The following is a 136329-nucleotide window of genomic DNA, read 5'->3' on the forward strand; positions in this document are numbered from 1 at the left end:
TCAGGCTGTGGTAGGCGCTGACATATTGGGCAGCCAGGGTGGCTGTGTGTCCCTCCCCCAGGAGGACTGGCGTTTTTCTTTTTTCTCAGTTTTGTCACAGGTTGGGTGGGCATCCATTATGTTGTTACAGAATTTGTCCCTTATTTTGGGCTAAAGCTTTCCGTGGAGGGGAACGTGGATCAGTTTGTACCATTTTTGGGAGAATCTGCCTTGTTGGGGCGGAGCTGTGACCAGGTGAACAGCAGATCGGGCATAGGTGGGCATGTGGGCAGAGGAGTTGGAAGGCCGGTCAAGCAAATAAGCTTGCTAAGGTACGCAGCAGCAGCAAGCATCCCCCACATCCAGCCAGCCAGCCAGTCTGGCTGGCGGTGACTGAGTGGTTGTCAGACGGCAAGCAACGGAATGTACGTGCTCTGTGATGTCATAGCAGTCAGCTGAGAGAGGCTCGTGATGTCATCGCTGAGCTGGCTGGCTGGCTGGCTCTGTGTGTGTGTGTGTATGTCTGTGTGTGTGTGTGTGTGTCTGTTTGTCTGTTTTTCAGTCTGTCTGTCTCTCTCTCTCTCTCTCTCTCTCTCTCTCTCTCTCTCTCTCCCTCTCAATTCAATTCATTTGTATTGTCAAGGCAATTGGACATACATACATGCATACATGCTAGAAAGTCATTACTATGTTATCTTAAAGGCTAACTAAGCAGAACATATATCATTATAGAACAGAGTCCATAGGTCTACACATGGTTTTAGGGAACAGGCACGTAGGTCATACCGTTTGACATTGTTTCCAAGGTTCTCATCGTAAATAACAAACAGAAATCAAACTAGCTTCTGGCCTGACCTTCTAGCTTGACTCTATCTTTCCGCCTTATATACTTGGTGAATAATTGAGGAAGTAGCACCAAGTGACCACATTAGGCTGCCTGAGGGTTTCTGGGGAGTGTAGTTGTCTAGGGTCGGTTTTCTTCCCTAGAGTGCAGACCTTGCAGCAGACCTGGCCTGACATATCTGCCATGTATGACCCTGCCCCTTGGTTTGTCCCACATCCTCCCCCCCAGCTGCGACCCCATAGGTCGAGCGACAGCCGCAAAAAAGCATGCACCCGGGACAGCCCATCAACATTCCCCATGGCCTTCCCTGGCCTGTGCTGCAGGGTGAAATGAAAATGTTGGAGACTCAAAAACCACCTCATCACACGGGCATTCCTGTCTTTCGAACGATGCATCCAAGTGAGGGGGGCATGGTCAGTGATCAGGGTGAAGTGCCTGCCCAACAAATAGTATCGAAGACTGTCCAAAGCCCACTTCACTGCCAAACATTCTTCTTCAACTACCAAATAATTTATTTCATTGGATTCCAACTTTCTGCTAAGGAACAACACCGGGTGTTCGTGATCACCCATTCTTTGGGACAAAACCACTCCGATCCCCACCTCAGAGGCGTCCGTCTGGACTATAAATTCTTTCTGAAAGTCAGGTACCATTAAAACGGGGTTGCGGCAGAGCGCCTCCTGTAGGCTCCGGAAAGCCCGGTTTGCTGTATCACCCCATCTAACCATATTGGGTTCTGTAGCCTTAGTCATATCAGTCAGAGGGGCCGCTAAGGTAGCATAGTTGGGAATAAACCTCCGGTAATACCCAGTTAACCCTAAAAATGCCCTAACCTGCTTTTTATTGACAGGCCTAGGCCAAGAGTTTATGGCTTCAACCTTGGATATTTGGGGTTTCACCATACCCCTCCCTACTGTATAGCCCAAGTATTTGGCCTCTTCCAACCCCAAATTGCATTTGGTTGGATTAGCCATCAGGCCTGCTGCATGTATTGAATCCAATACCGCTTGGAGCTGAGACAAATGTGATTCCCAATCTGGACTGTGAATGACCACATCATCTAAATATGCTGCCGCATACGTCCTGTGTGGTCTAAGTATGTGGTCCATCAACCTTTGAAAGGTGGCAGGAGCACCATGCAGGCCAAAGGGCATCACTGTGTAGTGAAACAGACCATCTGGGGTTGCAAAGGCTGTTTTTTCTTTGGCACCCGGGGTCAAGGGAATCTGCCAGTAGCCCTTGGCTAAGTCAATAGTTGAAATATAGCGAGCATTCCCAATATTCTCTAACAATTCATCTACTCGGGGCATTGGGTATGCATCAAACTTTGAAATTTCATTAACCTTTCTAAAATCATTACAGAATCTCCAGGAGCCATCAGGTTTGGAAACCATGACTATAGGGCTGGACCACTCACTGTGGGATTCTTCAATAACCCCTGCCTCCAGCATTTCCTTAACCTCATTTCTAATAGTGTTCCTGCGAGCTTCTGGTACCCTGTAAGGCCTCATATTTACCTTCTTTCCTGGGAGAGACACAATGTTGTGAGAGACTAAATGGGTACGCCCCGGTATGCCTGAGAAAACTTCCCTATTACGTATTATCAAGTCGTTCACCTCCTTCAACTGGTCAGGTGACAAGGCAGCTGCAATATTCACCTTCGGTGTCCCTAGTGGCTGAGGGGGGTAAGTCAACATCAACACTTCCCTGTCCTTCCAGGCTTTTATTAAGTTGACATGATATATTTGTTCTGGGGGTCGGCGGCCGGGTTGCTGAACCTTATAGTTCACTTCCCGTATTCGCTCTATAATCTCATAAGGTCCCATCCACGTAGCCAGAAATTTACATTCTACAGTGGGAACCAACACCAACACCCTATCACCAGGCTGGAACACCCTCAGTGTAGCCTGACGATTATAGGCGAATTGTTGGTGTTCCTGTGCCTGCCTTAGGTGCTCTCTCACAATGGGAGTGACTGTGGCTATTCTCTCTTGCATAGCATTGATGTGCTCGACTACACTCCGGAAAGGAGTGGACTCGTGTTCCCACGTTTCACGGGCTATGTCTAATATCCCCCTGGGGTGCCTCCCATATAACAGTTCAAAAGGCGAAAAGCCCAGGGAAGCCTGTGGGACTTCCCTAATGGCAGACATCAAGTAGGGCAGCATGAATTCCCAATTTTTCCCATCCTTATCGATTACCTTTCTTAGCATGGACTTCAGGGTCCTATTAAATCTCTCAACCAACCCATCTGTTTGTGGGTGGTAGACTGATGTTCTCAACTGCTTAACCTGCAACAATTTACACAGATCGGTCATAACCTTAGACATAAAGGGTGTGCCCTGATCTGTTAATATCTCCCTCGGTATCCCCACCCTACTACACATCAACATTAGCTCTTTTGCAATACCTTTTGAAGCCATGGTCCGCAGTGGAATGGCTTCTGGGTACCTGGTGGCATAATCCAAAATAACCAGTATATACTGATGCCCTCTGGCTGATTTCGGGAGAGGTCCCACCACATCCATAGCTATCCTAGCAAAGGGGGTCTCTATGATGGGCAAAGGGACCAGTGGGCTTCTGAAGGCTGGTTTAGGAGCATGTAGTTGACATTCAGGACATGAGCTACAATGTTCTGTCACGTCTGCATGTACGCCTGGCCAGTAAAACCTCCTCAGGAGTCTATCCTTGGTTTTGTCCATCCCCAGATGTCCCCCCAGGATATGCCCATGTGCCAGATTGAGAACTGTTCGTCTGAATGGGGTGGGAACTAGCAATTGCTCCACAATGTCCACCCCTATCTTATTTACACGGTACAATAGGTCATTTTTTACCATAAAATAAGGATAAGCTGTTGGCGGGTCTGCAGTAGTCATAGGGGTCCCATTTACTACCTTCACATTTTCTTTAGCATAGTGTAGAGTGAGATCTCGCACCTGTGCGCTGCCAAAATCAGTGGGGAGTCCCTCTAACACTGACACTTCTACATTGTCAGCTTCAGGGGTCTCTATGAATGGATTCTCACCCACCCTGCTAGTGCTGGGTTCCTCACCCTCCATAGGGTCATCTACGTCACTACATTCCACCCCTATGTTTTCAGTTTAATTTTCCCCAACCAAAACCTTCACTGTCGACTCAACTGGAACCAGGTCTACTTTTAGCTCTAGTTGTGGGATCGAGGCAACTTCTGGCTTACAGTTTTCAGTGTGCATTTCCAATTTACTATGTTTTCTATCTAGTTTTCCAAAATTAGGAAAATATCGTCCCAGTATCACATCATATGGCATGTTGGGTACCACACCGACTTCGTAATCTAGTTTCCCGGCCTCTGTCTGTATGTTTACAAGGGCTGTGGGATAGGGGCGTGTGTCACCATGTGTGCATGTGATACTGAGCTCCTGATGTCTATCCAGCTTGTTGGTCGCTACTAATTTTTCTGTGACCAGTGTAACCATACTGCCAGAGTCGAGTAGAGCAGCCACTTCTTTCTCATCGACTATCACTGTACACATGTGTTTTGGATTAGGTACTCCGCCTATGAAAACATCCGTCCCAACAGGGCAGGCATAAAATACCGGTTTCTCTTTCCCCATATCACACACATTACATTGCATTGGTTCCTCTCTACCTGGGCAGTGGGCCGCAATATGTCCTACTTTGTCACAATTGTAGCAGACAATTGGTTGTGATGGTGACCCCCTATAACCCTTAGTCTCGGCTTTAGGCCCCACCTTTGCCCCCCCCAGTCTTGCTCTTTTCTTCCAACCCAGCGCGTCATGTTTCCCAGAGTACTTTGGAACCATCTTACCCGGTCCGCTGGTTCGTCATGGCCTGGGGAACGAGTTTTTAACCTCCGGTACATGCTCTGCTGCTCCGGCTGTATAGAACCGCTCTACAATGGCCACCAAGGTGTCAGCGGACAGCACCTCATTCTGGCCAACCCAGCGTCGAACGTCCTTGGGCAAACAGCGTTGGTAGTTGTCAAGGACTATGGCCTCCACCACCTCGGCTGATGAATGGACCTCTGGCTGTAGCCATTTCCTGGCCAGATGGATCAGATCAAACATCTGCGTTCGGATTGGTTGTCCTGGTTGGTAGGCCCACTGCTGAAACCGATGTGCCCTCACTGCGGTGGTCACGCCCAATCGGGTCATTATCTCCGCTTTCAATTTATCATAGTCCTGGGCGTCCTTCAGCTCCAGATCAAAGTACGCTTTCTGTGCATCCCCTGCCAGATAAGGTGCCACAAGCCCTGCCCAGGAATCTTTTGGCCATCCCTCTCTCCGCTGTCCTCTCAAAGGTCATATGGAAGGCCTCAACATCGTCCTGTTTTGTCATTTTCTGCAGAAAGTGATTGGTGCGGGGAGTGGAATGGGTTGCAGCCCCCTGTGGCCCAATCCTGGTTGCAAGTGCTTCAACACTCTCTTTCAGCTCTTTAGTCACCTTTTCCTGCTCTTCTCTAAACATTTTATTTTTATCATGCTGGACCTGCAGTGCTTCCTGATGCATCCGCATAGCATCCTGGTGAGCCACCTGCTGCACCCTGGTCGCTTCCTGTTGGGCTATTACAGCCTGTAGTTTTTTTTTTTTTGGATAAAAAAATTCACTCAGCCAGTCTGGGTTTCATGAGGTGCTGCCCGCATTCTACACCAAATGTGACAAAACGCCTTGGCTGTACACATGTGCGGGTCTTCTCTGTGATCTTCTTAGGAGTAAAAACCAGTCATGACCCAGGGAGGAGGTTGCAAATACAGGGCTGTGCCTGTATGTTTACTTCAAACAAAACAAATCTGAAAACAAAACCTAACTCACACTGGAGTTGTAACTAATCTTACATAATCATTCTATTTTAAACAAAGTCTGGAATAAATAAGTCTTGGCTTTCTCCTTATGAGCTACCTCTGTTTTCCAGATAACTCACCCTATTGTCTCTCACTTCTCTCTCTCTCAGGCCCGCCTTATATACCTGGTGAATAATTGAGGAAGTAACACCAAGTGACCACATTAGGTGCTAGAATGGCTGCCTGAGGGTTTCTGGGGAGTGTAGTTGCCTAGGGTCGGTATTCTACCCTAGAGTACACACCTTGCAGCAGACCTGGCCTGACATATCTGCCATGTATGACCCTGCCCCTTGGTTTGTCACAATACATACATACATACATATACACGGAAAATAAATAATAGAATTATGAATCACAATAAGATGTAATGAAGTACAGAAAAAGAAAATGTAATAAAATGTGATCTTTAATACATACAAATAAAGAAAATAGGTATACCATTTCCAGATTCCTTTTTTGAAATACAATGACATGCATTACAAACGAGTATTTACATTATATTTACAGCCGGTGCTCGTGTGTCACTGTGTCCCTCAGGCTGTGGTTGGCGCTGACATATTGGGCAGAATGTGTCCCTTATTTTGGGCTAAAGCTTTCTGTGGAGGGGAACGTGGATCAGTTTGTACCATTTTTGGGAGGATCTGCCTTGTTGGGGCGGAGCTGTGATCCAGGTGAACAGCAGATCGGGCATAGGTGGGCATGTGGGCAGAGGAGTAGGAAGGCCGGTCAAGCAAATAAGCTTGCTAAGGTACACAGCAGCAGCAAGCAGCCCCCCCATCCAGCCAGCCAGCCAGTCTGGCTGGCAGTGACTGAGTGGTTGACAGACGGCAAGCAACGGAATGTTCATGCTCTGTGATGTCATAGCAGTCAGCTGAGAGAGGCTTGTGATGTCATCGCTGAGCTGGCTGGCTGGCTGGCTGGCTGGCTGTGTGTGTGTCTGTGTGTGTGTGTGTGTGTGTGTCTGTTTGTGTTTGTCAGTCTGTCTGTCTGTCTGTCTCTCTCTCTCTCTCTCTCTCTCTCTCTCTCTCTCCCTCTCAATTCAATTCATTTGTATTGTCAAAGCAATTGGACATACATACATACATACATACATGCTAGAAAATCATTACTATGTTATCTTAAAGGCTAACTAAGCAGAACATATTTCATTATAGAACAGAGTTCATAGATCTACACATGGTTTTAAGGAACAGGCACGTAGGTCATACCGTTTGACATTGTCTCCAAGGTTCTCATCGTAAATAACAAACAGAAATCAAACTACCTTATGGCCTCCTGACCTTCTAGCTTGACCTTATCTTTCTTAAGTATACAAGAGAGAAAAACAGGTTTGAGAAAATAATTTCTAACTTTCCATCCATACAATAATACATACATACATACATACGGAAAATAAATAATAGAATTATGAATCTCAATATAATGTAATGAAGTACAGAAAAAGAAAATGTAATAAAATGTGATCTTTAATACATTCAAATAAAGAAAATAGGTTTACTATTTCCAGATTCCTTTCTGAAATACAATGACATGCATTACAAACGAGTATTTACATTATATTTACAGCCGGTGCTCGTGTGTCACTGTGTCCCTCAGGCTGTTGTAGGCGCTGACATATTGGGCAGCCAGGGTGGCTGTGTGTCCCTCCACCAGGAGGACTGAGCGTTTTTCTTTTTTCTCAGTTTTGTCACAGGTTGGGTGGGCATTCGTTATGTTGTTACAGAATGTGTCCCTTATTTTGGGCTAAAGCTTTCCGTGGAGGGGAACGTGGATCAGTTTGTACCATTTTTGGGAGGATCTGCCTTGTTGGGGCGGAGCTGTGATCCAGGTGAACAGCAGATCGGGCTTAGGTGGGCATGTGGGCAGAGGAGTAGGAAGGCCGGTCAGGCAAATTAGCTTGCTAAGATACGCAGCAGCAGCAAGCAGCCCCCCCATCCAGCCAGCCAGCCAGTCTGGCTGGCAGTGACTGAGTGGTTGACAGACGGCAAGCAACGGAATGTACGTGCTCTGTGATGTCATAGCAGTCAGCTGAGAGAGGCTCGTGATGTCATGGCTGAGCTGGCTGGCTGTCTGGCTGGCTGGCTCTGTGTGTGTGTGTGTGTGTGTGTGTGTGTGCGTGTGTCTGTCTGTCTGTCAATTCATTTCAATTCAATTCAAAGGTGCTTTATTGGCATGATCTATCACAATATTGCCAAAGCAGATACAAATGTTCTATCAATCAAGACAAAACATTGCAATACAAGATTCAGTGGAACAAATATAGTACACATTGAAATAAAATTAAGTAGGATATAAACCATATTTGTTGTTTGTATCAAAATTTGTGTCATGACATCAGAAAAATCACTGTTTTTATTTCGTTTTGCAAATGGAGTGCCACAGGCTGGTGTCTACACACTGTCTCGCAGGCTGTGGCAGGTGGATACATATTGCGCTGCTAAGAAGGCAGTGCGCTCCTCCTCTCCCAGCAGGACGGGGAGTTTGCAGCAATCGGGGATCATGCTGAACTCAGGGATATGCATTTTTAATATTTTAAAGTATGTCTCCCTGATTTTTGTGTATTTAGGGCAGGACAGCAGGAAATGCGCCTGTGTTTCGACCTCCCCTAGGTCACACTGGCTGCACAGCCGCTCTTCTCTGGCAACCCAGAATTTTCTGTAGCGGCCTTTTTCAATGGCGAGGCTGTGGTCACTGAGCCTGTATTTAGTTAGATTTTGTCTCTCTTTTATATTTTGGATTTTTAAGTATTCAGCCAATGTAATGTTTCTATTCAGGGCCCGGTAGCATTCCAATTTGTTTTGTAATTCTAATTCGTGTCTCTAATCTTTTGTGTATTTGCTTTTCAGGTACATGTCAATTTTCCCAATTGTTGTTGTTTTGGTCATTGTGTGTTCGGGCTCTGTGAGCCTCAGAGCCGTGGGGGCGTTTCTGTGTACGTGTAAGATGTTTTTATTAAATTCTAGGTGGAATATTTCCATGGGGCTTTTGTCCCAATTGTTGTTATTGAGGTTCATGAGGGGACCCCACACTTCGCTCCCATATAGCAGGATTGGTTGGATGATGGAGTTTAATATTTTAATCCAAATAGTTATTGGTATTGTTGTTTTCCCAAATTGTGTCTTTATGGCATAAAATGCCCGGCGTGCCTTGTCTTTTAATGCGTTTATAGCCAGGCTGAAGCTCCCTGACGCACTGATGGTCAGGCCAAGGTAGTTGTATCTGGTGCAGTGCTCTAATCCAGTGCTGCCCAGAGTGAAGCGGTACCTGTTTCCCTGAGATGGGGCTTTTTTCTGGAAAACCATAACTCTGGTCTTGTCCAGATTGACTGCCAGGGCCCATTTCTGACAGTACTGCTCTAGCAGCGCCAGGTTCTGCTGAAGCCCCTGCTCTGTGGGCGACAGCAGCACCAGGTCGTCTGCGTAGAGCAGGAACTTGATCTCTGTGTCATGGAGAGTTAGGCTGCGGGCGTCAGACTGCTCCAACACTGTGGCCAACTCGATGATGTAGATGTTGAACAGTGTTGGACTCAGACTGCAGCCCTGTCTCACTCCCCGCCCCTGAGTGAAGAACTCTGTTCTTGAGTTGCCAATTTGAACTCCGCATTTGTTTTCAGAATACATTGATTTAATGATGTCATAAACTTTACCCCCTACACCACTCTGTAGAAGTTTATAAAATAATCCCTTGTGCCAGATTGAGTCAAATGCCTTTCTAAAGTCTACAAAACAGGCAAATATTTTTCCTTTATTGTTTTGGGTATATTTATTTATGAGGGTGTGTAGAGTGTAAATATGATCGGTTGTGCGGTGTTTTGGTAGGAAGCCAATCTGACTCTTATTCAGGACACTGTGCTTGGTAAGGAAGGCCAGTATCTGGGCGTTGATGATACTGCAGAACACCTTCCCCAGGTTACTGCTCACACAGCTGCCCCAGTAGTTATTGGGGTCTAATTTGTCTCCACTTTTAAAAATCGGGGTGATCAATCCTTGATTCCCGACCTCAGGGAAACACCCGGCTCTCAGCACCAGGTTAAAGAGTTTGAGCAGAGCCTCCTGCAGCTGCGGGCTGCTGTGCTTCAGCATCTCAGGGCTGATGCTGTCGGGGCCGCTGGCTTTCCTGGGTTTGAGGATTTTGAGTTGATGTTTTAGTTCCTGTATTGTAAATGGGTTATCTAAGGGATTTTGGTTATTCTTAATGATTTCTTCCAATTTATTTAGGTTTTTTAATATTTTAACCTGTTCTGGCTTTGGATTGTTTTCAACATTTTGGTAAAGTTTTTCAAAGTGTGTTTTCCAGATTTCTCCATTTTGAATTGGTATTACATTTTTTGTTTTTGGGGTATTTATTCTGCCCATATAGTGGTCTTTTTTCTTACTGAGGAGTTGCTTGTAATGCCGCAGGGCCTGGCAGTAGCTGAGGCGAGCCTCCTGGTTGTCGGGCTCTCTGTGTTTAGTGTTGGAGAGATGTCTCAGGTGTTTCCTAGAAGTTTCACACTCCTGGTCACACCACTGTTCTTTTTTTCTTTTAGACGATTTCATATTTTGGTTTTTAATTGTTTTAATGTTTGATTTTAAAGCCAGTCTCTCAAATATTTCATTCAGTGTTTTGGTGGCTGAGTTTATTCCGTTTTGGTTTATTTGATAGTGTGAGGATTGATATCTGTCTAACATGTTTTCAATCTCATCACTATTCAGGGCTCTTGTGTAGTTCTCTGTGCTGGGCTCTGACCATCTCTAACTGGGTGGCAGGGAGACCAGTTTTGTGGGAAGTTTGGCTCTGACTTGTGGCTGCGCTGATCTTTTTAGGTAAAGTGTTATTTGGCTGTGGTCTGATAGTGGAGATTGTTGTCTGACTATAAACGCATTGTTGGCTTGTGGGTCCAGGTCAGTTATGGCGTAGTCCACCACACTGCTGCCCAGAGCCGAGCAGTATGTGAATCTCCCCAGAGAGTACCCCCTGGTCCTGCCATTGATGATATATAGACCCAGGCTTTTACATAGGCGCACTACCTGCTTCCTGCTCTTGTTTACCACGCTGTCGTGGCTGTGTCAGTGTGGAGGTGTGTGTGTGGCACAGCGGGGAGTCTCCGAACAGGTGTGTGTTCCCCTCTGTATTGATGTAGTCCATCTCTCTGCCAGTCCTGGCATTGAGATCGCCACACAGCAGTACAGAGCCCAGGGTCTGGAAGTGGCAGATTTCGTTTTGAAGCTCATGAAAGCCTTCCTCATTATAGTAGGGGGAGTCTGCGGGTGGCATATAAATTGCACATAGGTATATATCTGTGTTATTTTGTAGGGTGTCTTTTCTGATTTTCATCCACAGGTGTGTGTCTCCTCTCTGTACTGGGCATAGGGCTGCTCGGAGCTCCTCCCTGTACCACATGATAATCCCCCACGAGGCCCTGCCACACCTGACTTTGGGTTTTTTATAGGAGGGCACAATCAGCTCCCTGTATCCATTGTATCCATCCAGTGTATAGACATATCTGCACAGCACCAAGTCTCTACAAGAATGAAAACATCTGAACTATTTACAGTGTTGATCAGTTCAGGGCCTGTGCTCTTCATTCCAAAAGTTGAGGAGCGTAAACCCTGCATATTCCAACTGCTTATTTTAAAGGACATGTTAATATATTTTATTATACTTGTCTCTTCTACATAAGAAAGTTTAATTTGTGGTCTACAACTGATATTATATTACTATTAATAATTATATATGGATATACATAATAATCACTCAAAGATTTTATCTTTGCATCAAAATATTAGAATAATTAAATCACATTTTTTCTTACTCTCCATCTCCACAACCATATATATGTGTGTTGAGGCTCAGTTAACTCAGCAGTGTGGAACAGATGACACTGAGGAGTTGCCTTATCTGGGCCAGCTGGGCAGCATCGGGCTTCCAGGCTCTGGAAGCCGCTGCTGCGTGGCTGTGTGGCTGTGCTGGTCCCCGGCTGTCCGCTCTGCTGTGCTGGACGGGCCCTCTGGGGATGGGGGGGTGGGGAATGGGGCCGCGGGGTCTCAGGGGCTGGGGCTGGGGTGGAGCCGGTGGCTGGGGATGTGGCCGGGGGCTGGGGGGTTTGCTCCTGGTCTCGAGGTGGGGGTGTGTGGGGTTTCGGCCCAGGGTTGTGTCCTTGAGGACCTTTGAGATGATCCTCACACCCGTCTTGTTGAGGTGGACGTGGTCATACAGGTGATGTGGCTGGATGTCTCAGTGGTGTGCCAGGTGGACGTTGGGGAGGAGGGCACATCTTCGGGACACTTCTGCGTTGATGGCCTGGATGATGTGCAGGGGCACGTCTGTGCGGGGCAGCAGTGTGGAGATGGAAATTTTGGCAGTTGGGAATTCCTCTGTGGCTTTCATTGCTACCTGTCTCAGGGCTGAGGCCACATCGCCCCTACGGGCACTCAGGTCGTTAGTGCCGGTGTGGATGAGGATGTGTTTGACTTGGCAAAGCCTCCTCTTGGAGAGCAGCTCCAGGGCTCTCTGTGCTGTGGAGCACCAAAGCTTTTTCACTTTTCGCCCAGGGAAGAGGCGCCTCTCAACCAGGAACTTCCCATTGGATTCGCTCAGAATGATCACCTCTGCGTTGACCTGCCACTCCGGGTTTGCGTCGGGAGTGGTGGGGGCAGCGGGTGTGTTTTGGGGGAGTGGCGTTTCAGGGGGTTGTGTATTAGTGGCAGGTCTGGTGATAGTGGGTGTGTCAGGAGTGGTGGGGAGTGTGGGTGGATCAGTGGGTGCGTCAGGGGTTGGAGGTGTTGTGGGGTCAGTGCAGTGCAGTCTCTGTGCTCCAGTGATGTGTAGCTCCTCTCTTAGCTCCTCCAGCTGGCTCTGCAGGCTCCTCAGCTAGCTGTGCTGGGGTGTCCAGGTCAGCTCCTCCCTCGCTCTGCGCAGCTCCGTCCTCAGGGTTTGGCTCTGCTCCTCCAGGTCTCTCACTGCTGCTCTCAGCTCATGGATCTCAGCCTTGTGCTGCATCTTTAGTCTGTGCATCTCATCCCGGAGCTGATCACACAAGGAGGTCTGGGCCAGGGTGCTCAAGGTCTGCTCCCTGAACTCCGCAAACTCCAGCTCCAGCACTGATAGGCATTCCTTTAGTGTTTTAATGTTGCTGGAGAGTTTTGGGGAGACAGGGGGGCAGTCTGTGGGAGATGGGGCACTGTCTGGCTCCGTGTGGCTGGGGGCAGACTGCAGGGTGGCCGGCTCTGGCTCTTGTTTCTCTACCTCAGTCTGCTGCTTTGAGGTGTGGAAGCCGAGAGCTAATTGGTCCAGGCTGCTCTCGCTGCCCTGCACCATGATGGTCCCGTTGTGGTATACATTAAAAGTGAGCATCACACTGTCTGTGTCTTTCTCTACCAGCACTGAGATCTGCCTGCCTCTGCTAATGCCCCTCTTGTTGTTATTGGGGTATGTCTGGCACAGAGTTTTGTGAAAGGCGGTGTAGAACAGTAGATTGTTCTTGACCCTGTTTTCTCCTTTACCGGTGTAGTCTAGGATGAGGGTCTCAGGAGATGCTCTCATCACAGCTTGTTTGTAGTCCTTCTTAGCCTGTGCAGAGCGAATGTCTTCAGGGTATCGGATTTCAAAAGGCAGCTCTGCAGTCAGACTGCTGTTCGATAGATTTCTATCAGTCTCAGTGGCAGTTGGGCTCTCTCCTACTGTCACTCTATTCAAATCGGAGCTCTGCATTTTCATTGGCTGAGTCAACTACTGAGAATGCTTATTTATTTTATTAATACATATTTTTTTGTTTAATTATTTGTCTCTTACCTCCAATTCTTGTCTTCAGCTTTTCTTTTCTGACTTTTCTTCCTGAACTGTCTCTCTGCTTTCTTCTTTTTGTGTTTCTCTTAAAATTATTATTTTTTGAATACTTTTTCTTCTGAATTTCTATTCCATGTCTTCTGTGTATGTTTATAGTGCTATATATTCATTTGTAAATCACAAATTAAATCCGCTTATGTATAAAAACAAATGTTTTTTAGGAGCTCATATTCCTCTCTCTCTCTCTCTCTCTCTCTCTCTCTCTCTCTCTCTCTCAATTCAGTGCATTTTTATTGTCAAAGCAATTGGACATACATACACATACATACATATACACTCACCTAAAGGATTATTAGGAACACCTGTTCAATTTCTCATTAATGCAATTATCTAATCAACCAATCACATGGCAGTTGCTTCAATGCATTTAGGGGTGTGGTCCTGGTCAAGACAATCTCCTGAACTCCAAACTGAATGTCGAATGGGAATGAAAGGTGATTTAAGCAATTTTGAGCGTGGCATGGTTGTTGGTGCCAGACGGGCCGGTCTGAGTATTTCACAATCTGCTCAGTTACTGGGATTTTCACGCACAACCATTTCTAGGGTTTACAAAGAATGGTGTGAAAAGGGAAAAACATCCAGTATGCGGCAGTCCTGTGGGCGAAAATGCCTTGTTGATGCTAGAGGTCAGAGGATAATGGGCCGACTGATTCAAGCTGATAGAAGAGCAACTTTGACTGAAATAACCACTCGTTACAAACGAGGTATGCAGCAAAGCATTTGTGAAGCCACAACACGTACAACCTTGAGGCGGATGGGCTACAACAGCAGAAGACCCCACCGGGTACCACTCATCTCCACTACAAATAGGAAAAAGAGGTGAGACATTCAGATGGTAGAGTCAGAATTTGGCTAAAACAGAATGAGAACATGGATCCATCATGTCTTGTTACCACTGTGCAGGCTGGTGGTGGTGGTGTAATGGTGTGGGGGATGTCTTCTTGGCACACTTTAGGCCCCTTAGTACCAATTGGGCATCGTTTAAATGCTACGGCCTACCTGAGCATTGTTTCTGACCATGTCCATCCCTTTTTGACCACCATGTACCCATCCTCTGATGGCTACTTCCAGCAGGATAATGTACCATGTCACAAAGGTCGAATCATTTCAAATTGGTTTCTTGAACATGACAATGAGTTCACTGTACTAAACTGGCCCCCACAGTCACCAGATCTCAACCCAATGGAGCATCTTTGGGATGTGGTGGAACGGGAGCTTCGTGCCCTGGATGTGCATCCCACAAATCTCCATCAACTGCAAGATGCTATCCTATCAATATGGGCCAACATTTCTAAAGAATGCTTTCAGCACCTTGTTGAAGCAATGCCACGTAGAATTAAAGCAGTTCTGAAGGCGAAAGGGGGTCAAACACAGTATTAGTATGGTGTTCCTAATAATCCTTTAGGTGAGTTCATCGTAGCTCTTAATACTCTCTTTCTGTCTGGAGGAGATATAATTGAAGTATTGTAAACGTACCCGGCTACTTTCAACACCCATTGCTGCACTGATATTTTTCCCTCCATTTTTCTTTATCCATTTTTTTTTTGCTGGAAGTTCCGTCAATACCCGTCAGCCTTTAAGAGACATCATGCAGCCAGGCCTCTTGGCTTGCGGCCACACCGTCCTGAACGCGCCCAATCTCATCAGATCTCGGAAGCTAAACGGGGCAAGGGCTCGTCAGTACTTGGATGGGAGACCTCCTAGAAATACCAGGTGCTGCAAGCTTTTTACGTCTCCTGGGGAACTTCATCGTAGCTCTTAATACTCTCTTTCTGTCTCCAGGAGATATAATTGAAGAATTGTACACGTACCCGGCTACTTTCAACACCCTTTGCTGCACTGGTATATTTCCCTCTATTTTTCTTTTTTTTTTTTGCTGGCAGTTCCGTCAATACCCGCCAGCCTTTAAGAGACATCATGCAGCCAGGCATCTCGGCTTGCGGCCACACCATCCTGAACGCGCCCGATCTCGTCAGATCTCGGAAGCTAAACGGGGCAGGACCTGGTCAGTACATGAATGTGAGACCTCCTGGAAATACCTAGTGCTGCAAGCTTTTACGTCTCCTGGGTAACTTTATCGTAGCTCTTAATACTCTCTATCTGTCTGGAGGAGATATAATTGAAGTATTGTACACGTACCCAGCTACTGTCAACACCCTTTGCTGCACTGATATTTTTCCATCCATTTTTCTTTTTTTTTTTTTTTTTTGCTGGAAGTTCCGTCAATACCCGCCAACCTTTAAGAGACATAATGCAGCCAGGCCTCTCGGCTTGCGGTCACACCGTCCTGAATGCGCCCGATCTCGTCAGATCTCGGAAGCTAAACGGGGCAGGGCCTGGTCAGTACTTGGATGGGAGACCTCCTAGAAATACCAGGTGCTGCAAGCCTTTTACGTCTCCTGGGTAACTTCATCGTAGCTCTTAATACTCTCTTTCTGTCTCCAGGAGATATAATTGAAGAATTGTACACGTACTAGGCTACTTTCAACACCCTTTGCTGCACTGGTATATTTCCCTCTATTTTTCTTTTTTTTTTTTGCTGGCAGTTCCGTCAATACCCGCCAGCCTTTAAGAGACATCATGCAGCCAGGCATCTCGGCTTGCGGCCACACCATCCTGAACGCGCCCGATCTCGTCAGATCTCGGAAGCTAAACGGGGCAGGACCTGGTCAGTACATGAATGTGAGACCTCCTGGAAATACCTGGTGCTGCAAGCTTTTACGTCTCCTGGGTAACTTTATCGTAGCTCTTAATACTCTCTATCTGTCTGGAGGAGATATAATTAAAGTATTGTACACGTACCCAGCTACTGTCAACATCCTTTGCTGCACTGATATTTTTCCATCCATTTTTCTTTTTTTTTTTTTTTTTTTTTTTTTTTTGCTGGACGTTCCGTCAATACCCTCCAGCCTTTAAGACACATCATGCAGCCAGGCCTCTTGGCTTGAGGCCACACCGTCCTGAAGACGCAAGATCTCGTCAGATCTCGGAAGAAAAACTAGGCAGGGCCTGGTCAGTAATTGGATGGGTGACCTCCTGGAAATACCAGGTGCTGAAAGCTTTTTACATCTCCTGGGTAACTTCAGCGTAGCTCTTAATACTCTCATTCAGTCTGGAGGAGATATAATTGAAGAATTGTACATGTACCCGGCTACTTTCAACACCCTGTCCTGCACTGATATTTTTCCCTCCATTTTTCTATTTATTTATTTTTTATTTTTTGCTGGAAGTTCCGTCAATACCCGCCAGCCTTTAAGAGACATCATGCAGCCCGGCCTCTTGGCTTGCGGCCACACCGTCCTGAACACGCCCGATCTCGTCAGATCTCGGAAGCTAAACGGGGCAGGGCCTCGTCAGTACTTGGATGGGAGACCTCCTGGAAATACCTGGTGCTGCAAGCTTTTTACGTCTCCTGGGAAACTTCATCGTAGCTCTTAATACTCTCTATCTGTCTGGAGGAGATATAATTGAAGTATTGTACACGTACCCGGCTACTTTCAACAGCCTTTGCTGCACTGATATTTTTCCCTCCATTTTCCATTTTTTTTTTTTGCTGGAAGTTCCGTCAATACCCGCCAGCCTTTAAGAGACATCATGCAGCCAGGACTCTTGGCTTGCGGCCACACCGTCCTGAACGCGCCTGATCTCATCAGATCTCGGAAGCTGACGGGGCAGGGCCTGGTCAGTACTTGGATGGGTGACCTCCTGGAAATACCAGGTGCTGCAAGCTTTTTACTTCTCCTGGGTAACTTCATCATAGCTCTTAATACTCTCTTTCAGTCTGTAGGAGATATTATTGAAGAATTGTACACGTACCCGGCTACTTTCAAAACCCTTTGCTGCACTGATATTTTTCCCTCCATTTTTCTTTTTTCTTTTTTTTTTTGCTGGAAGTTCCGTCAATACCCGCCAGCCTTAAAGAGACATCATGCAGCCGGGCCTCTCGGCTTTCGGCCACACCGTCCTGAATGCGCATGATATCGTCAGATCTCGGAAGCTAAACGGGGCAGGACCTGGTCAGTACTTGAATGTGAGACCTCCTGGAAATATCAGGTGCTGCAAGCTTTTACGTCTCCTGGGTAACTTTATCGTAGCTCTTAATACTCTCTTTCAGTCTGCAGGAGATATAATTGAAGAATTGTACACGTACCCGGCTACTTTCAACACCCTTTCCTGCACTGATATTTTTCCCTCCATTTTTCTATTTTTTTTTTTATTTTTTTTTGCTGGAAGTTCCGTCAATACCCGCCAACCTTTAAGAGACATCATGCAGCCAGGCCTTTCGGCTTGTGGCCACACCGTCCTGAATGCGCCCGATCTCGTCAGATCTCGGAAGCTAAACGGGGCAGGGACTGTTCAGTACTTGGATGGGAGACCTCCTAGAAATACCAGGTGCTGCAAGCTTTTTACGTCTCCTGGGTAACTTCATCGTAGCTCTTAATACTCTCTTTCTGTCTCCAGGAGATATAATTGAAGAATTGTACACGTACCCGGCTACTTTCAACACCCTTTGCTGCACTGGTATATTTCCCTCTATTTTTCTTTTTTTTTTTTGCTGGCAGTTCCGTCAATACCCGCCAGCCTTTAAGAGACATCATGCAGCCAGGCCTTTTGGCTTGTGGCCACACCGTCCTAAATGCGCCCGATTTCGTCAGATCTCGGAAGCTAAACGGGGAAGGGCCTGTTCAGTACTTGGATGGGAGACCTCCTAGAAATACCAGGTGCTGCAAGCTTTTTACGTCTCCTGGGTAACTTCATCGTAGCTCTTAATACTCTCTTTCTGTCTCCAGGAGATATAATTGAAGAATTGTACACGTACCCGGCTACTTTCAACACCCTTTGCTGCACTGGTATATTTCCCTCTATTTTTCTTTTTTTTTTTGCTGGCAGTTCCGTCAATACCCGCCAGCCTTTAAGAGACATCATGCAGCCAGGCATCTCGGCTTGCGGCCACACCATCCTGAACGCGCCCGATCTCGTCAGATCTCGGAAGCTAAACGGGGCAGGACCTGGTCAGTACATGAATGAGAGACCTCCTGGAAATACCTAGTGCTGCAAGCTTTTACGTCTCCTGGGTAACTTTATAGTAGCTCTTAATACTCTCTCTCTGTCTGGAGGAGATATAATTGAAGTATTGTACACGTATCCAGCTACTGTCAACACCCTTTGCTGCACTGATATTTTTCCATCCATTTTTCTTTTTTTTTTTTTTTTTTTGCTGGAAGTTCCGTCAATACCCGCCAACCTTTAAGAGACATCATGCAGCCAGGCCTCTCGGCTTGCGGCCACACCGTCCTGAATGCGCCAGATCTCGTCAGATCTCGGAAGCTAAACGGGGCAGGGCCTGGTCAGTACTTGGATGGGAGATCTCCGAGAAATACCAGGTGCTGCAAGCCTTTTACGTCTCCTGGGTAACTTCATCGTAGCTCTTAATAATCTCTTTCTGTCTGGAGGAGATATAATTGAAGAATTGTACACGTACTAGGCTACTTTCAACACCCTTTGCTGCACTGATATTTTTCCCTCCATTTTTCTTTTTATTTTATTTTTTTGCTGGAAGTTCCGTCAATACCCGCCAGCCATTAAGAGACATCATGCAGCCAGGCCTCTCGGCTTGCGGCCACACCGTCCTGAACGCGCCCGATCTCGTCAGATCTCGGAATTTAAAGGGGGCAGGGCCTGGTCAGTACTTTTATGGGTGACCTTCTGGAAATACGAGGTGCTGCAAACTTTTTACGTCTCCTGGGTAACTTCATCGTAGCTCTTAATTCTCTCTTTCTGTCTGGAGGAGATATAATTGAAGAATTGTACACATACCCGGCTACTTTCAACAGCCTTTGCTGCACTGATATTTTTCCCTCCATTTTTTTTTTTTTTTTTTTTTTTTTTGCTGGAAGTTCCGTCAATACCCGCCAGCCTTTAAGAGACATCATGCAGCCAGGCCTCTTGGCTTGCGGCCACTTTGTCCTGAACGCGCCTGATCTCGTTAGATCTCGGAAGCTAAACGGGGCAGGGCCTGATCAGTACTTGGATGGGAGACCTCCAGGAAATACCTGGTGCTGCAAGCTTTTTACGTCTCCTGGGAAACTTCATCGTAGCTCTTTATACTCTCTATCTGTCTGGAGGTGTTATAATTGAGGAATTGTACACGTACCCGGCTACTTTCATCAGCCTTTGCTGCACTGGTATTTTTCCCTCTATTTTTCTTTTTTTTTTTTGCTGGCAGTTCCGTCAATACCCGCCAGCCTTTAAGAGACATCATGCAGCCAGGCGTCTCGGCTTGCGGCCACACCATCCTGAACGCGCCCGATCTCGTCAGATCTCGGAAGCTAAACGGGGCAGGACCTGGTCAGTACTTGAATGTGAGACCTCCTGGAAATACCTGGTGCTGCAAGCTTTTACGTCTCCTGGGTAACTTCATCGTAGCTCTTAATACTCTCTTTCTGTCTGGAGGAGATATAATTCAAGTATTGTACACGTACCCGGCTACTTTCAACACCCTTTGCTGCACTGGTATTTCTCCCTCCATTTCTCTTTTTTTTATTGCTGGCAGTTCCGTCAATACCCGCCAGCCTTTAAGAGACATCATGCAGCCAGGCATCTCGGCTTGCGGCCACACCGTCCTGAACGCGTCCGATCTCGTAAGATCTCGGAAACTGAGTGGGGCAGGGCCTGGTCAGTACTTGGATGGGTGTCCTCCTGGAAATACCAGGTGCTGCAAGCCTTTTACGTCTCCTGGGTAACTTCATCGTAGCTCTTAATAATCTCTTTCTGTCTGGAGGAGATATAATTGAAGAATTGTACACGTACCCGGCTACTTTCAAAACCCATTACTGCACTGATATTTTCCCCTCCATTTTTCTTTTTCTTTTTTTTTTTTGTTTTTTTTTTTGCTGGAAGTTCTGTCAATACCCGCCAGCCATTAAGAGACATCATGCAGCCAGGCCTCTCGGCTTGCGGCCACACCGTCCTGAACGCGCCCGATCTCGTCAGATCTCAGAATTTAAACGGGGCAGGGCCTGGTCAGTACTTTTATGGGTGACCTTCTGGAAATACGAGGTGCTGCAAACTTTTTACGTCTCCTGGGTAACTTCATCGTAGCTCTTAATTCTCTCTTTCTGTCTGGAGGAGATATAATTGAAGAGTTGTACACGTACCCGGCTACTTTCAACAGCCTTAGCTGCACTGATATTTTTCCCTCCATTTTTCTTTTTTTTTTTTTTTTTTTTGCTGGAAGTTCCGTCAATACCCGCCAGCCTTTAAGAGACATCATGCAGCCAGGCCTCTTGGCTTGCGGCCACATTGTCCTGAACGCGCCTGATCTTGTCAGATCTCGGAAGCTAAACGGGGCAGGACCTGATCAGTACTTGGATGGGAGACCTCCAGGAAATACCTGGTGCTGCAAGCTTTTTACGTCTCCTGGGTAACTTCATCGTAGCTCTTAATACTCTCTATCTGTCTGGAGGTGTTATAATTGAGGAATTGTACACGTACCCGGCTACTTTCAACAGCCTTTGCTGCACTGGTATTTTTCCCTCTATTTTTCTTTTATTTATTTGCTGGCAGTTCCGTCAATACCCGCCAGCCTTTAAGAGACATCATGCAGCCAGGCCTCTCGGCTTGCGGCCACACCGTCCTGAATGCGCCAGATCTCGTCAGATCTCGGAAGCTAAACGGGGCAGGGCCTGGTCAGTACTTGGATGGGAGATCTCCGAGAAATACCAGGTGCTGCAAGCCTTTTATGTCTCCTGGGTAACTTCATCGTAGCTCTTAATACTCTCTTTCTGTCTGGAGGAGATATAATTGAAGTATTGTACACGTACCCGGCTACTTTCAACACCCATTGCTGCACTGATATTTTTCCCTCCATTTTTCTTTTTCTTTATTAATTTTTCTGGAAGTTCCGTCAATATCCGCCAGCCTTTAAGAGACATCATGCAGCCAGTCCTCTTGGCTTGCGGCCACATTGTCCTGAACGCGCCTGATCTCGTCAGATCTCGGAAGCTAAACGGGGCAGGGCCTGATCAGTACTTGGATGGGAGACCTCCAGGAAATACCTGGTGCTGCAAGCTTTTTACGTCTCCTGGGTAACTTCATCGTAGCTCTTAATACTCTCTATCTGTCTGGAGGTGTTATAATTGAGGAATTGTACACGTACCCGGCTACTTTCAACAGCCTTTGCTGCACTGGTATTTTTCCCTCTATTTTTCTTTTTTTTATTTGCTGGCAGTTCCGTCAATACCCGCCAGCCTTTAAGAGACATCATGCAGCCAGGCGTCTCGGCTTGCGGCCACACCATCCTGAACGCGCCCGATCTCGTCAGATCTCGGAAGCTAAACGGGGCAGGACCTGGTCAGTACTTGAATGTGAGACCTCCTGGAAATACCTGGTGCTGCAAGCTTTTACGTCTCCTGGGTAACTTTATCGTAGCTCTTAATACTCTCTATCTGTCTGGAAGAGATATAATTGAAGTATTGTACACGTACCCAGCTACTGTCAACACCCTTTGCTGCACTGATATTTTTCCGTCCATTTTTTTTTTTTTTTTTTGCTGGCAGTTTCGTCAATACCCGCCAGCCTTTAAGAGACATCATGCAGCCAGGCGTCTCGGCTTGCGGCCACACCGTCCTGAACGCGTCCGATCTCGTAAGATCTCGGAAACTGAATGGGGCAGGGCCTGATCAGTACTTGGATGGGAGACCTCCTGGAAATACCAGGTGCTGCAAGCTTTTTACGTCTGCTGGGTAAGTTTATCGTAGCTCTTAATACTCTCTTTCTGTCTGGAGGAGATATAATTGAAGTATTGTACACGTACCCGGCTACTTTCAACACCCATTGCTGCACTGATATTTTTCCCTCCATTTTTCTTTTTCTTTATTATTTTTTCTGGAAGTTCCGTCAATATCCGCCAGCCTTTAAGAGACATCATGCAGCCAGGCCTCTTGGCTTGAGGCCACACCGTCCTGAAGACACAAGATCTCGTCAGATCTCGGAAGAAAAACTGGGCAGGGCCTGGTCAGTAATTGGATGGGTGACCTCCTGGAAATACCAGGTGCTGCAAGCTTTTAACATCTCCTGGGTAACTTCAGCGTAGCTCTTAATACTCTCATTCAGTCTGGAGGAGATATAATTGAAGAATTGTACATGTACCCGGCTACTTTCAACACCGTGTCCTGCACTGATATTTTTCCCTCCATTTTTCTATTTATTTATTTTTTATTTTTTGCTGGAAGTTCCGTCAATACCCGCCAGCCTTTAAGAGACATCATGCAGCCAGGCCTCTTGGCTTGCGGCCACACCGTCCTGAACACGCCCGATCTCGTCAGATCTCGGAAGCTAAACGGGGCAGGGCCTGGTCAGTACTTAGATGGGAGACCGCCTGGAAATACCTGGTGCTGCAAGCTTTTTACGTCTCCTGGGAAACTTCATCGTAGCTCTTAATACTCTCTATCTGTCTGGAGGAGATATAATTGAAGTATTGTACACGTACCCTGCTACTTTCAACAGCCTTTGCTGCACTGATACTTTTCCCTCCATTTTCCATTTTTTTTTTTTTTTTTTTTTGCTGGAAGTTCCGTCAATACCCGCCAGCCTTTAAGAGACATCATGCAGCCAGGTCTCTTGGCTTGCGGCCACACCATCCCGAACGCGCCCGATCTCGTCAAATGTCGGAAGCTAACGGGGCAGGGCCTGGTCAGTACTTGGATGGGTGACCTCCTGGAAATACCAGGTGCTGCAAGCTTTTTACGTCTCCTGGGTAACTTCATCATAGCTCTTAATACTCTCTTTCAGTCTGTAGGAGATATTATTGAAGAATTGTTCACGTACCCGGCTACTTTCAAAACGCTTTGCTGCACTGATATTTTTCCCTCCATTTTTCTTTTTTCTCTTTTTTTTCCTGGAAGTTCCGTCAATACCCGCCAGCCTTAAAGAGACATCATGCAGCCAGGCCTCTTGGCTTGCGGCCACACCGTCCTGAATGCGCCCGATCTCGTCAAATCTCGGAAGCTAAACGGGGCAGGGCCTGGTCAGCACTTGGATGGGAGACCTCCTGGAAATGCCAGGTGCTGCAAGCTTTTTACGTCTCCTGGGTAACTTCATCGTAGCTCTTAATACTCTCTTTCTGTCTGGAGGAGATATAATTGAAGAATTGTACACGTACCCGGCTACTTTCAACACCCTTTGCTGCACTGGTATATTTCCCTCTATTTTTCTTTTTTTTTTTTTGCTGGCAGTTCCGTCAATACCCGCCAGCCTTTAAGAGACATCATGCAGCCAGGCATCTCGGCTTGCGGCCACACCATCCTGAACGCGCCCGATCTCGTCAGATCTCGGAAGCTAAACGGGGCAGGACCTGGTCAGTACATGAAAGTGAGACCTCCTAGAAATACCAGGTGCTGCAAGCTTTTACGTCTCCTGGGTAACTTCATCGTAGCTCTTAATACTCTCTTTCTGTCTGGAGGAGATATAATTGAAGTATTGTACACGTACCCGGCTACTTTCAACACCCATTGCTGCACTGATATTTTTCCCTCCATTTTTCTTTTTCTTTATTAATTTTTCTGGAAGTTCCGTCAATATCCGCCAGCCTTTAAGAGACATCATGCAGCCAGGCCTCTTGGCTTGCGGCCACACCATCCTGAACGCGCCCGATCTCGTCAGATCTCGGAAGCTAAACGGGGCAGGACCTGGTCAGTACATGAAAGTGAGACCTCCTAGAAATACCAGGTGCTGCAAGCTTTTACGTCTCCTGGGTAACTTCATCGTAGCTCTTAATACTCTCTTTCTGTCTGGAGGAGATATAATTGAAGTATTGTACACGTACCCGGCTACTTTCAACACCCATTGCTGCACTGATATTTTTCCCTCCATTTTTCTTTTTCTTTATTAATTTTTCTGGAAGTTCCGTCAATATCCGCCAGCCTTTAAGAGACATCATGCAGCCAGGCCTCTTGGCTTGCGGCCACATTGTCCTGAACGCGCCTGATCTCGTCAGATCTCGGAAGCTAAACGGGACAGGGCCTGATCAGTACTTGGATGGGAGACCTCCAGGAAATACCTGGTGCTGCAAGCTTTTTACGTCTCCTGGGTAACTTCATCGTAGCTCTTAATACTCTCTATCTGTCTGGAAGAGATATAATTGAAGTATTGTACACGTACCCAGCTACTGTCAACACCCTTTGCTGCACTGATATTTTTCCGTCCATTTTTCTTTTTTTTTTTTTTTTTTTTTTTTTTTTGCTGGCAGTTCCGTCAATACCCGCCAGCCTTTAAGAGACATCATGCAGCCAGGCGTCTCGGCTTGCGGCCACACCGTCCTGAACGCGTCTGATCTCGTAAGATCTCGGAAACTGAATGGGGCAGGGCCTGATCAGTACTTGGATGGGAGACCTCCTGGAAATACCAGGTGCTGCAAGCTTTTTACGTCTGCTGGGTAAGTTTATCGTAGCTCTTAATACTCTCTTTCTGTCTGGAGGAGATATAATTGAAGTATTGTACACGTACCTGGCTACTTTCAACACCCATTGCTGCACTGATATTTTTCCCTCCATTTTTCTTTTTCTTTATTATTTTTTCTGGAAGTTCCGTCAATACCCGCCAGCCTTTAAGAGACATCATGCAGCCAGGCCTCTCGGCTTGCGGCCACACCGTCCTGAACGCGGCCGATCTCGGAAGATCTCGGAAGCTAAACGGGGCAGGGCCTGGTCAGTACTTGGATGGGAGACCTCCTAGAAATACCAGGTGCTGCAAGCTTTTTACGTCTCCTGGGTAACTTCATCGTAGCTCTTAATACTCTCTTTCTGTCTCCAGGAGATATAATTGAAGAATTGTACACGTACCCGGCTACTTTCAACACCCTTTGCTGCACTGGTATATTTCCCTCTATTTTTCTTTTTTTTTTTGCTGGCAGTTCCGTCAATACCCGCCAGCCTTTAAGAGACATCATGCAGCCAGGCATCTCGGCTTGCGGCCACACCGTCCTGAACGCGCCCGATCTCGTCAGATCTCGGAAGCTAAACGGGGCAGGGCCTGGTCAGTACTTGGATGGGAGACCTCCTAGAAATACCAGGTGCTGCAAGCTTTTTACGTCTCCTGGGTAACTTCATCGTAGCTCTTAATACTCTCTTTCTGTCTCCAGGAGATATAATTGAAGAATTGTACACGTACCCGGCTACTTTCAACACCCTTTGCTGCACTGGTATATTTCCCTCTATTTTTCTTTTTTTGCTGCCAGTTCCGTCAATACCCGCCAGCCTTTAAGAGACATCATGCAGCCAGGCATCTCGGCTTGCGGCCACACCATCCTGAACGCGCCCGATCTCGTCAGATCTCGGAAGCTAAACGGGGCAGGACCTGGTCAGTACATGAAAGTGAGACCTCCTGGAAATACCTAGTGCTGCAAGCTTTTACGTCTCCTGGGTAACTTTATCGTAGCTCTTAATACTCTCTCTCTGTCTGGAGGAGATATAATTGAAGTATTGTACACGTACCCAGCTACTGTCAACACCATTTGCTGCACTGATATTTTTCCATCCATTTTTCTTTTTTTTTTTTTTTTTGCTGGAAGTTCCGTCAATACCCGCCAACCTTTAAGAGACATCATGCAGCCAGGCCTTTCGGCTTGTGGCCACACCGTCCTGAATGCGCCCGATCTCGTCAGATCTCGGAAGCTAAACGGGGCAGGGCCTGGTCAGTACTTGGATGGGAGACCTCCTAGAAATACCAGGTGCTGCAAGCTTTTTACGTCTCCTGGGTAACTTCATCGTAGCTCTTAATACTCTCTTTCTGTCTCCAGGAGATATAATTGAAGAATTGTACACGTACCCGGCTACTTTCAACACCCTTTGCTGCACTGGTATATTTCCCTCTAATTTTCTTTTTTTTTTTGCTGGCAGTTCCGTCAATACCCGCCAGCCTTTAAGAGACATCATGCAGCCAGGCATCTCGGCTTGCGGCCACACCATCCTGAACGCGCCCGATCTCGTCAGATCTCGGAAGCTAAACGGGGCAGGACCTGGTCAGTACATGAAAGTGAGACCTCCTGGAAATACCTAGTGCTGCAAGCTTTTACGTCTCCTGGGTAACTTTATCGTAGCTCTTAATACTCTCTCTCTGTCTGGAGGAGATATAATTGAAGTATTGTACACGTATCCAGCTACTGTCAACACCCTTTGCTGCACTGATATTTTTCCATCCATTTTTCTTTTTTCTTTTTTTCTTTTTTTTTTTGCTGGAAGTTCCGTCAATACCCGCCAACCTTTAAGAGACATCATGCAGCCAGGCCTTTCGGCTTGTGGCCACACCGTCCTGAATGCGCCCGATCTCGTCAGATCTCGGAAGCTAAACGGGGCAGGGCCTGGTCAGTACTTGGATGGGAGACCTCCTAGAAATACCAGGTGCTGCAAGCTTTTTACGTCTCCTGGGTAACTTCATCGTAGCTCTTAATACTCTCTTTCTGTCTCCAGGAGATATAATTGAAGAATTGTACACGTACCCGGCTACTTTCAACACCCTTTGCTGCACTGGTATATTTCCCTCTATTTTTCTTTTTTTTTTTGCTGGCAGTTCCGTCAATACCCGCCAGCCTTTAAGAGACATCATGCAGCCAGGCCTCTTGGCTTGCAGCCACACTGTCCTGAACGCCCCCGATCTCATCAGATCTTGGAATTTAAACGGGGCAGGGCCTGGTCAGTACTTGGATGGGTGACCTCCTGGAAATGCCAGGTGCTGCAAGCTTTTTACGTCTCCTGGGTAACTTCATCGTAGCTCTTAATACTATCTTTCTGTCTGGAGGAGATATAATTGAAGAATTGTACACGTACCCGGCTACTTTCAAAACCCATTACTGCACTGATATTTTTCCCTCCATTTTTCTTTTTCTTTTTTTTTTTTTTTTTTTTTTTTGCTGGAAGTTCCGTCAATACCCGCCAGCCATTAAGAGACATCATGCAGCCAGGCCTCTCGGCTTGCGGCCACACCGTCCTGAACGCGCCCGATCTCGTCAGATCTCGGAATTTAAACGGGGCAGGGCCTGGTCAGTACTTTTATGGGTGACCTTCTGGAAATACGAGGTGCTGCAAACTTTTTACGTCTCCTGGGTAACTTCATCGTAGCTCTTAATTCTCTCTTTCTGTCTGGAGGAGATATAATTGAAGAATTGTACACGTACCCGGCTACTTTCAACAGCCTTTGCTGCACTGATATTTTTCCCTCCATTTTTCTTTTTTTTTTTTTTTTTTTTTGCTGGAAGTTCCGTCAATACCCGCCAGCCTTTAAGAGACATCATGCAGCCAGGCGTCTCGGCTTGCGGCCACACCATCCTGAACGCGCCCGATCTCGTCAGATCTCGGAAGCTAAACGGGGCAGGACCTGGTCAGTACTTGAATGTGAGACCTCCTGGAAATACCTGGTGCTGCAAGCTTTTTACGTCTCCTGGGTAACTTCATCGTAGCTCTTAATACTCTCTTTCTGTCTGGAGGAGATATAATTGAAGTATTGTACACGTACCCAGTTACTTTCAACACCCTTTCCTGCACTGATATTTTTCCCTCCATTTTTCTTTTTTTTTTTTTTTTTTTTTTGGATGTTCCGTCAATACCCGCCAGCCTTTAAGAGACATCATGCAGCCAGACATCTCGGATTGCGGCCACACCGTCCTGAACGTGCCCGATCTCGTCAGATCTCGGAAGCTAAACGGGGCAGGACCTGGTCAGTACTTGAATGTGAGACCTCCTGGAAATACCTGGTGCTGCAAGCTTTTACGTCTCCTGGGTAACTTTATCGTAGCTCTTAATACTCTCTATCTGTCTGGAGGAGATATAATTGAAGTATTGTACACGTACCCAGCTACTGTCAACACCCTTTGCTGCACTGATATTTTTCCATCCATTTTTCTTTTCTCTTTTTTTTTTTTTTTTTTTTTGCTGGAAGTTCCGTCAATACCCGCCAACCTTTAAGAGACATCATGCAGCCAGGCCTCTTGGCTTGTGGCCACACAGTCCCGATCTCGTCAGATCACGGAAACTAAACGGGGCAGGGCCTGGTCAGTACTTGGATGGGAGACCTCCTAGAAATACCAGGTGCTGCAAGCTTTTTACGTCTCCTGGGTAACTTCATCGTAGCTCTTAATACTCTCTATCTGTCTGCAGGAGATATAATTGAAGAATTGTACACGTACCCTGCTACTTTCAACACCCTTTGCTTCACTGATATTTTTCCCTCCATTTTTCTATTTTTTTTTTTTTTTTTTCTTGCTGGAAGTTCCATCAATTCCCTCCAGCGTTTAAGAGACATCATGCAGCCAGGCCTCTTGGCTTGCAACCACACCGTCCTGAACGCGCCCCATCTCGTCAGATCTCGGAAGCTAAACGGGGCAGGGCCTGGTCATTACTTGAATGTGGGACCTCCTGGAAATACCTGGTGCTGCAAGCTTTTTACGTCTCCTGGGTAACTTTATCGTAGCTCTTAACACTCTCTTTCTGTCTGGAGGAGATATAATTGAAGAATTGTTCACGTAACCGGCTACATTCAACACCCTTTGCTGCACTGATATTTTTCCCTCCATTTTTCTATTTATTTTTTTCTTTTTTTTTTGCTGGAAGTTCCGTCAATACCCGCCAGTCTTTAAGAGACATCATGCAGCCAGGACTCTCGGCTTGTGGCCACACCGTACTGAATGCGCCCGATCTCGTCAGATCTCGGAAACTAAACGGGGCAGGGCCTGGTCAGTACTTGGATGTGAGACCCCCTGGAAATACCTGGTGCTGCAAGCTTTTTACGTCTCCTGGGTAACTTCATCGTAGCTCTTAATACTCTCTATCTGTCTGGAGGTGTTATAATTGAGGAATTGTACACGTACCCTGCTACTTTCAACAGCCTTTGCTGCACTGATATTTTTCCCTCCATTTTTCTTTTTTTTTTTTTTTTTTGCTGGAAGTTCCGTCAATACCCTCCAGCCTTTAAGAGACATCATGCAGCCAGGCCTCTTGGCATGCGGACACATTGTCCTGAACGCGCCCGAACTCATCAGATCTCGGAAGCTAAACGGGGCAGGGCCTGGTCAGTACTTGAATGTGAGAACTCCTAGAAATACCAGGTGCTGCAAGCTTTTTACGTCTCCTGGGTAACTTCATCGTAGCTCTTAATACTCTCTATCTGTCTGGAGGAGATATAATTGAAGAATTGTACACGTACCCGGCTACTTTCAACACCCTTTCCTGCACTGATATTTTTCCATCCATTTTTTTATTTTTATTTTTATTTTATTTTTCTGCTGGAAGTTCCGTCAATACCCGCCAACCTTTAAGAGACATCATGCAGCCAGGCGTCTTGGCTTGTGGCCACACCGTCCTGAATGCGCCCGATCTCGTTAGATCTCGGAAGCTAAACGGGGCAGTGCCTGATCAGTACTTGGATGGGAGACCTCCTGGAAATACCAGGTGCTGCAAGCTTATTACGTCACTTGGGTAACTTCATCGTAGCTCTTAATACTCTCTTTCTGTCTGGAGGAGATATAATTGAAGTATTGTACACGTACCCGGCTACTTTTAACACCCTTTGCTGCACTGATATTTTTCACTCCATTTTTCTTTTTTCTTTTTTTTTTTGCTGGAAGTTCCGTCAATACCCGCCAGCCTTTAAGAGACATCATGCAGCCAGGCCTCTCGGCTTGCGGCCACACCGTCCTGAACGCGCCCGATCTTGTCAGATCTCGCAGGCTGAACGGGGCAGGGCCTGGTCAGTACTTGGATGGGTGACCTCCTGGAAATACCAGGTGCTGCAAGCTTTTATCGTCACTTGGGTAACTTCATCGTAGCTCTTAATACTCTCTTTCTGTCTGGAGGAGATATAATTGAAGTATTGTACACGTACCCGGCTACTTTCAACACCCTTTCCTGCACTGATATTTTTCCCTCCATTTTTCAATTTTTTTTTAATTTTTTTTTCTTGGATGTTCCGTCAATACCCGCCAGCCTTTTAGAGACATCATGCAGCCAGGCCTCTTGGCTTTCGGCCACACCGTCATGAACGCGCCCGATCTCGTCAGATCTCGGAAGCTAAATGGGGCAGGGCCTGGTCAGTACTTCGATGGGTGACCTCCTGGAAATACCAGGTGCTGCAAGATTTTTACGTCTCCTGGGAAACTTCATCGTAGCTCTTTTTACTCTCTTTCTGTCTGGAGGAGATATAATTGAAGAATTGTACACGTATCCGGCTACTTTCAAAACCCTTTGCTGCACTGATTTGTTTCTCTCCATTTTTCTTTTTTCTTATTTTTTTTGCTGGAAGTTCCATCAATACCCGCCAGCCTTTAAGAGACATCATGCAGCCAGGCCTCTTTGTTTGCAGCCACACCGTCCTGAACGTGCCCGATTTCGTCAGATCTCGGAACCTAAACGGGGCAGGGCCTGGTCTGTACTTGGATGGGAGACCTCCTGGAAATACCAGGTGCTGCAAGCTTTTTACGTCTCCTGGGGAACTTCATCGTAGCTCATAATACTCTCTTTCTGTCTGGAGGAGATATAATTGAAGTATTGTACACGTACCCAGCTACTGTCAACACCCTTTGCTGCACTGATATTTTTCCATCCATCTTTTTATTTTTATTTTTATTTTATTTTTCTGCTGGAAGTTCCGTCAATACCCGCCAACCTTTAAGAGACATCATGCAGCCAGGCGTCTTGGCTTGTGGCCACACCGTCCTGAATGCACCCGATCTCGTCAGATCTCGGAAGCTAAACGGGGCAGGGCCTGATCAGTACTTGGATGGGAGACCTCCTGGAAATACCAGGTGCTGCAAGCTTCTTACATCTCCTGGGTAACTTCATCATAGCTCTTAATACTCTCTTTCTGTCTGGAGGAGATATAATTGAAGAATTGTACACGTACCCGGCTACTTTCAACTCCCTTTGCAGCACTGAAATTTTTCACTCCATTTTTCTTATTTCTTTTTTTTTTGCTGGCAGTTCTGTCAATACCCGCCAGCCTTTAAGAGACATCATGCAGCCAGGCCTCTTGGCTTGCAGCCACACTGTCCTGAACGCCCCCGATCTCATCAGATCTTGGAATTTAAACGGGGCAGGGCCTGGTCAGTACTTGGATGGGTGACCTCCTGGAAATGCCAGGTGCTGCAAGCTTTTTACGTCTCCTGGGTAACTTCATCGTAGCTCTTAATACTATCTTTCTGTCTGGAGGAGATATAATTGAAGAATTGTACACGTACCCGGCTACTTTCAAAACCCATTACTGCACTGATATTTTTCCCTCCATTTTTCTTTTTCTTTTTTTTTTTTTTTTTTTTTTTTTTGCTGGAAGTTCCGTCAATACCCGCCAGCCATTAAGAGACATCATGCAGCCAGGCCTCTCGGCTTGCGGCCACACCGTCCTGAACGCGCCCGATCTCGTCAGATCTCGGAATTTAAACGGGGCAGGGCCTGGTCAGTACTTTTATGGGTGACCTTCTGGAAATACGAGGTGCTGCAAACTTTTTACGTCTCCTGGGTAACTTCATCGTAGCTCTTAATTCTCTCTTTCTGTCTGGAGGAGATATAATTGAAGAATTGTACACGTACCCGGCTACTTTCAACAGCCTTTCCTGCACTGATATTTTTCCCTCCATTTTTCTTTTTTTTTTTTTTTTTTTTTTGGATGTTCCGTCAATACCCGCCAGCCTTTAAGAGACATCATGCAGCCAGACATCTCGGATTGCGGCCACACCGTCCTGAACGTGCCCGATCTCGTCAGATCTCGGAAGCTAAACGGGGCAGGACCTGGTCAGTACTTGAATGTGAGACCTCCTGGAAATACCTGGTGCTGCAAGCTTTTACGTCTCCTGGGTAACTTTATCGTAGCTCTTAATACTCTCTATCTGTCTGGAGGAGATATAATTGAAGTATTGTACACGTACCCAGCTACTGTCAACACCCTTTGCTGCACTGATATTTTTCCATCCATTTTTCTTTTCTCTTTTTTTTTTTTTTTTTTTTTGCTGGAAGTTCCGTCAATACCCGCCAACCTTTAAGAGACATCATGCAGCCAGGCCTCTTGGCTTTTGGCCACACCGTCCTGAACGCGCCCGATCTCGTCAGATCTCGGAAGCTAAACGGGGCAGGACCTGGTCAGTACTTGAATGTGAGACCTCCTGGAAATACCTGTTGCTGCAAGCTTTTACGTCTCCTGGGTAACTTTATCGTAGCTCTTAATACTCTCTATCTGTCTGGAGGAGATATAATTGAAGTATTGTACACGTACCCAGCTACTGTCAACACCCATTGCTGCACTGATATTTTTCCATCCATTTTTCTTTTTTTTTTTTTTTTGCTGGAAGTTCCGTCAATACCCGCCAACCTTTAAGAGACATCATGCAGCCAGGCCTCTTGGCTTGTGGCCACACAGTCCCGATCTCGTCAGATCACGGAAACTAAACGGGGCAGGGCCTGGTCAGTACTTGGATGGGAGAACTCCTAGAAATACCAGGTGCTGCAAGCTTTTTACGTCTCCTGGGTAACTTCATCGTAGCTCTTAATACTCTCTTTCTGTCTGCAGGAGATATAATTGAAGAATTGTACACGTACCCTGCTACTTTCAACACCCTTTGCTGCACTGATATTTTTCTCTCCATTTTTCTATTTTTTTTTTTTTTTTTCTTGCTGGAAGTTCCATCAATTCCCTCCAGCGTTTAAGAGACATCATGCAGCCAGGCCTCTTGGCTTGCAACCACACCGTCCTGAACGCGCCCCATCTCGTCAGATCTCGGAAGCTAAACGGGGCAGGGCCTGGTCATTACTTGAATGTGGGACCTCCTGGAAATACCTGGTGCTGCAAGCTTTTTACGTCTCCTGGGTAACTTTATCGTAGCTCTTAACACTCTCTTTCTGTCTGGAGGAGATATAATTGAAGAATTGTTCACGTAACCGGCTACATTCAACACCCTTTGCTGCACTGATATTTTTCCCTCCATTTTTCTATTTATTTTTTTCTTTTTTTTTGCTGGAAGTTCCGTCAATACCCGCCAGTCTTTAAGAGACATCATGCAGCCAGGACTCTCGGCTTGTGGCCACACCGTACTGAATGCGCCCGATCTCGTCAGATCTCGGAAACTAAACGGGGCAGGGCCTGGTCAGTACTTGGATGTGGGACCTCCTGGAAATACCTGGTGCTGCAAGCTTTTTATGTCTCCTGGGTAACTTCATCGTAGCTCTTAATACTCTCTGTCTGTCTGGAGGTTTTATAATTGAGGAATTGTACACGTACCCTGCTACTTTCAACAGCCTTTGCTGCACTGATATTTTTCCCTCCATTTTTCTTTTTTTTTTTTTTTTTTGCTGGAAGTTCCGTCAATACCCTCCAGCCTTTAAGAGACATCATGCAGCCAGGCCTCTTGGCATGCGGACACATTGTCCTGAACGCGCCCGAACTCATCAGATCTCGGAAGCTAAACGGGGCAGGGCCTGGTCAGTACTTGAATGTGAGAACTCCTAGAAATACCAGGTGCTGCAAGCTTTTTACGTCTCCTGGGTAACTTCATCGTAGCTCTTAATACTCTCTATCTGTCTGGAGGAGATATAATTGAAGAATTGTACACGTACCCGGCTACTTTCAACACCCTTTCCTGCACTGATAGTTTTCCATCCATTTTTTTATTTTTATTTTTATTTTATTTTTCTGCTGGAAGTTCCGTCAATACACGCCAACCTTTAAGAGACATCATGCAGCCAGGCGTCTTGGCTTGTGGCCACACCGTCCTGAATGCGCCCGATCTCGTTAGATCTCGGAAGCTAAACGGGGCAGTGCCTGATCAGTACTTGGATGGGAGACCTCCTGGAAATACCAGGTGCTGCAAGCTTATTACGTCACTTGGGTAACTTCATCGTAGCTCTTAATACTCTCTTTCTGTCTGAATGAGATATAATTGAAGTATTGTACACGTACCCGGCTACTTTTAACACCCTTTGCTGCACTGATATTTTTCACTCCATTTTTCTTTTTTCTTTTTTTTTTTGCTGGAAGTTCCGTCAATACCCGCCAGCCTTTAAGAGACATCATGCAGCCAGGCCTCTCGGCTTGCGGCCACACCGTCCTGAACGCGCCCGATCTTGTCAGATCTCGGAGGCTGAACGGGGCAGGGCCTGGTCAGTACTTGGATGGGTGACCTCCTGGAAATACCAGGTGCTGCAAGCTTTTATCGTCACTTGGGTAACTTCATCGTAGCTCTTAATACTCTCTTTCTGTCTGGAGGAGATATAATTGAAGTATTGTACACGTACCCGGCTACTTTCAACACCCTTTCCTGCACTGATATTTTTCCCTCCATTTTTCAATTTTTTTTTTATTTTTTTTTCTTGGATGTTCCGTCAATACCCGCCAGCCTTTTAGAGACATCATGCAGCCAGGCCTCTTGGCTTTCGGCCACACCGTCATGAACGCGCCCGATCTCGTCAGATCTCGGAAGCTAAATGGGGCAGGGCCTGGTCAGTACTTCGATGGGTGACCTCCTGGAAATACCAGGTGCTGCAAGATTTTTACGTCTCCTGGGAAACTTCATCGTAGCTCTTTTTACTCTCTTTCTGTCTGGAGGAGATATAATTGAAGAATTGTACACGTATCCGGCTACTTTCAAAACCCTTTGCTGCACTGATTTGTTTCTCTCCATTTTTCTTTTTTCTTATTTTTTTTGCTGGAAGTTCCATCAATACCCGCCAGCCTTTAAGAGACATCATGCAGCCAGGCCTCTTTGTTTGCACCCACACTGTCCTGAACGTGCCCGATTTCGTCAGATCTCGGAACCTAAACGGGGCAGGGCCTGGTCTGTACTTGGATGGGAGACCTCCTGGAAATACCAGGTGCTGCAAGCTTTTTACGTCTCCTGGGGAACTTCATCGTAGCTCATAATACTCTCTTTCTGTCTGGAGGAGATATAATTGAAGTATTGTACACGTACCCAGCTACTGTCAACACCCTTTGCTGCACTGATATTTTTCCATCCATCTTTTTATTTTTATTTTTATTTTATTTTTTTGCTGGCAGTTCCGTCAATACCCGCCAGCCTTTAAGAGACATCATGCAGCCAGGCCTCTTGGTTTGCGGCCACACCGTCCTGAACGCGCCCAATCTCATCAGATCTCGGAAGCTAAACGGGGCAGTGTCTATTCTGTACTTGGATGGGAGACCTCCTGGAAATACCAGGTGCTGCAAGCTTCTTACGTCTCCTGGGTAACTTCATCATAGCTCTTAATACTCTCTTTCTGTCTGGAGGAGATATAATTGAAGAATTGTACACGTACCCGGCTACTTTCAACTCCCTTTGCTGCACTGATATTTTTCCCTCCATTTTTCTTTTTTCTTCTTTATTTTGCTGGAAGTTCTGTCAATATCCTCCAGCCTTTAAGAGACATCATGCAGCCAGGCATCTCGGCTTGTGGCCACACTGTCCTGAATGCGCACGATCTCGTCAGATCTCGGAAGCTAAACTGGGCAGGGCCTGGTCAGTACTTAGATGGGAGACCTCCTGGAGATACCAGGTGCTGCAAGCTTTTTACATCACTTGGGTAACTTCATCGTAGCTCTTAATACTCGCTTTCTGTCTGGAGGAGATATAATTGAAGTATTGTACACGTACCCAGCTACATTTAACACCCTTTGCTGCACTGATATTTTTCCCTCCATTTTTCTTATTTCTTTTTTTTTTGCTGGAACTTCCGTCATTACCCGCCAGCCTTTAAGAGACTTCATACATCCAGGCCTCTTGGCTTGCGGCCACACCGTCCTGAACGCACCCGATCTCGTCAGATCTCGGAAGCTGAATGGGGCAGGGCCTGGTCAGTACTTGGATGGGTGACCTCCTGGAAATACCAGGTGCTGCAAGCTTTTTTCGTCACTTGGGTAACTTCATCGTAGCTCTTAATACTCTCTTTCTGTCTGGAGGAGATATAATTGAAGTATTGTACACGTACCCGGCTACATTCAACACCCTTTCCTGCACTGATATTTTTCCCTCCATTTTTCTATTTTTTTTTTATTTTTTTTTCTTGGATGTTCCGTCAATACCCGCCAGCCTTTTAGAGACATCATGCAGCCAGGCCTCTAGGTTTGCGGCCACACCGTCCTGAACGCGCCCGATCTCATCAGATCTCGGAAGCTAAACGGGGCAGGACCTGGTCAGTACTTGAATGTGAGACCTCCTGGAAATACCTGGTGCTGCAAGCTTTTTAGTCTCCTGAGTAACTTCATTGTAGCTCTTAATACTCTCTTTCTGTCTGGAGGTGTTATAATTGAGGATTTGTACACGTACCCGGCTACTTTCAACACCATTTGCTGCACTGGTATTTTTCCCTCCATTTTTCTTTTTTTTGCTGGAAGTTCCGTCAATACCCGCCAGCCTTTAAGAGACATCATGCAGCCAGGCTTTTTGGCTTGCGGCCACACCGTCCTGAACGCGCCCGATCTTGTCAGATCTAGGAAGCAAAACGTGGCAGGACCTGGTCAGTATTTGGATTGGTGACCTCCTGGAAAAACTAGGTACTGCAAACTTTTTACGTCTCCTGGGTAACTTCATCGTAGCGCTTAATACTCTCTTTCTGTCAGGAGAAGATACAATTGAAGAAATGTACACGTACCCGGCAACTTTCAACACCCTTTGCTGCACTGATATTTTTCCCTCCATTTTTCTTTTTTCTTTTTTTTTTTGCTGGAAGGTCCGTCAAAACCCGCCCGCCTTTAAGAGACATCATGCTGCCAGGCGTCTCGGCTTGCGGCCACGCCGTCCTGAACGCGACCGATCTCATCAGATCTCGGAAGCTAAACAGGGCAGGGCCTGGTCAGTACTTGGATGGGTGACCTCCTGGAAATACCAGGTGCTGCAAGCTTTATACGTCTCCTGGGTAACATCATCGTAGATCTTAATACTCTCTTTCTGTCTGGAGGAGATATAATTGAAGAAATGTACACTTACCCGGCTACTTTCAACACCCTTTGCTGAACTGATATTTTTCCCTCCATTTTTCTTTTTTTATTTGCTGGAAGTTCCGTCAACACCCGTCAGCCTTTAAGAGACATCATGCAGCCAGGCCTCTCGGCTTGCGGCTACACCGTCCTGGACGCACCCCGTCTCGTCAGATCTCGGAAGCTAAACGGGGCATGGCCTGGTCAGTACTTGGATGGGAGATCTCCTAGAAATACCAGGTGCTGCAAGCTTTTTACGTCTCCTGGGTAACTTCATCGTAGCTCTTAATACTCTCTTTCTGTCTGGAGGAGATATAATTGAAGAATTGTACACGTTCCCGGCTACTTTCAACACCCTTTCCTGCACTGTTATTTTTCCCTCCATTTTTTTATTTTTTTATTTTTTATTTTTTGCTGGAAATTCCGTCAATACCCGCCAGCCTTTAAGAGACATCATGCAGCCAGGCATCTCGGCTTGCGGCCACACCGTCCTGAACGTGCCCGATCTCGTCAGACCTTGGAAACTAAACGGGCCAGGGCCTGGTTAGTACTTGGATGGGTGACCTCCAGGAAATACCAGGTGATGCAAGCTTTTTACGTCTCCTGGGTAACTTCATCGTAGCTCTTAATACTCTTTATCTGTCTGGAGGAGATATAATTGAAGTATTGTACACTTTGTCTTAGGGACAGTCTGGCTAGCAGTGACTGAGTGGTTGACAGACGAGAAGCAACGGAATGTACGTGCTCTGTGATGTCATAGCAGTCAGCTGAGAGAGGCTCGTGATGTCATCGCTGAGCTGTCTGTCTGTCTGTCTGTCTCTCTCTCTCTCTTTCTCTCTCTCTCTCTCTCTCTCTCTCTCTCTATCTCTTCCTCTCAATTCAATTCATTTGTATTGTCAAAGCAATTGGACATACATACATATACATATATATATATATATACATACATACATACATCCATACATGTTAGAAAGTCATTACTATGTTATCTTAAAGGCTAACTAAGCAGAACATATATCATTATAGAACAGAGTTCATAGGTCAACACATGGTTTTAGGGAACAGGCACGTAGGTCATACCGTTTGACAATGTCTCCATGGTTCTCATCGTAAATAACAAACAGAAATCAAACTATCTTCTGGGCTGACCTTCTAGCTTGACCGTATCTTTCTTAAGTATACAAGAGAGAAAAACAGGTGTAAGAAAATAATTTCTAATTTTCCTTCTACACATATATACATACATACATACATATGTAGCGTTATGTTGGGTGTATTTGGATAAGAGCATTTGGGCTCTGAGCTGAAGCACTGATCTAAAGAAGACCTCTCCCCCCCCAAAGTTATCAGATTTCCTTAGCTCATCAGCTTGGAACTGGTTTGCATCAAAGTGACAGTTTTGGGGAGGATGGCACCGAGAAGAGGCCAAATAGTTTGGAATTCTGCTATGAGATGTCTGGAGAAAGGGGCCCGTAGGTGATAAAAACTCTTTGAAGTGGATGAGAGCCGAAATCCCGACATAGAGCTACGAACCCAGGCCAACCGGCATTTCCAAAAGATGGCATGGATTGACATCAGTCATAAATAAAGCCTCCCTCCAATAGGACACTGGGGGCTGAAACCGAAATCCAATCTCAAGAACTCAGGGACCAATCACCTACTGATCTGACAGACTATAAGGAACAGTGGACAGTCTTTCTCTCTCTCTTTCTCTCACCTGAACCAGAAACTCGCTGCCACAGCTCAACCTGTAGCTCTGTTGCCAGAACCGGAATCAGAAACCAACCAAGTCTTTGCCGGCAACAGAAGAGTTAAACTATGAGAAGGAGATTGAGCGAAGAATTATTTTAAAGGACTTTATTAAATAAATAACTTCACAGACCCACCTGATCAGTGGAGTTTTACAGCTGGACAATTGACTAAGTCGACTGAATACGAAAGTGTCAGTCACTTAAATAGCTATTTGAGTCTTAAGAAACTTGACCCTTGGAACAAACAGGGCCCTGCTTTCCTCAAAGACTTTGTCTTCAAGTAACTACGGTGGAACCCTGCTTACAAAGAAGATTTTGTGCACAACCTTGGAGCCTTCAAACCAGTGGAAAATCTGTTTGGAAAAGACTCTACATTCGCGAAACCCCAACTTCCAGGTGCATCGACTGAGTGGAAGTTCTTGGACAAAGCCGAACCGGACTGCCTTTGTTCCAAACCACACGGACCTCGTGCCGTGTGCTGTTATCTGAGCCCGAAGCCAGAGAGGCCTCTCTGCGACGAAGTTCACATAAGTTTAACAGTTTGGAGTTTGTGATTCATGACATTTGAGAAATCAATTAGAAATGTTAATCTGTGATTCATAACTCTAGAATGTGTAATATCATTTAGTTTTCTTAAATATAAATGTGTGTTGCATTCAACTGTTTTGTTGATAATTTTAGAAATAAAATCTGTCAACGCCGAGAAATATCTTCTCATTCCTGTTTAACTGTTTAGTCTGAAATTGACACAAGTTAATAGACACCAGATTATAGGTGGCCCTGCCTATCCTTAATCATTGAATAATAATCAGTTAAGGGAAATTGTGGTAACAAGTAATGATAGGATCTTTCTCTCCACCTAAACGTTAATGAGACTGATATATATATAACGAGAAGTTACCTGACATAAATACTAACCTGCATAGTTATTGAATGTCTGACTAACAATACTAATGAGAGACTCACCTTCGTCTTACTAACCGGTATTGTAGTCAATGTGTTTATAACCTTTTTTGTTTAATGATTTGTGTGTTATCATATGCGATCCCATGGTCTTTGATTTGGTCACGGAAGTGATTTGTCTTTGATTTGTTGATCTAGAGTTGAATTTTAATTAGTTTTTCCCTTTTGTATAATTAGTGTAGTGCTACATTTAGTCTTTGTTTTTGAATAAATTTGACAATTTATATCTTTGGAATTGGTGTCTGCGTCCAATTATTACAGAAATTGAGTTCTACAAGATTCCAGGATTCGTGATAAGGTGATACTATAAATTCACTTCTTTAATTGAATTTTATAAGTGTACCTTACGCTACACCTTTGACCACCACGTCTTCCTCCTCCCACTGCTTGACCTCTATTGTGACCTGGATCACCTGCCGGCTCCATGTTATCGCTGTGTTGTTGAGGTGGATAGCACTCATTTCACTCGATACTCGTACCACAATGTGAAATCAATCATCAATAACCAGTTGGCAGTATTGGAAAAGCAATTACAAGGGCCTGCATACATACAGTAATGTCAAATCTGATGTGGAAGAACAATTCCTTTATCCCTCTGTTCTCCACCAGGGTTGTGCTGTTCGCCTTGATTGGCAAGTTTGCAGTGTGAGGAGTGGATCCATGTCGTCGTTCCTAGGCACTTCACAGCTGTGTGGGTGGTCAGGAGCACCTGGTAGGGCCCTGTCCACCTGGGCTGTTGGGAGGACTTTCTCTTGTGTGCTTTGATATACACAGTCACCTTGCTGGAAGGGGTGGTAAACCTGCTGGGATGGTTCAGTCTGGGCGGCTTTCATCTGTGAATGGACAGCTTCGAAAGCACGTGTTAGTCCCATACAAAAAGACAACAGAGCATCATCCATCAAGTGGATGTCCATTTCCCTTACAGACAATGGAGGAGTGATGGAGAGTCTCATAAGTCATCCCATAATAATCTCACACAGAGAAAGACCTGTTTTTCTCAATTTGCTGACGATTTCATTGTCATTAGGACTATAGGAAGGGGATCTGGACGTTTGAGTCCTGTTTGTTTGCATATATTAGACAGCTTATTCTTTAATATCCCATTTTGTTTCTCCACTGCTCCAGCTGACTGAGCCTGATGGGGCAGTGAAAATGTTGTTTACCTCGCAGGGCTTTGCATAGTTCCTGCACTATTGTCCCAGTGAAGTGAGTGTTCCTATCACTGGAAATTTCCCTGGAATGCGAAATCTACATATAACATCCCTTAACTGTATTTTTGCTACTTTTACTACTTCAGCCTTCCTACGGGATAGGCTTCAACCCATTTAGAACACCTATATATTATTACAAGTATATATTCATATCCACAACATTTAAGCTTTTGAACACAATCTATTTGCATATTGCAGGATTATGAGCTTGACAAATGTGGCAAGTTCTACAATATTGCTAAGCTGTTACTATAAAACCTGGGGCAAACCAATTTAAAAGACTGATGCACACATCCCCCCTTTGCCCGTGTGGCCAACACCATGCGCCACATGGGCAAACCAGGGAAAGAGTGCCTGTGAGGCAACCAATGCATTAGCAAATGTTTGAGCTCTCTTATGGAAGGTGCAGTGGCCAGTTGCAATTTCCTGGAGCTTTTACAGTGCATCTCAAATTAAATTTCATCCAGCCCCAGGTCATAAAAGTCAAACCCTAGTTACGACATACATAACACATACATTTTGTTGCTTCAAAGAGAATACAAAAGTCAGCAAAACATTCTTTTTTACAAATTCAGTTTGTAAACTGTATTGTACATATATTTGTTGCGTTTTGATTTATAAACATTATACATTGTACAAATCTTAAGTGAAGGGCAATGGACTGATTCTGACTTCATGGCTGTCATTCTATTCATTTGAATAATGTGACATCTCCACTAATAGTACATTATAAATTAAACTATCAATAGAAGAATATGTGCTACTGCGGACGTCATCTGAGCAGTTTCACAATATATTGTAGATTCCTATAATCTGGAAAACCTTTAATTATAGTATTTTAACTTATTTCTCCACTGAGTCAAGCATCACTTCAGCGTAGTGGACCTCAGCATTGGTCTGTTCAAGTTGCTGTGAGGCTGTCTTTAAAGCCGCGCCCTCGGCCTACTGTGTCTCAACAAGAACACCAGCATCTTCTCCATATGGGTCAGACATCGGTTCCTTCAGGACACGATTCATAATATGCATATCTGCCATGTGGAATAAATCAGTCTGAAGACACAATGTGTGGTTCACACAACATCAGAGATCGTCCTTATAAAAGGCATCTCTATCACATTAGTTGACATTCGCACAATCTATAAGGTTTCTAGTAAAGGGACAATTCAAAATAATAATAATCTTGATTCCAATTTATCTCATTTATCAAATTATTTCAGTACAGCACTCAGCTGTCGTCAGCAGCATCATATCTCCTGTGTTTATTGAATCAGCTTTACTTCCTAGTGTAGATACTCTTTTTGTGTGGAGTTGTCAAAGTTTCAAAACAATGTGCTTATCTTTGTCCTTTTATCTAACTTAAATACCTGAGAACATTACAATAACTATTACAGCAGCTCCTTCAACACCATAGTTAATAGTAGTTGGGTAAATGATGGCAGTTATTAATCTTTGTTTCTCAATTCATTTTTTACCAATAAACCATAATTTGAAATTATTTCCATACTCCTATTATTCCTATTTTCATTATTATTAGTTTTATGCGGTTGTCATCTAGTATGTGATGTATTCGTCTGTATCAACATCAATATTATTATCATTATTAATACAAGCAGTGTAAATTACCATTCATTACACTCTTGCTCTGTTTGTAATAAGTTATGAACCCTTACACGTACTTACAGTCTCTGCCTTGTCTCTGACTTCTCTCTCTCTCTCTCTCTCTCTCTCTCTCTCTCTCTCTCTCTCTCTCTCTCTCTCTCTCTCTCTCTCTCTCTCTCTCTCTCTCTCTCTCTCTCTCTCTCTCTCTCTCTCTCTCTCTCATCTCAGGCTGCTTGTCTGCTCAGGCGAACAGGGGGAGCAGAGGAGCACATACGGCCCTTGCCCCCTGCCCCCCTCTTCCTAATTGATAGGGTATTTCTGTTTGTGAAAGGACTATTTCCAAACAGTTTTATAACTTGCCATGACTATGTTTCATTAAATTAGTTATGTTACACCTTTAGTTATACCTGTAGTAACTTCATTATTTTCCCTCATATTCCAGTCAATCACCATCAGAGTCTCTCGTGGCAGTACATTTGTCTCACACAGAACAAACTCTCCTTTCTCAACCGCTTTCAATTTTGGATAACATCGCACTGCATCCCAACAGCTGTTCTTTCTCCTATTCCTAATTTCTTACAAGAAAATGCAAGTTATATTTGATCGATTTGTATTATTACTATTTATATACATTTCACTACATTATTGTAGTTAATGAATGTATTTAATCTTTGGAAAATAAGCCTTTTCATTGATCTCAATAATGATGTCCAGGTACTTCAGGAAAGCACATTTTCAAAAAATGTGTCCAGTCAATGATTTCCCCAACTAAGAACCTGCGTGGGCACTAAGACTGTCCTCCTGCGCGGCTCATGTCTTTATTGTGTCACTTCCTCCTATTGAAGTCCAATCTACACCAGTACAGGTTCAGAAGAACTGTTCCCGAATCCAGATTGAACTGATCAATAGTTAATTTCTTACCTACACATTGTATTTAGGGATCTATTTCTAGGGATTTAAAAACTCTTCATTGTGGAACTCATAGCTTCCAAATGAGCACATCGTTAATTTCCTGGAGTATCTGGTTATCTATTTATCAATATGTAAGAAACCTTCACCGAATGTTTGTGGTTGCCTCGGATTCCTATTTCTAAATTTGGCTCTAATTCCATTTCTAACATGTTACTTTTAACTTCTGTATTCGTAAGACCTATTTAAATAACTTAATTTTGTATTATTATTTCTGTTTGCAATAGCATTCTGTGTACAGTTAAATGCTGACTTTCTTGTAGGTCTGTTATTACAACATATTTAACTGGCGTTTTTTAGCTATCATTCTGTAACTATTTGTGACTTATGACTCTCTTAGTCATATTCTGGACTATACAGTACATGAAAAAGTCAAAATATGGACATTTACCTTGCGCAAACTGAAAACGTACAAACATACAAAGAGACACATATTAATTTATATCCATAGTAAATTCAGATACCATGGTTTTGGTTGGCATGTTATATTGACCTGCAGTGTCTCAAACTACCCTTATTTATTACTTATCTAGTAATTTTCCTTCAGTATCTTGAGGACTGTCATTTATACTGAAAAACATATATATATATTTTTAATTTGTCTTCGGGGCATTCAGATTGAATTATGCCTGTTGTCTTTTCTTTCTTTTCTCTAACAAATGTTTTAAGATAGCTAGCTTTGGTTTCTCATTTCTTAATGCTTTGTATTCCTATTTTGCAAAACCGTTTTTAGGTGCTCAAGTCTATCTGAATCAAAAGTCCCATCTTCTGGAAACCTTAATTTTCTGTCACCTATTGTCCAGTCAAACGCACCGCTTCACTCCATAGTTATCATACATGTACCTTACATGTGTACCTTTAAGTGGCGGGTCGCCCGTCTTACTAGAGCTGTTCCCACACAGTAACACGTTTTCCCATTTTCTATGTATCGTTTTGTACACAACAACCAAGGCGTGCAAGCCCGCAAAATAACAATAAACGACAGGGGAGAAAACATAGCAAAAAACAAGAAAACACAAATAATACTAAATCCTATATAGGAATAACAACAAACATGCTTTTCAATGTTTGCATTTATAGAACTTGTATATAACTTAATGACTTTTCTTCATTTACCATAAACACTATAAACTTCTATAAACTATAAACACGTTATTTTATATTATCACCGGCGTATCAGATATTGAACAATTAATTAGCGCTCCTTTTTTTTTTTTTTTCTAATAGTAGGTCAAACCTACGCTGCAGTTTACAAACACACTTAAGCCTGCGGGAACCCAGACAGGAAAACACAGTCCTGTTCCTTCACAAACAAGAAGACACAGTCAAGTCTATGGTAACCCTAAGAAACCATGCTCCTCGGTTATTGGTGTCAATGGATCTCATTATCCTGAAACTTTCATGATCGAAACATGGAATACTGTTTGTCAGTTTCCATAAAACTATGCATTAAGAGTAATGCAACAGTCACTTATCATTTTGAGCAGCTGTATCAATTGATAGTTAGATCTTTGTAATGAAATGAATAGACAGTGATCTCAGATGTAATGTGTGAATTGCATTTTGAAATGGTAATACTTTGATGTTAAGTTGTGTTTAGTTCAATGAACAAATGATCTGAGGTTGATGTGTATTGTATCCAAGCAATTGTAAAAAAGTGTTAGAGTTTTGAAAAATGTGCATTTTGATCATCGGGTGTGAGTTTAGTGTCTAGAGTTTTGAAAAATGACATCAAGGTTCTGAAATGAGTGCCAAAGTGATTGTAAAAAAGTGTAATATCAGGGGACAGTGGCTATTACTGATCTGGCCTTCCGTGGCCTCTGTATTAATGTAACAGGTCACATTGTATGTGTACACTGATACTTGATAGTATAATATAGTACAAGTAAAAAACATACATAGGTATCATAGAAGTATTTTGCAGAAATGATTATGGATAGTTATCAAAATGGAGAGGAAATGCTAAATCCAGTCTCCCCAGGCTGAGCTTCTATTGCTGCACCTGCTAAGTGGCTGCTGGCCCCACTATATGGATAGAGCCACACCAAGTACAAGAGTCTCCCCATTGCTATTTATATCTCCCTATCCAGTCTTCTGTAGGTGTCAGGGTGGGGTGCCTATTCCCCTGCATGCTTTGAAAAATATAGCACCTGGGACGCACACTTGGGATCCGGTTCCTCTGCCCCTCACATACACATGAGGAATCCCAGGTGCTCAATACGTCATACTGTCTCTTTCATCTCATGTGTAAACTATGGACAAATACATGACTAAACGTGTTAAGTTGCTTTTCCCAGAATGCTTTGCGCCACGATATGCAAATAACGGGGACTATGATTGGCTCCCTGACATTACCCACACTGCGACTGATGCTACCCATTTCACTACCCAACAAAGACCCATAATATGCATGTGTCTGTCTGTCTGTCTGTCAAAGTATGTGTGTCTGTGTCTGTTTGTGTGTGTTTGTGTGCCTGTCTCTGTGTGAAAGTGAGTGTGTCTGTGTCTGTGTCTGTCTGTCTGTGAAAGTGAGTGTGTGAAAGTGTGTGTGAGTGTCTGTCTGTCTGTCTGTCTTTGAAAGTGTGTGTGAGTGTCTGTCTGTCATGTAACTTGCACATCTGTTAGGGCACCATATGCAGAGATGTACACATATTGTTCCTTTTCCATATACACTCACCTAAAGGATTATTAGGAACACCATACTAATACTGTGTTTGACCCCCTTTCGCCTTCAGAACTGCCTTAATTCTACGTGGCATTGATTCAACAAGGTGCTGAAAGCATTCTTTAGAAATGTTGGCCCATATTGATAGGATAGCATCTTGCAGTTGATGGAGATTTGTGGGATGCACATCCAGGGCACGAAGCTCCCGTTCCACCTGTAGCGTAAGGTACACTTATAAATTTCAATTAAAGAAGTGAATTAATAGTATCACCTTATCACGAATCCTGGAATCTTGTAGAACTCAATTTCTGTAATAATTGGACGCAGACACCAATTCCAAAGATATAAATTGTCAAATTTATTCAAAACAAAGACAAAATGTAGCACTACACTAATTATACAAAAGGGAAAAACTAATTAAAATTCAACTCTAGATCAACAAATCAAAGACAAATCACTTCCGTGACCAAATCAAAGACCATGGGATCGCATATGATAACACAAATCGTTAAACAAAAGAGGTTATAAACACATTGACAACAATACCAGTTAGTAAGATGAAGGTGAGTCTCTTGTTAGTATTATTAGTCAGACATTAAATAACTACGCAGGTTAGTATTTATGTCAGGTAACTTCTCGTTATATATATATCAGTCTCATTAACGTTTAGGTACAGAGAAAGATCCTATCATTACTTGTTACCACAATTTCCCTTAACTGATTATTATTCAATGATTAAGGATAGGCAGGGCCACCAATAATCTAATGTCTATTAACTTGTGTCAATTTCAGACTAAACAGTTAAACAGGAATGAGAAGATATTTCTCGGCGTTGACAGATTTTATTTCTAAAATTATCAACAAAACAGTTGAATGCAACACACATTTATATTTAAGAAAACTAAATGATATTACACATTCTAGAGTTATGAATCACAGATTAACATTTCTAATTGATTTCTCAAATGTCATGAATCATGAACTCCAAACTGTTAAACTTATGTGAACTTCGTCGCAGAGAGGCCTCTCTGCCTTCGGGCTCAGATAACAGCACACGGCACGAGGTCCGTGTGGTTTGGAACAAAGGCAGTCCGGTTCGGCTTTGTCCAAGAACTTCCACTCAGTCGATGCACCTGGAAGTTGGGGTTTCGCGAAAGTAGAGTCGTTTCCAAACAGATTTTCCACTGGTTTGAAGGCTCCAAGGTTGTGCACAAAATCTTCTTTGTAAGCAGGTTTCCACCGTAGTTACTTGAAGACAAAGTCTTTGAGGAAAGCAGGGCCCTGTTTGTTCCAAGGGTCAAGTTTCTTAAAACTCAAATAGCTATTTAAATGACTGACACTTTCGTATTCAGTCGACTTAGTCATTTGTCCAGCTGTAAAACTCCACTGATCAGGTGGGCACAGGCGGGCAGCGCAGTCTGTAAAGTTCTTTATTTAATAAAGTCCTTTAAAAGAATTCTTTGTACGGCTCAATCTCCTTCTCCCAGTTTAACTCTTCTGTTGCCGGCAAAGACTTGGTTGGTTTCTGGTTCCGGTTCGGGCAACAGAGCTACAGGTTGAGCTGTGGCAGCGAGTTACTGGTTCAGGTGAGAGAGAGAGAGAAAGAAAGGCCGTGTTTGTCCTTTATAGTCTGTCAGATCAGTAGGTGATTGGTTCCTGAGTTCTTGAGATTGGATTTCGGTTTCAGCCCCCAGTGTCCTATTGGAGGGGGGCTTGATTTATGACTGATGTCAATCCATGCCATCTTTTGGAAATGCCGGTTGGCCTGGGTTCGTAGCTCTATGTCGGGATTTCGGCTCTCATCCACTTCAAAGAGTTTTTATCACCTACAGGCCCCTTTCTCCAGACATCTCATAGCAGAATAACAAACTATTTGGCCTCTTCTCGGTGCCATCCTCCCCAAAACTGTCACTTTGATGCAAACCAGTTCCAAGCTGATGAGCTAAGGAAATCTGATAACTTTGGGGGGAGAGGTCTTCTTTAGATCCGTGCTTCAGCTCAGAGCCCAAATACTCTTATCCAAATACACCCAACATAACGCTACATACCCCCTTTCTTGAATGGGACTGAGGTCGACTAGGACGTTATCCCCTTCAAGACAAAATAAGACGTTAAGCATTTATCTCAAAGTTATGTAACAGAATTCAACAGTGGACTTCACCATTCATGACCCCGAGAAATCAAAGAAAACAAACTAATAGTTCATTATTTAAGCAGAATGTATTCCAATCAAATTGACAATCCTATACTAGCACATATACAGGTTACATATTATAACACTAGTACATTAAAACAAGAAAACAATTGGTATTACTCAGTATTGAGTATGGTTACTGACGGTAACCAATAGGTGGAAGTTGATTAACAGAGGGAGGTGACTGGGAATTCAGGTGTTATTCAGGCACCTGACCTTCACTATGTCTATAATAGTTGGTAGGGACCTGGGTTCGAATGGTTGGCTTACATGGTAAGCCGGTGCCCCCTTTAGGGACATGCACAAAAAATGGTCTCATTGGGAAGTTGTACCTTGGTGGCTGTATCATATCTGTCATTCAATTCCACCGGCTTTGGTGATTCAACTTGAGCCCACAACCTGTTCAATAGATCCTGACCAATGATCAACTTCTCTGTTTCAAATTTGGAAATATAAACTGGATGAACCAACTTAATCTTCCCAAAGGTGAACTCTAACAATGCCTTTTGAGTGAGCTGTGCCTTAGTCTCTGTGTAACTTGTAATGTTCACACTACAAGCTTCCACTTTCAGTTGTTGGTCTGAGGTTTCCATAATTTGTTTCAGGTTGCCCATTGTGGTGGCAGACATTAAACAAATTTCAGCCCCAGTGTCCAACAAGGCTCCTCACTCCCACACATTCTCAATGGTCACTTCTATGTAAACTTGCTTGGCTCTGCCTCTCTGTGTCAGATCACCCAGTAACATCACCAAAGGTTCAGCTTGCCTGCAGGCAACTTCCCCCACTGGGAGGTCCCAGTGGGCTGATGTGTCAGAGAAACCCCCCTGCTGTTCCTCACATCCAATCAAAAACACAGAGGCGGGGACAGGGGGTGGTTCCAGAGCTAGTCATTCCTTAGGTGGCGAGTCCGGCCCTTTACCCTGGCTACTAACTTCCAGTTTGGGAAGAGGGGGCAAAGGGAGCAGAGCTAAGCGTAGCAGTAGCTCAGAAACTGCAACATTGCTCAGAGACTGAGTTAACCCACCTAGGCTAGGAGCAGATTTCTTTTTTTTATTGTAAGCCTGGGTGTCTTGGATTCCATCCTTGGGAGGTTCTTTCCTTCTTTGAATCTCTGTCCCCTCTAACTCCAGTGGAGAAATAGGGCTCTCAGAGCGCCTTGCCAGTACTTGGGTGCTTGAATCTTTACGATCAGAAGTGCTATTGTACTTGCTTTCACAAGCTTTCTGTGCCATTTTTTCGAATTTCAGCTATGTTCATATACATTGCGTCTGCATGTAATATGATCATTTCCTTAATCGTTGGGAACAAATTAGCAACAAACAACCCTTTAAAGCTCACCTCTTCCTCGGCCCCGGGTCGATCTTGACCCGCAAAATAGGTTTTCCTAAGCTTTTCATAGTAATCACGGGGGGACTCATGCTTACCCTGTTTGATCTGGTGTGCGGCAGTCACTGCTGCCACTGGATCAATGAACCTGGAATAGTCCCTAACTAATGCTCTGCACAAGCGTTGAAACCTATCGCAGACCATGGACCCTTGCCTCTCCATCCAAGAATGGACTTGGCGAGAGGTAGTTTTGCGGATTAGGAGAACCTTTTCCTTCTCCGTAGCCTCAGGATAGAAACTCAAAGCATACTTAATGTCCTTAATATACGCTTCCACATTTCCTTCCTTGTCTGCTGGGTTAAAGGTTTCACAATCTTTAGCCAGTTCTCTCAACTGGCGCATGTTAACCTTTCGGTCTGGACTCTCGGGAGAGGAAGTTCGTCTGTGCGACGAGCTTCTTACCCTGGGTGGAGAAAGACTACAGGGAGGGGTACGATCAGGACGAGGCAACCCGGGGCCTAAATGTGGAGACGGTGTGCGACTCCGTGCATTGGCCGGTTCCGGCTGTTCCTTTATGCTGTCAGGTGTCAGCTTTGCAGCCCACCAAGAGGCAGCTTTCAGGGCCCCTATTTGTTGCTTGAGACGCTCATTTTCAACTTCAGTTGATTTGAGTTCTCCCCTAAGCACCTGATTTACTCTCCTCATTTCTTCACTGTCCCTTTTTAAATGTATGACCTCGCCTTCGAGTATCTCCATTTTTACAGTGCCCAAATCTTTCTCCCTGACTGTTTTGCAAAGACGCATTTCCAAAACATCCCGGTCCTTCAAAACTATCCTTTCATTTTCAACCGCTTTACATCTGTCATTTTGCAGACCTTTTACTTGGATCAGAGTTGTTTCCAATTCAACTTGACATTGTCTTAAATCATTTCCTAATTGCTCTCTCTGTTCAATTAAGTCCTCTTTTTCAGCATTCAACACAATGACTTGTTTTCCACAAGTATCTAGCTTTCCTTCAAATTCTAAAACCATTCCATGCCGTTTGGCTCTTTCTTCTTTCGCTTTAGCATACTTTTCTCCTAGCTTTTTCAGTTTTTCAAACTTGCTTATGATCCAGTTCACTACCCTTGAGCTCGCAAGCGCTAAGCTAGCCATAACTTTCATCACCTCTATCGACTCTTTTTCGAGTTGCGTCGTAGTGTCGTTTACCAACTGAGTTCGACGCGACTCTACTTCAAAGTCCAAACTGCCTAGGCGTCCAAGGAATTCAGGAATCTCTGTTCCTGGTACCTTAACAATCAATGCTTCACATGGGGACATTTGGGTAATCATTGTTTTGGCTATTCAGTAACAACCCAACAGAACAGTACTCGATTAATCACCTAATGACTCTAATGCCAACGCTTAGGATATCAACAATTTATCACAAGTAACTAAAACAGACTTAATCTTTTGTGACTTTGGATTTATGACTGATGTCAATCCATGCCATCTTTTGGAAATGCCGGTTGGCCTGGGTTCGTAGCTCTATGTCGGGATTTCGGCTCTCATCCACTTCAAAGAGTTTTTATCACCCACAGGCCCCTTTCTCCAGACATCTCATAGCAGAATAACAAACTATTTGGCCTCTTCTCGGTGCCATCCTCCCCAAAACTGTCACTTTGATGCAAACCAGTTCCAAGCTGATGAGCTAAGGAAATCTGATAACTTTGGGGGGGAGAGGTCTTCTTTAGATCCGTGCTTCAGCTCAGAGCCCAAATACTCTTATCCAAATACACCCAACATAACGTTACACACCACATCCCAAAGATGCTCTATTGGGTTGAGATCTGGTGACTGTGGGGGCCAGTTTAGTACAGTGAACTCATTGTCATGTTCAAGAAACCAATTTGAAATGATTCGACCTTTGTGACATGGTGCATTATCCTGCTGGAAGTAGCCATCAGAGGATGGGTACATGGTGGTCATAAAGGGATGGACATGGTCAGAAACAACGGGCCGTGGCATTTAAACGATGCCCAATTGGCACTAAGGGGCCTAAAGTGTGCCAAGAAAACATCCCCCACACCATTACACCACCACCACCAGCCTGCACAGTGGTAACAAGGCATGATGGATCCATGTTCTCATTCTGTATACACCAAATTCTGACTCTGAAATCGAGACTCATCAGACCAGGCAACATTTTTCCAGTCTTCAACTGTCCAATTTTGGTGAGCTTGTGCAAATTGTAGCCTCTTTTTCCTATTTGTAGTGGAGATGAGTGGTACCCAGTGGGGTCTTCTGCTGTTGTAGCCCATCCGCCTCAAGGTTGTACGTGTTGTGGCATCACAAATGCCTTGCTGCATACCTCGGTTGTAGCGAGTGGTTATTTCAGTCAAAGTTGCTCTTCTATCAGCTTGAATCGAGTCGGCCCATTCTCCTCTGAGCTCTAGCATCAACAAGGCATTTTCGCCCACAGGACTGCCGCATACTGGATGTTTTTCCCTTTTCACACCATTCTTTGTAAACCCTAGAAATGGTTGTGCGTGAAAATCCCAGTAATTGAGCAGATTGTGAAATACTCAGACCGGCCCATCTGGCACCAACAACCATGCCACGCTCAAAATTGCTTAAATCACCTTTCATTCCCATTCAGACATTCAGTTTGGAGTTCAGGAGATTGTCTTGACCAGGACCACACCCCTAAATGCATTGAAGCAACTGCCATGTGATTGGTTGGTTAGATAATTGCATTAATGAGAAATTGAACAGGTGTTCCTAATAATCCTTTAGGTGAGTGTATATGTATGTATGTATGTATGCATGTCCAATTGCTTTGACAATTCAAATGCACTGAATTGAGAGAGAGAGAGAGAGAGAGAGTTGTAGTCCAGACCACTGCAAAATTCCTGCTGAAGTGATCTGGATCACCACACAATGGCCCAAGGACCACTGCAAACTTGGATTTCAATGTATTTGTGTAATCTGTGTTGCAATAGCACCTACCATGTTCCTTTGTGGTGATCTGGTTAATTCTGATCTGGGAAAACCACAATCCTGCAGGTTTAATAAGTCTCTCTACACATCAGTCCCTGAGTACCTTCAACCAATGGTCATTTTGACCAATTAAGCCCAAGATTTGAGTCAATTAAGTTGTCAAGGACTACCCAGTGAAGACGTGAACTCACGACTAGGTCACACTGTGAGCTCACCAGAGCAGACATTACACTGAGCTCACTGTGAGCTCACTTAGCGCTTTTCCAGCGACATGGTGACGGTGCTGGAGCCGGAGCCGCTGCCCTTAGCCGGTGGCTAACCCACCTCTATGTTACAAATGTTCCCTAAACACTTATTTTGCAAGATCAATAAAAATCCTTTAGGAAATTTAAACTTTTACTGACACACATAGTTAATAGCAATGTATTATAACTTCACCAAAAATAATAATCTGTATATCTTTAATTGTTTAGACGTTATTAAGATATAATGCATCTTTCACATAGGGAACATTTGTAACATGTTAGGAAAAACAAACAAATGATTTGAAAATATTCATAATTACAGCATACAATTTGTCAGGCTTCATAAGAATGGTATTTATAACATACTCTGTAAAAATCAAGCAAATAGCATTTGTGGTTCACGAGAAAATATATATATATAATCAAAGCTATCAGACTATAGCAGCCGGTGTATGAAGACACATACGATTATACAGCATTATTTGGCAGCTTCGCAAGACCTAATTTTAAACGTTGTTGGTAAGTTAGATAATTAGTGGGGACCCTCTATTTGCAGTTCTTCCCCTCCATAATTGCTAAAATAAAGTTTTACTGACATTTTATTGACCCTACCACTGCATAGGGCACATCTGTAACATGAACGCTACTGAATGGCACATACATTGAAAACTACGGAGAACTGAGACAAATCCACTTTACACTTCATAAATAATCTTAAAACGTTTCCAACCAAGGCAACACCCACTTGAAATACGTTCATTCTCATTTTTGGTAAACAAAAAGAGAGATTGTTACATATGTTCCCTATGATGCATCTACAGAGAGAGAGAGACAGACAGACACTAACTCTCTCTCTCTCTCTCTCAGCTGGGAGTGTGTGGGAGGGGTCTGCAGTGAGCGGGAGTGCTGCTGAGAGCTCTGTCCTTTGGCTGCGTTTTTTTGTTGCTTTACTTTTTTCAGTTTGTTTATTTTGTCTTCTGTTTTCAGTGCTTTTCTTATTGTGGGGGAACAGGGGAGGGGAGGGGGGAGTACCGGTAGTTCTTCCCGGGTCGGGGGGTCGGACCCCCTGAATGCGTCTTTTGAAAAACTGACCCGACGCCATGGAGTCAAGATCGCTCCGGTGCAGTTCTGCCCCCTAGAGCAGTGTGTGTTAGCGGTTGGGGAGGTAGCAGGGTGTGAAAATATCAAGTCTGCTGCCATTGTTATCTTCTTAAAAACCACTGATCTGCTCAATCAGCTAGTGGCTAATGGCACAGTGTTAGACGACACTTTCACCCCGGTGTTGCCGCTCGCTGCTCCTGCCCGGAAGGTAACGCTGTCTAACGTCCCTCCGTTCATCCGCACCGGCTCGGGCAGCTGATGTCCGGCATTAAGAGGGTCCCGCTGGGCTGCAAAGCCCCGCAACTGAAACACGTCGTGTCCTTCCGAAGGCAGCTGTATATGATCCTCAATAACATCAATGAGGATCTTAATGTCTCCGAAGTTGGATCTCTCTTGCTGCCACCACCACGAAGATTGCTCTTTAATAATGTTGGAAAGTCAAAGACAGCAACCGTCAGGGTTCTTGCATATGACGTATTCGTGCTGCACCTCTCTGCAAGGATCCAGGACAGTTTGTCAATGTAAACTCCAGTGCCTGGGAATATTTCCACCTAAAAGACAATGGTAAATAAAAAACAAGTTTATCCCCAAACTATTCTTATATTATGTTAAGTGGAATACATTATCAGTAAGGCTGTGATTTTGTTACAGAAATGTGTTATTAAAGACCACAGTATGTCTCAATTCTAAGTTTATTAATTTACAGACATAATAAAGTCAGTGAATCTGTGACACCCATAATTCAATTACATTCTTATTATCAACTATAACTATGAATATAACTGATAATGTAGCATCATTAGATTGTTTACAACCAATATTTGTTTTCAATATATATATTTTTACCTTGTCTTTGTAATATTGTAGACCAAGAGTGTTATACCTGTTTTGGTGATTCTTTGTCAGATTCAGAACAATTTGCTGTGGGGCTGTCAGAACCACTTGATGGTGACACACTTTTGTCTTCATTGCTGATAAATGTGGCTTTTGTTACAATTTTTTTCAGATTGTCCAAAAGGTCTGGAATCTCTGGAGAAAAAAACCTTAGTATTAAATGATAATCATTTCTAGTAATATATTTAATACAAAGTGAAAACAAAACCATCAATGCCTGCAATTATACTTGAGAGACTTGCTCTATGTTATTGGCAAACTGACCTTTTTGTGGGTCATTAACATTAGCTACGAAAAAAATAAAAGAGATAAAATACAAGAATTACCAGGTCTAATGTAATGCATATAGTCATTAATGTAGGATTATGAAGTTATGTTGAAAAACTTTATTTAATAATCAGTATTATTAAACTATTAGACAGTGCACATTAAGAGTCTGTATTGTGGTTCTAGATTACTTCAGTATGATCAACTATAATACATTACTCTGGAATCTAAATTACTGAAGAATAACATTTATCAAGGTAAGGAATTATTTGCTATAAATAAAAAAACTTACCATCAACCATACGGTTTCGAAGACATTGGTTTTCATTTTTAAGTCTTGTGTTTTCCTTTTCGAGCTGCTTAACTTTTTGCTGTAGCTCAACTTCACTGGACTCTTTAAATGTCTGTAGAATATGACGGGATCTAATTCTTGAAGCTCCATCGGTTTTCTTTCTTATTTTGTGCTGTATTCAGAGAGGAAAAGAGTTTAAAATGAAAAAATATATATATATGAATATGATTAAAAAAAAACAATCCTGCAATACATTTATTTAATATTTGCAGTAATTATCTCACCGGTAACTGTGGTTCAAGTTTTTTGTTTGGTTTAGGTACTCTCTTCATTTTAGGACAGGGCATTTTTGTTAGGTCATTAAGTTTTCTTCTTAGTTCGCCTTCTTTTCCTAAAATAAAAATAAAATAAATAAAACCCTGCATTATGTCCACAGATATTTGGGGATTATATTTATTTGTCATAAAAATACTGTGCTTTGACCATACAAATTAAGATGAACAGCCAACACTGAATCAAAACTGAAGTTAAATTATATCTGGTTTAATTTATTTTGTGATTTGGGGGATTTTATTGTAAAGCACAACACACAATAAATCGTTCTTACAAATGCCAGTCAAGTATGACGAGTTTTAGCGCCCTCACCACCACCTACCATGTTATAAGAGTATGTTAGAAGTACAACACATTAATAACTTAAACATTCATTTCAAATATACTGTGATTGTATATATCAAATAGCATGTAAAGACTTTAATGTTTTTTTTTTTTTAAATAAACATTGTTACCAGTCATAATGATCTGCGCTTCATGGACAGGCCATCCACCTTTTGGAGGTTTGTTCGTGTCTCTCCACTCTGCTCTGAAGTTTCGAGTCGTCTCTTCGTCATCATCAGCAATGCTGAATAAATCAAAATTGCGAAAGCAAGCAGTGGGAATCACGCTGTAAGAGTCTTTGTCGACCCCGCTTTCCCACTTCACCAACGCGTGCATCACCGCCATACTACCTTCACCTTCTCGTCCGTTTTTTCTGCGCCTTTTTCCCCCAACAAGTCACGGCACAAAAAACAGTCCCGCTCTGCATTCTGGTACTTGGCGTTCTTAATAACACCAACAGGGTGTAATCGCATAGACCATTCGAGTATAAAGTACTACATATCCCATCAGTTACAGTTTTTTTTCATCTTCTGAAACTGCAATTTAGCACTTTCAACTGTTTCTTAGTGATTCCTAGAATTACTAACCGGTATTGTAGTCAATGTGTTTATAACCTTTTTTGTTTAACGATTTGTGTGTTATCCTATGTGATCCCATGGTCTTTGATTTGGTCACGGAAGTGATTTGTCTTTGATTTGTTGATCTAGAGTTGAATTTTAATTAGTTTTTCCCTTTTGTATAATTAGTGTAGTGCTAAATTTAGTCTTTGTTTTTAAATAAATTTGACAATTTATTTCTTTGGAATTGGTGTCTGCGTCCAATGATTACAGAAATTGAGTTCTACAAGACTCCAGGATTCGTGATAAGGTGATACTATGAATTCACTTCTTTAATTGAAATTTAAAAGTGTACCTTACGCTACATATATATATATATATGTATGTATGTATGTCCAATTGCTTTGACATTACAAATGAATAGAATTGAGAGGGAGAGAGAGAGAGAGAGACAGACAGACAGACTGACAAACAGAAAAACAGACAGACATAGACACACACACACACACACACACAGAGCCAGCCAGCCAGCCAGCTCAGCGATGACATCACGAGCCTCTCTCAGCTGACTGCTATGACATCACAGAGCACGTACATTCCGTTGCTTGCCGTCTGTCAACCACTCAGTCACTGCCAGCCAGACTGGCTGGCTGGCTGGATGGGGGGGCTGCTTGCTGCTGCTGCGTACCTTAGCAAGCTTATTTGCTTGACCGGCCTTCCTACTCCTCTGCCCACATGCCCACCTATGCCCGATCTGCTGTTCACCTGGATCACAGCTCCGCCCCAACAAGGCAGATCCTCCCAAAAATGGTACAAACTCACCCACGATCCCCTCCACGGAAAGCTTTAGCAAAAGGCAAAAGCGTTATACGTAATGAAGAGGAACCCGAGTCCAAGACGCATCCGACCAGCCATACATATTTGTGTGTATTAAAGATCACATTTTCTTACATTTAGTTTTTCTGTACTTTATTACATCTTATTGTGATTTATAAATGTATTGTTTCTTTTCCATATGTATGTATGTATGTATGTGTGTGTGTGTGTGTGCCTGTCTCTGTGTGAAAGTGAGTGTGTGTGTGTGTGTGTATGTCTGTCTGTGAAAGTGTGTGTGTGTGGGTGTGAGTGTCTGTCTGTCTGTCTGTCATGTAACTCGCACATCTGTGTGGGCACCATTTTTGCAGAAGAGATGTACACATTTTGGAGCAACACATGCTGCCATCCAGACATCATCTTTTCCAGTGACGTCCCTGCATTTTCAAAAAGATCACATTTTATTACATTTTGTTTATCTGTACTTTATTACATCTTATTGCGATTTATACTTGTAATGTTTCTTTTCCATATATATGTATGTACAGTGGGGGAAAAAAGTATTTGATCCCCTGCTGATTTTGTACGTTTGCCCACTGACAAAGAAATGATCAGTCTATAATTTTAATGGTAGGTGTATTTTAACAGTGAGAGACAGAATAACAGCCACAAAATCCAGAAAAATGCATATCAAAAAAGTTATAAATTGATTTGCATGTTAATGAGGGAAATAAGTATTTGACCCATTTTCAATGCCCTGGCTTAGGGAAGGAGGTTCTCACCCATGATTTGACGGTACATGGCCCCGTCCATCGTCCCTTTGATGCGGTGTAGTTGTCCTGTCCCCTTAGCAGAAAAACAGCCCCAAAGCATAATGTTTCCACCTCCTTGTTTGATGGTGGGAATGGTGTTCTTGGGGTCATTCCTCCTCCTCCAAACACGGCGAGTTGAGTTGATGGCAAGGAGCTTGATTTTGGTCTCATCTGAGACCACTTTCACCCAGTTCTCCTCTGAATCATTCAGATGTTCATTGGCAAACTTCAGACGGGCCTGTACATGTGCTTTCTTGAGCAGGGGGACCTTGCGGGCGCTGCAGGATTTCAGTCCTTCATGGCGTAGTGTGTTACCAATTGTTTTCTTGGTGACTATGGTCCCAGCTACCTTGAGATCATTAACAAGATCCTCCCATGTAGTTCTGGGCTGATTCCTCACCGTTCTCATGATCATTGAAACTCCACGAGGTGAGATCTTGCATGGAGCCCCAGACTGAGGGAGACTGACAGTTATTTTGTGTTTCTTCCATTTGCGAATAATCGCACCAACTGTTGTCACCTTCTCACCAAGCTGCTTAGTGATGGTCTTGTAGCCCATTCCAGCCTTGTGTAGGTCTACAATCTTGTCCCTGACATCCTTGGACAGCTCTTTGGTCTTGGCCATGGTGGAGAGTTTGGAATCTGATTGATTGATTGCTTCTGTGGACAGGTGTCTTTTATACAGGTAACGAGCTGAGATTAGGAGCACTCCCTTTAAGAGAGTGCACCTAATCTCAGCTCGTTACCTGTATGAAAGACACCTGGGAGCCAGAAATCTTGCTGATTGATAGGGGATCAAATACTTATTTCCCTCATTATCATGCAAATCAATTTATAACTTTTTTGAAATGCGTTTTTCTGGATTTTTTGGCTGTTATTCTGTCTCTCACTGTTAAAATACACCTACCATTAAAATTATAGACTGATCATTTCTTTGTGAGTGGGCAAACGCACAAAATCAGCAGGGGATCAAATACTTTTTTCCCTCACTGTATGTATGTATGTATGTATGTATGTAAGTGTGTGTGTGTCTGTCTCTGTGTGAAAGTGTGTGTGTGTGTGTGTGTGTCTGTGAAAGTGTGTGTGTGTGTGCGTGTGTCTGTCTGTGAAAGTGTGTGTGTGTGTGTGGGTGTGACAGTGTGTATGAGTGTCTGTCTGTCATGTAACTCGCACATCTGTGAGGGCACCATTTTTGCAGAAAGAGATGTACACATTTTGGAGCAACATATGCTGCCATCCAGACATCATCTTTTCCAGGGACGTCCCTGCATTTTTCAGCAGGATAACGCCAAACCACATTCTGCCCAGATTACAAGCGCATGGTTGCGTAGGCAGAGAGTGCGGGTGCTAGCATGGCCTGCCTGCAGTCCTGACCTGTCTCCGAATTGAGAATGTGTGGCGCACTATGAAGTGCAAATTAAGACAACGAAGGCCCTGTGCAGTTGCGCAGCTGAGGAAATGCATAATGGATGAATGGGGGGAAATCCCACTTGCTAAACTTAACCAAGTGGTGTCTTCAGTGCCCAAGTGCTTAATAAGTGTTATTAAAAGAAAAGGTGATGTTACATAGTGGTAAACAGTCGACTGTCCCAACTTTCTTGGTTTCTTTTCACTGCTAATGAGATGCTGTAGAGTGAGTTAGTTATATTGCTTTCAGGAGCTCTAATCGTATTGATGAATTCATGCAGCATTTGTAATTGAATTTCAAAAAGAAATCCTTGCTGTCTGGCCTGTGTGTATGAGATGTACTCTGTCAATCTTTGGCTAACAACTGAAACATTGGTAGAACAGAAATGGCAACATAAAAAAGAAAAGTACATTTTAAAAGAGCACATTAAATAGGATGAATATACAGTTTTTTACAATCACTTTGTCACTAATTTCAGAACCTTGATGTCATTTTTCAAAACTAGACACAAAACTCAAAACGGTCATCACTTGTAACACTGCACAATACAATGTTTTGAACATTGGACAGCCTTTCATATCTTTAAAGAAACCTTGCACTTGCAGACTTGTTGGTTCAAATAACTCATTTATCATGAAATACCATAGTAACATAGTAACACAGAAGATACCGATAGTTTCACTGTGTAGTTGTTCGTACAATCATTAAATATTGTAGTACAAAATATGTGATACATGTTTCATTATGGTACTACACATAAATACATCACTGTAAAAGGACTAGTAGAGAGAATACTACAGACACAGTGGAATCATTGAACAAAATCTGAAATGTATTGATGCAATACAATCAAATCACACCATAGGTTTCTTTGAATCCATGCAACAATAATTAGCTACAAAAAAGAACAAAACTACAGTAAAATGTCAACAGCAGTGTTCCTCACCTGGCTTAGTGTAAAAAGCAAAACAAAGGATTGATTACTGTACTTCTAAATTTCCATCAGCCCTGTGTTCAGGTTCAGGTTCTCACAACCATTTTTCACAAGAGGCATCTTGAAACTGAACATACCTGAACATACTCAGTCATCAGCTGCTTCACTCTGTCTGCATTTCTTTCAAAAGGCACACTATACTCTGTGCTACACATTGGTATGCAGTATACAGTCATTTGACAATTGAGAGTAGCCTAATGTTTAGTGCATGCTGAAGACTTGCCGCTTCTCAGTACGGAAATTTCTGATGATTGAGGCCACAGTTGATCCTGAGTTGATTCTGAGGTTTGATTGAATCATTGTAGCTGCCTCAGTCATGGTCATGCCATGATTTACAACATGCTCTACAACTATTTCTCGGATTTCACTGGACACTATTTGCTGTTGCTGCCGCTGTCTGGTCCGTGGCCTTGTCCTCTACCACGTTCCCCAAACACCTCTCAAATGAGGCCCATGGCTGCCTCTCTGGTGAGGCCTAAGCCCTCCTCTATGACGAGGCCCACGACCACCTCTCAGAAGGGGTGCATGTCCCCTTCCATTCCTTTGACCACCACGTCTTCCTCCTCCCACTGCTTGACCTCTATTGTGACCTGGATGACTTGCCGGCTCCATGTTATCACTGTGTTGCTGGGGTGGATAGCACTCATTTCACTCGATACTCGTACCACAATGTGAAATCAATCATCAATAACCAGTTGGCAGTATTGGAAAAGCAATTACAAGGGCCTGCATACATACAGTAATGTCAAATCTGATGTGGAAGAACAATCATCTTCAACCAGGTTGGAGCGTTAGTTGCAATGCCTTTAATACACGCAGCGTGGAGAGGAACAGTGACTCAAGTAGATCCCAAAGTCGCTCTGCCTTCATTTTAACAGTCAGAGCTTTTATACACAAAAATCAAAGAGCTGGTTATAATCAGAAAGTCATTACTATGTTATCTTAAAAGTTAGCTAAGCAGAATTTATATCATTATAGGACAGAGTTCATAGATCAACACATGGATTAGGGAGCAGGCACTTCAATCATACTGTTTGACATTGTCTCCAAGATTCTCATCGTAAATAACAAACAGAAATCAAACTACCTTCTGGCCTGACCTTCTAGCTTGACCTTATCTTTCTTAAGTATACAAGAGAGAAAAACAGGTATTAGAGAAAGAATTTCTAACTTTCCTTCCACACTGAAAACATGGTGTGGAAAAGTGCTACATGATGATGAATGATGATGAAATATTACATCCATAGATAATGTAGTCCAACTGGTTCATGCTCCTCGGTTATTGGTGTCAATGGATCTCATTATCCTGAAACTTTCATGATCGAAACATGGAATATTGTTTGTCAGTTTCCATAAAATTATGCATTAAGAGTAATGCAACAGTCACTTATCATTTTGAGCAGCTGTATCAATTGATAGTTAGATCTTTGTAATGAAATGAATAGACAGTGATCTCAGATGTAATGTGTGAATTGCATTTTGAAATGGTAATACTTTGATGTAAGTTGTGTCATTTTAGTTCAATGAACAAATGATCTGAGGTTGATGTGTATTGTATCCAAGCAATTGTAAAAAAGTGTTAGAATTTTGAAAAATGTGCATTTTGATCATCGGGTGTGAGTTTAGTGTCTAGAGTTTTGAAAAATGACATCAAGGTTCTGAAATGAGTGCCAAAGTGATTGTAAAAAAGTGTAATATCAGGGGACAGTGGCTATTAGAGATCTGGCCTCTGTATTAATGTAACAGGTCACATTGTATGTGTACACTGATACTTGATAGTATAATATAGTACAAGTAAAAAACATACATAGGTATCATAGAAGTATTTTGCAGAAATGATTATGGATAGTTATCAAAATGGAGAGGAAATGCTAAATCCAGTCTCCCCAGGCTGAGCTTCTATTGCTACACCTGCTAAGTGGCTGCTGGCCCCACTATATGGATAGAGCCACACCAAGTACAAGAGTCTCCCCATTGCTATTTATATCTCCCTATCCAGTCTTCTATAAGTGTCAGGGTGGGGTGCCTATTCCCCTGCATGCTTTGAAACCTATAGCACCTGGGACGCACACTTGGGATCCGGTTCCTCTGCCCCTCACATACACATGAGGAATCCCAGGTGCTCAACACGTCATACTGTCTCTTTCATCTCATGTGTAAACTATGGACAAATACATGACTAAACGTGTTTAGTTGCTTTTCCCAGAATGCTTTGCGCCACGATATGCAAATAACGGGGACTATGATTGGCTCCCTGACATTACCCACACTGCGACTGATGCTACCCATTTCACTACCCAACAAAGACCCATAATATGCGTGTGTCTGTCTGTCTGTCTGTCTGTCTGTCTGTCAAAGTATGTGTGTGTGTGTCTGTGTGTGTCTGTGTCTGTCTGTCTGTCTGTGTGTGAAAGTGTGTGTGTGTGTGTCTGTCTGTCTGTCATGTAACTTGCACATCTGTGAGGGCACCACTAATGCCGAAAGAGATGTATACATATTGTTTATTTTCCATATATATGTATGTATGTATGTATGCATGTCCAATTGCTTTGACAATACAAATGAATTGAATTGAGAGGGAGAGAGAGAGAGAGAGAGACAGACAGACAGACAGAGACACACATACACACACACACACACACACACACACACAGAGAGCCAGCCAGCCAGCCAGCCAGCTCAGCGATGACATGACGAGCCTCTCTCAGCTTACTGCTATGACAGCACAGAGCACGTACATTCCGTTTAACAAATCGTTAAACAAAAAAGGTTATAAACACATTGACTACAATACCGGTTAGTAAGACGAAGGTGAGTCTCTCGTTAGTATTATTAGTCAGACATTAAATAACTACGCAGGTTAGTATTTATGTCAGGTAACTTCTCGTTATATATATATCAGTCTCATTTACGTTTAGGTGCCGAGAAAGATCCTATTTGTTACCACAATTTCCCTTAACTGATTATTATTCAATGATTAAGGATAGGCAGGGCCACCAATAATCTAATGTCTATTAACTTGTGTCAATTTCAGACTAAACAGTTAAACAGGAATGAGAAGATATTTCTCGGCGTTGACAGATTTTATTTCTAAAATTATCAACAAAACAGTTTAATGCAACACACATTTATATTTAAGAAAACTAAATGATATTACACATTCTAGAGTTATGAATCACAGATTAACATTTCTAATTGATTTCTCAAATGTCATGAATCACAAACTCCAAACTGTTAAACTTATGTGAACTTCGTCGCAGAGAGGCCTCTCTGGCTTCGGGCTCAGATAACAGCACACGGCACGAGGTCTGTGTGGTTTGGAACAAAGGCAGTCTGGTTCGGCTTTGTCCAAGAACTTCCACTCAGTCGATGCACCTGGAAGTTGGGGTTTCGGGAATGTAGAGTCTTTTCCAAACAGATTTTCCACTGGTTTGAATGCTCCAAGGTTGTGCACAAAATCTTCTTTGTAAGCAGGGTTCCACCGTAGTTACTTGAAGACGAAGTCTTTGAGGAAAGCAGGGCCCTGTTTGTTCCAAGGGTCAAGTTTCTTAAGACTCAAATAGCTATTTAAGTGACTGACACTTTCGTATTCAGTCGACTTAGTCAATTGTCCAGCTGTAAAACTCCACTGATCAGGTGGGTCTGTAAAGTTATTTATTTAATAAAGTCCTTTAAAAGAATTCTTCGTACGGCTCAATCTCCTTCTCCCAGTTTAACTCTTCTGTTGCCGGCAAAGACTTGGTTGGTTTCTGATTCCGGTTCTGGCAACAGAGCTACAGGTTGAGCTGTGGCAGCGAGTTTCTGGTTCAGGTGAGAGAAAGAGAGAGAGAAAGACTGTCCGCTGTTCCTTAAAGTCTGTCAGATCAGTAGGTGATTGGTCCCTGAGTTCTTGAGATTGGATTTCGGTTTCAGCCCCCAGTGTCCTATTGGAGGGGGGCTTGATTTATGACTGATGTCAATCCATGCCATCTTTTGGAAATGCCGGTTGGCCCGGGTTCGTAGCTCTATGTCGGGATTTTGGCTCTCATCCACTTCAAAGAGTTTTTATCACCTACAGGCCCCTTTCTCCAGACATCTCATAGCAGAATTCCAAACTATTTGGCCTCTTCTCGGTGCCATCCTCCCCAAAACTGTCACTTTGATGCAAACCAGTTCCAAGCTGATGAGCTAAGGAAATCTGATAACTTTGGGGGGGAGAGGTCTTCTTTAGATCCGTGCTTCAGCTCAGAGCCCAAATGCTCTTATCCAAATACACCCAACATAACGCTACATATGTATGTATGTATGTATATATGTGTAGAAGGAAAATTAGAAATTATTTTCTTACACCTGTTTTTCTCTCTTGTATACTTAAGAAAGATACGGTCAAACTAGAAGGTCAGCCCAGAAGATAGTTTGATTTCTGTTTGTTATTTACGATGAGAACCTTGGAGACAATGTCAAACGGTTTGACCTACGAGCCTGTTCCCTAAAACCATGTGTTGACCTATGATCTCTGTTCTATAATGATATATGTTCTGCTTAGTTAGCCTTTAAGATAACATAGTAATGACTTTCTAGCATATATGGATGTATGTATGTATGTATATATATATATATATATATATGTATGTATGTATGTCCAATTGCTTTGACAATACAAATGAATTGAATTGAGAGGAAGAGAGAGAGAGAGAGCGAAAGAGAGAGAGAGAGACAGACAGACAGACAGACAGCTCAGCGATGACATCACGAGCCTCTCTCAGCTGACTGCTATGACATCACAGAGCACGTACATTCCGTTGCTTGTCGTCTGTCAACCACTTAGTCACTGCTAGCCAGACTGTCCCTAAGACAAAGTGTACAATACTTCAATTATATCTCCTCCAGACAGATAAAGAGTATTAAGAGCTACGATGAAGTTACCCAGGAGACGTAAAAAGCTTGCATCACCTGGTATTTCCTGGAGGTCACCCATCCAAGTACTAACCAGGCCCTGGCCCGTTTAGTTTCCAAGGTCTGACGAGATCGGGCACGTTCAGGACGGTGTGGCCGCAAGCCGAGATGCCTGGCTGCATGATGTCTCTTAAAGGCTGGCGGGTATTGACGGAATTTCCAGCAAAAAATAAAAAATAAAAAAATAAAAAAATGGAGGGAAAAATAACAGTGCAGGAAAGGGTGTTGAAAGTAGCCGGGAACGTGTACAATTCTTCAATTATATCTCCTCCAGACAGAAAGAGAGTATTAAGAGCTACGATGAAGTTACCCAGGAGACGTAAAAAGCTTGCAGCACCTGGTATTTCTAGGAGATCTCCCATCCAAGTACTGACCAGGCCATGCCCCGTTTAGCTTCCGAGATCTGACGAGACGGGGTGCGTCCAGGACGGTGTAGCCGCAAGCCGAGAGGCCTGGCTGCATGATGTCTCTTAAAGGCTGACGGGTGTTGACGGAACTTCCAGCAAATAAAAAAAGAAAAATGGAGGGAAAAATATCAGTTCAGCAAAGGGTGTTGAAAGTAGCCGGGTACGTGTACATTTCTTCAATTATATCTCCTCCAGACAGAAAGAGAGTATTAAGATCTACGATGATGTTACCCAGGAGACGTATAAAGCTTGCAGCACCTGGTATTTCCAGGAGGTCACCCATCCAAGTACTGACCAGGCCCTGCCCTGTTTAGCTTCCGAGATCTGATGAGATCGGTCGCGTTCAGGACGGCGTGGCCACAAGCCGAGAGGCCTGGCAGCATGATGTCTCTTAAAGGCGGGCGGGTTTTGACGGACCTTCCAGCAAAAAAAAAAAGAAAAAAGAAAAATGGAGGGAAAAATATCAGTGCAGCAAAGGGTGTTGAAAGTTGCCGGGTACGTGTACATTTCTTCAATTGTATCTTCTCCTGACAGAAAGAGAGTATTAAGAGCTACGATGAAGTTACCCAGGAGACGTAAAAAGCTTGCAGTACCTAGTTTTTCCAGGAGGTCACCAATCCAAATACTGACCAGGTCCTGCCACGTGTTTCTTCCTAGATCTGACAAGATCAGGCGCGTTCAGGACGTTGTGGCCGCAAGCCAAAAAGCCTGGCTGCATGATGTCTCTTAAAGGCTGGCGGGTATTGACGGAACTTCCAGCAAAAAAAAGAAAAATGGAGGGAAAAATACCAGTGCAGCAAATGGTGTTGAAAGTAGCCGGGTACGTGTACAAATCCTCAATTATAACACCTCCAGACAGAAAGAGAGTATTAAGAGCTACAATGAAGTTACTCAGGAGACTAAAAAGCTTGCAGCACCAGGTATTTCCAGGAGGTCTCCCATCCAAGTACTGACCAGGCCCTGCCCCATTTAGCTTCCGAGATCTGACAAGATCGGGCACGTTCAGGTAAGTGTGGCCGCAAGCCTAGGGAGCTGGCTGCATGATGTCTCTTAAAGGTTGGCGGGTATTGACGGAACTTCCAGCAAAAAAAAAAAAAAAATGGATGGAAAAATATCAGTGCAGCAAAGGGTGTTGACAGTAGCTGGGTACGTGTACAATTCTTCAATTATATCTCCTCCAGACAGAAAGAGAGAATTAAGAGCTACGATAAAGTTACCCAGGAGACGTAAAAGCTTGCAGCACCAGGTATTTCCAGGAGGTCTCCCATCCAAGTACTGACCAGGTCCTGCCCCGTTTAGCTTCCGAGATCTTACGAGATCGGGCACGTTCAGGACGTTGTGGCCGCAAGCCGAGAGGCCTGGCTGCATGATGTCTCTTAAAGGCTGGCGGGTATTGACGGAACTTCCAGCAAAATAAAAAAAAAAGAAAAATGGAGGGAAAAATATCAGTGCAGCAAAGGGTGTTGAAAGTAGCCGGGTACGTGTACAATTCTTCAATTATATCTCCTCCAGACTGAAAGAGAGTATTACGAGCTACGATGAAGTTACCCAGGAGACGTATAAAGCTTGCAGCACCTGGTATTTCCAGGACGTCATCCATCCAAGTACTGACCAGGACCTGCCCCGTTCAGCTTACGCGATCTGACGAGATCGAGCGCGTTCAGGACGGTGTGGACACAAGCCGAGAGGCCTGGCTGCATGATGTTTCTTAATGGTTGGCGGGTATTGACGGAACTTCCAGCAAAAAAAAAATAAAGAAAAACGGAGGGAAAAATATCAGTGCAGCAAAGGATGTTGAAAGTAGCCAGGTACGTGTACAATACTTCAATTATATCTCCTCCAGACAGAAAGAGAGTATTAAGAGCTACGATAAAGTTACCCAGGAGACGTAAAAAGCTTGCAGAACCAGGTATTTCCAGGAGGTCCCACATTCAAGTAATGACCAGGCCCTGCCCCGTTTAGCTTCCGAGATCTGACGAGATGGGGCGCGTTCAGGACGGTGTGGTTGCAAGCCAAGAGGCCTGGCTGTATGATGTCTCTTAAAGGCTGGAAGGTATTGATGGAACTTCCAGCAAAAAAAAAAAAAAAGAAAAACGGAGGGAAAAATTTCAGTGCAGCAAAGGGTGTTGAAAGTAGCCGGGTACGTGTACAATTCTTCAATTATATCTCCTCCAGACTGAAAGAGAGTATTAAGAGCTACGATGAAGTTACACAGGATACGTAAAAAGCTTGCATCACCTGGTATTTCCAGGAGGTCACCCATCCAAGTACTGAAGAGGCCCTGCACCGTTTAGCTTCCGAGATCTGATGAGATCGACCGCGTTCAGGACGGTGTGGCCGCAAGCCAAGCAGCCTGGCTGCATGATGTCTCTTAAAGGCTGGAGGGTATTGACGGAACTTCCAGCAAAATAAAAAAGATAAAAGAAAAATGGAGGGAAAAATATCTGTGCAGTAAAGGGTGTTGAAAGTAGCCGGGTACGTGTACAATTCTTCAATTAAATCTCCTCCAGACAGAAAGAGAGTATTAAAAGCTACGACGAAGTTCCCCAGGTGACGTAAAAAGATTGCAGCACCTGGTACTTCCAGGAGGTCTCCCATTCATGTACTGACCAGGCCCTGCCCCGTTTAGCTTCCAAGATCTGACGAGATTGGGGGCGTTTAGGACGGTGTGGCCGCAAGCCAAGAGGCCTGGCTGCATGATGTCTCTTAAAGGCTGGCGGGTATTGACGGAACTTCTAGCAAAAAAAAAAAAAAAAGAAAAACGTAGGCAAAAATATCAGTGCAGCAAAGGGTGTTGAAAGTAGCCGGGTACGTGTACAATTCTTCAATTATATCTCCTCCAGACTGAAAGAGAGTATTAAGAGCTACGATAAAGTTACCCAGGAGACGTAAAAAGCTTGCAGCACCTGGTATTTCCAGGAGGTCAACAATCCAAGTACTGACCAGGCCCTGCCCCGTTTAGCTTCCGAGATCTGACGAGATTGGGGGCGTTTAGGACGGTGTGGCCGCAAGCCAAGAGGCCTGGCTGCATGATGTCTCTTAAAGGCTGGCGGGTATTGACGGAACTTTTAGCAAAAAAAAAAAAAAAAAAAAAAAAAAGAACAACGGAGGCAAGAATATCAGTGCAGCAAAGGGTGTTGAAAGTTGCCGGGTACGTGTACAATACTTCAATTATATCTCCTCCAGACAGAAAGAGAGTATTAAGAGCTACGATAAAGTTACCCAGGAGAAGTAAAAAGCTTGCAGCACCTGGTATTTCCAGGAGGTCAACCATCCAAGTACTGACCAGGCCCTGGCCCGTTTAGTTTCCCATTTCTGACGAGATCGGGCGCGTTCAGGACTTTGTGTCCGCAAGCCGAGACGCCTGGCTGCATGATGTCTCTTAAAGGTTGGTGGGTATTGACGGAACTTCCAGAAAAAAAAAAAAAAAAAAAAAAATGGAGGGAAAAATATCAGTGCAGCAAAGGGTGTTGAAAGTAGCCGGGTACGTGTACAATTCTTTAATTATATCTCCTCCAGACAGAAAGAGAGTATTAAGAGCTACAATGAAGTTACCCAGGAGACGTAAAAAGCTTGCAGCACCTGGTATTTTCAGGAGGTCACCCATCCAAGTACTGAACAGGCCCTGCCCCGTTTAGCTTCCGGGATCTGATGAGATCGGTCGCGCTCAGGACGGTGTGGTCGCAAGCAAGAGGCCTGGCTGCATGATGTCTCTTAAAGGCTGGAGGGTATTGACGGAACTTCCAGCAAAATAAAAAAGAAAAAAGAAAAATGGAGGGAAAAATATCAGTGCAGCAAAGGATGTTGAAAGTAGCCGGGTACGTGTACAATTCTTCAATTATATCTCCTCCAGACTGAAAGAGTATTAAGAGCTACAATGAAGTTACCCAGGAGACGTAAAAAGCTTGCAGCACCTGGTATTTCCAGGAGGTCACCCATCCAAGTACTGAACAGGCCCTGTCCCGTTTAGCTTCCGGGATCTGATGAGATCGGTCGCGCTCAGGACGGTGTGGTCGCAAGCAAGACGCCTGGCTGCATGATGTCTCTTAAAGGCTGGAGGGTATTGACGGAACTTCCAGCAAAATAAAAAAGAAAAGAGAAAAATGGAGGGAAAAATATCAGTGCAGCAAAGGATGTTGAAAGTAGCCGGGTACGTGTACAATTCTTCAATTATATCTCCTCCAGACTGAATGAGAGTATTAAGAGCTACAATGAAGTTACCCAGGAGACGTAAAAAGCTTGCAGCACCTGGTATTTCCAGGAGGTCACCCATCCAAGTACTGACCAGGCCTTGCCCCGTTTAGTTTCCAAGATCTGTTGAGATCGGGCGCGTTCAGGACGGTGTGGCCACAAGCCGAGAGGCCTGGCTGCATGATGTCTCTTAAAGGCTGGAGGGTATTGACGGAACTTACAGCAAAATAAAAAAGAAAAAAGAAAAATGGAGGGAAAAATATCAGTGCAGCAAAGGATGTTGAAAGTAGCCGGGTACGTGTACAATTCTTCAATTATATCTCCTCCAGACTGAATGAGAGTATTAAGAGCTACAATGAAGTTACCCAGGAGACGTAAAAAGCTTGCAGCACCTGGTATTTCCAGGAGGTCACCCATCCAAGTACTGAACAGGCACTGCCCCGTTTAGCTTCCGGGATCTGATGAGATCGGGCGCGTTCAGGACGGTGTGGCCGCAAGCCAAGAGGCCTGGCTGCATGATGTCTCTTAAAGGCTGGCGGGTATTGACTTAACTTCCAGCAAAAAAAAAAAAAAAAAAAATTAGAAAAATGGAGGGAAAAATATCAGTGCAGGAAAGGGTGTTGAAAGTAGCCGGGTACATGTACAATTCTTCAATTATATCTCCTCCAGACTGAAAGAGAGTATTAAGAGCTACAATGAAGTTACCCAGGAGACGTAAAAAGCTTGCAGCACCTGGTATTTCCAGGAGGTCACCCATCCAAGTACTGAACAGGCCCTGCCCCGTTTAGCTTCCGGGATCTGATGAGATCGGTCGCGCTCAGGACGGTGTGGTCGCAAGCAAGACGCCTGGCTGCATGATGTCTCTTAAAGGCTGGAGGGTATTGACGGAACTTCCAGCAAAATAAAAAAGAAAAAAGAAAAATGGAGGGAAAAATATCAGTGCAGCAAAGGATGTTGAAAGTAGCCGGGTACGTGTACAATTCTTCAATTATATCTCCTCCAGACTGAATGAGAGTATTAAGAGCTACAATGAAGTTACCCAGGAGACGTAAAAAGCTTGCAGCACCTGGTATTTCCAGGAGGTCACCCATCCAAGTACTGACCAGGCCTTGCCCCGTTTAGCTTCCAAAATCTGTTGAGATCGGGCGCGTTCAGGACGGTGTGGCCACAAGCCGAGAGGCCTGGCTGCATGATGTCTCTTAAAGGCTGGCAGATATTGACGGAACTTCCAGAAAAAAAAAAAAAAAAAAAAAAAATGGAGGGAAAAATATCAGTGCAGCAAAGGGTGTTGAAAGTAGCCGGGTACGTGTACAATTCTTTAATTATATCTCCTCCAGACAGAAAGAGAGTATTAAGAGCTACAATGAAGTTACCCAGGAGACGTAAAAAGCTTGCAGCACCTGGTATTTCCAGGAGGTCACCCATCCAAGTACTGAACAGGCCCTGCCCCGTTTAGCTTCCGGGATCTGATGAGATCGGTCGCGCTCAGGACGGTGTGGTCGCAAGCAAGAGGCCTGGCTGCATGATGTCTCTTAAAGGCTGGAGGGTATTGACGGAACTTACAGCAAAATAAAAAAGAAAAAAGAAAAATGGAGGGAAAAATATCAGTGCAGCAAAGGATGTTGAAAGTAGCCGGGTACGTGTACAATTCTTCAATTATATCTCCTCCAGACTGAATGAGAGTATTAAGAGCTACAATGAAGTTACCCAGGAGACGTAAAAAGCTTGCAGCACCTGGTATTTCCAGGAGGTCACCCATCCAAGTACTGAACAGGCACTGCCCCGTTTAGCTTCCGGGATCTGATGAGATCGGGCGCGTTCAGGACGGTGTGGCCGCAAGCCAAGAGGCCTGGCTGCATGATGTCTCTTAAAGGCTGGCGGGTATTGACTTAACTTCCAGCAAAAAAAAAAAAAAAAAAAAAATAGAAAAATGGAGGGAAAAATATCAGTGCAGGAAAGGGTGTTGAAAGTAGCCGGGTACATGTACAATTCTTCAATTATATCTCCTCCAGACTGAAAGAGAGTATTAAGAGCTACAATGAAGTTACCCAGGAGACGTAAAAACCTTGCAGCACCTGGTATTTCCAGGAGGTCACCCATCCAAGTACTGAACAGGCCCTGCCCCGTTTAGCTTCCGGGATCTGATGAGATCGGTCGCGCTCAGGACGGTGTGGTCGCAAGCAAGACGCCTGGCTGCATGATGTCTCTTAAAGGCTGGAGGGTATTGACGGAACTTCCAGCAAAATAAAAAAGAAAAAAGAAAAATGGAGGGAAAAATATCAGTGCAGCAAAGGATGTTGAAAGTAGCCGGGTACGTGTACAATTCTTCAATTATATCTCCTCCAGACTGAATGAGAGTATTAAGAGCTACAATGAAGTTACCCAGGAGACGTAAAAAGCTTGCAGCACCTGGTATTTCCAGGAGGTCACCCATCCAAGTACTGACCAGGCCTTGCCCCGTTTAGCTTCCAAAATCTGTTGAGATCGGGCGCGTTCAAGACGGTGTGGCCGCAAACCAAGAGGCCTGGCTGCATGAAGTCTCTTAAAGGCTGGAGGGTATTGACGGAACTTCCAGCAAAAAATAAAAGAAAAAAGAAAAATGGAGGGAAATATATCAGTGCAGCAAAGGGTGTTAAAAGTAGCTGGGTACGTGTACAATTCTTCAATAATATCTCCTCCAGACTGAAAGAGAGTATTAAGAGCTACGATGAAGTTACCCAGGAGACGTAAAAAGCTTGCAGCACCTGGTATTTCCAGGAGGTCAACAATCCAAGTACTGACCAGGCCCTGCCCCGTTTAGCTTCCGAGATCTGACGAGATTGGGGGCGTTTAGGACGGTGTGGCCGCAAGCCAAGAGGCCTGGCTGCATGATGTCTCTTAAAGGCTGGAGGGTATTGACGGAACTTTTAGCAAAAAAAAAAAAAAAAAAAAAAAAAAGAAAAACGGAGGCAAGAATATCAGTGCAGCAAAGGGTGTTGAAAGTTGCCGGGTACGTGTACAATACTTCAATTATATCTCCTCCAGACAGAAAGAGAGTATTAAGAGCTACGATGAAGTTACCCAGGGGACGTAAAAAGCTTGCAGCACCTGCTATTTCCAGGAGGTCACCCATCCAAGTACTGTCTAGGCCCTGCCCCATTTAGCTTCCGAGATCTGATGAGATCGGGCGCGTTCAGGACGGTGTGGCCGCAAGCCAAGAGGCCTGGCTGCATGATGTCTCTTAAAGGCTGGCGGGTATTGACTTAACTTCCAGCAAAAAAAAAAAAAAAAAAAATAGAAAAATGGAGGGAACAATATCAGTGCAGGAAAGGGTGTTGAAAGTAGCCGGGTACATGTACAATTCTTCAATTATATCTCCTCCAGACTGAAAGAGAGTATTAAGAGCAACAATGAAGTTACCCAGGAGACGTAAAAAGCTTGCAGCACCTGGTATTTCCAGGAGGTAACCCATCCAAGTACTGAACAGGCCCTGCCCCGTTTAGCTTCCGGGATCTGATGAGATCGGTCGTGCTCAGGACGGTGTGGTCGCAAGCAAGAGGCCTGGCTGCATGATGTCTCTTAAAGGCTGGAGGGTATTGACGGAACTTCCAGCAAAATAAAAAAGAAAAAAGAAAAATGGAGGGAAAAATATCAGTGCAGCAAAGGATGTTGAAAGTAGCCGGGTACGTGTACAATTCTTCAATTATATCTCCTCCAGACTGAATGAGAGTATTAAGAGCTACAATGAAGTTACCCAGGAGACGTAAAAAGCTTGCAGCACCTGGTATTTCCAGGAGGTCACCCATCCAAGTACTGACCAGGCCTTGCCCCGTTTAGCTTCCAAGATCTGTTGAGATCGGGCGCGTTCAAGACGGTGTGGCCGCAATCCAAGAGGCCTGGCTGCATGATGTATCTTAAAGGCTGGCGGGTATTGACGGAACTTCCAGCAAAAAAAAAAAAAAAAAAAAATAGAAAAATGGAGGGAAAAATATCAGTGCAGCAACGGGTGTTGACAGTAGCTGGGTACGTGTACAATTCTTCAATTATATCTCCTCCAGACAGATAGAGAGTATTAAGAGCTAAGATAAAGTTACCCAGGAGACGTAAAAGCTTGCAGCACCAGGTATTTCCAGGAGGTCTCACATTCAAGTACTGACCAGGTCCTGCCCCGTTTAGCTTCCGAGATCTGACGAGATCGGGCGCGTTCAGGATGGTGTGGCCGCAAACCGAGATGTCTGGCTGCATGATGTCTCTTAAAGGCTTGCGGGTATTGACGGAATTTCCAGCAAAAAAAAAAAAAAAAAAAAAAGAAAAATAGAGGGAAAAATATCAGTGTAGGAAAGGGTGTTGAAAGTAGCCGGGTACGTGTACAATTCTTCAACTATATCTCCTGCAGACTGAAAGAGAGTATTAAGAGCTACGGTGAAGTTACCCAGGAGACGTAAAAAGCTTGCAGCACCTGGTATTTCTAGGAGGTCTCCCATCCAAGTACTGACCAGGCCCTGCCCCATTTAGTTTCCAAGATCTGAAGAGATCGGGCGCGTTAAGGACGGTGTGGCCGCAAGCCAAGAGGCCTGGCTGCATGATGTCTCTTAAAGGTTGGCGGGTATTGACTTAACTTCCAGCAAAAAAAAAAAAAAAAAAAAAATAGAAAAATGGAGGGAAAAATATCAGTGCAGGAAAGGGTGTTGAAAGTAGCCGGGTACATGTACAATTCTTCAATTATATCTCCTCCAGACTGAAAGAGAGTATTAAGAGCTACAATGAAGTTACCCAGGAGACTTAAAAAGCTTGCAGCACCTGGTATTTCCAGGAGGTCAACAATCCAAGTACTGACCAGGCCCTGCCCCGTTTAGCTTCCGAGATCTGACGAGATTGGGGGCGTTTAGGACGGTGTGGCCGCAAGCCAAGAGGCCTGGCTGCATGATGTCTCTTAAAGGCTGGCAGATATTGACGGAACTTCCAGAAAAAAAAAAAAAAAAAATGGAGGGAAAAATATCAGTGCAGCAAAGGGTGTTGAAAGTAGCCGGGTACGTGTACAATTCTTTAATTATATCTCCTCCAGACAGAAAGAGAGTATTAAGAGCTACGATGAAGTTACCCAGGGGACGTAAAAAGCTTGCAGCACCTGGTATTTCCAGGAGGTCACCCATCCAAGTACTGTCTAGGCCCTGCCCCATTTAGCTTCCGAAATCTGATGAGATCGGGCGCGTTCAGGACGGTGTGGCGGCAAGCCAAGAGGCCTGGCTGCATGATGTCTCTTAAAGGCTGGCGGGTATTGACTTAACTTCCAGCAAAAAAAAAAAAAAAAAAATAGAAAAATGGATGGAAAAATATCAGTGCAGGAAAGGGTGTTGAAAGTAGCCGGGTACATGTACAATTCTTTAATTATATCTCCTCCAGACTGAAAGAGAGTATTAAGAGCTACAATGAAGTTACCCAGGAGACGTAAAAAGCTTGCAGCACCTGGTATTTCCAGGAGGTCACCCATCCAAGTACTGAACAGGCCCTGCCCCGTTTAGCTTCCGGGATCTGATGAGATCGGTCGCGCTCAGGACGGTGTGGTCGCAAGCAAGAGGCCTGGCTGCATGATGTCTCTTAAAGGCTGGAGGGTATTGACGGAACTTCCAGCAAAATAAAAAAGAAAAAAGAAAAATGGAGGGAAAAATATCAGTGCAGCAAAGGATGTTGAAAGTAGCCGGGTACGTGTACAATTCTTCAATTATATCTCCTCCAGACTGAATGAGAGTATTAAGAGCTACAATGAAGTTACCCAGGAGACGTAAAAAGCTTGCAGCACCTGGTATTTCCAGGAGGTCACCCATCCAAGTACTGAACAGGCCCTGCCCCGTTTAGCTTCCTGGATCTGATGAGATCGGGCGCGTTCAGGACGGTGTGGCCGCAAGCCAAGAGGCCTGGCTGCATGATGTCTCTTAAAGGCTGGCGGGTATTGACTTAACTTCCAGCAAAAAAAAAAAAAAAAAAAATAGAAAAATGGAGGGAAAAATATCAGTGCAGGAAAGGGTGTTGAAAGTAGCCGGGTACGTGTACAATTCTTCAATTATATCTCCTCCAGACAGATAGAGAGTATTAAGAGCTAAGATAAAGTTACCCAGGAGACGTAAAAGCTTGCAGCACCAGGTATTTCCAGGAGGTCTCACATTCAAGTACTGACCAGGTCCTGCCCCGTTTAGCTTCCGAGATCTGACGAGATCGGGCGCGTTCAGGATGGTGTGGCCGCAAACCGAGATGTCTGGCTGCATGATGTCTCTTAAAGGCTTGCGGGTATTGACGGAATTTCCAGCAAAAAAAAAAAAAAAAAAAAAAGAAAAATAGAGGGAAAAATATCAGTGTAGGAAAGGGTGTTGAAAGTAGCCGGGTACGTGTACAATTCTTCAACTATATCTCCTGCAGACTGAAAGAGAGTATTAAGAGCTACGATGAAGTTACCCAGGAGACGTAAAAGCTTGCAGCACCAGGTATTTCCAGGAGGTCTCACATTCAAGTACTGACCAGGTCCTGCCCCGTTTGGCTTCCGAGATCTGACGAGATCGGGCGCGTTCAGGATGGTGTGGCCGCAAACCGAGATGTCTGGCTGCATGATGTCTCTTAAAGGCTTGCGGGTATTGACGGAATTTCCAGCAAAAAAAAAAAAAAAAAAAAAAAAAATAGAGGGAAAAATATCAGTGTAGGAAAGGGTGTTGAAAGTAGCCGGGTACGTGTACAATTCTTCAACTATATCTCCTGCAGACTGAAAGAGAGTATTAAGAGCTACGATGAAGTTACCCAGGAGACGTAAAAAGCTTGCAGCACCTGGTATTTCTAGGAGGTCTCCCATCCAAGTACTGACCAGGCCCTGCCCCGTTTAGTTTCTGAGATCTGATGAGATCGGGCGCGTTAAGGACAGTGTGGCCGCAAGCCAAGAGGCCTGGCTGCATGATGTCTCTTAAAGGTTGGCGGGTATTGACGGAACTTCCAGCAAAAAAAAAAAAGAAAAAAGAAAAATGGTGGGAAACATATCAGTGCAGCAAAGGGTGTTGAAAGTAGCCGGGTACGTGTACAATTCTTCAATTATATCTCCTCCAGACTGTAAGAGAGTATTAAGAGCTACGATGAAGTTACACAGGATACGTAAAAAACTTGCATCACCTGGTATTTCCAGGAGGTCACCCATCCAAGTACTAACCAGGCCCTGGCCCGTTTAGTTTCCAAGGTCTGACGAGATCGGGCACGTTCAGGACGGTGTGGCCGCAAGCCAAGAGGCCTGGCTGCATGATGTCTCTAAATGGCTGGAGGGTATTGACGGAACTTCCAGCAAAAAAAAATGAAAAAAGAAGAATGGAGGGAAAAATATCAGTGCAGCAAAGGGTGTTGAAAGTAGCCGGGTACGTTTACATTACTTCAATTATATCTCCTTCAGACAGAAAGAGAGTATTAGGAGCTACGATGAAGTTACCCAAGGGACAAAAAAAGCTTGCAGCACCTGGTATTTCCAGGAGGTCACCCATCCAAGTACTGACCAGGCCCTGCCCCGTTTAGCTTCCGAGATCTGACGAGATCGGGTGCGTTCAGGACGGTGTGGCCGCAAGCCAAGAGGTCTGGCTGCATGATGTCTCTTAAAGGCTGGAGGGTATTGACGGAACTTCCAGCAAAAAAAAGAAGAAATAAGAAAAATGGAGTGGAAAATATCACTGCAGCAAATAGTGTTGAAAGTAGCCGGGTACGTGTACAATTCTTCAATTATATCTCCTCCAGACAGAAAGAGAGTATTAAGAGCTACGATGAAGTTACCCAGGAGACGTAAGAAGCTTGCAGCACCTGGTATTTCCAGGAGGTCACCCATCCAATTACTGACCAGGCCCTGCCCAGTTTTTCTTCCGAGATCTGACGAGATCTTTCGTATTCAGGACGGTGTGGCCTCAAGCCAAGAGGCCTGGCTGCATGATGTCTCTTAAAGGCTGGCGGGTATTGACGGAACTTCAAGCAAGAAAAAATAATAAAAAAAAAAGAAAAATGGAGAGAAACAAATCAGTGCAGCAAAGAGTGGTGAAAGTAGCCGGGTACGTGTACAATTCTTCAATTATATCTCCTCCAGACAGAAAGAGAGTATAAAGAGCTACGATGAAGTTTCCCAGGAGACGTAAATATCTTGCAGCACCTGGTATTTCCAGGAGGTCACCCATCGAAGTACTGACCAGGCCCTGCCCCGTTTAGCTTCCGAGATCTGACAAGATCGGGCGCGTTCATGACGGTGTGGCCGAAAGCCAAGAGGCCTGGCTGCATGATGTCTCTAAAAGGCTGGCGGGTATTGACGGAACATCCAAGAAAAAAAAAAAAAAAAAAAATAGAAAAATGGAGGGAAAAATATCAGTGCAGGAAAGGGTGTTGAAAGTAGCCGGGTACGTGTACAATACTTCAATTATATCTCCTCCAGACAGAAAGAGAGTATTAAGAGCTACGATGAAGTTACCCAAGTGACGATAAAAGCTTGCAGCACCTGGTATTTCCAGGAGGTCACCCATCCAAGTACTGACCAGGCCCTGCCCCGTTCAGCTTCCGAGATCTGACAAGATCGGGCGCGTTCATGACGGTGTGGCCGCAAGCCGAGAGGCCTGGCTGCATGATGTCTCTTAAAGGTTGGCGGGTATTGACGGAACTTCCAGCAAAAAAAAAAAAAAAAAGAAAAAAAGAAAAACGGAGGGAAAAAAATCAGTGCCGCAAAGGGTGTTGAAAGTAGCCAGGTACGTGTACAATTCTTCAATTAAATCTCCTCCAGACAGAAAGAGAGTATTAAAAGCTACGACGAAGTTCCCCAGGTGACGAAAAAAGCTTGCAGCGCCTGGAATTTCCAGAAGGTCTCACATTCAAGTAATGACCAGGCCCTGCCCAGTTTAGCTTCCGAGAGCTGACGAGATGGGGCGCGTTCAGGACGGTGTGGCCGCAAGCCAAGAGGCCTTGCTGCATGATGACTCTTAAAGGCTGGCGGATATTGACGGAACTTCCAGAAAAAAGAAAAAAGAAAAAGAAAAATGGAGGGAAAAATATCAGTGCAGCAAAGGGTGTTGAAAGTAGCCGGGTACGTGTACAATTCTTCAATTATATATTCTCCAGACAGAAAGAGAGTATTAAGAGCTACGATGAAGTTCCCCAGGAGACGTAAAAAGCTGGCAGCACCTGGTATTTCCAGAAGATCTCCCATCCAAGTACTGACCAGGTCCTGGCTTGTTTAGTTTCCGAGATCTTCCGAGATCGGGCGCGTTCAGGACTGTGTGTTCGCAAGCCAAGAGGCCTGGCTGCATGATGTCTCTTAATGGCTGGCGGGTATTGACGGAACTTCCAGCAAAAAAAAAAAAAAAAAGAAAAAGAAAAAAAAAATGGAGGGAAAAATATCAGTGCAGCAAGGGGTGTTGAAAGTAGACGGGTACGTGTACAATACTTCAATTATATCTCCTACAGACAGATAGAGAGTATTAAGAGCTACGATGAAGTTACCCAGGAGACGTAAAAAGCTTGCAGCACCAGGTATTTCCTGGAGGTCTCCCATCCAAGTACTGATCAGGCCCTGCCCCGTTTAGCTTCCGAGATCTGACGAGATCGGGCGCGTTCAGGACAATGTGGCCGCAAGCCAAGATGCCTGGCTGCATGATGTCTCTTAAAGGCTGGCGGGTATTGACGGAACTTCCAGCAAAAAAAAATAAAAATAAAAAAAAATTGATGGAAATATATCAGTGCAGCAACGGGTGTTGACAGTAGCTGGGTACGTGTACAATACTTCAATTATATCTCCTCCAGACAGATAGAGAGTATTAAGAGCTACGATAAAGTTACCCAGGAGACGTAAAAGCTTGCAGCACGAGGTATTTCCAGGAGGTCTCACATTCATGTACTGACCAGGTCCTGTACCCGTTTAGCTTCCGAGATCTGACAAGAACGGGCGCGTTCAGGACGGTGTGGCCGCAAGCTGAGATGTCTGGCTGCATGATGTCTCTTAAAGGCTGGCGGGTATTGACGGAATTTCCAGCAAGAAAAAAAAAAAAAAAAAAGAAAAATGGAGGGAGAAATATCAGTGCAGGAAAGGGTGTTGAAAGTAGCCGGGTACGTGTACAATTCTTCAATTATATCTCCTGGAGACAGAAAGAGAGTATTAAGAGCTACGATGAAGTTACCCAGGAGACGTAAAAAGCTTGCAGCACCTGGTATTTCTAGGAGGTCTCCCATCCAAGTACTGACCAGGCCCTGCCCCGTTTAGCTTCCGAGATCTGACGAGATCGGGCGCGTTCAGGATGGTGTGGCCGCAAGCCGAGATGCCTGGCTGCATGATGTCTCTTAAAGGCTGGCGGGTATTGACGGAACTGCCTGCAAAAAAAATAAAGAAAAATAGGGGGAAAAATACCAGTGCAGCAAAGGGTGTTGGAAGTAGCCGGGTACGTGTACAATTCTTCAATTATATCTTCTCCAGACAGAAAGAGAGTATTAAGAGCTACGATGAAGTTCCCCAGGAGACGTAAAAAGCTGGCAGCACCTGGTATTTCCAGGAGGTCTCACATTTAAGTACTGACCAGGTCCTGCCCCGTTTAGCTTCCGAGATCTGACAAGATCGGGCGCGTTCAGGACGGTGTGGCCGCAAGCCGAGATGTCTGGCTGCATGATGTCTCTTAAAGGCTGGCGGGTATTGACTGAACTGCCAGCAAAAAAAAAAAAGAAAAATAGAGGGAAATATACCAGTGCAGCAAAGGGTGTTGAAAGTAGCCGGGTACGTGTACAATTCTTCAATTATATCTCCTGGAGACAGAAAAAGAGTATTAAGAGCTACGATGAAGTTACCCAGGAGACGTAAAAAGCTTGCAGCACCTGGTATTTCTAGGAGGTCTCCCATCCAAGTACTGACCAGGCCCTGTCCCGTTTAGCTTCCGAGATCTGACGAGATCGGGCGCATTCAGGACGGTGTGTCCACAAGCCGAAAGACCTGGCTGCATGATGTCTCTTAAAGGTTGGCGGGTATTGACGGAACTTCCAGCAAAAAAAAAAAGAAAAAGAAAAAAGAAAAATGGATGGAAAAATATCAGTGCAGCAAAGGGTGTTGACAGTAGCTGGATACGTGTACAATACTTCAATTATATCTCCTCCAGACAGAGAGAGAGTATTAAGAGCTACGATAAAGTTACCCAGAAGACGTAAAAGCTTGCAGCACGAGGTATTTCCAGGAGGTCTCACATTCATGTACTGACCAGGTCCTGCCCCGTTTAGCTTCCGAGATCTGACGAGATCGGGCGCGTTCAGGATGGTGTGGCCGCAAGCCAAGAGGCCTGGCTGCATGATGTCTCTTAAAGGCTGGCGGGTATTGACGGAACTGCCAGCAAAAAAAAAAAAGAAAAATAGAGGGAAAAATACCAGTGCAGCAAAGGGTGTTGAAAGTAGCCGGGTACGTGTACAATTCTTCAATTATATCTTCTCCAGACAGAAAGAGAGTATTAAGAGCTACGATGAAGTTCCCCAGGAGACGTAAAAAGCTGGCAGCACCTGGTATTTCCTGGAGGTCTCACTTTTAAGTACTGACCTGGTCCTGCCCCGTTTAGCTTCCGAGATCTGACAAGATCGGGCGCGTTCAGGACGGTGTGGCCGCAAGCCGAGATGTCTGGCTGCATGATGTCTCTTAAAGGCTGGCAGGTATTGACGGAATTTCCAGCAAGAAAAAAAAAAAAAAAAAAGAAAAATGGAGGGAAAAATATCAGTGCTGGAAAGGGTGTTGAAAGTAGCCGGGTACGTGTACAATTCTTCAATTATATCTCCTGGAGACAGAAAGAGAGTATTAAGAGCTACGATGAAGTTACCCAGGAGACGTAAAAAGCTTGCAGCACCTGGTATTTCTAGGAGGTCTCCCATCCAAGTACTGACCAGGCCCTGCCCCGTTCAGCTTCCGAGATCTGACGAGATCGGGCGCGTTCAGGATGGTGTGGCCGCAAGCCAAGATGCCTGGCTGCATGATGTCTCTTAAAGGTTGGCGGGTATTGACGGAACTTCCAGCAAAAAAAATGAATAAAAAAGAAAAAAGAAAAATGGATGGAAAAATATCAGTGCAGCAAAGGGTGTTGACAGTAGCTGGATACGTGTACAATACTTCAATTATATCTCCTCCAGACAGAGAGAGAGTATTAAGAGCTACGATAAAGTTACCCAGGAGACGTAATAGCTTGCAGCACTAGGTATTTCCAGGAGGTCTCACATTCATGTACTGACCAGGTCCTGCCCCGTTTAGCTTCCGAGATCTGACGAGATCGGGCGCGTTCAGGATGGTGTGGCCGCAAGCCAAGATGCCTGGCTGCATGATGTCTCTTAAAGGCTGGCAGGTATTGACGGAACTGCCAGCAAAAAAAAAAAAGAAAAATAGAGGGAAATATACCAGTGCAGCAAAGGGTGTTGAAAGTAGCCGGGTACGTGTACAATTCTTCAATTATATCTCCTGGAGACAGAAAGAGAGTATTAAGAGCTATGATGAAGTTCCCCAGGAGACGTAAAAAGCTGGCAGCACCTGGTATTTCCTGGAGGTCTCACATTTAAGTACTGACCAGGTCCTGCCCCGTTTAGCTTCCGAGATCTGACAAGATCGGGCGCGTTCAGGACGGTGTGGCCGCAAGCCGAGATGTCTGGCTGCATGATGTCTCTTAAAGGCTGGCGGGTATTGACGGAATTTCCAGCAAGAAAAAAAAAAAAAAAAAGAAAAATGGAAGGAAAAATATCAGTGCAGGAAAGGGTGTTGAAAGTAGCCGGGTACGTGTACAATTCTTCAATTATATCTCCTGGAGACAGAAAGAGAGTATTAAGAGCTACGATGAAGTTACCCAGGAGACGTAAAAAGCTTGCAGCACCTGGTATTTCTAGGAGGTCTCCCATCCAAGTACTGACCAGGCCCTGCCCCGTTTAGCTTCCGAGATCTGACGAGATCGGGCGCGTTCAGGATGGTGTGGCCGCAAGCCGAGATGCCTGGCTGCATGATGTCTCTTAAAGGCTGGCGGGTATTGACGGAACTGCCAGCAAAAAAAATAAAGAAAAATAGAGGGAAAAATACCAGTGCAGCAAAGGGTGTTGGAAGTAGCCGGGTACGTGTACAATTCTTCAATTATGTCTTCTCCAGACAGAAAGAGAGTATTAAGAGCTACGATGAAGTTCCCCAGGAGACGTAAAAAGCTGGCAGCACCTGGTATTTCCAGGAGGTCTCACATTTAAGTACTGACCAGGTCCTGCCCCGTTTAGCTTCCGAGATCTGACAAGATCGGGCGCGTTCAGGACGGTGTGGCCGCAAGCCGAGATGTCTGGCTGCATGATGTCTCTTAAAGGCTTGCGGGTATTGACTGAACTGCCAGCAAAAAAAAAAAAGAAAAATAGAGGGAAATATACCAGTGCAGCAAAGGGTGTTGAAAGTAGCCGGGTACGTGTACAATTCTTCAATTATATCTCCTGGAGACAGAAAAAGAGTATTAAGAGCTACGATGAAGTTACCTAGGAGACGTAAAAAGCTTGCAGCACCTGGTATTTCTAGGAGGTCTCCCATCCAAGTACTGACCAGGCCCTGCCCCGTTTAGCTTCCGAGATCTGACGAGATCGGGCGCATTCAGGACGGTGTGTCCACAAGCCGAAAGACCTGGCTGCATGATGTCTCTTAAAGGTTGGCGGGTATTGACGGAACTTCCAGCAAAAAAAAAAAAGAAAAAGAAAAAAGAAAAATGGATGGAAAAATATCAGTGCAGCAAAGGGTGTTGACAGTAGCTGGATACGTGTACAATACTTCAATTATATCTCCTCCAGACAGAGAGAGAGTATTAAGAGCTACGATAAAGTTACCCAGGAGACGTAAAAGCTTGCAGCACCAGGTATTTCCAGGAAGTCTCACAATCATGTACTGACCAGGTCCTGCCCCGTTTAGCTTCCGAGATCTGACGAGATCGGGCGCGTTCAGGATGGTGTGGCCGCAAACCGAGATGCCTGGCTGCATGATGTCTCTTAAAGGCTGGCGGGTATTGACGGAACTGCCAGCAAAAAAAAAAAAGAAAAATAGAGGGAAATATACCAGTGCAGCAAAGGGTGTTGAAAGTAGCCGGGTACGTGTACAATTCTTCAATTATGTCTTCTCCAGACAGAAAGAGAGTATTAAGAGCTACGATGAAGTTCCCCAGGAGACGTAAAATGCTGGCAGCACCTGGTATTTCCAGGAGATCTCCCATCGAAGTACTGACCAGGCCCTGCCCCGTTTAGTTTCCGAGATCTGACGAGATCGGGCGCGTTCAGGACTTTGTGTCCGCAAGCCGAGAGGCCTGGCTGCATGATGTCTCTTAAAGGTTGGTGGGTATTGACGGAACTTCCAGCAAAAAAAAAAAAAGAAAAATGGATGGAAAAATATCAGTGCAGCAAAGGGTGTTGAAAGTAGCCGGGTACATGTACAATTCTTCAATTATATCTCCTGCAGACTGAAAGAGAGTATTAAGAGCTACGATGAAGTTACCCAGGAGACGTAAAAAGCTTGCAGCACCTGGTATTTCTAGGAGGTCTCCCATCAAAGTACTGACCAGGACCTGCCCCGTTTTGCTTCCGAGATCTGACGAGATCGGGCACGTTCAGGACGGTGTGGCCTCAAGCCAAGAGGCCTGGCTGCATGATGTCTCTTAAAGGCTGGAGGGTATTGACGGAACTTCCAGCAAAATAAAAAAGAAAAAAGAAAAATGGAGGGAAAAATATCAGTGCAGCAAAGGGTGTTGAAAGTAGCCGGGTACGTGTAGAATTCTCCAATAATATCTCCTCCAGACTGAAAGAGAGTACTAAGAGCTACGATGAAGTTACCCAGGAGACGAAAAAGCTTGCTGCACCTGATATCTCCAGGAGGTCACCCATCCAAGTACTGACGAGCCCTTGCCCCGTTTAGCTTCCGAGATCTGATGAGATTGGGCGCGTTCAGGACGGTGTGGCCGCAAGCCAAGAGGCCTGGCTGCATGATGTCTCTTAAAGGCTGACGGGTATTGACGGAACTTCCAGCAAAAAAAAAATGGATAAAGAAAAATGGAGGGAAAAATATCAGTGCTGCAATGGGTGTTGAAAGTAGCCGGGTACGTGTACAATACTTCAATTATATCTCCTCCAGACAGAAAGAGAGTATTAGGAGCTACGATGAACTCACCTAAAGGATTATTAGGAACACCATACTAATACTGTGTTTGACCCCCTTTCGCCTTCAGAACTGCTTTAATTCTACGTGGCATTGCTTCAACAAGGTGCTGAAAGCATTCTTTAGAAATGTTGGCCCATATTGATAGGATAGCATCTTGCAGTTGATGGAGATTTGTGGGATGCACATCCAGGGCACGAAGCTCCTGTTCCACCACATCCCAAAGATGCTCTATTGGGTTGAGATCTGGTGACTGTGGGGGCCAGTTTAGTACAGTGAACTCATTGTCATGTTCAAGAAACCAATTTGAAATGATTCGACCTTTGTGACATGGTGCATTATCCTGCTGGAAGTAGCCATCAGAGGATGGGTACATGGTGGTCAAAAAGGAATGGACATGGTCAGAAACAATGCTCAGGTAGGCCGTAGCATTTAAACGATGCCCAATTGGCACTAAGGGGCCTAAAGTGTGCCAAGAAGACATCCCCCACACCATTACACCACCACCACCAGCCTGCACAGTGGTAACAAGACATGATGGATCCATGTTCTCATTCTGTTTACGCCAAATTCTGACTCTACCATCTGAATGTCTCACCTCTTTTTCCTATTTGTAGTGGAGATGAGTGGTACCCGGTGGGGTCTTCTGCTGTTGTAGCCCATCCGCCTCAAGGTTGTACTTGTTGTGGCTTCACAAATGCTTTGCTGCATACCTCGTTTGTAACGAGTGGTTATTTCAGTCAAAGTTGCTCTTCTATCAGCTTGAATCAGTCGGCCCATTCTCCTCTGACCTCTAGCATCAACAAGGCATTTTCGCCCACAGGACTGCCGCATACTGGATGTTTTTCCCTTTTCACACCATTCTTTGTAAACCCTAGAAATGGTTGTGCGTGAAAATCCCAGTAACTGAGCAGATTGTGAAATACTCAGACCGGCCCGTCTGGCACCAACAACCATGCCACGCTCAAAATTGCTTAAATCACCTTTCATTCCCATTCAGACATTCAGTTTGGAGTTCAGGAGATTGTCTTGACCAGGACCACACCCCTAAATGCATTGAAGCAACTGCCATGTGATTGGTTGATTAGATAATTGCATTAATGAGAAATTGTACAGGTGTTCCTAATAATCCTTTAGGTGAGTGTATATGTATGTATGTGTATGTATGTCCAATTGCTTTGACAATACAAATGAAATGAATTGAGAGAGAGAGAGAGAGAGAGAGAGGAATATGAGCTCCTAAAAAACATTTGTTTTTATACATAAGCGGATTTAATTTGTGATTTACAAATGAATATATAGCACTATAAACATACACAGAAGACATGGAATAGAAATTCAGAAGAAAAAGTATTCAAAAAATAATAATTTTAAGAGAAACACAAAAAGAAGAAAGCAGAGAGACAGTTCAGGAAGAAAAGTCAGAAAAGAAAAGCTGAAGACAAGAATTGGAGGTAAGAGACAAATAATTAAACAAAAAAATATGTATTAATAAAATAAATAAGCATTCTCAGTAGTTGACTCAGCCAATGAAAATGCAGAGCTCCGATTTGAATAGAGTGACAGTAGGAGAGAGCCCAACTGCCACTGAGACTGATAGAAATCTATCGAACAGCAGTCTGACTGCAGAGCTGCCTTTTGAAATCCGATACCCTGAAGACATTCGCTCTGCACAGGCTAAGAAGGACTACAAACAAGCTGTGATGAGAGCATCTCCTGAGACCCTCATCCTAGATTACACCGGTAAAGGAGAAAACAGGGTCAAGAACAATCTACTGTTCTACACCGCCTTTCACAAAACCCTGTGCCAGACATACCCCAATAACAACAAGAGGGGCATTAGCAGAGGCAGGCAGATCTCAGTGCTGGTAGAGAAAGACACAGACAGTGTGATGCTCACTTTTAATGTATACCACAACGGGACCATCATGGTGCAGGACAGCGAGAGCAGCCTGGACCAATTAGCTCTCGGCTTCCACACCTCAAAGCAGCAGACTGAGGTAGAGAAACAAGAGCCAGAGCCGGCCACCCTGCAGTCTGCCCCCAGCCACACGGAGCCAGACAGTGCCCCATCTCCCACAGACTGCCCCCCTGTCTCCCCAAAACTCTCCAGCAACATTAAAACACTAAAGGAATGCCTATCAGTGCTGGAGCTGGAGTTTGCGGAGTTCAGGGAGCAGACCTTGAGCACCCTGGCCCAGACCTCCTTGTGCGATCAGCTCCGGGATGAGATGCACAGACTAAAGATGCAGCACAAGGCTGAGATCCATGAGCTGAGAGCAGCAGTGAGAGGCCTGGCGGAGCAGAGCCAAACCCTGAGGACGGAGCTGCGCAGAGCGAGGGAGGAGCTGACCAGGACACCCCAGCACAGCTAGCTAAGGAGCCTGCAGAGCCAGCTGGAGGAGCTAAGAGAGGAGCTACACATCACTGGAGCACAGAGACTGCACTGCACTGACCCCACAACACCTCCAACCCCTGACGCACCCACTGATCCACCCACACTACCCACCACTCCTGACACACCCACTATCACCAGACCTGCCACTAATACACAACCCCCTGAAACGCCACTCCCCCAAAACACACCCGCTGCCCCCACCACTCCCGACGCAAACCCGGAGTGGCAGGTCAACGCAGAGGTGGTCATTCTGAGCGAATCCAATGGGAAGTTCCTGGTTGAGAGGCGCCTCTTCCCTGGGCGAAAAGTGAAAAAGCTTTGGTGCTCCACAGCACAGAGAGCCCTGGAGCTGCTCTCCAAGAGGAGGCTTTGCCAAGTCAAACACATCCTCATCCACACCGGCACTAACGACCTGAGTGCCCGCAGGGGCGATGTGGCCTCAGCCCTGAGACAGGTAGCAACGAAAGCCACAGAGGAATTCCCAACTGCCAAAATTTCCATCTCCACACTGCTGCCCCGCACAGACGTGCCCCTGCACATCATCCAGGCCATCAACGCAGAAGTGTCCCGAAGATGTGCCCTCCTCCCCAACGTCCACCTGGCACACCACTGAGACATCCAGCCACATCACCTGTATGACCACGTCCACCTCAACAAGACGGGTGTGAGGATCATCTCAAAGGTCCTCAAGGACACAACCCTGGGCCGAAACCCCACACACCCCCACCTCGAGACCAGGAGCAAACCCCCCAGCCCCCGGCCACATCCCCAGCCACCGGCTCCACCCCAGCCCCAGCCCCTGAGACCCCGCGGCCCCATTCCCCACCCCCCCATCCCCAGAGGGCCCGTCCAGCACAGCAGAGCGGACAGCCGGGGACCAGCACAGCCACACAGCCACGCAGCAGCGGCTTCCAGAGCCTGGAGGCCCGATGCTGCCCAGCTGGCCCAGATAAGGCAACTCCTCAGTGTCATCTGTACCACACTGCTGAGTTAACTGAGCCTCAACACACATATATATGGTTGTGGAGATGGAGAGTAAGAAAAAATGTGATTTAATTATTCTGATATTTTGATGCAAAGATAAAATCTTTGAGTGATTATTATGTATATCCATATATAATTATTAATAGTAATATAATATCAGTTGTAGACCACAAATTAAACTTTCTTATGTAGAAGAGACAAGTATAATAAAATATATTAACATGTCCTTTAAAATAAGCAGTTGGAATATGCAGGGTTTACGCTCCTCAACTTTTGGAATGAAGAGCACAGGCCCTGAACTGATCAACACTGTAAATAGTTCAGATGTTTTCATTCTTGTAGAGACTTGGTGCTGTGCAGATATGTCTATACACTGGATGGATACAATGGATACAGGGAGCTGATTGTGCCCTCCTATAAAAAACCCAAAGTCAGGTGTGGCAGGGCCTCGTGGGGGATTATCGTGTGGTACAGGGAGGAGCTCCGAGCAGCCCTATGCCCAGTACAGAGAGGAGACACACACCTGTGGATGAAAATCAGAAAAGACACCCTACAAAATAACACAGATATATACCTATGTGCAATTTATATGCCACCCGCAGACTCCCCCTACTATAATGAGGAAGGCTTTCATGAGCTTCAAAACGAAATCTGCCACTTCCAGACCCTGGGCTCTGTACTGCTGTGTGGCGATCTCAATGCCAGGACTGGCAGAGAGATGGACTACATCAATACAGAGGGGAACACACACCTGTTCGGAGACTCCCCGCTGTGCCACACACACACCTCCACACTGACACAGCCACGACAGCGTGGTAAACAAGAGCAGGAAGCAGGTAGTGCGCCTATGTAAAAGCCTGGGTCTATATATCATCAATGGCAGGACCAGGGGGTACTCTCTGGGGAGATTCACATACTGCTCGGCTCTGGGCAGCAGTGTGGTGGACTACGCCATAACTGACCTGGACCCACAAGCCAACAATGCGTTTATAGTCAGACAACAATCTCCACTATCAGACCACAGCCAAATAACACTTTACCTAAAAAGATCAGCGCAGCCACAAGTCAGAGCCAAACTTCCCACAAAACTGGTCTCCCTGCCACCCAGTTAGAGATGGTCAGAGCCCAGCACAGAGAACTACACAAGAGCCCTGAATAGTGATGAGATTGAAAACATGTTAGACAGATATCATTCCTCACACTATCAAATAAACCAAAACGGAATAAACTCAGCCACCAAAACACTGAATGAAATATTTGAGAGACTGGCTTTAAAATCAAACATTAAAACAATTAAAAACCAAAATATGAAATCGTCTAAAAGAAAAAAAGAACAGTGGTGTGACCAGGAGTGTGAAACTTCTAGGAAACACCTGAGACATCTCTCCAACACTAAACACAGAGAGCCCGACAACCAGGAGGCTCGCCTCAGCTACTGCCAGGCCCTGCGGCACTACAAGCAACTCCTCAGTAAGAAAAAAGACCACTATATGGGCAGAATAAATACCCCAAAAACAAAAAATGAAATACCAATTCAAAATGGAGAAATCTGGAAAACACACTTTGAAAAACTTTACCAAAATGTTGAAAACAATCCAAAGCCAGAACAGGTTAAAATATTAAAAAACCTAAATAAATTGGAAGAAATCATTAAGAATAACCAAAATCCCTTAGATAACCCATTTACAATACAGGAACTAAAACATCAACTCAAAATCCTCAAACCCAGGAAAGCCAGCGGCCCCGACAGCATCAGCCCTGAGATGCTGAAGCACAGCAGCCCGCAGCTGCAGGAGGCTCTGCTCAAACTCTTTAACCTGGTGCTGAGAGCCGGGTGTTTCCCTGAGGTCGGGAATCAAGGATTGATCACCCCGATTTTTAAAAGTGGAGACAAATTAGACCCCAATAACTACTGGGGCAGCTGTGTGAGCAGTAACCTGGGGAAGGTGTTCTGCAGTATCATCAACGCCCAGATACTGGCCTTCCTTACCAAGCACAGTGTCCTGAATAAGAGTCAGATTGGCTTCCTACCAAAACACCGCACAACCGATCATATTTACACTCTACACACCCTCATAAATAAATATACCCAAAACAATAAAGGAAAAATATTTGCCTGTTTTGTAGACTTTAGAAAGGCATTTGACTCAATCTGGCACAAGGGATTATTTTATAAACTTCTACAGAGTGGTGTAGGGGGTAAAGTTTATGACATCATTAAATCAATGTATTCTGAAAACAAATGCGGAGTTCAAATTGGCAACTCAAGAACAGAGTTCTTCACTCAGGGGCGGGGAGTGAGACAGGGCTGCAGTCTGAGTCCAACACTGTTCAACATCTACATCATCGAGTTGGCCACAGTGTTGGAGCAGTCTGACGCCCGCAGCCTAACTCTCCATGACACAGAGATCAAGTTCCTGCTCTATGCAGACGACCTGGTGCTGCTGTCGCCCACAGAGCAGGGGCTTCAGCAGAACCTGGCGCTGCTAGAGCAGTACTGTCAGAAATGGGCCCTGGCAGTCAATCTGGACAAGACCAGAGTTATGGTTTTCCAGAAAAAAGCCCCATCTCAGGGAAACAGGTACCGCTTCACTCTGGGCAGCACTGGATTAGAGCACTGCACCAGATACAACTACCTTGGCCTGACCATCAGTGCGTCAGGGAGCTTCAGCCTGGCTATAAACGCATTAAAAGACAAGGCACGCCGGGCATTTTATGCCATAAAGACACAATTTGGGAAAACAACAATACCAATAACTATTTGGATTAAAATATTAAACTCCATCATCCAACCAATCCTGCTATATGGGAGCGAAGTGTGGGGTCCCCTCATGAACCTCAATAACAACAATTGGGACAAAAGCCCCATGGAAATATTCCACCTAGAATTTAATAAAAACATCTTACACGTACACAGAAACGCCCCCACGGCTCTGAGGCTCACAGAGCCCGAACACACAATGACCAAAACAACAACAATTGGGAAAATTGACATGTACCTGAAAAGCAAATACACAAAAGATTAGAGACACGAATTAGAATTACAAAACAAATTGGAATGCTACCGGGCCCTGAATAGAAACATTACATTGGCTGAATACTTAAAAATCCAAAATATAAAAGAGAGACAAAATCTAACTAAATACAGGCTCAGTGACCACAGCCTCGCCATTGAAAAAGGCCGCTACAGAAAATTCTGGGTTGCCAGAGAAGAGCGGCTGTGCAGCCAGTGTGACCTAGGGGAGGTCGAAACACAGGCGCATTTCCTGCTGTCCTGCCCTAAATACACAAAAATCAGGGAGACATACTTTAAAATATTAAAAATGCATATCCCTGAGTTCAGCATGATCCCCGATTGCTGCAAACTCCCCGTCCTGCTGGGAGAGGAGGAGCGCACTGCCTTCTTAGCAGCGCAATATGTATCCACCTGCCACAGCCTGCGAGACAGTGTGTAGACACCAGCCTGTGGCACTCCATTTGCAAAACAAAATAAAAACAGTGATTTTTCTGATGTCATGACACAAATTTTGATACAAACAACAAATATGGTTTATATCCTACTTAATTTTATTTCAATGTGTACTATATTTGTTCCACTGAATCTTGTATTGCAATGTTTTGTCTTGATTGATAGAACATTTGTATCTGCTTTGGCAATATTGTGATAGATCATGCCAATAAAGCACCTTTGAATTGAATTGAAATGAATTGACAGACAGACAGACACACGCACACACACACACACAGAGCCAGCCAGCCAGACAGCCAGCCAGCTCAGCCATGACATCACGAGCCTCTCTCAGCTGACTGCTATGACATCACAGAGCACGTACATTCCGTTGCTTGCCGTCTGTCAACCACTCAGTCACTGCCAGCCAGACTGGCTGGCTGGCTGGATGGGGGGGCTGCTTGCTGCTGCTGCGTATCTTAGCAAGCTTATTTGCTTGACCGGCCTTCCTACTCCTCTGCCCAAATGCCCACCTAAGCCCGATCTGCTGTTCACCTGGATCACAGCTCCGCCCCAACAAGGCAGATCCTCCCAAGAATGGTACAAACTGATCCACGTTCCCCTCCACGGAAAGCTTTAGCCCAAAATAAGGGACAAATTCTGTAACAACATAACGAATGCCCACCCAACCTGTGACAAAACTGAGAAAAAAGAAAAACGCTCAGTCCTCCTGGTGGAGGGACACACAGCCACCCTGGCTGCCCAATATGTCAGTGCCTACCACAGCCTGAGGGACACAGTGACACACGAGCACCGGCTGTAAATATAATGTAAATACTCGTTTGTAATGCATGTCATTGTATTTCAAAAAGGAATCTGGAAATAGTAAACCTATTTTCTTTATTTGAATGTATTAAAGATCACATTTTATTACATTTTCTTTTTCTGTACTTCATTACATTATATTGAGATTCATAATTCTATTATTTATTTTCCGTATGTATGTATGTATGTATTATTGTATGGAAGGAAAGTTAGAAATTATTTTCTCAAACCTGTTTTTCTCTCTTGTATACTTAAGAAAGATAAGGTCAAGCTAGAAGGTCAGGAGGCCATAAGGTAGTTTGATTTCTGTTTGTTATTTACGATGAGAACCTTGGAGACAATGTCAAACGGTATGACCTACGTGCCTGTTCCTTAAAACCATGTGTAGATCTATGAACTCTGTTCTATAATGAAATATGTTCTGCTTAGTTAGCCTTTAAGATAACATAGTAATGATTTTCTAGCATGTATGTATGTATGTATGTATGTCCAATTGCTTTGACAATACAAATGAATTGAATTGAGAGGGAGAGAGAGAAAGAGAGAGAGAGAGAGAGAGAGAGAGAGAGAGAGAGGAATATGAGCTCCTAAAAAACATTTGTTTTTATACATAAGCGGATTTAATTTGTCATTTACAAATGAATATATAGCACTATAAACATACACAGAAGACATGGAATAGAAATTCAGAAGAAAAAGTATTCAAAAAATAATAATTTTAAGAGAAACACAAAAAGAAGAAAGCCAATGAAAATGCAGAGCTCCAATTTGAATAGAGTGACAGTAGGAGAGAGCCCAACTGCCACTGAGACTGATAGAAATCTATCGAACAGCAGTCTGACTGCAGAGCTGCCTTTTGAAATCCGATACCCTGAAGACATTCGCTCTGCACAGGCTAAGAAGGACTACAAACAAGCTGTGATGAGAGCATCTCCTGAGACCCTCATCCTAGACTACACCGGTAAAGGAGAAAACAGGGTCAAGAACAATCTACTGTTCTACACCGCCTTTCACAAAACCCTGTGCCAGACATACCCCAATAACAACAAGAGGGGCATTAGCAGAGGCAGGCAGATCTCAGTGCTGGTAGAGAAAGACACAGACAGTGTGATGCTCACTTTTAATGTATACCACAACGGGACCATCATGGTGCAGGGCAGCGAGAGCAGCCTGGACCAATTAGCTCTCAGCTTCCACACCTCAAAGCAGCAGACTGAGGTAGAGAAACAAGAGCCAGAGCCGGCCACCCTGCAGTCTGCCCCCAGCCACACGGAGCCAGACAGTGCCCCATCTCCCACAGACTGCCCCCCTGTCTCCCCAAAACTCTCCAGCAACATTAAAACACTAAAGGAATGCCTATCAGTGCTGGAGCTGAAGTTTGCGGAGTTCAGGGACTAAAGATGCACCACAAGGCTGAGATCCATGAGCTGAGAGCAGCAGTGAGAGACCAGGAGGAGCAGAGCCAAACCCTGAGGACGGAGCTGCACAGAGCGAGGGAGGAGCTGACCAGGACACCCCAGCACAGCCAGCTGAGGAGCCTGCAGAGCCAGCTGGAGAAGCTAAGAGAGGAACACAGAGACTGCACTGCACTGACCCCACAACACCTACAACCCCTGACGCACCCACTGACGCACCCACTGATCCACCCACACTCCCCACCACTCCTGACACCCCCACTATCACCAGAGCTGCCACTAATACACAAACCCCTGAAACGCCACTCCCCTAAAACACACCCGCTGCCCCCACCACTCCCGACGCAAAACCCGGAGTGGCAGGTCAACACAGAGGTGGTCATTCTGAGCGACTACAATGGGAAGTTCCTGGATGAGAGGCGCCTCTTCCCTGGGCGAAAAGTGAAAAAGCTTTGGTGCCCGACAGCACAGAGAGCCCTGGAGCTGCTCTCCAAGAGGAGGCTGTGCCAGGTCAAACACATCCTCATCCACACCGGCACTAACGACCTGAGTGCCCGCAGGGGCGATGTGGCCTCAGCCCTGAGACAGGTGGCAAAGAAAGCCACAGAGGAATTCCAAACTGCCAAAATCACCATCTCCACACTGCTGCCCCGCACAGACGTGCCCCTGCACATCATCCAGGCCATCAACGCAGAAGTATCCCGAAGATGTGCCCTCCTCCCCAACGTCCACCTGGCACACCACTGAGACATCCAGCCACATCACCTGTATGACCACGTCCACCTCAACAAGACGGGTGTGAGGAAGGTCCGTTTTTAGTGTTTCTCTGAACACATCCAAGCTTACCTAGGCGCTACATATTATTTTCAATTACCCGTAATTCTGATCTGTATTTTGGCTTGTTAATAGAAGTTATTGAAGTTGGACTCCTAATTCAAAATAACCAATATGTATCTCAACGTAATTTACTGACAGACATCACTCTTTATCACTTTCACTTTTGAAGGAACTGCTTTGTATTCTGTGTATTGTTTTATTGTAGTGCTGCTTCCTTTCTTGGCCAGGTTTTACTTGCAAAAGTGATTTTATTCTCAATGTAAGCTCAAAGTCAAATAGTTTAAATAAGAAAACAATGTATTGAAATGAGAACATCATGAACCTGTGTAATTGTGCTGAAGGACAAGCACTGAAAGCAGAGAGAATTTTGTGTTTGGCATTGAATAGCCTTAAAGAAAACTATGCCGTTTTTGGAAACTTTCATATTTAAGTTGAATGTAGGCAAAAACATTCCAGTCACTCTGAAGAGAGAATACAGTTTACTGTTCGAATAAGTAGCCCCTGAATTGAAGATAAAAATCAAAAGTGCTGTTCGTAATTAGTTTACACTTTTACATCAGATGTCTTGTTTTTGCGTTCCAAATTGAGGAGTTGTGGCATATAATGTAAATGAAGTTACTTCACTAGTAGTGCGATTTCTACGTTGTGTATGTGTGTTTGTATATATGAACTCATACATTTTTTAAAGATTGTATTTGGAAAACAAATTCAGGTATAGCACGTGTCCCCCTTTTGAATGGGTTCTATATATAACATTTTAAAACGAATGGTTCTGTGTAGAACGCTATGTTTGGGGGTTCTTCATGTAACCCCTTTGAAGGGGTTCTACATAGAACCATAAAGGGATCCACCAGAGCGATTACTCGAGGAACCCTTTATGGTTCTGTGCAGAACAATTTCTTCTAAGAGTGTGGAGTGTCGCCACACAATTTCTCTCAGAGGGCTTTTGACCAATGGCAATCCAATCCTGAATGACGTCACCACTATCCTGTTGTACTTTATGGGAGAGATGTATTACGTAGTTTATAATGAGAAGAATAACAATAATCACCTGTTTTTCATAGGTTTTGTATCCATGGTCTCCTTCATATTAGGAAAGGAAGTTGATCCATAGCCTACTCAGAGACAACTGAGAGTTGGTCTCTGAGCAGCAGCACAAAGGGGTCGAGTCTCTCAATGTCCGTGTGTTGGAGATATTCCACCATATTGGTCCCAGCCTTTAAAACAATGTTAAAGAAGATGTTAAAGATATTGTAGAAATATATTGCAGAAGAGCAGAACTACAATCACACTTTTTCAATGCTATTGCTGTTTTCTACCTCCCTGGTGAGGTACCAATGCGGGAAGTTTGAGAGAGTATTTCTAAAATGTGTATGATCCAATACACACAGTTATTTAAAAAGCTGACGTCTTGTACATGCTCACCAGAACCAAGCCTAATTAAATAACACATTTAATATTAAATAAGTACATGTGCAGTAGCCACTTGGACAATTACAGATCCCCAGGTCAAAACACAACAGAAAGACATGGAAGATCGTATTTTCAAATCACATCTGTGGCCCCCCTAACTGTAATTTGGTATTAGTGGGTCAAAGGATTTATTTGGTTCAAGTGATAATAAGATCATATTTTGAAAACAAGCACTACAGGTTGTCATATTTAAAATGACTGTGAGTACCTTTCTTTAGTGACGGTTCTGAGGGGGGCAGGGATTAGTTGAGTGTGCTAATTGGAGCTGTGAAGTGTGCAGAGAAAATACAAATGTTTTCTTTTAATATGAAAACAAAGAACTTTTTTTTAACACCGACCTGGGATTGTGTTTCTTTCCAAGTTTCCTTATTGTTTCTGAGAAGAGACTGTTCACTTGCAAAGTGAACTGGACCCGTGTGACTCGCAGGTAAGGAGAGCCCGTGTTGAACTAAGATGGCTACAGTGAGTTTTCCTGGACAAAGCTCGGGCAAAGGATAGCGCAGAGTGCACCTGCACCTGAGATTGTGTTGAGAAGCTTTGTGATAAGAGCAGGTAAAGAGGGAAAAGAAACACAAGTATTTTCTTTGTTTGAAGAACACATTTTGTTTTAACTGAAACGGGACTACAACTTTTGAAAGGGAAATAGTTGCTAGTGCACTGTATTTTTATTGAGTTTATTAGAAGAAAAAAAGCTTATATTTTGGACAGAACGAACTCGTTTGGCATGCAACTAGCAGCAAACGATGAGAAGCAAACAAAACAGTTAGCAAGTTAGCAAGTTACAGGCTGTCCTAGGTCCGGGGGTGCTTATGGTTGTTTATGGGTTCCCTTACCTTAGCCAGTGTCATGTACGGGTGTCCGTACCTTACTGGAGTGTTTGTTTTTATTATAATATATATACATAATATAATATATAATAATGTAATATTTCAGATAAATCGTCACAGTGAGTGACACCAGCATTATTGGTTTTTTGAGAAATAAAAAAACAGAATGTAGAGAAGAAAATGTTGGAAGGAAGTTGGGAGAAAGACTGGTCTCCGAAGGAGCACCGGGACTGGTGGAAGCAACAACAACCAGATAAGACAGAGAAAGGAATTGTGATATTGTGTCAGGTTGGTGAGAATCAAGAAAAGAAAATAACAGAAATGGAAGATCATCATAAACAGTAATGTGAATTGAGAGAAGAAGTTGTGAAAAATACGATAGAATTAATAGAACTACAAGGCAAATTAGAAGGGCAAGAAAAGTGGTCAGAAAAGGTGAAGGTGTAGGTGCGCGATGTGCTGCCGTGTTAGGAGCGCGTCGCGACACAGATCACTCCGAGGACGACAGGCCCGATTGGGATGATTTAGATCGCAAAGCATGGGAATATGAAAAAGGAGGTTTTGCTAGCGCTCCTCCCCCATATAATCCGGAATATAAATCAATCACTGATTTTGGTTATAATAATACATTGTATCCAGATCTGACCGCTCTGAAAACGGTCCCAGCTGCACCCATGCAAGTCAAAACTAGACAGAGTAAAGAGGAAGGTCAATCAATAGTCTATACGACTAAAACCCATGTCCCCTTCTCCCCAGGAGAAAAAGAAATGATATGGGCGTCCCTCCCAAAATTAAAACCAAACCAGGGTAACACAACTTTTTGGGATATTCTAGATGAAAAGATGGTTATTCACCTCCTTCACCCGCACGATGTACACATCATCGTGAAGGCTAAATGTCCGCCCAACATTTGGATACAGTTACTACGAGAATATCAGACCGGGGAGTGGGCTAATGTAGCCTCTACAGATGAGGAGGAAATAACAGAACTTTTTCACAATGGATCAAGAAAGCTGAGATAGTGAAATAATGAAATAATCGAGTGGGATTATTTGACATTTTATTCTAAATAATCATAAGCTTAAATAATAAGTTATAAGGGCTGTTTGAGACACTGCAGGGTCAATAAAACATGCCACAGATCGGATATCTGAATTATCTTTAGATATCAATGTGTATGTGCTTTGTGTGTTTATGTATATGTATAGTTTGAAGGTGATATAAGGTAAATGTCTATGTTTTGGCAATCATTTTAGAATTATATTTAAAAATGTAACAACAGATTTATCATATTCATGAGGATCTTTGGCTCTATACAGAGTGCCTCAAGCATCAGAAATCAGAAAGAAAGACTATTATAAGAAAAGTAATCCAAAATATACATTGAATAAACAGATGGATAATAATAGTAATATATAAATAGTCATGGTGTCTCCACAAGAAGAACCAGAATTTGTTTGTTAAACATCATGTTATGGACAAGCGCTGTCAATAGTCAAATTCAAGGAAACGAAAGGCTAGAAGAGAGCCTGGTGCAGCCCTGACAGCCTGTGAAAGCAGGAGAATGTAAACAGTCTGGTGACATGTTACAGTCTTTCAGAAAATGTTTGGTTATTGGTGCCTAGCATATAATACCTGAAATGAAAGTCAAAGTAGACCATGGTTTTAAGATGAGTGATGTAGGAAAAGGGTAAGATACCGCAGAAGTATAAGATTACAACTATAGAATAAGTAAGCTCAAGTAATATAAAATGCTTTACAGGAGAAAAGTAAGAATGGAAAGGAAGAGTAAAAGAGAAGGTGTCCTAGGATTATGGGAATCATTATTGAGATCAATGGCCTATTGGCTAATATTTTGTTAGGTACATATATGACTTCAATAAACGAATAATGGAGTGACATCTGTATAAATATAAATAAAACATATTGATAAAAAAACCTGAATACATTTCTTGTAAGAAATTAAGAATAGGAGAAAGAATAGCTGTTAGAATGCAGAGCAATGTTAACCAAAGTTGAAGAGGGTTTGAGTAAGTTGACGAGGGTCTGAGTAAGTTGATAAGGCTTGGGAAGCAGGAAAAGGTGAGTTTGATGTGTGTGAGACAAATGTGCTGCCACTTTTAGCACAGAGAGCTTCTGATGGTGATTGAATGAAACGTGGGAAAATAAATAAACTTGATGTAGGATAAATTAATAAATAATTGAATGAGATATGAGCCGCAGAGACCTCCCACATTGGAAAGTGGACTACAGCAGATAATCCTCTCCTCTCCCAGGGCAGGGTGATTAAGTGGGGACGCGTGTGAAGAGTGCAGGTGGACCCAGGTGAGTTGTGAAAGAAAGAAGAAACAAAAATAATAAGGCACGCGTGCAAACAATCAAAATAATACGTGAATAACAAATTAAACAATAAAGTGAAAGATAATCAACACACAAAATAATGGCAATATAGAACCAAACAAAATACACAAGCCATATTGCATAAAGTGAAGTGAAATATAAATATAATAAGTAATGGTGATTAAGGAGCTAATTAACACCGTCCGTGACATTTACATTGGTTGGGTGTGTGGATACCAGTAATAATTTTTGTTTTATTGAAATACAAAATAATTCTATTTTTCCGAAGTGCTGAACTTTAATACAGTCTAGAAAGATTAATATTTTTTGTCTTGGGCTATATTATTATTACCATAGTTTTTCTATTGTATAAGTATCTTGGAGTAGAGGCATAGGTGGGCATGTGGGCAGAGGAGTAGGAAGGCCGGTCAAGCAAATAAGCTTGCTAAGGTACGCAGCAGCAGCAAGCAGCCCCCACATCCAGCCAGCCAGCCAGTCTGGCTGGCAGTGACTGAGTGGTTGACAGACGGCAAGCAACGGAATGTACGTGCTCTGTGATGTCATAGCAGTCAGCTGAGAGAGGCTCGTGATGTCATCGCTGAGCTGGCTGGCTGGCTGGCTGGCTGGCGGGCTGGCTGGCTCTGTGTGTGTGTGTGTTTGTGTGTGTGTCTGTTTTTCTGTTTGTCAGTCTGTCTGTCTGTCTCTCTCTCTCTCTCTCTCCCTCTCAATTCATTTGTATTGTCAAAAGCAATTGGACATACATACATTCATACATATATATATATATATATATATATATATATACATGCATACATACATGCTAGAAAGTCATTACTATGTTATCTTAAAGGCTAACTAAGCAGAACATATATCATTATCGAACAGAGTTCATAGGTCTATACATGGTATTAGTGAACAGGCACGTAGGTCATTCTGTTTGACATTGTCTCCAAGGTTCTCATTGTAAATAACAAAGAGAAATCAAACTACCTTATGGCCTCCTGACCTTCTAGCTTGACCTTATCTTTCTTAAGTATACAAGAGAGAAAAACAGTTGTGAGAAAAGAATTTCTAACTTTCCTTCCACACATACATACATACATACATACATACATACATACATACATACAAACCAGAGGCATGCAAAAAAATATAAAGAGGAAGAAAATGTTGTATAGCACATACAAAAGGGATGGTGATGAAACAAAATACATAGAATATGTTGAGCTGCAAAGAGATCTTAAGAAAGGGATCAGGAAAGCAAAGAGGGAAATAGAAAGAAACATAGCTCTTGGAGCTACAACCAATGCAATGAGCTTTTTTCAAAATTACAACAGCAAGCGGTCAATTAAGGAGGAGGTGAAACAGATAAAGGGCAAAAATGGAGGTATCTTGGAAAACGAACAAGATGTGGCAAATATTCTAAATGAGTATTTCACAGAGGTTTTTACAAAAGAAAAAACAGATGACATGCCACAGGTTGACAATCAATCCAGTCAAACCCTAAGAGAGATCAGGATAAATGAGGAGGAGGTACTAAAGGGACTAGCAGAATTAAAATCAAACAAATCACCTGGGCCAGATGGGATATTTCCAACAGTACTTAAAGAAATGAGGGAAATTATGTATAGGCCGTTAACTCGATTATTTCAAATGACACTTAGAACAGGGGATGTTCCCACTGACTGGAAGACAGCAAATTTCATACCAATCCACAAGAAAGGGGACAAAACTGAGCCAGGAAATTACAGACCAATCAGTCTCACCTGCATCACCTGTAAAATGTTGGAAAAAATGATTAGACAGAAAATAGAGGAGCATCTCAATGAAAACCATATTCTTGGAGATAGTCAACATGGGTTTAGACGAGGCAGATCATGTCTTACTAACTTAATACATTTTTTTGAACATGCAACTGCAGCTGTAGATCACGTGAAAGCATATGATATGATATACTTAGATTTCCAAAAAGCTTTTGATAAGGTTCCACACCAAAGACTGATCCTCAAATTGGAAGCTGTAGGCATTCAGGGTCATGTAAGTAGATGGATTATGAACTGGTTGATGTATAGGAAACAGATTAGAGGAGTCACTTCTAACTGGAGTGAGGTTGTTAGTGGAGTTCCACAGGGATCAGTACTAGGGCCTTTGCTTTTTCTAATCTATATTAATGATCTGGACTCTGGGATACTTAGCAACCTTGTCAAATTTGCAGATGATACTAAAATAGGTGGCTTAGCAGATACAATCTTGGCAGCACATGCTATTCAGAGGAACTTAGATAAATTCAGTTGTGGGCTGACACCTGGCAAATGAAATTCAATGTGGACAAGTGCAAGGTAATACATGCAGTAAAACAAAAATGTCCACTATAATTACACTATGGGAGGTACAGATCTAGATGAAGTAATGCATGAGAAAGACCTAGGAATCTATGTGGATTCACTTTCTCCATCCAAACAATGTGGGGAAGCAATACAAAAGGCATACAGAATGCTAGGGTATATCGTCAAAAGTGTAGAATTTAAAACAAGGGAAGTAATGTTAAGACTGTACAATGCGCTAGACCTCATCTGGAATACTGTGTACAGTTCTGGGCACCACACTTCAAGAAGGATATTGCTGCTTTAGAGACAGTTCAGAGGAGAGCAACCAGACTTATTCCAGGTCTGAAGGGAAAGTCCTACTCGGAGAGACTGAGGGAACTGAACCTTTTCACCCTGGAACAGAGGAGATTACGTGGGGACTTGATCCAAGTCTTCAAAATCATGAAAGGTTCCTCAAACCAGAGGAGCTTTTCCAGATCAGCAGGGACACACGCACCAGGGGACAACAAATGGAAATTGGGCTTCAAGGCATTCAAGATGGAAAGTGGTAGAAGCTGAAAGTTTGGGAACATTTAAAAATAGACTGGATAGGATCCATGGATCACTTAGATATTAATGGACACCAAACGAGCATGATGGGTCGAATGGCCTCCTCTCGTTTGTAAACTTTCTTATGTTCTTATGTTCTTATGAATGTTCCCTAAGCATGTTTCAAATGTTCCCTAATTTATGTTACAAATGTGCCTTAGCACCTCTCTCTCTCTCTCTCTCTCTCTCTCTGTCTCAATTCAGTGCATTTGTATTGTCAAAGCAATTGGACATGCATACATACATACATACATATATATGGAAAATAAACAATATGTGTACATCTCTGCATTAATGGTGCCCTAACAGATGTGCAAGTTACATGACAGACAGACAGACAGACACTCACACACACTTTCACACACACACACACACACACTTTCACAGACAGACAGACAGACAGACACACACACACACACACACACACACTTGTATACCTGACACGTATAGAAGACTGGATAGGGAGATATAAATAGCAATGGGGAGACTCTTGTACTTGGTGTGGCTCTATCCATATAGTGGGGCCAGCATCCACTTAGCAGGTGTAGCAATAGAAGCTCAGCCTGGGGAGACTGGATTTAGCATTTCCTCTCCATTTTGATAACTATCCTTAATCATTTCTGCAAAATACTTCTATGATACCTATGTATGTTTTTTACTTGTACTATATTATACTATCAAGTATCAGTGTACACATACAATGTGACCTGTTACATTAATACAGAGGCCACGGAAGGCCAGATCACTAATAGCCACTGTCCCCTGATATTACACTTTTTTACAATCACTTTGGCACTCATTTCAGAACCTTGATGTCATTTTTCAAAACTCTAGACACTAAACTCACACCCGATGATCAAAATGCACATTTTTCAATTGCTTGGATACAATACACATCAACCTCAGATCATTTGATCATTGAACTAAAATGATACAACTTAACGTCAAAGTATTACCATTTCAAAATGCAATTCACACATTACATCTGAGATCACTGTCTATTCATTTCATTACAAAGATCTAACTATCAATTGATACAGCTGCTCAAAATGATAAGTGACTGTTGCATTACTCTTAATTCATAGTTTTATGGAAACTGACGAACAGTATTCCATGTTTCGATCATGAAAGTTTCAGGATAATGAGATCCATTGACACCAATAACCGAGGAGCATGAACCAGTTGGACTACATTATCTATGGATGTAATATTTCATCATCATTCATCATCATGTAGCACTTTTCCACACCATGTTTTCAGTGTGGAAGGAAAGTTAGAAATTCTTTCTCTAATACCTGTTTTTCTCTCTTGTATACTTAAGAAAGATAAGGTCAAGCTAGAAGGTCAGGCCAGAAGGTAGTTTGATTTCTGCTTGTTATTTACGATGAGAATCTTGGAGACAATGTCAAACAGTATGATTGAAGTGCCTGCTCCCTAATCCATGTGTTGATCTATGAACTCTGTCCTATAATGATATAAATTCTGCTTAGCTAACTTTTAAGATAACATAGTAATGACTTTCTGATTATAACCAGCTCTTTGATTTTTGTGTATAAAAGCTCTGACTGTTAAAATGAAGGCAGAGCGACTTTGGGATCTTCTTGAGTCACTGTTCCTCTCCACGCTGCGTGTATTAAAGGCATTGCAACTAACGCTCCAACCTGGTTGAAGATGATTGTTCTTCCACATCAGATTTGACATTACTGTATGTATGCAGGCCCTTGTAATTGCTTTTCCAATACTGCCAACTGGTTATTGATGATTGATTTCACATTGTGGTACGAGTATCGAGTGAAATGAGTGCTATCCACCCGAGCAACACAGTGATAACATGGAGCCGGCAGGTCATCCAGGTCACAATAGAGGTCAAGCAGTGGGAGGAGGAAGACGTGGTGGTCAAAGGAATGGAAGGGGACATGCACCCCTTCTGAGAGGTGGTCGTGGGCCTCGTCATAGAGGAGGGCTTAGGCCTCACCAGAGAGGCAGCCATGGGCCTCATTTGAGAGGTGTTGGGGGAACGTGGTAGAGGACAAGGCCACGGACCAGACAGCGGCAGCAACAGCAAATAGTGTCCAGTGAAATCCGAGAAATAGTTGTAGACCATTTTGTAAATCATGGCATGACCATGACTGAGGCAGCTACAATGATTCAATCAAACCTCAGAATCAACTCAGGATCAACTGTGGCCTCAATCATCAGAAATGTCCGTACTGAGAAGCGGCAAGTCTTCAGCATGCACTAAACATTAGGCTACTCTCAATTGTCAAATGACTGTATACTGCATACCAATGTGTAGCACAGAGTATAGTGTGCCTTTTGAAAGAAATGCAGACAGAGTGAAGCAGCTGATGACTGAGTATGTTCAAGTATGTTCAGTTTCAAAATGCCTCTTGTGAAAAATGGTTGTGAGAACCTGAACCTGAACACAGGGCTGATGGAAATTTAGAAGTACAGTAATCAATCCTTTGTTTTGCTTTTTACACTAAGCCAGGTGAGGAACACTGCAGTTGACATTTTACTGTAGTTTTGTTCGTTTTTGTAGCTAATTATTGTTGCATGGATTCAAAGAAACCTATGGTGTGATTTGATTGTATTGCATCAATACATTTCAGATTTTGTTCAATGATTCCACTGTGTCTGTAGTATTCTCTCTACTAGTCCTTTTACAGTGATGTATTTATGTGTAGTACCATAATGAAACATGTATCACATATTTTGTACTACAATATTTAATGATTGTACGAACAACTACACAGTGAAACTATCGGTATCTTCTGTGTTACTATGTTACTATGGTATTTCATGATAAATGAGTTATTTGAACCAACAAGTCTGCAAGTGCTAGGTTTCTTTAAAGATATGAATGCACAATGCAATGTTTTGAACATTGGACAGCCTGTGTTACAAGTGATGACCGTTTTGAGTTTTGTGTCTAGAGTTTTGAAAAATGACATCAAGGTTCTGAAATTAGTGACAAAGTGATTGTAAAAAACTGTATATTCATCCTATTTAATGTGCTCTTTTAAAATGTACTTTTCTTTTTTATGTTGCCATTTCTGTTCTACCAATGTTTCAGTTGTTAGCCAAAGATTGACAGAGTACATCTCATACACACAGGCCAGACAGCAAAGATTTCTTTTTGAAATTCAATTACAAATGCTGCATGAACTCATCAATACGATTAGAGCTCCTGAAAGCAATATAACTAACTCACTCTACAGCATCTCATTAGCAGTGAAAAGAAACCAAGAAAGTTGGGACAGTCGACTGTTTACCACTATGTAACATCACCTTTTCTTTTAATAACACTTATTAAGCACTTGGGCACTGAAGACACCACTTGGTTAAGTTTAGCAAGCGGGATTTTCCCCCATTCATCCATTATGCATTTCCTCAGCTGCGCAACTGCACAGGGCCTTCGTTGTCTTAATTTGCACTTCATAGTGCGCCACACATTCTCAATTCGGAGACAGGTCAGGACTGCAGGCAGGCCATGCTAGCACCCGCACTCTCTGCCTACGCAACCATGCGCTTGAAATCTGGGCAGAATGTGGTTTGGCGTTATCCTGCTGAAAAATGCAGGTACGTCCCTGGAAAAGACGATGTCTGGATGGCAGCATATGTTGCTCCAAAATGTGTACATCTCTTTCTGCAAAAATGGTGCCCTCACAGATGTGCGAGTTACATGACAGACACTCATACACACTGTCACACCCATACACACACAAACACACACTTTCACAGACAGACACACGCACACACACACACACACACACACACACACTTTCACAGACAGACAGACAGACAGACACACTTTCACACACAATCACTTTCACAGACAGACACACACACACACTTTCACACAGAGACAGACACACACACACTTACATACATACATACATACATACATACAGTGAGGGAAAAAAGTATTTGATCCCCTGCTGATTTTGTACATTTGCCCACTGACAAAGAAATGATCAGTCTATAATTTTAATGGTAGGTGTATTTTAGCAGTGAGAGACAGAATAACAACAAGAAAATCCAGAAAAATGCATTTCAAAAAAGTTATAAATTGATTTGCATGTTAATGAGGGAAATAAGTATTTGACCCATTTTCAATGCCCTGGCTTAGGGAAGGAGGTTCTCACCCATGATTTGACGGTACATGGCCCCGTCCATCGTCCCTTTGATGCGGTGCAGTTGTCCTGTCCCCTTAGCAGAAAAACAGCCCCAAAGCATAATGTTTCCACCTCCATGTTTGATGGTGGGAATGGTGTTCTTGGGGTCATTCCTCCTCCTCCAAACACGGCGAGTTGAGTTGATGGCAAAGAGCTTGATTTTGGTCTCATCTGAGACCACTTTCACCCAGTTCTCCTCTGAATCATTCAGATGTTCATTGGCAAACTTCAGACGGGTCTGTACATGTGCTTTCTTGAGCAGGGGGACCTTGCGGGCGCTGCTGGATTTCAGTCCTTCACGGCATAGTGTGTTACCAATTGTTTTCTTGGTGACTATGGTCCCAGCTACCTTGAGATCATTAACAAGATCCTCCCATGTAGTTCTGGGCTGATTCCTCACCGTTCTCATGATCATTGAAACTCCACGAGGTGAGATCTTGCATGGAGCCCCAGACTGAGGGAGACTGACAGTTATTTTGTGTTTCTTCCATTTGCGAATAATCGCACCAACTGTTGTCACCTTCTCACCAAGCTGCTTGGTGATGGTCTTGTAGCCCATTCCAGTCTTGTGTAGGTCTACAATCTTGTCCCTGACATCCTTGGACAGCTCTTTGGCCATGGTGGAGAGTTTGGAATCTGATTGATTGATTGCTTCTGTGGACAAGTGTCTTTTATACAGGTAACGAGCTGAGATTAGGAGCACTCCCTTTAAGAGAGTGCACCTAATCTCAGCTCGTTACCTGTATGAAAGACACTTGTCCACAGAAGCAATCAATCAATCAGATTCCAAACTCTCCACCATGGCCAAAGAGCTGTCCAAGGATGTCAGGGACAAGATTGTAGACCTACACAAGGCTGGAATGGGCTACAAGACCATCACCAAGCAGCTTGGTGAGAAGGTGACAACAGTTGGTGCGATTATTCGCAAATGGAAGAAACACAAAATAACTGTCAGTCCCCCTCAGTCTGGGGCTCCATGCAAGATCTCACCTCGTGGAGTTTCAATGATCATGAGAACGGTGAGGAATCAGCCCAGAACTACATGGGAGGATCTTGTTAATGATCTCAAGGTAGCTGGGACCATAGTCACCAAGAAAACAATTGGTAACACACTATGCCTAGAAGGAACGAAATCCTGCAGCGCCCGCATGGTCCCCCTGCTCAAGAAAGCACATGTACAGACCCGTCTGAAGTTTGCCAATGAACATCTGAATGATTCAGAGGAGAACTGGGTGAAAGTGGTCTCAGATGAGACCAAAATCAAGCTCTTTGCCATCAACTCAACTCGCCGTGTTTGGAGGAGGAGGAATGACCCCAAGAACACCATTCCCACCATCAAACATGGAGGTGGAAACATTATGCTTTGGGGCTGTTTTTCTGCTAAGGGGACAGGACAACTGCACCGCATCAAAGGGACGATGGACGGGGCCATGTACCGTCAAATCATGGGTGAGAACCTCCTTCCCTAAGCCAGGGCATTGAAAATGGGTCAAATACTTATTTCCCTCATTAACATGCAAATCAATTTATAACTTTTTTGAAATGCATTTTTCTGGATTTTCTTGTTGTTATTCTGTCTCTCACTGCTAAAATACACCTACCATTAAAATTATAGACTGATCATTTCTTTGTCAGTGGGCAAACGTACAAAATAAGCAGGGGATCAATTACTTTTTTCCCCCACTGTACATACATATATATGGAAAAGAAACATTACAAGTATAAATCACAATAAGATGTAATAAGGTACAGATAAACAAAGTGTAATAAAATGTGATCTGTTTGAAAATGCAGGGACGTCACTGGAAAAGATGATGTCTGGATGGCAGCATATGTTGCTCCAAAATGTGTACATCTCTTCTGCAAAAATGGTGCCCTCACAGATGTGCGAGTTACATGACAGACAGACAGACAGACAGACACTCACACACACTGTCACACCCACACACACACTTTCACAGAGAGACATATACACACACACACACACACACACACACACACACTTTCACACAGAGACAGGCACACACACGTACAGACACACACACTAACTTTCACACAGAGACAGACACACACACACACACACACACACACATACATACATACATATGGAAAAGAAACAATACTTTTATAAATCACAATAAGATGTAATAAAGTACAGAAAAACTAAATGTAAGAAAATGTGATCTTTAATACACACAAATATGTATGGCTGGTCGGATGCGTCTTGGACTCGGGTTCCTCTTCATTACGTATAACGCTTTTGCCTTTTGCTAAAGCTTTCCGTGGAGGGGATCGTGGGTGAGTTTGTACCATTCTTGGGGGGCTCTGCCTTGTTGGGGCGGAGCTGTGATCCAGGTGAACAGCAGATCGGGCATAGGTGGGCATGTGGGCAGAGGAGTAGGAAGGCCGGTCAAGCAAATAAGCTAGCTAAGGTACGCAGCAGCAGCAAGCAGCCCCCCCATCCAGACAGCCAGCCAGTCTGGCTGGCAGTGACTGAGTGGTTGACAGACGGCAAGCAACAGAATGTTCATGCTCTGTGATGTCATAGCAGTCAGCTGAGAGAGGCTCGTGATGTCATCGCTGAGCTGGCTGGCTGGCTGGCTGGCTCTGTGTGTGTGTGTCTGTGTCTGTCTGTTTTTCTGTTTGTCAGTCTGTCTGTCTGTCTCTCTCTCTCTCTCTCTCCCTCTCAATTCAATTCATTTGTATTGTCAAAGCAATTGGACATACATACATACATACATATATGTAGCGTAAGGTACACTTATACATTTCAATTAAAGAAGTTAATTCATAGTATCACCTTATCACGAATCCTGGAGTCTTGTAGAACTCAATTTCTGTAATAATTGGACGCAGACACCAATTCCAAAGATATAAATTGTCAAATTTATTTAAAAACAAAGACTAAATGTAGCACTACACTAATTATACAAAAGGGAAAAACTAATTAAAATTCAACTCTAGATCAACAAATCAAAGACAAATCACTTCCGTGACCAAATCAAAGACCATGGGATCCCATAGGATAACACACAAATCGTTAAACAAAAAAGGTTATAAACACATTGACTACAATACCGGTTAGTAATTCTAGGAATCACTAAGAAACAGTTGAAAGTGCTAAATTGCAGTTTCAGATGATGAAAAAAAACTGTAACTGATGGGATATGTAGTACTTTATACTCGAGTGGTCTATGCGATTACACCCTGTTGGTGTTATTAAGAACGCCAAGTACCAGAATGCAGAGCGGGACTGTTTTTTGTGCCGTGACTTGTCGGGGGAAAAAGGCGCAGAAAAAACGGACGAGAAGGTGAAGGTAGTATGGCGGTGATGCACGCGTTGGTGAAGTGGGAAAGCGGGGTCGACAAAGACTCTTACAGCGTGATTCCCACTGCTTGCTTTCGCAATTTTGATTTATTCAGCATTGCTGATGATGACGAAGAGACGACTCGAAACTTCAGAGCAGAGTGGAGAGACACGAACAAACCTCCAAAAGGTGGATGGCCTGTCCATGAAGCGCAGATCATTATGACTGGTAACAATGTTTATTTAAAAAAAAAACATTAAAGTCTTTACATGCTATTTGATATATACAATCACAGTATATTTGAAATGAATGTTTAAGTTATTAATGTGTTGTACTTCTAACATACTCTTATAACATGGTAGGTGGTGGTGAGGGCGCTAAAACTCGTCATACTTGACTGGCATTTGTAAGAACGATTTATTGTGTGTTGTGCTTTACAATAAAATCCCCCAAATCACAAAATAAATTAAACCAGATATAATTTAACTTCAGTTTTGATTCAGTGTTGGCTGTTCATCTTAATTTGTATGGTCAAAGCACAGTATTTTTATGACAAATAAATATAATCCCCAAATATCTGTGGACATAATGCAGGGTTTTATTTATTTTATTTTTATTTTAGGAAAAGAAGGCGAACTAAGAAGAAAACTTAATGAACTAACAAAAATGCCCTGTCCTAAAATGAAGAGAGTACCTAAACCAAACAAAAAACTTCAAATTTCAGATGATAGTGACCTTGATGAACCACAGTTACCGGTGAGATAATTACTGCAAATATTAAATAAATGTATTGCAGGATTGTTTTTTTTTAATCATATTCATATATATATATATATATATATTTTCATTTTAAACTCTCTTCCTCTCTGAATACAGCACAAAATAAGAAAGAAAACCGATGGAGCTTCAAGAATTAGATCCCGTCATATTCTACAGACATTTAAAGAGTCCAGTGAAGTTGAGCTACAGCAAAACGTTAAGCAGCTCGAAAAGGAAAACACAAGACTTAAAAATGAAAACCAATGTCTTCGAAACCGTATGGTTGATGGTAAGTTTTTTTATTTATAGCAAATAATTCCTTACCTTGATAAATGTTATTCTTCAGTAATTTAGATTCCAGAGTAATGTATTATAGTTGATCATACTGAAGTAATCTAGAACCACAATACAGACTCTTAATGTGCACTGTCTAATAGTTTAATAATACTGATTATTAAATAAAGTTTTTCAACATAACTTCATAATCCTACATTAATGACTATATGCATTACATTAGACCTGGTAATTCTTGTATTTTATCTTTTTTATTTTTTTTGTAGCTAATGTTAATGACCCACAAAAAGGTCAGTTTGCCAATAACATAGAGCAAGTCTCTCAAGTATAATTGCAGGCATTGATGGTTTTGTTTTCACTTTGTATTAAATATATTACTAGAAATGATTATCATTTAATACTAAGGTTTTTTTCTCCAGAGATTCCAGACCTTTTGGACAATCTGAAAAAAATTGTAACAAAAGCCACATTTATCAGCAATGAAGACAAAAGTGTGTCACCATCAAGTGGTTCTGACAGCCCCACAGCAAATTGTTCTGAATCTGACAAAGAATCACCAAAACAGGTATAACACTCTTGGTCTACAATATTACAAAGACAAGGTAAAAATATATATATTGAAAACAAATATTGGTTGTAAACAATCTAATGATGCTACATTATCAGTTATATTCATAGTTATAGTTGATAATAAGAATGTAATTGAATTATGGGTGTCACAGATTCACTGACTTTATTATGTCTGTAAATTAATAAACTTAGAATTGAGACATACTGTGGTCTTTAATAACACATTTCTGTAACAAAATCACAGCCTTACTGATAATGTATTCCACTTAACATAATATAAGAATAGTTTGGGGATAAACTTGTTTTTTATTTACCATTGTCTTTTAGGTGGAAAAGTTCCCAGGCACTGGAGTTTACATTGACAAACTGTCCTGGATCCTTGCAGAGAGGTGCAGCACGAATACGTCATATGCAAGAACCCTGACGGTTGCTGTCTTTGACTTTCCAACATTATTAAAGAGCAATCTTCGTGGTGGTGGCAGCAAGAGAGATCCAACTTCGGAGAAAAAGACACCTCTGGATCGCTTAAAGGTGGAAGCCATATATGGTATGTAAATGCTGTTGTACAAAATTTCTAACTCTCCTTTTTAACTGTATAGAACACAAAGGGTTAGCATTTGAAATGTTCCTTTGGCCTTTGTTTTAGTTTCAGAGACTAGAGTTAATTTATTAATAAATAATAATACCTTACATGTAGCAGCTGGAAAGATCCCGAAGTGCTCTACAGACTCACTTCACCCACCACCCTCTGGGGTGCAGCCATTTTGTACCAGCAGATTACTACACAGCAGTAAAGGTGGAGTCATAACAAATTTGTTAGACCTGATTGAGGGAAGCCTGACTTAGAATTCAGCCACGTCACTCTTTCAACAACACCTTGTAAATCACCTTGGATTAATGCTTCAGACATATTAATACATAATAATAATGAATAGTGCCATGGGATCCTTGACAATATAAACTTTCATGTCTCATTTAAATTTGACTTTTGAGCAAATACTTCACATTTCAGTCCAGTTGTGCCACATCAATGTAATGCTTAAGCAAGGTATTAATGGAGAAAAGACTGCCTTTGCATAGCTGCTTCGCCAAGTACAGATTTTACTATGAACTAGTGTAAGACAAGTTTAAGAGCATACACCAAAACATTTAAATACACCCACACACAAAAATGTTGATTTACTGTGGCAATATGTAACTAATGAACCCTTCTCAAAGATATGTGGTATGTTTATTAAAAGATTTTTATATATCTATGTGCAAGTCATTAAATCTATGTGATACATGTTTTTTAGGGGCTACCTTGAAAAAATTGCCCAGTACCCCAAAGAGTGTAATTGGTGGTGCAATTAACAGCAAGATAAATGAACTACGACACAGAATGAAACCAGAGTGAAGATTTGAAGAACCAGATCTGTATTTTTTGTTTTGTTTTCAACAGGGTTGGGGTCAATTCCAATTCAATTTTTAATTCCCTTTTCAATTCAATTCCAATAAAGAATATTCTGTGAATGCAAAAAGTAATTGCAATTTTGAATTGATTTGTAGGAGGAATTGGAATTGAAAAACAGGAATTGACCCCAACCATGGTTTTCAGTGAGTGTTGTACAAATTGATAGGTCAGGGTTTCTGTAAAAACTTAATAGAGGCCAGCAGGCGTGCACGATCTGGGAAAAACTGCTCCACTACAACAGACCTCTTTCCCTTCGTTTTCTCTAAAAACCTCCTGATATCCTTCACTGCAGCTCTGACTCACCGAGGACGAGGAGGCGAGAGAGGAATCCGTGAAGCCGCCCTCACTGTCACTCCGAGCCGCGATGCTCCAGCGTGTAGCCGGACCTTTCCCCACCAAGCCGCTCGCTACCCCAGCTTCACTACTGTGCCACCACTTCTTTTACTGCCACTATTTACCAACACCGTCCGTGCTCCCTCCCAGCACCTTCTTAGTGCGTTTTTTCCACCCGGCGCCTCGGCTTGTACCGCCGAGCCTGGCCCTGCCTCCTCCTCGGCTACACCCTGTGTGTCTGTCCGCCCGTCTGCTGGCTGCTGAGGTTGTTCCTCGTCACTAACCAGCGCCCCGTGCACCGCCTCAACACCATCTCCCCCCGGCGTCTCGGTCGTCACTATCCCCCGCTGCCTCGACCCCGTCCCCCAGCTGTGCGTCATCGCCTCCGGGCAGCTCTTCCCCCGTCACGGCATCAGTGGTACCATCGGTCCGACCGGCGACTGTCTCCTCCGCCGGGGCTCGATCTCTGTCTGCCCGCTGCATCTGTGGCTGCGGGCCGGTGTCTCTATTCCTCCCCGCGTCGCCCCGCTCCTCCTCCCGCTCCCTGTCCTGCTCGGGACAGTTCCTCACGACATGCCCCTCGCTCCCACACCTGAAACACTTCATGGACTCCGAAGTAGCGAACACGACGTAGTCGGTATTGTCGATCTTAAATTTAAAAATGACATTAAGATCCTCATTGATGTTATTGAGGATCATATACAGCTGCCTTCGGAAGGACACGACGTGTTTCAGTTGCGGGGCTTTGCAGCCCAGCGGGACCCTCTTAATGCTGGACATCAGCTGCCCGAGCCGGTGCGGATGAACGGAGGGACGTTAGACAGCGTTACCTTCCGGGCAGGAGCAGCGAGCGGCAACACCGGGGTGAAAGTGTCGTCTAACACTGTGCCATTAGCCACTAGCTGATTGAGCAGATCAGTGGTTTTTAAGAAGATAACAATGGCAGCAGACTTGATATTTTCACACCCTGCTACCTCCCCAACCGCTAACACACACTGCTCTAGGGGGCAGAACTGCACCGGAGCGATCTTGACTCCATGGCGTCGGGTCAGTTTTTCAAAAGACGCATTCAGGGGGTCCGACCCCCCGACCCGGGAAGAACTACCGGTACTCCCCCCTCCCCTCCCCTGTTCCCCCACAATAAGAAAAGCACTGAAAACAGAAGACAAAATAAACAAACTGAAAAAAGTAAAGCAACAAAAAAACACAGCCAAAGGACAGAGCTCTCAGCAGCACTCCCGCTCACTGCAGACCCCTCCCACACACTCCCAGCTGAGAGAGAGAGAGAGTTAGTGTCTGTCTGTCTCTCTCTCTCTGTAGATGCATCATAGGGAACATATGTAACAATCTCTCTTTTTGTTTACCAAAAATGAGAATGAACGTATTTCAAGTGGGTGTTGCCTTGGTTGGAAACGTTTTAAGATTATTTATGAAGTGTAAAGTGGATTTGTCTCAGTTCTCCGTAGTTTTCAATGTATGTGCCATTCAGTAGCGTTCATGTTACAGATGTTTTGATTATCTTTATGATTTGGTTGACTCTAATTGGGGGCAGGTAAGCAGTGCTGACCTGAAGCTGGTCTCTGTTCGCAGTATTAGCGGGGGTCAGTGCCGTGAGCTTCAGGGCCAGCTGACTCAGGGGACTCTTTTCAGGGCTGAACTCTTGGGTTTGGAGGACCTTGTACTGCAGTGAGTCTGACTCACTTTTCTTCAGGTGCACCAGAATTGCAGTGCTCTTTTCTTTATATTAATGAGAGTTGGGTAGCGGCCTTATTCTGCCCTGCATGCGTGGTTTGGTGTGTTCTTCTTCTGATTGTGTAGAAAGCTCTTCTTGTTTTGTCTTTGAGTGCCTTCACTGCCAGGTTAAAGTCAGGGGTGCTGAGGACCATGTTGAACAATTTAAGCTCAGCCTCCTGCAGTTGTGCGCTGCTGTGTTTGAGCATCTCAGTGCTGATGCTGTCCGGGATGCAGGCTTTTCTGGGTGGAAGTGCCTGGAGCTTTTTAGATATTTCCTGTAGGGTGATTGGAGCATCAGTTGGGTTTTGATTATTTTTAATTGATTGTTCGAGTAATTTCAGTTTTTCCCTGGGTTCAATTTGTTTGTGTGTCAGATCATTTTGTTGGATATCTTTATAAAGCTTTTCAAAGTATTTTTTCCAAATGGTTCCATTTTGTATTGCCAATTCTTGTTGTTTTGTTGAATTTAAATTGTTCCACATTTCCCAGAACTGGATGTTTTTGATTGGATAGGTGCCTTAAATTTGTTCGTATTGATTTACACTCATCATCAAACCATGTCTGTGTGTGTGTGTGATTCTGGTTTATCTTTTTCTTTGTCTTTTTAAGATTTGCCATTGTGGCTGCAATTTTAAATATTTGATTGATATCATTTATGGCCAGATTTAGTCCTGAGATGTCAGGCTGATACTGTGAGCTGAGGAAAGAGTTGATGATGTTGGTTATTTCTGTAGAACTGATTGCTTTGTTAAATTCCTCTGTGCTGATTGGAGCCCATCTGTATGTTTAATTAAGGTTGTACAGCTTACCGGGCTGTGTCTGTGTGTTGCTGGCCTGACTTCTGCTTTTCAGAATCGATTTGCAATGGTCATTTTGACCAATTAAGCCCAAGAATTGAGTCAATTAAGTTGTCAAGGACTACCCAGTGAAGACGTGAACTCACGACTAGGTCACACTGTGAGCTCACCAGAGCAGACATTACACTGAGCTCACTGTGAGCTCACTTAGCGCTTTTCCAGCGACATGGTGCCGGTGCTGGAGCCGGAGCTGCTGCTCGGCCTGGAATCCAGCTGATCTTTTTTGAACCGGCCCGCTTTTCCACCGGTTTTGACGTCACTGGATGTGGGCGTTCCCAAGCATGGAGTAGTAGTGGAGAAACACAGCAATAGTAATCAGCACAGAGGCGACTGCGTCTTTAAACCCCATTTAACATCACAATCAAACTCATTCCGCGTCTATGGCAAATCGTAACCCTAATGTTACAAATGTTCCCTAAATATGTGTTTTGCAGAATACACAAGCAAACGTTATGGAATATCAGCATTTTATCGACACACATGATAGAACTTATTGTTCTTTAACATTGATGAGAATAATTAACATGAATAAACTTACTGCTGAAGATGTAACCCTTACCCAGTGGCTAACCCTAACTATGTTACAAATGTTCCCTAAACACTTATTTTGCAGGATCAATAAAAAATTGTTAGGATTTTTTAAACTTTTACTGACACACATAGTTAATAGCAATGTGTTATAACTTTACCGAAAATAATAATCTGTATATCTTTAATTGTTTAGACGTTATTAAGATATAATGCATCTTTCACATAGGGAACATTTGTAACATGTTAGGAAAAACAAACAAATGATTTGAAAATATTCATAATCATACAATTTGTCAGGCTTCATAAGAATGGTATTTATAACATACTCTGTAAAAATCAAGCAAATAGCATTTGTGGTTCACGAGAAAATATATATATATATATATATATATATAATCAAAGCTATCAGACTATAGCAGCCGGTGTATGAAGACACATACGATTATACAGCATTATTTGGCAGCTTCGCAAGACCTAATTTGAAACGTTGTTGGTAAGTTAGATAATTAGTGGGGACCCTCTATTTGCAGTTCTTCCCCTCCATAATTGCTAAAATAAAGTTTTACTGACATTTTATTGACCCTACCACTGCATAGGGCACATCTGTAACATGAACGCTACTGAATGGCACATACATTGAAAACTACGGAGAACTGAGACAAATCCACTTTACACTTCGTAAATAATCTTAAAACGTTTCCAACCAAGGCAACACCCACTTGAAATACGTTCACTCTCATTTTTGGTAAACAAAAAGAGAGACTGTTACATATGTTCCCTATGATGCATCTACAGAGAGAGAGAGAGAGAGAGAGAGAGAGAGAGAGGTGCTAAGGCACATTTGTAACATAAATTAGGGAACATTTGAAACATGCTTAGGGAACATTCATAAGAACATAAGAACATAAGAAAGTTTACAAACGAGAGGAGGCCATTCGACCCATCATGCTCGTTTGGTGTCCATTAATATCTAAGTGATCCATGGATCCTATCCAGTCTATTTTTAAATGTTCCCAAACTTTCAGCTTCTACCACTTTCCATCTTGAATGCCTTGAAGCCCAATTTCCATTTGTGTCCCCTGGTTCGTGTGTCCCTGCTGATCTGGAAAAGCTCCTCTGGTTTGAGGAACCTTTCATGATTTTGAAGACTTGGATCAAGTCCCCACGTAATCTCCTCTGTTCCAGGGTGAAAAGGTTCAGTTCCCTCAGTCTCTCCGAGTAGGACTTTCCCTTCAGACCTGGAATAAGTCTGGTTGCTCTCCTCTGAACTGCCTCTAAAGCAGCAATATCCTTCTTGAAGTGTGGTGCCCAGAACTGTACACAGTATTCCAGATGAGGTCTAGCGCATTGTACAGTCTTAACATTACTTCCCTTGTTTTAAATTCTACACTTTTGACGATATACCCTAGCATTCTGTATGCCTTTTGTATTGCTTCCCCACATTGTTTAGAGGGAGAAAGTGAATCCACATAGATTCCTAGGTCTTTCTCATGCATTACTTCATCTAGATCTGTACCTCCCATAGTGTAATTATAGTGGACATTTTTGTTTCCTGCATGTATTACCTTGCACTTGTCCACATTGAATTTCATTTGCCAGGTGTCAGCCCACAACTGAATTTATCTAAGTTCCTCTGAATAGCATGTGCTGCCAAGATTGTATCTGCTAAGCCACCTATTTTAGTATCATCTGCAAATTTGACAAGGTTGCTAAGTATCCCAGAGTCCAGATCATTAATATAGATTAGAAAAAGCAAAGGCCCTAGTACTGATCCCTGTGGAACTCCACTAACAACCTCACTCCAGTTAGAAGTGACTCCTCTAATCTGTTTCCTATACATCAACCAGTTCATAATCCATCTACTTACATGACCCTGAATGCCTACAGCTTCCAATTTGAGGATCAGTCTTTGGTGTGGAACCTTATCAAAAGCTTTTTGGAAATCTAAGTATATCATATCATATGCTTTCACGTGATCTACAGCTGCAGTTGCATGTTCAAAAAAATTTATTAAGTTAGTAAGACATGATCTGCCTCGTCTAAACCCATGTTGACTATCTCCAAGAATATGTTTTTCATTGAGATGCTCCTCTATTTTCTCCACTTTCTTGTGGATTGGTATGAAATTTGCTGTCTTCCAGTCAGTGGGAACATCCCCTGTTCTAAGTGTCATTTGGAATAATCGAGTTAGCGGCCTATACATAATTTCCCTCATTTCTTTAAGTACTGTTGGAAATATCCCATCTGGCCCAGGTGATTTGTTTGATTTTAATTCTGCTAGTCCCTTTAGTACCTCCTCCTTATTTATCCTCATCTCTCTTAGGGTTTGACTGGACTGATTGTCAACCTGTGGCATGTCATCTGTTTTTTCTTTTGTAAAAACCTCTGTGAAATACTCATTTAGAATATTTGCCACATCTTGTTCGTTTTCCAAGATACCTCCATTTTTGCCCTTTATCTGTTTCACCTCCTCCTTAATTGACCGCTTGCTGTTGTAGTATTGAAAAAAGCTCTTTGCATTCGTTATAGAGCTATGTTTCTTTCTATTTCCCTCTTTGCTTTCCTGATCCCTTTCTTAAGATCTATTTGCAGTTCACCATATTCTTTGTATTTTGTTTAGTCTCTATCCCTTTTGTATGCGCTATACCACATTTTCTCTCTCTTCAAATTTTTTTGCATACTTCCATTAAACCATTTTGGCCAATGTTTTTTGGTCCTCAATTTGCTAAGTTTTGGTATAAATTTCTCCTGAGCCTCAAGTAGTATATTCTTAAATATACCCATCCATTTTCAACTGAATCTGATCCAGTGTGCTCCAGTCTACCTCTTCCAAGTGTCGCCTCATACCTTCAAGGTTTGCTTTTCTAAAATTGTAGACCATTGCTTTAGACTTGGGCCTTGTTTCTAGAAAGAATGCCTCAAAGATGACCATATTGTGATCACAGTTTGCTATTGATTCTATAACTAATGTCCCTCTGACTCTATCTAACATCTCGGTTATTTGAAGGGAAATCTGTCAAGGTCACTGTTAAGGTACAACGCTTCAGTTGAAGCAGCCCTTCGGATCCCAGTGAATCGGGCAGTCAGGCCAGTCAGCGTTTCAGCTACAGGGGAGACTTTTCAGCAGGAGACGAGCGCTCGGGAAGAAAAATGCACAGACACAGAAGTAGTCCGTTCGTTTATCTTCAGTTTATTTAAAGTTTCACACAGCCTTTATACAGTCTAACAAACATCTTCAGTGATAGTTACGGGGCAGTCCCGATATGTAGTTACACACCATAATAGTACTGATTTTGCAGTGTTCCCACAGGTACACATGTCATGCCTCGTGGGAATGTTATTGTCCGAGGATGTGTGTAACCCATAATATATTTGTGTTTCGGGAAGGGGAAAATGTAGCACATACTGTACGAACAACATGTTTTGTGTCTGCCACAGCTGCTTGGATTACAAGCAGTTCTGCAAGCTATTTCAGCAGTGTGCATAAGACATAGATAATAAGTAAAGTTATGAATAACTCACAGTTCCTAACTAGTAACTTACTGGAAAGTTTCCTATATTTTCTAACAGTTATACAGTGGGTATATACAATACATAGGAGGCAATTTTACCCCAACAGTCACCGTTGACAATTGGAAACAGCTCCTCAGTGGAATATGCCAGTAATGAGGACATAAGTGTACAAACATAAAGAAAGTCCTGCTATTACAAACTGCCAGCAAATGCATGTAATGCATTACTCATCTATTCAAAATACCTAGTTTACTGCATTACTATGATTATTATTATCCAATATAGAAATATATTAACACATTAGTCTCAGTAACGTGCATTTTTCACCTTTAATTGTGTGTAATTTCCAGGAAAATAGTGTTGATACATTTTGAATAGTCAGTGAAACATATCAATTTTCAAAGACTTCATGTCCCTCTTAACAGCCCTAGCAAACAATGCATTTACAGCATATTAATAAATAAAGAATACTTTAAGGGGGATGGTGTAAAACATCCATAGGAACAGCAGAGAAACTGTAAGTTAAACATGAACCTGAGATATTTCCACAATGTTTCTGGGTTAAAAAATAGGATCACCGAATAAATAAGCAAGTAAATCTTAAAGTACAGCTATAAATAATTCATTTTTGTAAGGATATTATACATTATTGACAATGTTTACTGTATCAGTTGTTAAAACCCCTAAAAAGAGCACATTATAAATGGTCAATGTGATATATTTCCAGCACACAATCCCCAAAGAAATGACAGGAATTTAGGACTGTGTTGTGGAAATACCATTTTAACTTGTATAAAAGGAAAGCTTTAAAGTTAATCTCTACTTTCTTTGGGTCTCAAATATTTAATTCTTAATTCCCCTAACTGGTCTTGGTTTGTATCGTTGAAATGCAATTTGATCACAGAATTTATCTATTTAACATGTCAAACAGTAGGTGGCAGAGTTTACATTACATTATTTGTCATTTAGCAGACGCTCTTATCCAGGGCGACTTACATTTGTACCCATTTATTATTATTATTATTATTATTATTATTATTATTATTATTATTATTATTATTAATATTTTTATTTCTTGGCAGACGCCCTTATCCAGGGCGACTTACAACATAACTGCAAAAATACAGTGAAGTACAATCAATCAATCAATCCATTTTTATTTGTATAGCGCCCTTCGCAGGGTAGCCACAGAGTGCTTTACAGACTGGTAAACATACAACAAACGTACAGCAAAATAAAAAACATAAATACAATAAAATCAAATATAGACCTGTAAACATTTTACATGATCTAGAATAAAGTGAGTGAACATTTAAGTAAATAAAGCATTTAGGAACGGAGGAGAGAAAAACAAGAAAACTCCTAAGGATGGCATGTAGGAGAAAATGAATCTCTGGGGGTCCACGGCCTAGGGCCTAGGCCTAATGGTTGCCTCCCCTCCAGGCAGTATACTTATTACAGCAGCAAGGAGATCAGAAAGTTCTTTATCGGTGCTGCTGGCTGTGGTCTTCCCTGTGGAGGAGGCCTCTCGCTGGCCATCGGGGGTGGAGGGTTTGGACCATCAATAGGCTTTGGGTTGCGATGGCTCATCAAACCTTGGGTGTGGATGCCCCGTTGACCCTCCATTGTGAGGTGCTTCTGGGATGGGTTGTGCCTCATCAGACGGGTAGGGAGGTGCCAGTCCCTTTAGTGCTTTAAATGTTAATAAGAGCACTTTAAAGTCTATCCTGTAGTGCACGGGCAGCCAGTGAAGAGAAGCCAATACTGGAGTGATGTGTTCATGTTTTTATGTTTTTGTTAGGATTCTTGCAGCAGCATTTTGGACTGAAGTGCACAAATAGCTCTGTTTGTGCTGCCTGACAGAATGGCATTACAGTAGTCCAATCTAGATGTAACAAATGCGTGTATCAATTTCTCAGTGTCCTGTAACGAGAGGAATTGTCTTAGTCTAGCAATGTTTCTAAGCTGGAGGAAGGAAGATCTCGACACATTCTGAATGTGTGATTCAAAAGATAGATTATGATCACAGATGACACCCAGGTTTCATGCCATCCCCTTAGGGGAGAAATTAAAGTTATCATTACTCAGTTTTGTTAGTGAATGATGAACAGTTCGATTTTTGTCTCCTAAAATTATGACTTCTGTTTTGTCAGAATTAAGCATAAGAATTTTTTTTCTCATCCATGTTTTAATCTCAGACAGACAGCAGATTCGTTTTTCTAGGTCTATGGTGTTGTTAGGATTTACTGACAGATATAATTGTGTGTCGTCTGCGTAACTGTGAAAGTTAATATTATGTCGTCGAATGATATCACCTAAAGGGAGCATGTACAATGAAAAAAGTATAGGTCCGAGGACTGAGCCCTGTGGGACTCCGTACTTAACCTCAGTTAAATTTGAGTGGTTCTCGTTAATCTGTGCATATTGGAGTCTGTTTGACAGATATGATTTAAACCATGAAAGCACATTGCGAGATAGGCCAATACTGTTTTCTAAGCGGTGTATCAAGATTTTGTGGTCGATTGTGTCAAAAGCAGCACTTAAGTCTAATAAAATAATAACACTGGTGTGCCCTACATTGGAGGACTGAAACACGTCATTCAATACTTTTAACAGGGCCGTTTCTGTACTAAGGCCGGAACGGAAGCCTGATTGAAATTCTTCATAAAGATGATTATCGGTTAAAAAAGCTTGCAGTTGGTTTTCAACTACTTTCTCTAGAACCTTAGAAAGGAAGGGAAGGTTTGAGATAGGTCGATAGTGTTTAAGTTGGTTAGGGTCGACACTGGGTTTCTTAAGAAGTGGTTTAATTACAGCTATTTTAAATGATTCAGGAACAGATCCTGAGAATAAAGAGACATTGATAATATTGTGTATTCTGTGAATAATTCATGGCAGAGATTGTTTTAGCAGTTTAGTGCGTATAGGGTCTAGTGCGCAGGTTGTTGTTTTCATTTTAGTAATTAAGGAGACCAATTCCTGGTGATTTACTACGTTAAATGAGTCCAAGGTAGGCAGGGGCTGTGAAGGACTGCATGTGTCAGCTATAGTATCTGTGTATGTTTCCTGTTCTATCCGTTTTCTAATGCTGTTAACTTTGCTATTGAAATGATCCATGAAGTCACTACAGGTGAAATTGGGGGGGATGACCTCTGAAGGCTTTACCTTCTGGTTAGTAAGTGTCGCTATTGTATTAGAAAGAAAACGCGGGTTATTCTTATGCGTCTCTATTAAATTGGAGTAGTAGGCAGACCTAGCAGAGGACAGGGCCTGCTTGTATCTTATTATACTGTCATTCCATGCCATGTGAAGACCTCTAGTTTTGATTCTCTCCATTTACGCTCACATCTACGGCATTCTGTTTTAAGTGAGCGAGTGTGTTCGTCAAACCACGGTGAGTGTTTTGTTGGTTTTTATTTGTCGTGTCCTTAATGGGGCTACTAAAGCAGTGCTTAGTGTATTGTTGAAATTATTTAATAATTCATCTGCAGATCCTTCTTTTGATAAAGCTAGCATTTGGCAACAGGGTAGTGAATTTATGAATAGCAGTGGGATTTAGGCAGCGAGTTTCTATGTTCCTTTCCGTGTGTCTAATTCTACTCCTCCTACAAGGCAATCAATCATTACAAATTAAATTTAGCTAAAACAGCAATTCAAAATAATACATTTTACAATTTTCAATTTACAATTTACACAAGTACAGTAAGTGACATCCTACATCCTTGACAGTGAAAGCTAAGTGCTGTCAAGATGTAGGGTCACAGTCAAGGGCTACGGGAAAGGGAGCAAGGAGGAAAACAATCAAGAACGCGAGAAGCATAATACAACTGTGAAGTGCTATCTAGCAGGGATAGAGGACTAATATTACAAGTGCTGTCGGAAGAGATGCGTCTTGAGTAAGTGCCGGAATGAGGTCAAGGACTCTGCTGTTTTGACTTCGGTGGGCAGGTCGTTCCACCATTTAGGTGCCAGGGATGAGAAGGAGCGGTTCTGGAGGAGGCAGAGTTGGTCTATACAACTGGGTATTTTACTGGAGCAATCTAAGTGAAGTACCTTGCTCAAGGGTACAACAGCACTGCCCCACCTGGGATTTGAACCCAAAACCCACAATATGAGTCCAGAGCCCTAAGCACTACTCCACAGTGTTGCATTAATCACAGACTGTACCAAGGCTCCATGTGATTCTTTATTGCACTTATACTGTTATTATTGTTTATTTGATTTAATTTTAATTATTCACTGATTGAGTCGTGTTCTCAAATTGTTTGTTTTCATTGATTGTATTCACTGATTGATTGACATTAATTGATATTCACTATTATTGAACAGGCAGAAGCTTTGATCCCCAATGCGGCGCACCTGTATCACTGAGCAGCGGCCGCCTTCCCTCATGGCCACTACACCTGTGGACACTCAGCTGGAGATAAAGGCTGCCCTGCCAGAACAAAGGGGCACGGCGGAGCACCAGCAGGGACAGTGACTGCGGGACGGGTTACAGAGGAGAGGATATCGGCTGTGAGGGTGCCAGCCGGTAGGCACTAACTCCTCGCAGGGTCGGAGCGGGTCCCTGCAGATCGGGAGCTGCCTGGAGAAACATTAGCCGCTGGACGCAGTGACTCGACAGCGACAAGAGGATCTAAGGGACTATTACTGGCCAGAGACATTGACTTGGCTTCTACAAGACTGTATTCCTGGACTTGCCTTCTTGGCTCTGCGGTTTCCAGCTTCTCGGCGATAGACGGCACTTTGGGGCTCCGGACCAGCAGCCGGAGGGAGAAGCACATAGCGGACGGGTGAGAGGGACGCGCTCAATATCCCTGTGAGCTTGTGATCGCAGCACTTGCCAGTGAGCGAGCGTGTCCTCCTCCTGAGACTGCTCTTTGTCCTGGATTGGGGCTGCTTGTGCGGACGAGCTGCTCGTTTGTGAGGATCTCTAGCCTGGGACGGAACCGGAGGCCGAGCCGGGTTGGGACTGTGTAATTGAGACCATTCTCTCGCCATTCTCCATCGTTTCATACATACGTTTTTTGATTGTGAATATAGGGGGTATTGTCTGGGCTTAGTTTTATTTGGGAATTTAGTATAGTTTATTATATTTTCAGCTTTTGTATAGGTTTCTGTATTTTTATTTTTGCCCAGGTGATTAAAGGCAATTTTAATTGTAAAAAAAACATTGAGAGAACGGTCAGATTTCGTGCCCTGCTAGTTGCCCCTGTTGTATTGTACATGGTGAATTTTATTTAATGGACTAGAATAAGACCTTTCTTACTTACTGGTGACGTCTGTCCTGGGACCTTACCTGCAGGGGGAAATAAGTGAGTGGGAGCGAGTCCCCACCTCGCGTAACTCAGTTGGGATGGCGTAGCGAGACTTCATGCGACCCAGTCAGAGGTGATTCTAGGGTATGTGGGGGCCCCAGGCAAAATAAATCCTGATGGTGAAGCCAGGGAGAGCATGGGGGGGTTTCCCATTTGCGACACCCCTGGACCCACTGTTCACTGCCACTCGTGACAATTTTCAGGTTTTTCTGAATGCTTAAACACTAACAGTGATTCTTGAAGTACTATCTCTGAAATAATTAACACTTTTAGGCAATGTATTTAACAAGTGAGCAATGGGTTCAATCAAATATGAGCTGTTATACTGTTGCAGGTATAATTGGGATATTTTGAGATGGAAACCGGTAAGTGCTGTAGTCTTACTGGTACAGTAATATGTACTGTACTTTCATAATGAGAAGGATCTCTCACTACAGTTTCTCAGTCGTTTATACACTGTGACCGAAAGCATGCACAGAGTGATCCGAGGTTCAAGCTAACATCCCAGAACCACTTCTGCAGGACTATGCACACCTTCACCTTGCTTCAACTCAATTGGTGAGTCCAGTTCACTCATGTTGCAAAACATTACTCGCAACTCTCAATGTGTTGGCACAATTGTCATTGAGAAAACACCTGTACCTTTTGTGCAATACATGAGTCATCAGACAAAACTCAAAGTGCTAATGTACTACAACACACTTCACGTCTGCAAACCCATCCATCCATTTTCAAAACACACAATTCCTGTGAGGGTCGCGGGGCAGCCAGAGCCGATCCCGGCAGTGATAGGGCACAAGGCAGGAATACAACCAGGACAGGATGCCAGGCCATCGCTGGGCAACATATACACAGCAATTTAACATAACCTAAACTGCATGTCTTTGGACAGTGGGAGGAAACTGCAGAGCCTGGAGAAAACCCACACGGCACATGGCAAATAATGCGATTAGACTCAGAGAAATCCAAACGTGTATAATAGAGGATAATGGGATGTTTCAGAACATAGACCATGTTTCAATATCCACTATTGATCGTTTGCTGAGAAGGCACAGGATGAGCATGAAGCAAATATATCGTGTACCATTTGAGAGGAACTCTGATCGTGTGAAAGAGATGTGCTACTTTTACATGCAAGTGAGTATGAAACTGTTTCCAGTACTATTGTGCACTTGGAAGAGACAGAGGTCCAGGAAGTGCAGTAATGCACCATGTTCTAATCACTGTTCCTACATGGTCAGAGAATACTCAAGCTTGATGCCAGCGATGACCACATTGAGTTCATCTATGTGGACGAGGTAGGATTCAAGAGGCGGTGCTGGGGAAGGAACATCATTGGCCAGCGAGCAGGTCCCTGGCCAAAGGGGTGGAAACATAACCATGTGGGCTGCTATCAGTCATTGCATTTTGTTGCTTGTTATATATAAATACATTGATAATTTTTGGGTAGGCAGGATCATCCATGCATCCATCCATTTTCAAAACCACTTAGGGTCGCAGGGAAGCTGGAGCTGATCCTAGCACGCATAGGGTGCAAGGCAGGAACACACCCAGGGCAGGATGCCAGGCCAGCACTGGGCAACACACACACACACATACAGGGCAATTTAGTATGGCCAATTAAGCTAACCCACATGTCGTTGGACGGTGGGAGGAAACCCACATGTACCCGGGGAAAACATGCAAACTCCATACAGACAGGCAACCCAAGCTGGGTCTTGAACCTGGGACCCCTAGAGCTGTAAGGCAACACACCACTGTGCCACGACTGGCCAGGATCAAACATTGTATAATATAAAGTTCTTTACTGTCTGTGTTGATGGATTCTTTTTGTTTTCCTACATGAATCTTCCATTTTGAGGAGAGAGTTTTATTTTTCTAAACACAGTGTATTCTTAATGCTCAGTGTGAGAAACAGATATGATGTAGGTGTGTGTGATTCTGACCCAATTCTTTGATTTTGAGGGCTGTGTATATAGTTTTTAGGCCAGAATTTTCCCCTGTGTGTGTTTAGCAGATGTGACTTTTTATTATGGGCATTGTGTTAACAGTTTAGGAGTATTGTGGTATAATAGTGTGTATGCAATTGGGAAAAACTATAAAACCATTCAAATGTTTTTAGAGAACTGCAAGAAAACCAGTATCTGGTCGACTGTTCACCCCAGAGCAGGAAACGCACATTGTAAATATAAAATAACTGCATCACACTCAGAGAACTGCAGGACCACATAATGGCAGATAACACACATTCCACAACATCAACAGAGTGAGTCTCTCGGCACTCTCTCGTCTACTGAAACTTAATAGAATTGGGATGAAGCAGCTATACAGAGTTCCTTTCGAACAAAACTCAGACCGTGTAAAACAACTGAGATATGAATATCTGCACGTAAGCTATACTATCCTATCATTGGTACTGGATCTGGAAGTGCACGGTGCTACATCATATTGACTGATCCCTGTCTTTTCATACTGTGCTACATTGTTTTGTCATGGAGCTAGAAGCAGATTCAGTGCATCGTGAGCTAATATATGTGGACGAGGCAGGTTTCAATCTTGCAAAAACAAGCGGCCACGGCAGAAATATCATCGGACACCGTGCAATCATCAACATCCCAGGACAACGTGGTGGCAACGTAACAATGTGTGCGGTCCTTCACCATCATGCAATCCTTGGCCCATACAACACTGCACACATCATCACATTTCTGGACACCCTCCACAAACAGACTAATCCCTAATGACTGGGTGCCAGAAAAGCCCAGGTACGTTATCATCTGGGACAATGTTAGTTTCCACCGGGCTGCTGTGGTCCGCAATTGGTTCACAGGTCACCCACTTTTCATCAAACTCAATCGCCCCCATAATCTGCGTTCTTGAATCCTATTGAAGAATTCTTCTCTGTATGACGTTGGAAGGTGTATGATCGCCAGCCCCACCAACGCATACCCCTTCTACAGGCAATGGAGGAGGCTTGTGGAGACATCGATCAGGGGTCATGCCAGGCCTGGATATGGCACTCCAAGCGATACTTTCCATGCTGCCTGGCTCAAGACAACATCGCATGTGATGTGGATGAAGTCTTATGGCCAGACCCACAAAGAAGGTGAGATGTAGCCTAATTTTTTCTGTTCTTTTTCCTAGCACAAATGTCTTTTCTTCTACTGCATTTTTGTTGTTTGAGGAGTGTTAGAACATTGAGAGAAAGAAAAAAAAACATTCCCCTTATTTGTATTGATAATGGGTTACAGTGAGGGAAAAAAGTATTTGATTCCCTGCTGATTTTGTACGTTTAAGAGAGTGCTCCCTTTAAGAGAGTGCTCCTAACCTCAGCTCATTACCTGTATTAAAGACACCTGGGAGCCAGAAATCTTGCTGATTGATAGGGGATCAAATACTTATTTCCCTCATTAACATGCAAATCAATTTATAACTTTTTTGAAATGCGTTTTTCTGGATTTTTTTGTTGTTATTCTGTCTCTCACTGTTAAAATACACCTACCATTAAAATTATAGACTGATCATTTTTTTGTCAGTGGGCAAACGTACAAAATCAGCAGGGGATCAAATACTTTTTTCCCCTCACTGTATGTTCGGGAATACACATTATTAGTATTATTTTTATTTCTTGGCAGACGCTCTTATCCAGGGCGACTTACAAAATAGAAGCGCAATACAAAGTGCAAGAATACAATTCAGTACAAGGCATCAAACATTACAAATTCAAATTTACATTATACAAGGCAATTCAAAACATAATACATTTTACAACTTCCAATTTACACAAGTAAATACAATAAGTAAAGTCATACATCCTGGAAAGTGAAAGCTAAGTGCTGTCAAGATGTTAGGTCCCAGTCAAGGGCTACGGGAAAGGGAGCAAGGGGGAAATCAATAATACAAGTATTAGTAATACAAGGCAAGAAGCATGGTAAAATGTTGTGAAGTGCTACCTTACAGGAGAGTAAAGGGACTAATATTACAACTAATATATCCTTCCGGCGCTAACTCAAGACATCTTTTCAGACAGTACTTGTAATATTAGTCCCTTTAATCCCCGTTAGATAGCACTTCATAGCATTTTGTCATGCTTCTTGGATTATTGATTGATTTTCCTCCTTGCTCCCTTTCCTGTAACCCTTGACTGTACCTTACATCTTGACAGCACTTAGCTTTACTTTCCAGGATGTATGTCCGCACTTACTGCACTTAACTGTATAAATTGGAAGTTGTAAAATGTATTATATCTTGAATTGCTTTGTTTAATGTAAATTTGAATCTGTAATGTTTGATGCCTTGTATTTAACTGTATTCTTGCACTTTGTATTGCACTTATTTTATAAGTCGCCCTGGATAAGGGCGTCTGCCAAGAAATAAAAAAAATAATAATAATATTGTGTCGGTATCGGGAGCCAGTGGCGGGAGCGGAGCAGTGGAGTAGTGTGTGCGAGGGAAAGAGATTACCAGGCGAGCCGCAGAGTTCTGGATGAGCTGGAGCGGCGGGTAGTAGTTGCAGGCAGGCCGGCCAGGAGGGAGTTGCAGTAGTCCAGGCGGGAGAGGACCAGTGACTGGACGAGCAGCTGAGTCAAGAAGTTGGTGCGGAAGGGACGGATTCGGCGTATGTTGCTCAGGAAGAATCTGCAGGTGCCTGTCAGTGTGGTGATGTGCTGGGTGTAGGAGAGCGCAGGATCAAGAATGACTCCTAGATTTTTAGCGGAAGAAGCAGGAGAAAGTGTGGTGGATTCCAAGGGGATTGAGATGGGGAGATCAGCAGAAGGTGAGGAAGAGTGGGGGAAAAAGAGGAGATCCGATTTAGAGAGGTTGAGCTTGAGGTGGTGTGACTGCATCCAGGCGGAGATAGCAGACAAACAGGAAGAGATGCGAGAAGGGATGAGAGGGTCAGAAGAGGGAAAAGACAGGAAGATCTGGGCATCATCTGCATAGAAGTGGTAGGAGAAACCATGGGATGCGATGAGGGGGCCCAGGGAGCGAGTGTAGAGAGAGAACAGGAGCGGGCCCAGGATGGAGCCTTGGGGTACGTCTATGAGGAGAGGTTGGGGGGTGGATGAGGAACCTTGCCATGTCACTTGGTAGGTCCAGTCGTTGAGGTAGGAGGAGATCCAGGTGAGAGCAGTTCCAGAGATACCGAGGTCAGCGAGGTAGGAGAGGAGGATGGAGTGATCGACAGTGTCAAATGCTGCAGAGAGATCAAGGAGGATGAGGACTGAGGAGAGGGAGGCCGCCCGAGCACACCGGGGGGAGTCAGTGACTGCCAGGAGAGCCGTCTCGGTGGTGATTCTGAGTCTGAGATGTCCAGGGGTGTCACGAAGAGTTGCGAAGGGGAACAGCCTCTAGACAAGATGAGGTCTAACTGGCAGCCTGCACTGTGAGTGGGTGGAGACGGAGAGAGAGAAGTTAAAGGAGTAAAAGAGAGGAAGAAATCCGGCAGAGTGGGAGGGTTTGGAGAGGATGGTAGGTGAGGACAGCGAGGGGAGGGAGGAGAGAAGAAAGTCGAGTTCATCCAGGAAGGTGGTGAGTGGACCAGGAGGACAGTAGAGAACTAGAAGAAAGAGGTGAGAGGGAATTCAAAGCTGTTGGAGGCGATAGAGGAGAGAGAGGGGGGTGGCACAGAGAATAGCAGAGAAGGGGAGAGCAGGAGCCCTATTCCCCCCCCACCCAGTAAGACAGGGGGAGTGGGACAGGACAAACACAGAGGATAAGGCAGCAGGGGTGGATGAGTTCTCCGGGGAGATCCATGTCTCAGTGAGAGCGAGGAAATCCAGAGAGTGGTGGGAGGCGAAGGCGGAGATGAAGTCGGCCTTGTTGGAAGCATACTTTACACATTTGGATGCCTGTGTGTATGTGTGTTTACTACATGTATGAATAAACTTTATTGCAAACTGCTATGCCCTGTACATGAAAAAGCAAAAGCCACAAGTGTTTTTCATTTATACTATCATTCATGCTTAGTTGGCGCTTTGTGTGCCTATTCAAATAATGGTTTGTGTGTACTGTATTGCATACGCAACCTATCGTTATCTTTCAAGTCGGAAGCACTGCCCAAGGGGGAGGGGTTGCTGTATAACAAAGCCGTCGCAGGGGCGGAGGCAGCGAGCTGATAAGGGAGCCTGCCACGAGGTGCACCGCTAGGGTGCCTCGGCAACACAACTCCAGACAGTTACCTCAGGGACCCCATAGGGCCGCACCTGAGCCGTCCAGGAGCGAGGACCATAGTCACGCTCTACCGGGAGCTGTCTGCTATCTGCATATACAAAGCAGGGCTACAGAGGTTAACTCTTATGCCCTCCACTTACAAGAACAAGGCCGGCTGCTCTACTAGTGCAGCTAGGAGCGAGGCCGTAATCTACTTGCACAATGTCTGGTGTAGGCAATCAAGCACTTGTGCGGCCTCCGCGCAATATCATGGCAGTGGACCCCTGATCCAATAGGAGCGGGTCACAGACCCAATGAGAAAAATACAATATAATACATAGCTGGCTAATCAGAAAGAGTAGCCGAGCTGAACAATATACAATATAAACATATCGCATGACAGGAAGACAGGACAGGAAAACTTCGGAGGTTTCAGGAGAAGCATGCAATCTGCCTTAATGTTTCAAAATAGCCCTATTGTAAATATAAACCAAAGATATTAAATGTTGTAATTTCCAAAACAGGGCAGTTGCCATAATATCAGGTACTGTCAAATGTTCTCTAGCCGAAAACTGTTTTTTTCAGTTTGTTACGCCATGGTGTCCAACTCGTAACACCTTTTTTCACTATGTCACCATAGAGACATTTCAAGCCAGGCAGTTTATTAGGTTTACAAATAATAATAAATAATCTAACTGCTGTTTGACGTCTCCCATGTCAGCTTCTCCTTGTACTGCTTCGAGACAGGACAGAAGATTGCTTTAGTTTCTATTTAGCCTTATTATTTGTGTTTCTTTGAGCCAATCACCACCGCACAACTCACCTGGGTCCACCTGCACTCTTCACACGCGTCCCCACTTAATCACCCTGCCCTGGGAGAGGAGAGGAGGGAGCGTCTGATACGAGCCGCAGAGACCTCCCACATTGGAAAGTGGACTTCAGCAGACAGGAGGGGAGGTGGCAGACCTGGGAGCAGGACCCAGATCAACACGGCGCACAGGGACAGAATAGTGATGTCGTTCGCGAATGTGCCGGGTCCCATCTGAGAAAGGATGTCTGTTCTTATGTTTTTATTTCTTATAAATGAATACAAGACAGAATAAAAGTATGAATGTTGTGTTGATGTGCTGCGTATGATGACATTGTCCCGGTGCTCCCGTTTGGTGCAGCACACACACCTCAACACAACATTCAGTCAGTGCGAGTGGTGCGGCCGAGCAGTGTGGCGAAAAGTTCATCTTTAATTACGGGTCAGAAAACAAGATGAGTGACAGGCACAAACGAAGTAGCATTTGGATGCATTTTGATAATATAAACAACAAAGGCAGAATGTAAAAATTGTAAAGTATCATATCAAGCAGGGTCTACTAACAACCTTCACAGACACATTAGAATTATAAATCCATCAATGCAGTTGGAAGAAAACAGGCAAGCTAGCATGCCTGCTACTGAAAATGAAAATACCTGTGCGATTACTGGAACCATTGCTGCTGCAGTGCTCACAGCCACCCCTCAGGCATCAGGTACTGCGACCTATTGCAACCCATAGTTCTATAAGCCAATTTATGCCAAAGGCCATGACCCCAGCAAGACCAAACACAATTGATGAGGTATTGGCTAAAATTATTGCAAGGGAATTCCAACCATTCTCAGTCGTGGAGGACAAGGGATTTAGAAGCTACACCCATGCTCTCAATCCAATGTATGTTCTTCCAAGCAGGAAAACACTCTCCCAAACAACTATTCCAAGACTGTATGACAGACAATGTGCTTCACTGCAAGAAAGGGTTAAAAAGGCTACAGCAGTTTGCCTGACAACTGACTGCTGGACATCCAGAGCCACCACTTCCTTCATGTCTGCTACATGTCACTTCATTGAAAATTATAAAAAATGGTGTCCAATCTTCTGGACTGTTTTGAGTTTAGTGGCAGACACACTTCAGATAACTTGGCAGAGGGACTGCTAAGAGTGCAAAAAAAGGGTGGCAAGTAGAAAACAAAGTGGATTGCTGTGTTACTGACAACGCAGCTAACATCACCAAAGCTTTTTAACATCTTGAAATGGACCCACCACCCATGTCTCGTGCACACAATCAACCTGGTTGTAAGAGATGCCCTGAAGGTGATGAAGCCCACTGTGAACAAAGTGAAGGCGATGCGGGAATTCTTCCATAAGAGCACACGAGCCACAGAGAAGCTGAAGTCTTCTCAACGCCAGATGGGCGCTGACCGAAAATATTAGGAGAGCCATATGCACAAAATAGTATAGTCTCCTAGTGCACGTCACCGCCCTCTATTGCATAATCTACAACACCTTATACATCAAACCCAATTTACTAATATTATTGTTATGCATTCATTTGTCACATCTGCCTTTGCTGGTAAGGATAACAGTATAGGATCATCAAAATGTACTGTAACGAAACCTGTCCTAGTAAGGTCGTGTCCTAACTGGATTTGACAGAGGAGCGTGTAGCTGCCACCACCTTTGGTTTACCGGACGGTCTGGTCGAATAACCCTGGAAGCTAAAATTAGTGATGTTAAAGGGAGAGTGAAAAGCCAAGAGGAAGTATATAACCAAGTCTTTTTAATAACCAATTTAATACGCTGGGTACACAATGTGCAATTTAGGCAAATAGAATAACAATCACAGTATCACTAAACAATCCATAAAAAGTCAATATCCATTAAACAGTTAAGTTAATTTCTCCCTCAAATACATACGACCAATTAATATAATAAAACCGCAATTGACCTTCATTAAAGAAATACTAAAATAAACCATACAATAAACACCAATGTAAGTGAAAAGAAACCACAATATAAACATCAGATAAACCATACAATAAACACACCAATATAAGTTACCACAATTACAACAGCAATTTCAACTATAAAAGCAAAATACAAACTCTTCAATGTAAAGCCAAAAAAAAACAAAAAACGGGTTAATTGTTGTTTTAGATCAATTGATTGGAATATAGCTAATAGGATCAGCAAAATCCAATCAATCAATCACTCACTTGGCCCCGTTACACAGACTGATTAATAGCAGTATGTTTAAGTCTAACCATAAATTCATAAATTAAAGCAAAGAAACTGTTACTATGTTTAAACTTGGTTTTATACAAGTCCTTGCCCAATGAAAACATGTAATCAAATACACATAATCCCACAAACAAACACATATAGATTTAAAATAGAGTCAGAGAGCTCCCGTCAACTAAACAGCTCCCCAGCATTTGGCGCACACTGCACACTGCACACTGCACACTGCACACTGCACACTGCACACTGCACACTGCACACTGCACACTGCACATGTAAAAACAAGCAGCCCCCTATTATCTGCACACAAACCAACACAAGCAATGCTAGCCGTAGAAAGAGTCTCTCTTGTGTCTTCTGAGCACTGCTTATATCCCCATCTGCTCCCGGTATGACATCCCGTGATTGGTCGCAATGCTCAGTGCAATTAGGGTTAATAAGAGCCAATTCAATCAGTGACAGAGCCGACTGGCTCATCACAGTACTACTATATTTACAGCATGACATAACAGCGCGGCGCTGGAGCGGGAAAGTGCGCTTCTTTTTGCACATCGTCTACATGCGCGAAAAGCCTGGACACTTGGGCTAAAAAAAAGACAAAAATAGAAAGTGTGAAATATGAACGTTAACATTGTAGCGCAAACATTGGGCTTCGAGCCACGTGTAACAGACAGTGCGATTCAGAACAAAGTCAAAAATAGCTTCTGCACAACAATACAACTCTTAGCTAGTAAATTCATGTGGAAAATGGACGCCCCGTCTACAGGGCTGCGGCAAGTCGTGGCCTATTTGTTGGGGAAGGATGTTGAGCTCGGTTTTCCAAACGAGCCGCTGCATATTGACCTATGTCTATTGTCTAAATGTCTATTTATTTATTGATGTATTCATTTATTTATTTCAACATGTATTGATTCATTGATGATTTTCTCTGTGTATTCATTTTTAATTCTGGCATGGATTATCCTGCATACAAAAGCAAAGGCCCGGGACAGTGCGAGCATGACTTATACAGCGCAGTGCAAT

General features: G+C 43.6%; 19 non-coding genes and 104 pseudogenes across 19 annotated transcripts; 68 read left to right on the forward strand and 55 right to left on the reverse strand.

The window, feature by feature from the left end:
- Window positions 1-15097: 15097 nt before the first annotated feature.
- Window positions 15098-15216, forward strand: LOC136729014 (uncharacterized; annotated as a pseudogene).
- Window positions 15217-15426: 210 nt separating this feature from the next.
- Window positions 15427-15545, forward strand: LOC136728888 (uncharacterized; annotated as a pseudogene).
- Window positions 15546-15760: 215 nt separating this feature from the next.
- Window positions 15761-15879, forward strand: LOC136729736 (5S ribosomal RNA). The gene has a single exon (XR_010809056.1). It is a non-coding gene; the product is annotated as a 5S ribosomal RNA (ribosomal RNA).
- A 210-nt stretch (window positions 15880-16089) lies between these two features.
- LOC136729670 (uncharacterized) lies at window positions 16090-16208 on the forward strand (annotated as a pseudogene).
- A 225-nt stretch (window positions 16209-16433) lies between these two features.
- On the forward strand, window positions 16434-16552 carry LOC136729240 (uncharacterized; annotated as a pseudogene).
- Window positions 16553-16773: 221 nt separating this feature from the next.
- LOC136729388 (5S ribosomal RNA) lies at window positions 16774-16892 on the forward strand. The gene has a single exon (XR_010808989.1). It is a non-coding gene; the product is annotated as a 5S ribosomal RNA (ribosomal RNA).
- Window positions 16893-17103: 211 nt separating this feature from the next.
- On the forward strand, window positions 17104-17221 carry LOC136729553 (uncharacterized; annotated as a pseudogene).
- A 216-nt stretch (window positions 17222-17437) lies between these two features.
- Window positions 17438-17556, forward strand: LOC136729226 (uncharacterized; annotated as a pseudogene).
- A 220-nt stretch (window positions 17557-17776) lies between these two features.
- Window positions 17777-17895, forward strand: LOC136729574 (uncharacterized; annotated as a pseudogene).
- Window positions 17896-18105: 210 nt separating this feature from the next.
- Window positions 18106-18224, forward strand: LOC136729648 (uncharacterized; annotated as a pseudogene).
- A 209-nt stretch (window positions 18225-18433) lies between these two features.
- On the forward strand, window positions 18434-18552 carry LOC136728854 (uncharacterized; annotated as a pseudogene).
- A 216-nt stretch (window positions 18553-18768) lies between these two features.
- Window positions 18769-18887, forward strand: LOC136729563 (uncharacterized; annotated as a pseudogene).
- A 216-nt stretch (window positions 18888-19103) lies between these two features.
- On the forward strand, window positions 19104-19222 carry LOC136729030 (uncharacterized; annotated as a pseudogene).
- A 218-nt stretch (window positions 19223-19440) lies between these two features.
- Window positions 19441-19559, forward strand: LOC136729720 (uncharacterized; annotated as a pseudogene).
- Window positions 19560-19769: 210 nt separating this feature from the next.
- Window positions 19770-19888, forward strand: LOC136729480 (uncharacterized; annotated as a pseudogene).
- A 208-nt stretch (window positions 19889-20096) lies between these two features.
- On the forward strand, window positions 20097-20215 carry LOC136728836 (uncharacterized; annotated as a pseudogene).
- A 228-nt stretch (window positions 20216-20443) lies between these two features.
- On the forward strand, window positions 20444-20562 carry LOC136728989 (uncharacterized; annotated as a pseudogene).
- Window positions 20563-20780: 218 nt separating this feature from the next.
- Window positions 20781-20899, forward strand: LOC136728866 (uncharacterized; annotated as a pseudogene).
- Window positions 20900-21109: 210 nt separating this feature from the next.
- LOC136729565 (uncharacterized) lies at window positions 21110-21228 on the forward strand (annotated as a pseudogene).
- Window positions 21229-21444: 216 nt separating this feature from the next.
- Window positions 21445-21563, forward strand: LOC136729540 (uncharacterized; annotated as a pseudogene).
- Window positions 21564-21773: 210 nt separating this feature from the next.
- On the forward strand, window positions 21774-21892 carry LOC136729483 (uncharacterized; annotated as a pseudogene).
- Window positions 21893-22101: 209 nt separating this feature from the next.
- On the forward strand, window positions 22102-22220 carry LOC136728914 (uncharacterized; annotated as a pseudogene).
- Window positions 22221-22436: 216 nt separating this feature from the next.
- LOC136728976 (uncharacterized) lies at window positions 22437-22555 on the forward strand (annotated as a pseudogene).
- Window positions 22556-22776: 221 nt separating this feature from the next.
- On the forward strand, window positions 22777-22895 carry LOC136729725 (5S ribosomal RNA). The gene has a single exon (XR_010809055.1). It is a non-coding gene; the product is annotated as a 5S ribosomal RNA (ribosomal RNA).
- Window positions 22896-23115: 220 nt separating this feature from the next.
- LOC136729683 (uncharacterized) lies at window positions 23116-23233 on the forward strand (annotated as a pseudogene).
- A 215-nt stretch (window positions 23234-23448) lies between these two features.
- LOC136729599 (uncharacterized) lies at window positions 23449-23567 on the forward strand (annotated as a pseudogene).
- Window positions 23568-23778: 211 nt separating this feature from the next.
- On the forward strand, window positions 23779-23897 carry LOC136728933 (uncharacterized; annotated as a pseudogene).
- A 215-nt stretch (window positions 23898-24112) lies between these two features.
- Window positions 24113-24231, forward strand: LOC136728934 (uncharacterized; annotated as a pseudogene).
- Window positions 24232-24446: 215 nt separating this feature from the next.
- On the forward strand, window positions 24447-24565 carry LOC136729467 (uncharacterized; annotated as a pseudogene).
- A 226-nt stretch (window positions 24566-24791) lies between these two features.
- LOC136728997 (uncharacterized) lies at window positions 24792-24910 on the forward strand (annotated as a pseudogene).
- Window positions 24911-25126: 216 nt separating this feature from the next.
- On the forward strand, window positions 25127-25245 carry LOC136729675 (uncharacterized; annotated as a pseudogene).
- Window positions 25246-25454: 209 nt separating this feature from the next.
- Window positions 25455-25573, forward strand: LOC136729701 (5S ribosomal RNA). Its single transcript, XR_010809052.1, has one exon. It is a non-coding gene; the product is annotated as a 5S ribosomal RNA (ribosomal RNA).
- A 205-nt stretch (window positions 25574-25778) lies between these two features.
- On the forward strand, window positions 25779-25897 carry LOC136729020 (uncharacterized; annotated as a pseudogene).
- Window positions 25898-26111: 214 nt separating this feature from the next.
- Window positions 26112-26230, forward strand: LOC136729101 (5S ribosomal RNA). The gene has a single exon (XR_010808845.1). It is a non-coding gene; the product is annotated as a 5S ribosomal RNA (ribosomal RNA).
- Window positions 26231-26439: 209 nt separating this feature from the next.
- Window positions 26440-26558, forward strand: LOC136729021 (uncharacterized; annotated as a pseudogene).
- A 223-nt stretch (window positions 26559-26781) lies between these two features.
- LOC136729114 (5S ribosomal RNA) lies at window positions 26782-26900 on the forward strand. Its single transcript, XR_010808846.1, has one exon. It is a non-coding gene; the product is annotated as a 5S ribosomal RNA (ribosomal RNA).
- A 209-nt stretch (window positions 26901-27109) lies between these two features.
- Window positions 27110-27228, forward strand: LOC136729544 (uncharacterized; annotated as a pseudogene).
- Window positions 27229-27456: 228 nt separating this feature from the next.
- Window positions 27457-27575, forward strand: LOC136728803 (uncharacterized; annotated as a pseudogene).
- A 219-nt stretch (window positions 27576-27794) lies between these two features.
- LOC136729484 (uncharacterized) lies at window positions 27795-27913 on the forward strand (annotated as a pseudogene).
- Window positions 27914-28130: 217 nt separating this feature from the next.
- On the forward strand, window positions 28131-28249 carry LOC136729727 (uncharacterized; annotated as a pseudogene).
- A 555-nt stretch (window positions 28250-28804) lies between these two features.
- LOC136729109 (uncharacterized) lies at window positions 28805-28923 on the forward strand (annotated as a pseudogene).
- Window positions 28924-29145: 222 nt separating this feature from the next.
- Window positions 29146-29264, forward strand: LOC136728817 (uncharacterized; annotated as a pseudogene).
- Window positions 29265-29480: 216 nt separating this feature from the next.
- Window positions 29481-29599, forward strand: LOC136729034 (uncharacterized; annotated as a pseudogene).
- A 224-nt stretch (window positions 29600-29823) lies between these two features.
- On the forward strand, window positions 29824-29942 carry LOC136729440 (uncharacterized; annotated as a pseudogene).
- Window positions 29943-30158: 216 nt separating this feature from the next.
- Window positions 30159-30277, forward strand: LOC136728839 (uncharacterized; annotated as a pseudogene).
- Window positions 30278-30497: 220 nt separating this feature from the next.
- On the forward strand, window positions 30498-30616 carry LOC136728813 (uncharacterized; annotated as a pseudogene).
- A 216-nt stretch (window positions 30617-30832) lies between these two features.
- LOC136729603 (uncharacterized) lies at window positions 30833-30951 on the forward strand (annotated as a pseudogene).
- A 224-nt stretch (window positions 30952-31175) lies between these two features.
- Window positions 31176-31294, forward strand: LOC136728972 (5S ribosomal RNA). The gene has a single exon (XR_010808833.1). It is a non-coding gene; the product is annotated as a 5S ribosomal RNA (ribosomal RNA).
- A 215-nt stretch (window positions 31295-31509) lies between these two features.
- Window positions 31510-31628, forward strand: LOC136729545 (uncharacterized; annotated as a pseudogene).
- Window positions 31629-31858: 230 nt separating this feature from the next.
- On the forward strand, window positions 31859-31977 carry LOC136728804 (uncharacterized; annotated as a pseudogene).
- A 217-nt stretch (window positions 31978-32194) lies between these two features.
- LOC136729728 (uncharacterized) lies at window positions 32195-32313 on the forward strand (annotated as a pseudogene).
- A 225-nt stretch (window positions 32314-32538) lies between these two features.
- On the forward strand, window positions 32539-32657 carry LOC136729092 (uncharacterized; annotated as a pseudogene).
- A 542-nt stretch (window positions 32658-33199) lies between these two features.
- On the forward strand, window positions 33200-33318 carry LOC136729110 (uncharacterized; annotated as a pseudogene).
- Window positions 33319-33539: 221 nt separating this feature from the next.
- On the forward strand, window positions 33540-33658 carry LOC136728810 (uncharacterized; annotated as a pseudogene).
- A 216-nt stretch (window positions 33659-33874) lies between these two features.
- Window positions 33875-33993, forward strand: LOC136729035 (uncharacterized; annotated as a pseudogene).
- A 224-nt stretch (window positions 33994-34217) lies between these two features.
- LOC136729441 (uncharacterized) lies at window positions 34218-34336 on the forward strand (annotated as a pseudogene).
- A 216-nt stretch (window positions 34337-34552) lies between these two features.
- Window positions 34553-34671, forward strand: LOC136729555 (uncharacterized; annotated as a pseudogene).
- Window positions 34672-34891: 220 nt separating this feature from the next.
- On the forward strand, window positions 34892-35010 carry LOC136728814 (uncharacterized; annotated as a pseudogene).
- Window positions 35011-35226: 216 nt separating this feature from the next.
- On the forward strand, window positions 35227-35345 carry LOC136728980 (uncharacterized; annotated as a pseudogene).
- Window positions 35346-35569: 224 nt separating this feature from the next.
- Window positions 35570-35688, forward strand: LOC136729082 (uncharacterized; annotated as a pseudogene).
- Window positions 35689-35904: 216 nt separating this feature from the next.
- LOC136729750 (uncharacterized) lies at window positions 35905-36023 on the forward strand (annotated as a pseudogene).
- Window positions 36024-36238: 215 nt separating this feature from the next.
- On the forward strand, window positions 36239-36357 carry LOC136729307 (5S ribosomal RNA). Its single transcript, XR_010808916.1, has one exon. It is a non-coding gene; the product is annotated as a 5S ribosomal RNA (ribosomal RNA).
- Window positions 36358-36577: 220 nt separating this feature from the next.
- On the forward strand, window positions 36578-36696 carry LOC136729512 (uncharacterized; annotated as a pseudogene).
- Window positions 36697-36901: 205 nt separating this feature from the next.
- On the forward strand, window positions 36902-37020 carry LOC136729235 (uncharacterized; annotated as a pseudogene).
- Window positions 37021-37236: 216 nt separating this feature from the next.
- LOC136728905 (5S ribosomal RNA) lies at window positions 37237-37355 on the forward strand. Its single transcript, XR_010808827.1, has one exon. It is a non-coding gene; the product is annotated as a 5S ribosomal RNA (ribosomal RNA).
- Window positions 37356-37564: 209 nt separating this feature from the next.
- Window positions 37565-37683, forward strand: LOC136729009 (uncharacterized; annotated as a pseudogene).
- A 221-nt stretch (window positions 37684-37904) lies between these two features.
- On the forward strand, window positions 37905-38023 carry LOC136729585 (uncharacterized; annotated as a pseudogene).
- Window positions 38024-57880: 19857 nt separating this feature from the next.
- Window positions 57881-57995, reverse strand: LOC136729268 (U5 spliceosomal RNA). The gene has a single exon (XR_010808881.1). It is a non-coding gene; the product is annotated as a U5 spliceosomal RNA (small nuclear RNA).
- An 8053-nt stretch (window positions 57996-66048) lies between these two features.
- Window positions 66049-66167, reverse strand: LOC136729586 (uncharacterized; annotated as a pseudogene).
- A 221-nt stretch (window positions 66168-66388) lies between these two features.
- Window positions 66389-66507, reverse strand: LOC136729010 (uncharacterized; annotated as a pseudogene).
- A 209-nt stretch (window positions 66508-66716) lies between these two features.
- Window positions 66717-66835, reverse strand: LOC136729303 (5S ribosomal RNA). The gene has a single exon (XR_010808913.1). It is a non-coding gene; the product is annotated as a 5S ribosomal RNA (ribosomal RNA).
- A 540-nt stretch (window positions 66836-67375) lies between these two features.
- On the reverse strand, window positions 67376-67494 carry LOC136729693 (uncharacterized; annotated as a pseudogene).
- Window positions 67495-67701: 207 nt separating this feature from the next.
- Window positions 67702-67820, reverse strand: LOC136729571 (uncharacterized; annotated as a pseudogene).
- Window positions 67821-68364: 544 nt separating this feature from the next.
- On the reverse strand, window positions 68365-68483 carry LOC136729193 (uncharacterized; annotated as a pseudogene).
- Window positions 68484-68696: 213 nt separating this feature from the next.
- Window positions 68697-68815, reverse strand: LOC136729057 (uncharacterized; annotated as a pseudogene).
- Window positions 68816-69031: 216 nt separating this feature from the next.
- Window positions 69032-69150, reverse strand: LOC136728827 (uncharacterized; annotated as a pseudogene).
- A 214-nt stretch (window positions 69151-69364) lies between these two features.
- Window positions 69365-69483, reverse strand: LOC136728916 (uncharacterized; annotated as a pseudogene).
- A 557-nt stretch (window positions 69484-70040) lies between these two features.
- LOC136728812 (uncharacterized) lies at window positions 70041-70159 on the reverse strand (annotated as a pseudogene).
- A 213-nt stretch (window positions 70160-70372) lies between these two features.
- On the reverse strand, window positions 70373-70491 carry LOC136729680 (uncharacterized; annotated as a pseudogene).
- A 215-nt stretch (window positions 70492-70706) lies between these two features.
- Window positions 70707-70825, reverse strand: LOC136729738 (uncharacterized; annotated as a pseudogene).
- Window positions 70826-71041: 216 nt separating this feature from the next.
- Window positions 71042-71160, reverse strand: LOC136729530 (uncharacterized; annotated as a pseudogene).
- A 221-nt stretch (window positions 71161-71381) lies between these two features.
- LOC136729734 (uncharacterized) lies at window positions 71382-71500 on the reverse strand (annotated as a pseudogene).
- Window positions 71501-71715: 215 nt separating this feature from the next.
- LOC136729697 (uncharacterized) lies at window positions 71716-71834 on the reverse strand (annotated as a pseudogene).
- Window positions 71835-72049: 215 nt separating this feature from the next.
- Window positions 72050-72168, reverse strand: LOC136729735 (uncharacterized; annotated as a pseudogene).
- Window positions 72169-72383: 215 nt separating this feature from the next.
- Window positions 72384-72502, reverse strand: LOC136729531 (uncharacterized; annotated as a pseudogene).
- A 222-nt stretch (window positions 72503-72724) lies between these two features.
- LOC136728953 (uncharacterized) lies at window positions 72725-72843 on the reverse strand (annotated as a pseudogene).
- Window positions 72844-73058: 215 nt separating this feature from the next.
- Window positions 73059-73177, reverse strand: LOC136728811 (uncharacterized; annotated as a pseudogene).
- Window positions 73178-73393: 216 nt separating this feature from the next.
- On the reverse strand, window positions 73394-73512 carry LOC136728919 (uncharacterized; annotated as a pseudogene).
- Window positions 73513-73736: 224 nt separating this feature from the next.
- Window positions 73737-73855, reverse strand: LOC136729427 (5S ribosomal RNA). Its single transcript, XR_010809024.1, has one exon. It is a non-coding gene; the product is annotated as a 5S ribosomal RNA (ribosomal RNA).
- A 220-nt stretch (window positions 73856-74075) lies between these two features.
- Window positions 74076-74194, reverse strand: LOC136728913 (uncharacterized; annotated as a pseudogene).
- A 215-nt stretch (window positions 74195-74409) lies between these two features.
- Window positions 74410-74528, reverse strand: LOC136729691 (uncharacterized; annotated as a pseudogene).
- A 220-nt stretch (window positions 74529-74748) lies between these two features.
- LOC136729542 (uncharacterized) lies at window positions 74749-74867 on the reverse strand (annotated as a pseudogene).
- A 220-nt stretch (window positions 74868-75087) lies between these two features.
- LOC136729752 (uncharacterized) lies at window positions 75088-75206 on the reverse strand (annotated as a pseudogene).
- Window positions 75207-75428: 222 nt separating this feature from the next.
- On the reverse strand, window positions 75429-75547 carry LOC136728920 (uncharacterized; annotated as a pseudogene).
- Window positions 75548-75756: 209 nt separating this feature from the next.
- Window positions 75757-75875, reverse strand: LOC136729649 (uncharacterized; annotated as a pseudogene).
- A 219-nt stretch (window positions 75876-76094) lies between these two features.
- LOC136729737 (uncharacterized) lies at window positions 76095-76213 on the reverse strand (annotated as a pseudogene).
- A 215-nt stretch (window positions 76214-76428) lies between these two features.
- LOC136729558 (uncharacterized) lies at window positions 76429-76547 on the reverse strand (annotated as a pseudogene).
- Window positions 76548-76766: 219 nt separating this feature from the next.
- Window positions 76767-76885, reverse strand: LOC136729543 (uncharacterized; annotated as a pseudogene).
- A 219-nt stretch (window positions 76886-77104) lies between these two features.
- On the reverse strand, window positions 77105-77223 carry LOC136729674 (uncharacterized; annotated as a pseudogene).
- A 218-nt stretch (window positions 77224-77441) lies between these two features.
- LOC136729719 (uncharacterized) lies at window positions 77442-77560 on the reverse strand (annotated as a pseudogene).
- A 217-nt stretch (window positions 77561-77777) lies between these two features.
- On the reverse strand, window positions 77778-77896 carry LOC136729572 (uncharacterized; annotated as a pseudogene).
- Window positions 77897-78111: 215 nt separating this feature from the next.
- On the reverse strand, window positions 78112-78230 carry LOC136729352 (5S ribosomal RNA). Its single transcript, XR_010808957.1, has one exon. It is a non-coding gene; the product is annotated as a 5S ribosomal RNA (ribosomal RNA).
- A 216-nt stretch (window positions 78231-78446) lies between these two features.
- LOC136729122 (uncharacterized) lies at window positions 78447-78565 on the reverse strand (annotated as a pseudogene).
- A 221-nt stretch (window positions 78566-78786) lies between these two features.
- LOC136728870 (uncharacterized) lies at window positions 78787-78905 on the reverse strand (annotated as a pseudogene).
- Window positions 78906-79125: 220 nt separating this feature from the next.
- LOC136729556 (uncharacterized) lies at window positions 79126-79244 on the reverse strand (annotated as a pseudogene).
- Window positions 79245-79467: 223 nt separating this feature from the next.
- On the reverse strand, window positions 79468-79586 carry LOC136729202 (uncharacterized; annotated as a pseudogene).
- A 561-nt stretch (window positions 79587-80147) lies between these two features.
- LOC136729439 (uncharacterized) lies at window positions 80148-80266 on the reverse strand (annotated as a pseudogene).
- Window positions 80267-80821: 555 nt separating this feature from the next.
- LOC136729608 (5S ribosomal RNA) lies at window positions 80822-80940 on the reverse strand. Its single transcript, XR_010809044.1, has one exon. It is a non-coding gene; the product is annotated as a 5S ribosomal RNA (ribosomal RNA).
- Window positions 80941-81150: 210 nt separating this feature from the next.
- Window positions 81151-81269, reverse strand: LOC136728911 (uncharacterized; annotated as a pseudogene).
- A 210-nt stretch (window positions 81270-81479) lies between these two features.
- On the reverse strand, window positions 81480-81598 carry LOC136729346 (5S ribosomal RNA). The gene has a single exon (XR_010808952.1). It is a non-coding gene; the product is annotated as a 5S ribosomal RNA (ribosomal RNA).
- A 221-nt stretch (window positions 81599-81819) lies between these two features.
- On the reverse strand, window positions 81820-81938 carry LOC136728946 (uncharacterized; annotated as a pseudogene).
- Window positions 81939-82148: 210 nt separating this feature from the next.
- Window positions 82149-82267, reverse strand: LOC136729070 (uncharacterized; annotated as a pseudogene).
- A 219-nt stretch (window positions 82268-82486) lies between these two features.
- On the reverse strand, window positions 82487-82605 carry LOC136729377 (5S ribosomal RNA). The gene has a single exon (XR_010808980.1). It is a non-coding gene; the product is annotated as a 5S ribosomal RNA (ribosomal RNA).
- A 223-nt stretch (window positions 82606-82828) lies between these two features.
- On the reverse strand, window positions 82829-82947 carry LOC136728889 (uncharacterized; annotated as a pseudogene).
- Window positions 82948-83157: 210 nt separating this feature from the next.
- Window positions 83158-83276, reverse strand: LOC136728988 (uncharacterized; annotated as a pseudogene).
- Window positions 83277-83494: 218 nt separating this feature from the next.
- LOC136729620 (5S ribosomal RNA) lies at window positions 83495-83613 on the reverse strand. The gene has a single exon (XR_010809045.1). It is a non-coding gene; the product is annotated as a 5S ribosomal RNA (ribosomal RNA).
- Window positions 83614-83823: 210 nt separating this feature from the next.
- Window positions 83824-83942, reverse strand: LOC136728912 (uncharacterized; annotated as a pseudogene).
- A 210-nt stretch (window positions 83943-84152) lies between these two features.
- On the reverse strand, window positions 84153-84271 carry LOC136729409 (5S ribosomal RNA). The gene has a single exon (XR_010809008.1). It is a non-coding gene; the product is annotated as a 5S ribosomal RNA (ribosomal RNA).
- Window positions 84272-84493: 222 nt separating this feature from the next.
- LOC136728964 (uncharacterized) lies at window positions 84494-84612 on the reverse strand (annotated as a pseudogene).
- A 210-nt stretch (window positions 84613-84822) lies between these two features.
- On the reverse strand, window positions 84823-84941 carry LOC136729182 (uncharacterized; annotated as a pseudogene).
- A 211-nt stretch (window positions 84942-85152) lies between these two features.
- LOC136728845 (uncharacterized) lies at window positions 85153-85271 on the reverse strand (annotated as a pseudogene).
- A 215-nt stretch (window positions 85272-85486) lies between these two features.
- Window positions 85487-85605, reverse strand: LOC136729148 (uncharacterized; annotated as a pseudogene).
- A 24055-nt stretch (window positions 85606-109660) lies between these two features.
- On the forward strand, window positions 109661-109775 carry LOC136729259 (U5 spliceosomal RNA). Its single transcript, XR_010808873.1, has one exon. It is a non-coding gene; the product is annotated as a U5 spliceosomal RNA (small nuclear RNA).
- Window positions 109776-136329: the final 26554 nt, after the last annotated feature.

This window comes from Amia ocellicauda, unplaced genomic scaffold (genome assembly GCF_036373705.1).
Source record: "Amia ocellicauda isolate fAmiCal2 unplaced genomic scaffold, fAmiCal2.hap1 HAP1_SCAFFOLD_30, whole genome shotgun sequence".
Classification (NCBI taxonomy): Eukaryota; Metazoa; Chordata; class Actinopteri; order Amiiformes; family Amiidae; genus Amia; species Amia ocellicauda.